This window comes from Aptenodytes patagonicus, chromosome 5 (assembly GCF_965638725.1).
Source record: "Aptenodytes patagonicus chromosome 5, bAptPat1.pri.cur, whole genome shotgun sequence".
In the NCBI taxonomy this organism is placed as follows: Eukaryota; Metazoa; Chordata; class Aves; order Sphenisciformes; family Spheniscidae; genus Aptenodytes; species Aptenodytes patagonicus.
In genome coordinates, this window is record NC_134953.1 from 14785853 (window position 1) to 14930031 (window position 144179).

The window sequence follows — 144179 nt, forward strand, 5'->3', positions numbered from 1 at the left end:
TTTTCTCGTGTTGTGGCAGTTAGCCTGTATGGCAGTGTAAACTTAACCCATGGAGACTTAGGCTTTCTTAAATGGTCATAAATTGGGGAAAAAAAATGCATTGAAATCAACCAGTGTATGAATGATTGTGTGTTTGTGAACAAAATGACCTGGCAAACAAGTACGTCATAAGTCACTTTTGCTAAAATGATCCTTCTAGCCTTGCAAATCACACAAGTTCTGCATGTGTATCTGGGGCACTAACAGCATACACAAGTGAAACAGCCTTGTGGGACTGCTGATAAAGGAACAAGTAACACTTTAATTAACTGAGAATACTTAATATGTTGCCCTGCCTATGTTGCAACTGCAAGGCGAGCTGTAAACACCTATTAAAACAGCACTGTTACGTCCTACCACCAAACTTCTCGTCTGCCACCTTTTAAATATTTTAATCTGAGATTCTTTAAAAGCTGTCTGCGCTGCTTTTACCCTCTGGATGTAAACAGATTTGTTAAATATTTTTTTTCTAACCCACCCACGAAGTTACATTCATTTACATAACTTAATGAAGGCTGCATTATTCATTGAACTTCTCATATAACATTTTTCATAAGACATTATTAAACAAGTGAAGCAAGCCAGTCTAGTAATGAGCCTTCTCTAAACTTGCTGCCAGTTATGTTTCCTTTCTCCTAATCTATCACTCTAATGGTTGCAACTAATAAACTTCTCGAATCTTTTCTGCTAATCTGTATATGTTTTGCACTGCATGCTGGATGTGTAACTTGACAGAGAATTTACAATACAAACCACCTGGCAAACAAAACTATCTGGATTAACAAATGCTATCCAAACTCTTTTTTGTTATAATAGAGAAGACAACTACATGCAACATAGTACCTTTAAGCCATAAATAAAGTAACTAATTTGGGGCTGGAACATACCCTACTGAGCAGTGTGTCCCAGACACAAGATTTGTGACTGCCTTTTATAATTCCAAAAACATTGCCAGCATTGCCAGAAGTCAATAGATTGAAGTTTGGTTTACGTGAATGTTCAGCAGAGACACAGCCTTGTATAGGATCCTATAGGCTCGTATAGGATCCTGTTAGACTGTTCTAGGAAAGATGGTATGTAATATTTTTAAGGTAAAGAAATTCTGCAATGGATTGCTTGCACTTGGGCTACTTAATCTGTATTTGGGACTAAGTCAAAAGTAGTTGGATTTTCAGGAAGCCTAAGCAGTGCAGCTCCCTTTGAGACAGATAGCAAATTTTGAGAATTTATACCTCATAAAAATTAATTCTAATGCTTAAAAAAAGAGAAAGGGGTGGATCTAGGGGTCTAATTTTATGTATATTAGTTTTAAATGACTGGGGCATATTCTTTTATCAGCATCCACCCTGAACACCTCTGCCAACATGTAGAATTAACAAAACACAGCAGTGTTCTGTTCTCAAAGATGACTAGACGCAGATTTATAAAAACAGACTTAAAGACTTCCTATAGCACTTAGGAAAGCGCCACTTGAAAGTCAAGGATGGAATATTTTACATATTATTTTTTCTTGGTACCTCTCCAAAGGTTACTCTAAATCACTGACCAGAATAAAATAAGAAAACATACGATAAATTGAAATGGGGTAGAAAGAAGGACAACCTTTTTGTCAGCCTCTCATCTTGCAAGGTCCAGGAAAAGAATCCTGTAGTAAAGGCACAAAATAAAATAAAATGTCAGAAAAGTAAGTGCGAAACCTTAAGTATACAAGGCTTCAAATGATACTGTCCCTTCAATAAGTGCTTTTATGAACCAAAAGAAAAAATCCTTTCCCGGTTCAGCTGCTGAAAGTAACATGAAAGTAACATGTCCTAGTGTCACTAGGACAAAATAAATAAATCTGGTCAAATTATTTTTAATCAAGCAATATTTTTTTTTATTTCCAATGAGTCTTCAGCATTCATTTGCACATTTTTTCTGTACTCATATAACCATTGCCAAAATTCACTATTACCTGTTCTGACCTTATCTGGAAACACCATTGCCTTTCAATCAGGAATTGATTTATCAAGTAGCATTCCTCAACATCAATTCACACCAATGTCATTCTTTGATGTCATTTTTATTCAAGAATGGATTTAACTGTGTGTTGTTAAAAGCCGCACATTTAGCATCTCATAGAGACTTCAGAAATTCTAAGCACCAAAGATGCTGCTGGCTGGCAGGAGCTGTTATTCACATGGGTTTAGGAGAAGCGTGGGTTCCAGCAACCCACCTTACCCTCAGAGAAGAACCAGCATGCTACATGTAAACCACGGCTTTTTACTCCAGGACCAAAGCATAGCATGTACCGAATCGTGTGCCTTTTTTTGGAGAGAGACCTAGTCAAAGATTTTTCTTCTAAATGACAGGTTATCGGAGAGGTGGAATATGAAATACCCCAAACAGTCCCAATTACAAGGAGGGAGGGAGTGCTCCCCACCAAATCTGGCCCTTTAACGTGTTTCAGTCTGTGAGCCGTGGAGCACCAGTCACTTACAGTAACACACGGTAAGACTTGCAAAAGGAAAGTTAGAGCATGGCTCTAGGAACTACCTGTTAGCAGCGGAGCAGGCTGGAGCAGCTGCTTCCTCTTCCTGCCTCCTCGGTCTCCGCTGCAGCGCCCAGCACAAACAACGTTCGCGCAGGGAGCTGGAGCGAGGACCTGGTGTGCCTGAAAAACAGTGGGGTTTCTGGTAGATAATTTTTCGGCAAGATCAGTTCCTGGATCCAGCATAATAAAAGGAGCAGGGGCTGGAGGTGCAGGAGCCAGTCAGCCCCTAAATAGCAGCCACAGGCTTAGCAAGTGCCCACACCAGCCGCTGCTGAGCAGGCAAAGCTACATATAATCATACCAGAGCTCACCTGAAACTGGTCTGCAGCCAGCATCTAAGCTGTCAAGATACAGCTGCATAGAGGAGATTAGCAGGGGTTGTAAAACCTGCTCAAGAAGTTGGGCAAATATTTTAGCAATTAACCCACACTGAGCTCCATATTACTGCAGCTACGCTGCTACCATTTCTTGGGATAGCTTGTTTAAAGCTAACTCCGAGATGCCTAAATTACACAGCAGTGATAGAGCATTTAACTACAGAGATAAATTATACAGGGGCAGTGCCTAACATAGGTTATGTTGTCATGATTTACAACAGCTGAGGATGTGCCCCCAGATGTCCAGACAAAATCAAATTAAGTATATGATTTTTTTTCCCAAACATAAAAGCCTTGCAAACTTGACTCAAAAATAAAAAAGGAAACAGAGAAATGCATGTATGACCTTAGACTTACACTGTGAAAGAGTGTTCATATTCTCCGTATTCTCCAGACAGCACTTAGATTCCCATTCTTTATAAAAACAAAATATAAACTAAAATAATATGAAGACCATGCAAAACGTTCCCACATATAAAAGACTTCAATTAAAAATAAACAAAACATATAAAGAATATCAGCATCGATTTGGATTTGCAGAATGTTGTAATGTTAGGAAGAAAATGTTAATAAGGGATACCAAGACAAGAGTCTTGCTGTTCTCCAGACTTCAGACCACCTCCAAATCAGGATCAGGGTTTGCAATTTTCTGCTACTATATTGGTAATAAAGGGGTCTTAAACTGAGATTATTCATCAAATCCGTGAAAAACATAACAGTACAAGAGGTTTGCATAGTAAAAATTATTTAAGGTTTTAAACATTACCAAGAAGACTCAGGCACTATCTAAAAAGAATATCTTTTGTATTTTAAGACTACAAAAAATTGAATATGAAAAAGTCTTGATGGATATGCTCATGTGTAGGTTGTATCTAAGGTCTTACGTTAGAAGCTTATGTATTTAAAATGCTATCTGGAAACACATCAAATGTATTATAGAAACACTCATTTAAAAGAATCCAAAACCTCACAGATGCTATTAAACACCTGCAGTGATTTTGAGCAACTTAACTCCATCCTTAATTTTGACCTTGGGAGAACATAACGAATAAGTGACTGTTTTCCAGGAGCAAACAAAAAACTAAATTAGTCTATATGGTGCTATAAGTGTTCGTGACGCTGAATTACATTGGTTTACTTTGTAGATGTTTATAGAACCAGCCTATGTTGTTTGACTTTTAAGGGAAGACTAATAGGTGTAGTAAGGGGGGGGGAGGCGGGGAAGAGCACAAAAAACCTTATGGTTAAGCCAAAACAGGGGTCATGCCTCGGGCATTTTATCTGCCCTGCTTACACACCCCCGGGGAATTGCATCTCAACAGTTGATTCCCTGTTAATCAATTCACATTAGTGCCTGCCTTTTAGTTTTCACTTTGCTGAATTCCAGGAAAGAAGTTCTTAAACCAAATGCATGCTCTATCTCTGACCTAGTCAGAGCTGTCACATTTCAAGAAGAAATCACAGCAGATTTTATTTGCTCTACCAGCTGATAAGAGACACCTTCGTAAGTAAAGATTCATAGCCAGCAGACTCAACACAGAACAAGATCCAGTGGTCTGTTTATACGGGTCAGCAGTAATATCGGAGGAGAGGACCTTTATGGATTTTTTTTTTCCTCAACCTATTTTCTCTAGCTACAGAGAAAGACTCATGTTACACATTATTCTGCTTCCCTTTACTTTCTATTTACTATGGCTCAAGATTATGTGCTTGATAAGGAGACCTGTAGCACTTACTATCACTCCATACTGTTTTCAGTGAGCGTGTATGTTTTTGCACTGCTCTTGCCACTTACAGGCTAAAACTTAAAACAATTTACTATTCACAAGTGAGAACCACATTGGGGGTGGGAGGCAGGGGGGAGTAATGAGCATAGGAATAGCGAATAGCTCATTCACAAAAGCAGATCTGACTTTACATCCAAACCCTTTAGACCCATTAGTTAAGCTCCTCTCTAGCATACATGCAGATCTTCATACAGAGGATCATCAAAAATAAACTTTATTATCAAACTTAAAATTCACACATTAAACATAAGATCTAGACACAAATAATACTGAAAACATTCTCAGACAATAACCATTTTAGGTAATTTGGATGAGTAGCTAGTTACCATTGTTTCAAATGCCTGTAAGAATATTTTTTAATACATACACCATTGTGAAATGTCTTCAAATGCTTAGCTGGCCAGCTTTCAATAAGATTTTTAAATAGGGGGAAACATTTCTATAGAAATAACATTATCTAATTATGAATCAGAGACCCATAATTGTAGTGCTTGGGGGAAAAAGTATCATAGCCTTTTGAAATATTTAGAAGACATAAATAACTATTGTACATTTACAAGTTTAAATATTTAAAGGCCTTTGTTACTATAAAAAGTTGCTATGTACACATTAGATGCTATATAGAAATCCAGCCAGAGGCAAGCATTGAGCTCTCAGATTTGGCCGCTGAAACCTATGAATTTGGTAGGCAGATTGTCCACGGGGTACACTATGGGGCCCGTTTTCATTGTAGGAGGTCCATTCAGCAGCTGCCAGTCACAGCTCCGAGCCAACTCCACTGTAAATATTTTTAGAAGGACTTTTGCAAACTCTTTGCCCACGCAGCTCCTCAAGCCCCCACCGAAAGGAATGAAACTGAACCTAGAGGAATCCTCTGGAGATGGAGACATGAAGCGGTCCGGGTTAAATTCATCCTTGTTGGTGAAGAGATCTGCCACATCGTGGGTATCACAGATACTGTAGATAACATTCCAACCTTTAGGGATCTGGTAACCCTATCAAAAGAAGAGAAAGGAGACATGATGCACCTTGCTGTGTTAAATAAGGTGAAGTGTCAGCACAGGACATGTCGGTGCACCCCACCTCCCCTCCTGGCTTCCTGCAGGTCACGCTAAGGCAGATAGGCTACGTGAATGCACTGGTACTTTGCAGCTGCACTGAGGAGTCGAGCCCAAGCCCTGCTTACGTTTAGCTCAAGGGTCTTGAGTGCAACTCGAAATCCTCCAGGAACAGGAGGGCTCAGCCTGAGGGTCTCTTTGATGACACAGCCCGTGTACTTCAGCTGCTCCAAGATCTCCATGTCCAGCTGCTTCTCTTGGCTGGGACTGCACAGTAACCCCTAGAAAGGAAGATGCTGCCATGACTTTTATGGAGCAGGTGGCCAGGGCTCCCGGCGCTGCAAAGCAGCTGCCCCTCAGCAAGTGGTGTTTTCCTGCCACCCCTTAAAAGAAGGGCACCACCTGGGTCAAGGGGAGCCCTGTCTGGGACACCTCTCCTGGAGGTACCTTCCCACTGCCCGCTCCTGTGAAATGGCTCTGGGGGAGACACTTACCTTCACCTGCAGCTCTTTCCTCACTTTCTGCAGGACATCGTGGTGGAGCCCTAGGAAGGCGATCAGCGACGTGGCAGCGCTAGCAGTGGTTTCGTGGCCCCCAAACAGCAGCTCTGTGGCAGACTCCTTCAGCTCCTTATGCACAGGACAGAAGAACACAAAACAGGTCTTGAATATAGTATCTCCACCAAACCCATTCCACCACCACATCGCTGTGCATCACTCCCAGGCTGGAGCAGACACCCAGGGGCCAGGATGGGGGTACCACTTATGCTCCCTGGGGACATGACCCTGGTCCTGTGCTCCCATCCAACAGCCTGGTTGCAGCCTCTGCACCCCAGTGCACTACACAAGCTGGTTTATTGCATGGGGAGAGGGGGCTGAGCCTCCTGCTCTCTCCTTTTGGCTCCAAAAAATAAGCATGCTGCTGACAGAGAGGCTGGGGGAAGGGGACAGACCTGGCCTTGGGGAACCTCACCTGCATGTTGAGCTGCTCCCCATTGCCCTGTGTGTGCTCCATCAGCAGCTGCAGCGCATCCTTGTAGCCACCCTCAGGCTCCTTGCGGGCCATCTTGGCACGGATGTTCTCCTCGATCTTGGCATGGATGATGTTGCGTGCCCGCAAGCCCTGGCCAGGCAGCAGGGAGAGCAACGTGGGACTTAGGCCAATACTGCCATCCCTCCCATCCATTCCCTGCTGCCCTGGCTGCAGGGGCACCCCTCTCCTCCCGGCCCGCCAGGAGCCTTACCCGGTAGAGTCCGCTGAAGGGCACATCGATGGGGAGGGAGAAGAGGTTGCGGATCATCTCCTCGAAGGCTTCCACCAGCTGCTGCTCGCCATCGGGGCTGGCCTGGCAGGGCTGAAAGCCCAGCAGGATCCTCATGGCGATGCGAAACATGAGGCGTTTCACCTCAGGGTACACCAGCAGGCAGGGCCCGGCGGTGCCCAGCCACTGTGCCAGGCAGGCGCTCACCTCCTCCTGGATGACGGGCACGTAGTGCTGCAGGGCGTCCCGGGAGAAGGCCCGCATGATCACCTGCCCAGGGGGGACGAGGAGGAGGAGGAGGAGGAGGAGGAGGAAGGGGATACAGGCTCAGCCGCCGCGCCTGGGGCGGCCGCGCCCGCTCCCCGCCCGCCGTCGGGGCCGTACCTTTTTGCGGTGCTTGTGCTGCCCGTTGTGGAGGTTGGAGAGGCAGCCCGAGCCCAAGATGGTGCGCACCGAGGCCGGCCACTGCACGGAGACGAGCCGGTGCTCGCCCAGCAGGATGTGCCGCACGTTCTCAGCGCCCATCACCCGCACCGTGGGGCGCCCGAAGAGGTGAGTCTTGTAGATGAAGCCGTATTTCCTGCGCTTCATCTGCAGGAATTTCCGCCTCTGGACAGGGGAGGGGGGGAAATAATAAAGTAAATTTAAAAAAGGAGGAGAGGAAGGGGCAGGGAGAGCAGCTCTTTCCCACCTGGGCACGGGAGCCCGGCGAAGCCGCTGCTTATCCCCCTCCCCTGCAGCCAGAGGAGGAGCCGGGGCGCTTCTCCACTCCCCGCGGCATCGCCTCGCCTTACCTGCAGCACCATCTGCAGCGTCTCCCCGAAGAAGGGGAGCCCCATGGTGCCCGGGGGCAGCGGGAGCGGGCAGCTGGGGTCGCGGCCGCTCACGCAGTACAAGTTCCAGAGCTTGACGGCGGCTAGAAAGAGCAGAAGGGGCAGCAGGAAGGTGCACAGGGCGCTGGCGACCAGGGCTGAGAAGCCCATGGCTGGGGAGTGAGTCCAGCCCGGCCCCCCGGGAGCTCCGAGTGCGTGGGCCGTGCTCGCCGCGGGCCGCCTTTTATACCCTTCCCAGGTTGCTGCCCACCCTACCTTGGTCCGATAAATTAGTTCACCCAAAGTTCATCTTTAATTGCGGATTGCGGCCTGGCTCCTCCCCCCGAAATCTTTAACTATTTGCTTTGCGCGGCGCATCCTGCCCGCCGCAGACAGCCGCCGGGGAAGGAAAGGTGCTGCCGGGCGCGGCGGCAGCGGCTCGCTCCCCGCCGCACCGCGCTCCGCGAGCGGGCTGCGGGACGCCGCCGACAGCTGACAGCCGGGGGCCGGCCGCCTCTTCGGATTTATCGCCGATGCTCGTTAGAGACCAGCAGGTTGCGCCGAGACAGAGAAATACCCTGGTCCAGCAGCCGGCAGCGCGGCTGCCCGGAGACACCTACCCCCGGGGGCGCTCCCCGGCCGGTGCCGATGCGCTCTGCAAGCTGCGGAGCTCCTTCGCCCGCCCGCTGCTGTCGCCGGGCGGGAACGGCGAGCGAGCGAGCGGAGCCGGGAGAAGCCGGGCCGGTGCTCGGGGCCGGACGGGGCGGGCGGTCCCCCGTGCTGGGGGAGCCCGGGGGCCCGCCGGGCAGAGCCGCAACTGTGCCGCTGCATCGGCGGAGGAGCCTCCGCTGTCCTCTCATTCACCTCGAAAGGCCCGGCTTGTATTTCTGCCCGGCCGCGGAGGAAGGAGCCGCGGGCAGCAGTCCGTCTCAGCCTCCCGATGCAGGTTCAAGCGCGGGTCACCGAAGGAAAGGGAGGTGAGCGCGGAAAGGAAACACCCGACCCGCCGTGCCCGGCTCCTCTCCCCGGGATCCGCTGCCCGCCCTCGCCCGGGGCTCGCCGGCATCCCGGGGCCGTAGGGGCTGCCGCGGCCGGGAAGGGGCGGTCGGCACCGGCCGGGCACCCCGCCTGCAGCCGGGGCGCGGAGGGGCTCCCTCCCGGAGGCGGCGGGCAGGCACCGGGGGTTGTTCTCCGGCATGGAGCGGCGGCTTCGGCCAGGAGGAGCGCGGTGGGACCGGGGCGGCCGGCGGGGCTGCGGGGAGACTGCGCTCACTGGGGCTCCCGCTGGGTCCCAGCGCAGGAGGTGCCGCCCGGGGGACGCGGCCGCTGGGGAAGGGGTGCCCGGCGCGGACCGCGGCTGCGGGGCCGCGGAGGGAGGGACGGTGCCGCGGAGCGCTCCGCTGCGCACGGCTGCTACCAATAAACTATCGTGCTTGCTTTCTTTTTTTCCTTTCCTTTTTTGTTTCCTTTTCCCTCCCTGTAACTTTCCCTTCCTTGCTCCCAGACAAGCTCAATAAACTCTGGAAGGTGTGTGTGTGTGTTGGGGGGGGGGGGGGGGAAGATGTCACTTTTAATTATTATTTTTCTGACAATCAATGCATCACACGGGACCCTCCCTCCTCTTACCATGCCTTGCGGGAGCGGGGCTGCACGCCTCCGCAGCCCCCTGCCCAAGAGGGACTCCCCCCCACCGGGGGGGTACTTCCTCGTCCCCGGAGGCGCGCAGCCCCTCGGGGTACGGCGTGGCTCCGCGGGGCCCGGCCGGCGGTGGCCGGGAGCGGCGGCCGCGCCCTGACCCGGCGCTCTCCCCTTGCCGGGCGCTGACCTGTTTGTGACCTACAACACGGACCGTGACATCTGCGTGAACCCGGCCGGCAACCGCGCCAAGTTCACTGTCTATCAAAATAACGAGATACGGTGGCCTGAGCACCGATAATTGCCACAGGAAGGCTTTATTATCTCCCCAGCTGTGTATTCCTTAGCCATCGGCGAAAAGAATCAAATGGTAAAGAGTGAAAGGGATAATTAAAAACATCTTGGAAGGGGGTCAAGAAATTAACAGCCTAATATGAACAAACTTTGATTACAAGTAACAACTATTACACTTCATTTGTAAACGCTCATGTTTATCTGCAAACAAAATCAGTTTCAAGGGGGGTTTTTTAGCTAGATTCATGTTACATTTTTCAGCGGGTGGCTACGGTGCTCGTTAGCGTTCAGGGTAATTTTTAAGTGCGCCGCCGGAGGAGCCCCGGCCCTCCTGCACCCGGTGCTGGGTGCTGCAGGCCCAGCCCTGCCCGCAGCCCTGCCCGCGGTGGGAGCCTGCATTGCCCGTGGGTCACAGCCACGCCAGCAGCTCCTGCTAATCAAAGTTAGTCATTGCCACTTGCAGCCACCACCTACTGATTTCACCTCTGAGAGCCAGAAAGATTCACCTTTCAGGACAAGGTCAGGAGGGGCAGAGGCTCTGGTTCACTACGGGGTCGACCTGCCAACAGCACTTAACTCAGCCCTGCAGTTCAACCTCTTCCAGATTTGACCTGTCACATTTGGGAGCCACATTTCTGCCCCAGGTAGCGTTGTGCTCGCTGCACAGCCCTCTGACAGCTAACGGCAGTGCATGCCCCGCTGCAGCGCCCCAGCACAGACATGCAAGGGGGACTGGCCAGGGCGAGGTCATTTGTAGCCTGGCATTGAAGTAGGACGATGACAGAGATTCAGGGGATGGGGGAGCTCCCCAGAGCCTTTCCAAAAAGACTCTGTCCTTTTGCCACATTTCTGCCCTCGCAGGTCAAGCTGCTGCTGGTTCTTCACACAGAGCACACCACGCCCCCCGGCCCAGGATGCACTGGAGGGACAAGGTGGATGGTTTCCCCCACTGCTTCCACGCAGGACGCGTGACAGTGGGGAGCAGAGGTGAAGCTGAAAGGAGCTTATAAACACATTGCAGTGGAGCAAGGACCTGGGCCCAGCTCTGTTCTCAGTGCACAAGCAACAGGACTCGCTTCATTTTACATGGGAGAGAAGTACCCCGTGTCTCAGCGAGGCAGGCGTCTCAAAAGCCACCTAAAAAGGTGCCCTCAGCACCCAAGGTTTAGCCCCAGGTACCACCCCCTGGATGGACCCACAGAGCTGCTGTCCTGGCACTTTCCCTGGAAAAGCTAGGCTGCGGGAGGTGACACGGTCAGTCTGGCCAGCCAGCCACCATGGGGCCTGTGTCACCTTCCAAATGTGACAGCATCATCAGGAACAGGGGACTTTCTACCACAAATCAGACATATTCAGAAATGTCCGTTTTCCAAATATTTATTCCCCAAAGCCTCCTCCCCTCCTTCAGTCCAATCCCTCGGTCAGGCTGCGGCTGGGGGGTGCATCCTACTGGGACCCTAGAGGGGGGGGCTTCATGGCAGACCCTGAGCAGCAGCATGGTGCTCAGGCACAACATACACAGCTACTACTACTGGGTGAATGAGACGTGTCCTCTTTGTGCCGGCTCTAATGGGAAGTGCAGGAATGAGATTAAATATTTACAATAAAAACCACTTTACACCCTATTATTCTAGCTACAGCTGATGCCATGGATTAGGCAGCCCCAGCTCATGTTTTCCTGCAGAGCCCCCCCATCTTCCCTCTTTTTACATCTAAAAAGCTACAGTGTGCAGGATGTTCATCCTGCCTCTCCTATTACAGACCCACACGAGATAACCCTGGGACAGAAAAGCTCTGGGAGCCTTAGCTGTGGGGCTCGGAGTTTTGCTCCCCATCCCTGGTGGCTGGTGACCTGCATGGAGCAGGGGCTGGCTGAGCCCCCATGGGGGATGCTCCCTGCCAGCAGATTCAGTGGGTTTTGCCCCCGGGCTGGGGCTGAGGCTCACCCCAGTGCTCAGGAGCGGGACTCTGCAGGACCCTTCCCACCGGTTTGCACACCAGGAGGGGAAAAATGAAAAAACCTTTGGGGTTTTTGCTCCACAGTGACCCAGTGCCATACCCAGCCTGGGCCAGCAGAGGCCTGCCCCCAGCAGCCACAGAGGGGCATTGACGCCAGGGCTGAGGGGGGCAGCATACCCCTGGCTCAGGCCTCGCTGCCGCGGCTGGGCTGCAAGGGGTGAAAGTAGAGCTGCAGCCCGTCATCGACGGGGTGCACAATGGGCACGGTCTGCATGGCAGGGTAGCCGGGGGTGGCCAGCTCCCAGCGAGCCGTGCTGACCAGCTCGATGGCCAGCAGCTTGAGGATGGCCTGCGCCAGCTCCTTGCCGATGCAGCTCCGTGCCCCGCCACCGAAGGGGATGTAGTGGAAGCGGCCCACAGCCTCTGTCCGGGCGGCACCGAAGCGGTCTGGGTCGAAGCCGCTGGGGGGGCTCTGGTAGATGGCGGCCGTCTCATGCGTGTCACGGATGCTGTACATGACGCTCCAGCCTTTGGGGATCTGGTAGCCCTGGTGGCAGGGAAAGAAGAGGGGGGGAGAGGAGCATTACATACCTGTGCAGCCAGCTCTGCTAGTGGAGGGTGAGCAGAGGGTGCCTGGGGACAGCCCCACCACATTGCCCATCTGCTCCGCAGCTCCTTTTCTCCCTAGCCCAGCTGGGACCCACGGAGGTTGCTGGGTGCCACATTTCCCTGAGCTACACTGCCAAGCACCACCACTGTGCCGGACACAGGGTGCTTGCAGGCAGTGGCAGGCAGCAGCTCCCTAGCAGCCCGCTAGCGTGCGAGGCACTTACATCCAGCTCGAAAGTCTGCAGTGCTGTCCTGTAGCCTCCAGAGACAGGGGGCAGCACCCGCAGCACCTCCTTAATCACACAGTCCAGGTAGCGCAGGCGGCTCAGCTTCTCCAGGCTGATGTCTGAGGGGCAGCAACAGCTCTGTCCTGACGGCGCCTGGAGCTGGGGGCCAGCGCAGGGACTGCTCCAGGGGAGGGTGGGCTCCATCGGGGTGTGGGGCTGGGGGGAACCTTTCTCCATTGGGCCCAGGGGCTGGCTCTGGTCCTCGCGAGCATCTTTGGCCGTGGTGGGGAGAAGTGGCTTCTCGCTGTCCCTGCTCTGGGCAGTCAGGGTGTCTGGGCAGGGTCCCACAGGGCAGCGCTCACACTGCTGGTACAGCTCGTGGGACATCAGCTCCTGCCTTATTTTTTCAATCACTGAGGGGTGCTTCAGTAGCAGAAGGATCAGAGAGGTGCTGGCACTAGCCGTGGTGAAAAAAGCAGCAAATATGAGCTCAATCGCTGACTCCTGGGAGAGGAAGGAAGGCGACAAGTTTGAATGCCATTTTAAACTGGTTGTGATTCAGACTGTTCTCACCTTTTGCAGATTTTGTCCCTGTGCAGAGGGCCCTGCCCCCCCCCCGCTCTCCACAAATCTGCACCCACCCTGGATTGGCAGGGACCAAAACAAGACACCCTTGTTCTTCCACTTCTGTACGAATTGGACATCCACTTGCCAAGTGACTGATGCAGAAACACAGCTGAGATGAGTACATATGACCTCCAATCCAGCTCTTCTGAGCTTTCCTCCCAAGATTTACAAATTTTAAAGAAGCATTTTAACATGCATTTTAGCATACTGAGTGAAGTTCATTGCAAGCATCACGCTTTTTACCTTCATCTGCCAATTCTCCATTGCACCCAGCTTTTATCTTTCTGCCCAGCCAGGGGTTATGAGGCTGTGTATTTATGCATAAATCCTAGATGCGCTGGCAGCTAAAACGGGTTGCATTTGATCCAGCTCCAGTTATAATCGACCATTTGCTTATCTGGGAGGGGACTCAAACCAACAGAGTCGAAAGCAGAAAGACGTCCCTGCTATAGCAGGCCAGCCCGGGAGGTGCTGTAGCCAGCAGGGAGCTCTCCCGCAGGGATGCACACACCAGGCAAAGGACTTGCTCGCTTTTCAAGCTTTACAGCCTGAAGCACAGCAATGTTCCTGATAGCTCTGTAGCAGAAGTGTCCATAACAAGTTAGGAGGTTAACCAGCTCAGACGGACCACAGCACAGTCAAATCCGTAATATGTGCCTTGTCCCAGCTCATGGATCCCCATGCAGCCTCCCAGTCTTTCTGGGACTGTCTGCAGGGTCTATATGGCACAGCACGTGCCAGGTTGCTGCGGGCTGTTTGCAGCACCCTGTGATCAACTTTTGGAAATCGTTTTCCGAAAGTTAAGGGTTGCCCAGAGCTGGGTCATGGCATGTCACGTCTCTGACGGCAAACATAATGCTCAAACTTACGGCACCATCTGAAGGTGCCAGCGGCTCTGTAGCACTGGGCTGGGAGCGCAGAGGCCAGAGGCCAGACCCAACAGCCACGGGAGAAGCCTGAGGGAGGAGCACAGGGAGCTGCCACCCTGGGAGGGGCTGGGACCTGGCGGGCACTACCGAGCACTAATCGCTACAGCCCAGGGGCAAAGCGGAGCAAAACCCCCCAGGGAAACAGAGCAGTTTCCTTTCACACAGCTATGTGTCTGGATTGTAAATTGTTCTGACACAACCGGTCTCTGGAGAGGTAAAGCCAAAAACACAGGGAAGGACACCTGAAGCCTGAAGGTACCTGGAGCCAAGTCTGGTAAGGTCAAGGGTGATGTAACAAGGATTACTCTTTGCTACCATCCCCAGCACCATATATTGGCTGGACTAGAGGCTTTTGCCAAAGTGCAGCTCTCAAGGGCATCTTTCAGCTGAAATAAAACCTCTGAAATAACAGATCCCTGTCGACCCCTATCACACCTCCTGCAGGCGTTAGCAGGAATTTTTACATTCAAAAGGTAGCAGACCCAGATGAAAAGAAATCTCTCCGTTCCACCACTTGCAATTAAAACCCAAGACATTTCAATAACATGCAAGGAATTTAGGGCAGGCTCTGCGATTTGAAATAACAGCCCTTATGACTCCTTGCATCAACCTCTGACAGTGCTGCTACGTAAGTTGTTGACACCAAGCTGCTGACTTTCCCTCCCTGCTTTTACAAGGCCAACACAACTGGTGACTGGGAGGCAGCATCTTCCCACAGCTTCACCAGTATTGTCCCTGTGCTACAGCCGGACTCTCCGCCCTGGGAGGCAGGACTGGCGGCGTTACGGTTCCACCCAGCCAGCCAGTGACAGCACTGTTATGTAGGATGGGGTTTTTTTTAATCTTTCCAAGGTTTTAAGTGTTTTAAAACAGTACTTTTGACAAAGTGATATCTTTTTAATGACCTTTACATTTCAAGGGTCCTGCTGAGTTCATGCCAGCAGCGCAAATCACAGTGTATTTAGGAAAATTTCCGGGAAAACCGTCCTTCAAAATCATTTGAACAAAAAGCAAATTAATAACTAGTGTGTGCCAGTGTTTGGAGTGTCTCTCCAAGTCAGATATATCCACGACTCTGAGACAGCTTTGGACTTTTTATCCAATTATACCATTTCACTGGATGAGAGCTCTACTACTGTTTTATTAGAATGGAGAATATTGCCATAATTGCAAGCATAGGCAGTTCGGTTTGCAAGTCATTTTGTTAAATACAGACAAGGTAGAAATTTTCTAACTGTAAAGGTACAGGACAGCATATGAATATACTATCATTTGAATCAGCTGGCCCGAGGTCACTGCCATGTCACTCCATGTTACATTTAATATCCCCTTATTCCATTTGTGGTCAGAGCCAGGGACATGATGAGAGATCATGTAATTATTCGTGTGTAATATCCATGTGAATACTAACAGAGATTAATCAATCTTAATCAATCACATTTTGAATCTGGCAATTATTTTTAAAAAATAATTATAATAAAAACCATTCTATTAGAATAAATAATATAATAAATAATTATAATAAAATTACTTTAAGAATATATGCTGGTTCTAATTGTATCTAATAGTTGCTGTAAAGTCTTTCAAATATTTTAGATTTAGAGATTACACTTTTACAAAATATTTATAAAACATTAGTCTTTAGATAGTTTTCCTTAAATACCTAAATAAATGGTAAAACTATGCATGTTCAATACTTTTAAACTATATTCAAATGCTTTTAAACTATATTCAGCTACTGTACCCATGCAAAACTGCTTCAAAACTTGTTATATAAATGCAGTGTCATCTGTCATTCACTGACACCAAGTGACCTGGAGCTATGAATGATGCAGTATTAATAACAATTTTTCCCCCAAGATCTTTGGCAAAATACTCTTCACATTCAGTTGGTAGTTTTGACTCAGTAAGGACTACCGGGTTCATCCATAAGTCACAGTGATGCATCATGTTGCATCATAGCAATCCACAAGCTAGATGATCTAATTAATGACGAGGTGATAGGGAATGACCCGGAATCCACCATTCCATCCTTGGACCCATTTTGATATATCGTCTCAGAGTTTTCTGGGCTCACAGCCCCGAGGAATACGGTGACATGACCTACACGCTGCGCTATGCCAGATGCTGGGGAATGTTTGAGGAGCACCGACTAGCTCTAAATATTTCCAAGATAGTGTCTTGGAGGTTACAGAGTGCACACTGACGTACAGAGCCTTAGCACTGCCACATAACCCTACCAGCATCCTAGGTCAGGCTGAAGCCTGGTGGCCATGAAGAGGAAAGGTAGAAGAGGCATTTATTCCCTCTTTAAATACCAGTTCTCTTCTAATGCAGAGAGACACAATCCTACAAGAGCATATGAGCATGCCGAGTCCAGGCTTTCTTGCTTGCGCTGGAGATGGCGTCCTCAGAGTTGGTAAGAGGAGGGCAGGAGCCAGCGGCTGGTGGTGGATCCCCACACAACCCTTCTCTTGCCCCTCAGCCCAGTTCTCTCAAACAGCCACCGAGTCGGAAGGGACACTGCAAGGGGGGGTTCTCCTTACCTTTAGCTCCTGCATGGTGAATTCTTTGCCATGCTCCTTGGCACTGTTTATTATGAAATCCAGAGCATCACTGTGATCTTCTGGGTTGTTTCTCTGCAGTTTTTCCTGTATAGCCTTCTCCATAAACTCATGTAGCATGTCCCGTGCTTTGATTCCCTGCAGGAGGCAGACACAGTTCAGGAGAGCCTTAAGGAACTGCCCCCCTCTCCAGAGAGACCGGGGGACCCCAAGTGTGGCAATCCTTAATCCCAGGATCTGTAACAGCAAGGACTGTTTAATCTGTTGCCCAGCCCCTGAGCCTTGCAAGAGGCAACAGTTCGGGGGGAACTGCTGCAAATTCTGTTGCCTTGCTGTTGTGAATCAAATACAAGTCCTAAGAAACACTCTGAGAGGAAAAGACAGCAGTAAACCCACAGTACCGAGTCCAGAGGCATCTGCGCTGAACAAACCCATGGTCGTGTCAGGTCCAAAAGAAGCTTGTCAAAAGGGACAAGAAGAGGTAACTTAACAAAACTGAGTCCAAGCAGCGAGGCACATCTGAGACACAAACAAATGAGTGGCTTTATCAGTGTATAGTAGATAAAGACACATTGATCACACCCAGCTCATCTCCAGTTGCGTTGCACTCCTGTGCAGCAAAACATTTAGGTAAGATCTCAGCAAGTCAAGTGATCAGCAATCTCTTTGCAAAGTGGGATGGATGGAGTCACAGAGTGTGTGGCTCTGTATCAAGATGCCTCCTGCAAAAGCCAGAAGGATCAGAGATTTGGGATGCAAAATGGCCATGACCAGATGTTGGGAAGAAGATACAAAGGCTGAGATTTGAGGTGGGAAGGATTGGACAAAGGAAACAGGGCAGGGAGCAAGGGGACCTAAATGCAAGTTGAAGGGGTTGGTCTGGGGCCAGACAGGCTGTGGCTGACCCGAGAGGGCATGGAGGAATAGAATGGGGGGTGAAAGCTCACACTGGTGAGAACCTGCAAAGGGAAACTGGACAGAGAAAACAAGAGCTTTGAACTGGTGGAGAAGAGCAGCAGGGAGGCTGGGGGAGAACTGGGACTGGCTGGGCAAGGTGAGCTGGTGGGGCAAAGCTCAGTGGAAAGAAGAGGTTGGGCAAGACCTGGCTAAAAGGGGCAGGAGACTTGAGCTGTGGTAAGGGTGGAGAACCCAAAGCCAGAGGAGGGAACGCAGACTGAAATGGGAGAGGAGGGGTGGGACACAGGACCGATACCTAGAGCAGGAGTGTGGGGAGACAGGCAGAGAGGGGCAGGGCAGCAGGGAAGAAACTGCGGATTGAAAGAGGCAGAGGAGACTGTCCCTCTGCCATGTTCCCCTCCAGGACCCCTCGCTGTCTCTCTGCTGCTGGGGGACAAGGGACCAAGGACCATAAGAGGTCTCAAGTCTTCGGCCTGCCCTGAGGTGCACAGGGAGTGCTAACCTGAGGTGTGCTGTGCCCACCTGCCTTTGTGCTCATGCCCACAGACCCCTCTGCTGTGGGCTGACATGAGTCCAGGCGGGATGAGATGGGACAGGACCATACATGATGGACTAACCAGAGCCAAGAGAGGCAACATATGGGGTGAGGGAGGAGAGGAGCCCTGTGCTGTACAATGAGCTGGAGCCAGTGCCTGGAGGTGCTGGAAGCCAACCAGGAACAGGTGAGAAGTGCAGAGAGAAGGGGAGACAGCTGGGGTGGGCAAGACACCAGGCCCTCAGACCTGGAACAGTGTGCTGCAGATGTCCTGGCCCATCAGAACTGTCCCTTGGCGGGCCTGGGGACAGGGGTTCTGTGCTGCTGGGGCCTGGGCCTCTGCCCCCAGGCAGAGGGAGCGGGGCAGGCGGCAGTACCTTGCGCAGCCCGCTGAAGGGTATGTTGAGGGGCAGGGAGAAGAGGTTCTCCACCAGCTGTTCAAAAGTTTTGGCCAGGTCCTTGAACTGCTTTTCCTCCAGGTGGAGCCCCAGCAGAATCCGAGCTGCAATGCGGAAAGTTAAGGTTTTAGCGGAGGAATAAACTGCGATGGAGCCCGGCTCCATGCACCAGCCCCGCAGCTCCCAGCTCACAACCTTCTGGATCCGCGGCAGGTAGCTCTCCAGGGCGGCGCGGCTGAACACTCTGGCCAGGATCTAGGAGGAGAAGGGGGGGAACAGAGGCAGGTGGTTAAAGCGGGGGGGTCCCACGTGCCACCGAGGCCCAAGCCTGGGCAGGAGGTGCCGCCTGGGCTGCGTGCTCCGTCACGGCAGCCGTGAGGCTCACCTTGCGGCGCTGGCGATGCAGGTCACCGATGGAGCCGAGTAGGGTGTGGGAGCCCAGGATGATCTGGGTGCTCTGGGGCCACTGCGTGCTGACCAGCGTGTGCTCGCCCAGCAGGATCTTGCGGATGTTCTCTGCACCCGTCACCCGTACCACCGGCCGGCCCAGGAGGTGGGTCTTGAAGACGTTTCCATACCTCTCCCGCCGGGAGCTGTGGAAGCGGGAGCCCTGGGGACGAGCTGCAGGTCAACCCGGGGCTCCCGCCAGCCCCTTCGCACCCCGTCCCCATCCCCACCCCCATCCCCCTGCACCTTACCTGGAGCAGCCAGTGCAGGGTCTCCCCGAAGAAGGGCCAGCCCATGGAGCCCTTGGGCAGGGGCAGCGCGCTGGCGCGGTCCCGGCTGAGGCTCCAGCGCAGCGCCCACAGGTGCCGGCACAGGGTGACCAGCAGCGCCAGGGCCAGCAGCGCCAGCGCCGCCGCTTCGGGCCAGGGGAGCCCCGCCGGCATCCTCCTCGCCGGCGGCGGTAGACGGGGCGGGCGCGGGGCGGCGGCGCGGACGGCTCGGGGGGGCGGCCGCGGCGGCTGTCAAACGCGGGGGGCCGGGCGCCCGGCGACTCCGCTGCCGGCGACGGGCGCTCCGCGGCTGGCCCTGCCGGCTGCTGCCCGCCCGGCCCCGCTCGCCTCCTGCTGCCGGTTCGCCCCTCGGCCACATTTATATAGATATTGGCCACTTACGCCCGATCCACCTTCGGAGATGACGTATCCTCTGCATATTTAATCAGCGCGGCCAAGTGCGGTGATTGGAGCGGGAGAACCGGGGATAGTGACTGAGGGGCGCGGGGAGGCGGCCAGGGCGAGCGGGGGCCGCCGGGGCAGCCCCCCCCGCCTCCTCGGGGCTGGGGGCCCGGCGCCCCTCTCCCGCCCCGTGCCCGGCCCCTCCGGGCGCCCCCCCGTCGGCACGGCACTGCCGGCCACGGCGCCCCGCACCCCAGCCAGGCCGGCTCCGCGGCGGGACGGCCGCCCCTCGGCGCGGGGCGCCCCCTCTGCCCCGCGTCCCGCTGGGAGCCCCCAGGCGCCCCCTCGGGCCAGCCCTTCCCGCCGTCCGGGGAAGGCAGCGAGTCCCCTCCCGGGCTCCCCCGACCGGGGAGCGCCCCAGCCCCGCTCCGCAGGCCCCGCCGCCCCGGACTGCCGCGGCAGCCGGGGGGATCCCGCAGCCCCCCGGGCCGCACCCCGCCGTCGGGACCGCCCGGACCCCCGCCCGCCTGCCCCGGGGGTAAATCACCAAAGAGCCGGGACCTGTACGGGTCCCAACGAAACCAGCTCCGAGGTGCGTTCCAGTACGTGAAATTAAACGGGAATACGGGTGAGGTTTATATTACTGTATTTAGACCGTCAATAACTTAAAAATACAGCGAAAATGTACATTATTTTTACATGTTCCATTTGGTTTGTATTTGTTAAACATTCTCTTTGTGTCTAAAATAGCCAGGAGGGGACAGTGCAAAGAGACTGGCAGTGGGACGAAATGCTGATCGCTGGGATGGGTCTGGTGGTGGAAAGAAAGCGCATACTGACAAACAGATGCGGCACGAAACCAACAGTGGCAAATCTATTCCTTACTGCAACCTGGGGGAAAGAACCCGGGATCTTACAAAAGTACAGTTAGAAATAGTAACCCTGAGGAACAAAACCAAAGCAAAACAAAATATCACATTATAAAGAAAAATGGTTATTTACACTCACAACCTCAAGATTAAACCCTTTTGGAGAACAAAGCCTATAAGCCCTAATGCTAAATAAGTATCAAGTCTAGTTCTCAGGTAGTTTTCAAAGGCATTAAAAATCAGAAGATTTTTTCATACCTCCAGACTACAAAATCTGGTATACAAAATTATGTCCAGTCACTTTAAGGCTAATATACATTTAATGCAGGAAAACGATAGGTTGCATCTGAAACGCAAGTATCTCAATGCTTAGAAAACATTAAATTAGGGTTCACCCAGAAAACAGCAACTAAGGGATCATTTCTCAAATAATTCCTACCTGGAGCAAAATTTTGGACACCGTGTCTGCAGATATTTAAATAACGTATTTACAGTTCAGCTGTTCCATGTACAATACGATTGAGCTGGTTTTTATTGTAGTCTCATTTTTCACCATTTGTTTACAATATACAAAATAGTATTCGATCCATTAAAAATACGTACAAAGAATTGTTTGCTGAAGACTCCGCGTACAAGCCATCTACTGCATTTTTCCTTTACTCGGTCAAACGAATGTCCTAACTGATATCACTGTTTGCTTAGTAGAAATAGTGGCTAAGAAATACCTCTCGGCGCGATGAGATACCGTCGATTTAAGAGGCCTATGTGTGCTGGGACATACCGTTCACTAAACTCCTAAGTTGCTTTACTACAGTCTCTATTAGCTTCTGCTTGTCACGGTCATTCTTCCTGAACTGAGCAAAAATGTTGTTCTTTTTGCTAGAGTCTTTCATTCTGGAGAAATAAAAAAGCAAATGACACAGACACGTTAGAAACATAATTTGAAAAGGAAAAATCCGACTATTTAAATAGGTTTACTTTTGTTCCTCTTTTGACCTTTCTGCTAATAAGAACTGAAAGATTACAAAACCTGTTATCTATGTGTTCTTAAATTAAACTTCGGCAATGCAGAACTCATTTTCACAAATATTACTTCACAAATCGCCCGTAAGTATTAAGCAGATATCACTTCGGCAGGAAACTGGCCCTACCGATCGCGTTAGAGGGGAGAAGCAAACCAGAAAACCCGTTAGTATCATCTGCTTCCATGGTAAGTTCAGACTCAGCGAACGGGCGTGTTTCGTTCACCATCAAATTACCCGATATCGTTATTGCTGATCTCCCGTATCAATGGATTTGAAATTTGGGAAATAAAGTAAACTGAAGCAACAACATTTTGTAACAATATAGGCGATACGTACCCTCTGTGAACTCTGCAAAATACATATTCATCGCAGGCAGGAGAGGAGAGAAAACACCGTTAGAAAACGCCTTTAAATCACGGTACGTTTTGACGCAGCTTTAAAAGCAGGTTGATACTCGGCTGGCGGCAACGCGCCCTCCCCAACCCACTCGCCGGGCCAGCCGAAACGCTCGCACCGGCTTTACCACGGCGAAACCCCACGCGTTCCCCTTCCCGAAAGCGGCAACGCGGGCAGCCGCAAGCTGCTACCGGGGCTCCAGCACCGCCCGCGGCTCTGCGCGGCTCTCGGCACCGGGACGGCGACGCGCTGCCGCCGGGCTCTCGCCGCCGCAGCTCCCGGGAGGGCGGCCCCGGTCCCGCAGCCGCCCCCGTGGGTGCCGGGCTCGGAGCGCTGCGGCGCCCGGCCTCGTCCCGCCGCCGCTCGCCTCCCCGCGCCGGCAGCTCCCGGCCCCCCGCACTTACTTCTCCAGGAGCGTGAGGGCCGTGCTCGGATTGACCCGCAGGTATTTGGAGGTGGCCTGCCCGTAGTCAGCCAGGTAGGTGGACCAGTCCCACACCATGAAGAGGTCCAGGAGCTGGGGGGGGAGAGGCGGGTGAGGGAGCGCGGAGCGGCTCTGCGGGGAGGAGGCGGCCGCCCGGCCCGGGCCCGGGCCCGGCCGCAGCCCCTCGCCGGGAGCCCAGCCGGGAGCCCCTTCACCTGCCCGTTTCTTTCTTTAAGTGCCTTCTCACCTCCCTCCGCGCGCTGGGAGGCGGCCGTGCAGGTTCGGCCCTAGGAGGGGATGCTAATGGCTTCACGCTTTGCTGTTTCAGGAGCTTGCTTTGCCGTGAGGAGGCAGAAGGGGATATTCGTGTCTGTTGCTGCTCACGGTAATTTAAACCAGAGGTTCAGGTAGTCTCAATTAAGTGAATTAAACAACCCCTGCTGCACTCTCCGTGGTGACTGATCCCCGTGACTTGGCCCCAAGCCCTGGGCACAATTCTGGCCCAAACAAACTCCGAACACTTAAATGGGGGAACAAAAAGCCTCCCGCCACAGTCCTATGTCTGGCCGCAGTTTCGAATCAGGCCTTTGACTCGCCATCTCAGAGCTGCTGTTCAACAAAACAGCCTGCGTTTACAAGCAGACGCGATGCCTAACCTCCAGCAGCCAGTAACCTCGTAGCCCTCAAAGCTTAATTCCCCCTCTGCCATCACGGGTGTGGGCCGGGCACTGCCGGGCACCCTGCCCAGGCTGCCCAGGGCCAGGGCACAGGCGGTCCTGCTCGGTGGAACCTTTCCCACAGCTACTGCAGGCTGGCAGGGCCCACTCCCATTGACGTCAATGGGAGGGTGCCCCAGCTTCCCCCCGTGTCTGATGCCTGGCCTCATCCTGCTGCAGAGGGCTAACACGGGCTTGTTCTCAGGCTGCCCACTGTTTGCCAAACCTACTGTTAAAATAAACATGGGGAACCATTAGCAACACTTTGCCCTGGCTCGTGGTGCCCATGGCTGCTCCACTGAGCTGGGTCCTCACTGTAACCTAGAGCCTCTGCTTGCCTGGAGGCCTTGCTACGTCAGTAAGGCCTGGAAAGGTGGGATGGAACAGGATTTTCTGTAAAAAAAACCCCACTTTAAGAAGCATAACAGACTACTGCACGTCGTACCATTTTGCTATTTAAATAAAGAACCCTTTTCACTTTAAACTTTTGTTTCTGCTAAGCCCTGAGCAGAGCTGTTACAGCCGGGGCACAACAGCAGCGGCCCCTGCTCCCGCAGGCAGAGCTGCAGCAGGCGCCGGCTAAAGGCAGGGCTGCACCTCTGACAGCCTTGCCTTACTCAGACTTCTCAGTCTGATAAAACGTCGCAGATCTCCAGTAATGCTCATCCCCAAAATTATAACACCAACTTAATTACAAAATAAAAGCATACACCCGGTCTTCACAGCTTCAAATTTATATGCTTTTTCTCTCCAAATTTTTCTACTTCCTAATCCCTTTCTTATGTTATTTTCAAACAAAGTGTCTAATTTAAATAAATTATTTTCTAATTAATTACTCCTTCCATATTTGTAGTATAGGCTTTTATGAATACATAGTAACATTTCCTGGCTTTATAATGGACCTCTGACACAGTTACTGCTCTGTTGTTCCAAAGTCCTCCAGGGACCATTACAAACCTCAGTGTCATCTAGATTTTACATATGACTATCTCATTTGGGTGAAAGGTATATAAAAAGCAAGGAGGCTATTTCATTCTCTACTGACTACATATCCATGATAGCCTTCAAGGTCAAATGCAAATAGTTCTTTCTCACAAAGCACTTTCTCAGGATGGGCACCATCAATTCTCCTGCTGAGCTGGAGAGAACATGCCTTTAGTCACTAAGCAAACAGACTTGGGAAGGCTCTGATAACTCAGGAATTAGTGGCATTTGTGAAACCCACGGTGTCAGCTGCTGCTGCATGTTACTCATCATTTCTTATTACTTGCGTTACAACAGTCAGTAGTGCCCAGTCCTCATAGAGGCTGTATGATATATTCAAAAGCACGATCAAAAGAGCAGCAAGACCGGGCAAGCAGGTGCACAACACAAGTTGGGAGGATAAAGCTGACAGCCACAGGAACCCAAACTATATAATCTGGAGACTTCATGTTCCCTCTCTCTTACAGAGAAGCAAACAGAATGTATTAATAAATTACTGCTGATTACAATCCCACTTGTCATGGGCTCCACATGGGAGATGGTCCTTAAGAAAGGACCATGCCAACGCTCCTGCAGCAGTTGTGTTCAGTAAATCAAAGGTGAAAGATTTCATTTCTTATCCCTATTGTAACACTGAAATTGAGGATTCTGGGTAAATCCTAAACAACCCTGAAGCTCTGTATCCTGTTAGCAATGTGCAGCCCAAAGCCATCGATGACTGATACAATTACAGTGCTGACAAGTTCAAACAAACTTTCCTGCCAATATCGCATGAGCGATTTTCATACCATACTTCCAGTGCTTGAATCAACCGCCTGATTGTGTCGTGGCTCTGGGCATCTCAGTGATAGTGATGGCTGGGGTGGAAGATTACACCTCATCTGTCACCTGACCAAACACAGGTAGGCATGTAGGGCTCTAAACAGACCATGGAGTCTGTTGCTTTTCAACACATGCAGTAAAACAATATCCCAAGAGAACATGAAGCATATTCTGTGCTCTCCAAGACAGTTCTGGCTCTAAAGAGTGAACACTCTGAGAGACACTATCGGCAAGGGGTATATACCCAGAGCCCCTTCCCTGCTACACACTTGGTCAAAGAGCTGCACGCAACCAGCCTCATGCTAATAAATCTCCTAAGTTAAAGCAGCTGTCATGACATGTGGCATGTAACATGAAGGACCAGGGACATGCAATCAAATGACACATGCTACCCAATCATAGCTCCCTTCCCTCCTTCTGCGCACGTGTTCAGGGGCTGCAGTGACATGACAAACATGCATGACAAACATGCCCTGCTGCTGGAGTAAACGTGACGGAGCTGCAGACACTGCTGGAGACCGGACTGCTGCTGTGCACAATTATGCATTGTGCGTTTTGTCCCCCTCACAGCCACAGTTCTGTGCTGCGGCATATTGCTGTACATAATGGGCTTTGACAGCACGTACTGTACACTGTGGGTGGGCAAGAGCTGCCTGGTGTGCAGCTCTTTGGATCCGTGTCCTGGCCATTCATATCACCTGCATCTGACTTGGCACTTGGCGGATGTTCAGTCAATGCAGGCACTTTGCAAGGGGAGCAGGTTGGCGAGCAGCCAACGGCAGCAAGGACAGTCTAGCATAAATGAGCTGCTGGTCCCAGGACCATCACACGTGTATGGGAACTAACTTCAACCCACCCATACAAAGCTTCCTTCGAGCGCAGCCCTGAATTCACCTTCACTCCTGCAGCCATGCTGCAGAGGTATCGACCCTACAATCTGCTTCAACTTCTGCTACTCTGTTCCTTTCTGATTTACACTGCCTTTTGCTACAAAAATGTGTGCCTTATGTAAATGAAGCACTTTAATTCCTCTTCCTCGTATAGAAAGACCTCTATTAAAGTGGGACTGTCTTGGCCACAAGCATATGATCTGGAAGATAGCCCATCCATTCAAAGATGCAGAAAAATATTTGGGCTACTGCATGTGATTTGAACATACTCTTGGAAAGACAAAGCTGATAATGAAGCACTGGCCTACCTAATCCTTTGGTAGATGATTTTTATTTTAGTAAAGGATAAAGTTATCTTAAAATTTATACATAAAGATTATCGAAAATGAGAAGAACATGAAGATGCAAAAAGTCTGTTTTTTAATTCATGCAAACAGATAGCCACATGAAATTCATAATGAAAACTTGGCCAACTCTTCAACAGAGGAGAAAAAAACCCTCCAACTTTTTCCCTATATTTTTGCTATATTTTCATTCACAATAGATGCATATTAAAATGATGCTATAATGTGACAGGGACTAGGTGTGTGCAAAACCACAAGAAGAAGGAACAGCCTTTGGTAATGTTACACGGTACTCAAGGTAAAGATATAATGGAAATACTTTGTGGATTTGGCTTGACATGCTGATGTGACTCATACTACAGAGATGTAATATGTGGGATATGTTAAGTTCCACTGAAATAAAAGTAAATCTCTGCAGTTTTAAAAACGGTGATTACTACTAATGTGGAAAAAGAAAAATTGTATCAAGGGCAAGTCTAATCGTAAAAGCGTTAATTTTGCCAAAAAGAGTATCTGCTACAATTAAAAAAAAAAACATTTAGGGGAATTAAGTTCAGGTGAGCTCACCCCACGGCTTCTCAGTTGTGAAGCATGAAGTACAGGAAAATTTGCTGGTTCTGTGACAGTAGTTCTTACTGTGGCAACTAGAATCAACTTATTAAAGGTCAAGTTAAAGCAACATTTCCCTACTTCTATTTTATCCACTAAAACTGTCGCTATTACCGAAACAATAACTGAAAATGAGATGTATTGTCCAGCAAGGAATGGTCCACACTGACATGCACTGTAGTAAGAGAAGTATGTGCACAGAGTAGGTCCTGGCAATAAATATTTTCTTGCCTCAAAAATCAATCAAAATCCACACAGTGTAGCACATCACACTGGCGCTGCTGGCTGTGACTTCTTCAAGGTCAGAATGTGCATTGTTTGCCTTGAAATTACAATATGAAAAACGTTTCTTTTGCACATGCATCTTTCCAAAGTTAACACGTACAGGAAACATTTCAAACCGGTCAGAAAGGCAATCTCTCCCACTACTCTGAATCTGGAGGCAGTGCAGACCATTAGCTGTTAGTCAGCCGCACAGCCCCACCTAAGGAGCCACCCGAGGGTGCTCTGTCAGAACCAGCTTACGGTGCAGCTGAAACACTGTGAAGCACCTAATAAACTAGATATACATACTCTGCTATGCAAGAACAATGGCACTGTTGTACTCTCTTTATCCCATAACAACCATGAAAAATAAGAATAAGCTAAGACAGGCAATGCTATACCTGAGAATTTTATAATGAAACAGAGTATGTTTCCCTAGGAGCAAGGGAACAGATCTTCAAGCCCTTCTGACTAGGAATAATTAACAAAAGAGTTTGCAGAGAAGTGTATGCATTTGTGTGTATGAATCGTTACCAAAAAAGAAAGGAACATGGGAAAAGCTTTATCCTTTCTAGTATACCAGATGGAGTGTTCAAAAGACTGTCCACTTACTTACATTTACAAGATAGATAGGGTATACACTTCTGCCTTATTTAGAGGATTTGCCTCTTCTAAAGGTGCGATAGAAGGGGAACCTTTATCCAACATCTTGGGACCATGAGGGCTGATGATCAGAGCGCAGCATGTTCCTTTTACCGTGTATGAAACAGTGTTGTCCTCTCAAACCACCACATCGCCAGTCACGTATATACTTCTAACATTATAGATAACTTGAGGCCTTTGGTTGTTGTTCTACACTTGCATTTTGAATGATGCCCTACAATATGCTGATTTTCTAACTTTTTGTTCCTGTCTATGTATTTTCTAAATGCCTTTTACGTGTCTAACATAAGCTCTTTCAGCTTATAATAAACACCACTTGGAAAAAAAAGATGTTTATATATACTTATATAAAAGGCTATAGTAATCTCCCACATTATGCAGATAACGCTGCTGTTTTTAATTAGAAGACTTTTATTTTAAACACAACAATCTTATTGTAAAAGACACTAAACTATTTTTCAGTTAAAAGAGGTCCTACTTTAAGACAATGATAGCTAACGGGTTTGGCTAACACAAAACATACAATATTGATGCCACAGGGGAAAAAAAGGTCTTAAGATTTTAGGGACAGAATTCTGGTTTCAAATAGGGCACTTGCACCTATTCTTCAAGTTCAGAACTCTTGCTTTTTCCCAATATCTAGGTGATGTGGGCATATTTGGATAGAAATTAATGACAATCATTGCTCAGTAAAGCTTTGTCTTTTATTACCTAACGTCCTGAGTAGCTCAGCTGTAGTCCTGTATTTAGGCCGTATTGTAATTACGTGAGAATTTTGTGCACTGGGAACTGCTGGAATCGACCATCTGGCCCTTTCAATGCTGTTTCAACCTCTTGTCACATCCTCAAATATCATACAGATGCCCTTTCCTTTTTACTTTTGGGCAACTGTCAGGAATAATCTTGGAAAAGAACGCAACTTTGGGAACTAGCTATCCACAGAGACAGCAGAAGGGCTTCACAGGAGGAAATGGGGGCAGTGTCCATTAGACAACACTAAGCATGTTGGTTATACTAGGAAAAAAAAATGTGATTTTAAATTACCAAGGTAGCTTAGTACAAGTTGGAATGGTGCCGTTATCTCTTCTGAAGTATCAAGAGTGTCAGCAAATAGCTTTGGTTGTACAACTAGGCACCAGTGATTCAGGGGCTGGAGATAAAAATGAGGAGTTGTACACTTAATATCCTGCTTACCTATCTGTAAATCCAAATATTCCATCAAAAGAAAAGTAATTCTTTTAACGTATCACTGTCAGTTATGTCCTTCTGGCCCACTCTCCTTGCTCACAAGCTGAATATTTCTCATGCTAAACAGTTTATTAACCCCTAATCACCCAGGTACTTCTGGACTTGATTGCATGTGTAATTACCTTTTGTCAGGTACAATTTGCCTGATAAACATGTCAGAACACTTGCTGCTTAGTCTGTTGAAACAGATAAATGCTGTCTTTCCACAGCCTTGGGGCATAATTAACAGGGAAAAAAAAGGCAGTTATAAAAACACACAGAAGCTGATTCAGTGAGGCCAGAGTTCACAGCATGCAGCCCGCCAAGGCCCATTGCCTGGCCCGCTATGCTTGCCTGAGCGCTTACTGAGTTCCAGCCTGCTGTGACAGGGCAACAGGGGCGGCCCTCAAAAACTGAGATTTAAAGTAGGTTTCCACGTGAACTTCAAAAAAGAGTGGGATGATGCCTGTTTGGAAAAAAAAAAAAAATCAACAAAGTGAAGCAGCAGATAATGATATTGGTAGAGTCCCTGTCATCGTTATGTGTTATGCGCTCAAGCAGACTCTCTGGGATGGGACCAGGAAGCGGAAAACTAAAAGAAGGCAGGGGGAAAAAAAAAAATCAGGAGAAGCAAAAAGGGCAAGATTAAAAAAAAAAAAAAAAAAAAAAAAAAAAGCTTTGTGGCATTCTTGGGCTCAGTTGCTTCTGATTTCTGCCCTGTAGTGTTTGCAGGTTATGCACCCACGCACTACGGGGAGTGCAAAAAAAGAAATCCTTACCTGACCTCTGGATAACCCAAACAGGAGATTAGCCCATTTCCAAGCAAAGCAGGTTGTCACACTGTTAGGCCAATTGCTTCTATTGACACTTTGCATAAACATCTTACACAGGGTGATCAGAAAGGACTGTTATGCCATTAACGCTCTTTTTATTTTTTTATACCTAAGCCTTACAGAATAAAGGCCTTTCTGGGTAAGGGATAACAAAAGGGTCAAAAGGTCACAAACATTCTTTTAAGTAGGTAAAAATCGCAGAAGTTTAGATTCACTGAAAAGTGCAAATTGGAACTTTTTTGCATGTTGTGACATTCCAGCATGCTCAGCTTTTTCTAATTTTACTTTTAGCAAATTCATTAATCTACTTAATTGTGTATTTTTACTTTTACTTTTAAGCAAGAAAATGTTACAATCTTCATTTTAGGAAATAGCAAGCTGTCTAATCTTCCTACCTAATCAGTAATCTAAACAGATTTAGACATTACCATTAAAATCCTTATGGGGAACAGTGTGAAAATATATAGATTTTTTTCTTGAAGTGGTACGATTGAACAGTCTCTCATATACAGTTTTCACCTATAATTTACACAGCATGTGGTTTGCACTGTGTACAGCAAAATATTCTATATTTTCCTTTGTTTTGTTTTTGCTTTGATCGGAGATGGAAACAATCTCCCTTTAATAGTATAAAAGCCACCTGCTGGGCATCGCAGACTACAGCTAATTGGTAAATTCTTTGAAATTTAGATATAATGGATTTTGACCTCTTCAATTAAAAAAATCCCAAAGCCTAGAATACTGGTGAACTCTTCTGGGAAATGAACGGTGCCAAGCATATACAACTGCAAGCTATGCAAAATCTTTTCTTAGGAGAGAATACAGAAATAACATTGCAATTTTTTCCTTGAGGATGCATGGCTTTTGACCTAGAAAAAAAGCCCCGTGACTGTTGTTAGCTATGTATCATTTAAGTCATTAAAACAAAGGAATAGCAAATATACTAATATATCAATTATTACTATTTGTATTGGGGTTTAGAGCTGAAAAGCTCCAAAGATGAAGAGAACTTTTTCATTTTAAACACAGTAAGCTCACAAAAGCCACTCACAAATGGCTCACTCCTCATTTCCCACCCCAAGGAGCTCACACTGTACCTATGTACACCTTTTATTCAGAAGAACAAACGGGTTTGATGACCGAAGAGGAAGCCTGTCAACCAGAACCATTGTTGTTTCATAATTTCTGACATAACGTTAACCTTTCAGTGGAGCTATAATCTCATCGGTTTGTGAACTCTGAGGCAGCGCTGCCTTCCTTTTGTGAAAACACTTATTTATGCTCTGCCCAGCATAACGGGGCCATGGTGCATGACTGGGACTCATAGGCACTGCAGTAACATAGCTACACAACAATGACACTTTCTTTTTAGTCTCTGCTTATGTTTCATGCACAAGTACACACGAATATACGTTACACAGGTATACACTTACTTCCAGCAAATTAACAAAAAAAACCCCCCGCATGAACATGAAGATAACACCCCCATTAATTCCCCAAATGTTATCTCCCTGTGTATTAAAGCATGCACACCATGAAAACACTTACTAGATTGGAACTAAAACGTGAAGGACCAGAATCAGAACTGGACAAAGACAAATCTTGGTCACTCTAAACATTTCCTGGACGCAAAGGAACAACAGAAGTATTTAAAATATAGGTATCTAAGTCCAGCTTACAAGGAAAAAAGAGTTTGCTAACTATAAAATAACACTGCGCCAACCAAATGCAATTATCACTTAATCAGTTGGTGTTCGTTACTGCTGACAAGTATCTTGTTAGCCTGGTTAGCAAGTCTGCCTGCCACTTGCCAAAATATTTTGTTTTGTTTACTCCTGGTGACTTATTTTGTGAGTGTGGTGAATTTTAAAATTCCCCCTACTGATCACATAACTGGAATAACACACATTGGTCTTGTATTTCAAAGTGTAAATTGATCTCTCGATCTGTGAATGTCTCCCTATAGTTTATGCTACCCTTTTTCTGGATTGGTATAACAAATGCATTTTCAAAGTGATGTTATGGGGACTTAGCTATGCAATTCCCATTAGTGTCAATGGGGGTCGCAGGCTAAATTCCTAGGCAATGCTTTGAAAACTGAGCCCTGGATTTTCAAAGGAAGGATAGTTTGTGTTAGAAAGGCAGTGTCTTTCAGTTTTTAAGCCACTGCATTAAAACGTGCCTTTTTTTTTTTTTTTAAAGCACTATGCATTTTGAAATTGTGCCTAAATTGGGGACATTTAGATGTTCACAAGAATGAAAAAGTTTTATATTTAAATGCTTCCATCTGTTTCAAATTTATAAGTGAAAATCGTATCTGTCACTACCATGAATGTTGGGATACAATCTTTAACACATTTGTAAGTGTATAATGTATAAACTCAGGGGTTATGACAGCTGAACCACTGGGAATTACTGTTATGCTAAGAAAAAAACAGAAGTTACTTGTGTTCAATTAAGTCCTTTATAACCTAAATTCTCTGAAAGGGCAGAATTCGTTCCTAAAATCTGGACCTTGAGGTACACTCTGAGAGATGTCTGGTCTTGTTATATTCATGAGCAAGCCCAAATACATTTTTTATTCTTTGGCACTTCAAATGAACTTAGGCCTGCCTACAAACGAAAACACTTGCTGTTGAAGTCATGTGAACAAGCTTGTTGCTGTTACCATAACCAGAAAAACACTCACAATGTATAATTTTTACAAATCCCATTAAAACTTCAAGCAGCCCAAGATTTAACATCTGAAGAAAGTCACTGAGGCAAATATAAATAGCTAGGCCCTATGCAATACACAATATAGCAACAAGTAATACCTCTTCAAAGAAGATTTGTTTAATTACAGTGCAAATGTTTATTATGAAGTGTGTTCTTCTTCATCATTAAAGAATAAGCTGGACTAGTAGCAAAAGAACCGTCTTTTGAGTCTAGAAACAGGGAAGAGTTTGAAAAGCAGGAGCTTGGCAGACAGTCAGGCTCCAGAGGGCACGGGCTCGGGCCAAATTGCTCCTGTCAAGCCCGTTAGCCCGTACACGAAGTCCCTTTAGACAAAGCATAAAACTGTGTCAATGGTAAAATTTGTGTGGATTAAAAATTGTGTATTATGCAATGGTCAGGTCATTCACCATTTATTTTGTTTTTGAGCTTCTGATGCAGAGGCATACACGCTCAAACAGCACACAGCGGTGACAAGTGCAACCCCCCAAAACAGGACATCTGCCTCCGACCTGAATGAGATTTTGAAAACACAATTTCAGCTGTTAAAATTATGAAGCATTTAGTATAGCACAGTTAAATTTAAGCTGTCATTTTCATTTGGCTTCTGGGTTTTTTTTAAACACAGGTTTGTCAGTAGTACTTAAACATTGAAATTTACCAAAACCATTATTAACTGAAGAGGCAATTTTTACAGTTTAGTTTATTTAAACTTAGATTTTGTATAAGGAGTTTTTTCAACTGCATGAGACTTGTAACTGGCTTGCTTTAAACTATTTGCTTATCTACAAAATAATGCCATAAATAGCACGTGAAGTGGCACAGTACCTTAAAATAAGTTTCTTGGGGATTAAAACTGTATTGTTTGTCTCAATCCTTCCTGTAAAAATCCATTTGAGGTGTTTCACTAAAAAGATGTATTCAAAAATTTCAAAATCTAATGTTAAAACTACATTTTAACCACCTTCTCTGGTTTAGAGAAGGTGGGACTACTTAAAAATCATCTAACTTGGTGTAACTGGAATAAAATTTAAACACAAAACACGTTCACTTCAGCTTCCATGCTGTGTTCTGGAATTGAACACTCTTGTCCCATCTGTCATATTTAATATTTAGCAGTATCCATGTGAGTAACTCCAGATGCCTGCAGTGTCACCAGAGGTCAGTATATATACCATACCACGAAAAGTCATTATCTGACAAATGCTGTTTTGAACTAACTAACCCAAACTGTCCTTGTATACACACACATCTAATCTATAAAGTCAGGCTGCTGTACCCTAGAACTAGACATCCGTAGTGGTCTGCCCAAGTATAGTTACAACTCCAAGTTTAAATTTCAGTCCGATTACTTCTAGGATTTCAGGAAGGAGTTTTAGATACATGGCCCTGGTGTGTGAATGTAAACTGATGGCTATGGGAAGACAAGTAAGCATGGCACAGCTCCATGGCATCAGCCTTGTGCTCACAGAGGAGGCGAAGACTTCAGCTCTTTGTGTGAAGCTGAAGCTCACAGAACTGACCCAGGAAGCCACCAACTTGGCCACTGGGAATTAGCAATTCAGTGGTAGAACAGGATATTTCCTTCTCCTAGCTTTCCAGTTATTTCTTGTCATATTCTGACTCGGACCAAAACACCAGCGGAAATTACATCTAAGAAAAATACTGAAATTACATTGTTACAGATTGAGGCTTCCAATCTAACAGGAGGATATACATCAGGTCTATAAGGTTTATGAGCATCTCTTGAATCTGCAGCATTTGGTCTCCACAGAGGTCCATGATCTCTAGTGTGCACTATGAAACACATCATCTCCACTGAGGTAACCTGGGGTTCTACAGCAGGTAGGGGAAAGTAGTTTGTTTCAACACAACAGTCTAATTATTTTTTAATCTATAACTTTTTGGTTTGGTTTATTTTTAAGATTTGTGCAGTTCTCAAAAAGCTGCAGATCTAAAATAAAAAAATCACAGTCTCAGTGCTCTGGATTCTTCTCTTAGGTGGCCATCAAAGCCCTCAGCATTTTACATACAAGGTATTTCTCTGAAAAGCCTCTGCAGGAAGCAGATACAAATATGGCAACTGTTTAATAAAGTATCTCAGCTGATCTTGGGTGCTGAGTTAGAATACGTGGAAAGCCACTGAAATCTAAGACATAATAGGCCAGAAACCAGCATCGTTTTGTCTACATCCAGAAACAAAAATCCAATGCACTCCATAAGGCACAGACACAGATGTGCTCATCATGAGTTTACTGTAAACAGACAGTTATTTCTTCCAAAGTAGTGCATTCAGGGTATGGCTGCATAACCATCCTTCATAGCAGATGAAGTTACATCCCTTAGGGAAAGCTACACTAGACCTGGGAACCACTGGACAAGGAATTCCACAATCAGTAGCTCAGGAATGTAAATATAGACAAGTTAAAAGCAAAGCCAAAATCACTAGACAAAAGTTTCATATTCTTTCCCGGACAACCTTCACTTTCTTCTTCAGCTACTACAAGACGTTTACTTCCACATTTATATCTATCAAATGACTCTAAAAATGTTTTAGAAAATACTACAGCCCGTATAAAATTCTGGTACTTGTTTTTGTTTTTCTTGTTTAGATAACTTGGTTTAGCAAAGGCTTCTGAGCCCAGTAAGTTGCAGTAACAAGAAACCCGGATAGCTCAGAATTTGTTTTTTGTTGGCTTTTTGCAAAAGATCTTTCTTCTCCTGCTGCTATGTTTGCAAACATATTAGGAAAAACTCTTTCTGCTTAATGTCAATAGGCCAATGTTACTTCTTTTCTAAGAAACACATCTTCAAGAAATTATTCTCCTTAGAAGTTGATTGTTTCCCTTTGGAATATGCCTTTTCTCCTCACTTCTCAGGTGACAATATTTCTTAAAATATTTCATCTGAAAAATTATTTGTTACAATTGCTCTGGAAAACAGAATAATTCCAAACTATGTAATATGTTATTTGTAATAATTACTCTTCATATTTTACCTCCAACAGATCCCAATATACATGGAACTTTTGCTGAGTAATGATGGCACAATTCAGCCTCTAATGCCTCCTGCAATTTGAAAACCTCTTCCCCTGATTTTACTTGCCACTTTGAAATGTTATCCCTTTCTGGTGAGTAATCCTGTGCTAGATTCTTTTGCTTCTTAAACGAACATTATTCTCACCCTTTATTGACTGACCACATCTATTATCACATGTAAGCAGTGTTAATCCTCTAGTAATTAACACCCCTATTAAAGTAATTTTAACTCAAAGAAGTTTAAATCGCATTATTGGTTTTATTTAATTAAGCTACGGGGACTGTTTTACACTGTCGTTTGAGTTTTCAGCTTGTGCCTTTTCAATCTACCAGTTACACAGGTTCCCCCTGCCCCCCTAGTTACCTGTGTATTTGTGTCTAGGAATTATTCAATATTATTCTCTTTCACAGTGAACTTTTTAAACTATCCTCTATGTCAATGGATGCAAGACCTAGACACTATACTGAACATATTACCATTCCCAAACTATAATTCGGGTGTGCATTTCAATGATATTATCAAATCTATCCTTCCACAGGGTTCAATACCTTGTCAGTGCTTAAAATGAAAGACCCACTTCTAGTGTCCTTCTCATACATCCTAAGCAAGGGCAAAGATTTTTATTTAAACTTTAGACTGGCAAAAAGAAAGGAGAATCTGAATGCACTGAGTTGTGCCACATACAAAGGCTGGCTCAGCACTTTTTCTGTTACTTCAAAAATAAGTCAGGTTTTAAAATTGCATTTTTTTTGTGTCTACTGCATGGTCCTTTCTGTGGGAAAATATCTGAGGGCCTATGTTCTCTTACAGATCTCAGGTAAGCTACTCAACTGACATGTTTGACACCGGGTCAAAAGATGAAAACTGTCTTCTGGTTTAACTGCATCATGTTACACCGTGCACTCTGGAAGAGTGTGGGCTAATTGTGTGTCCTCCTGGAACGATTTCCTGGAGGCACGCCACTGAAACCGGGAAAGCTTGCGTTCTCCTGGGAATAAGGCAACCTGATGGTTTCATGGACTTTATACACCATTAACTGTGTACTGAAAGTCCTTTCTTTCCTTTGGGTAAAAACATCTCTTTGAATTTCTACTGTTTAAAAAAGAAATGTTCTTAATGGGTCTCAGCATAAACCATGGAAAATGATAAACATCGAAAGAAAAGGATAAGAACAATAATGTACATTTCTAGACAGGAACTGACTTTTTCTTTTTTTTTGTCCTTCATCCCATATCTTTAAGTTCTTCTTTTCTCCCCATCATCTACTGCTTCCATCTACTCATCTTTTGACTTTTTTTTCCCCCCATTTCTTTGCATTTCTGTTCTTATTCATTCTTTTTTCTCCCACCATCACTCTTTCTATGATCGCGGGGTCTTCTAAGTTGCACTGCTCCTTTGCTACCAATGCTCTAGGGAAAGTCCTCTCCAAGAGTTTTTCTTTAGGTTCTAAAATATAACCTATATGTGAATCTTCTATGTAAATTTTATTCGTTATTTCACTGTTTAAAACAGTGCAACTTGTAAGATGACAAATTGCTCCAAATCTGACACACCCATAAGAGCCATACATGTTAACATGGTATAAGCCAGTATGATATAAAACTGTGCCTAAGAACATGCTGGTTCAGTCATTGCTTATAGTACAATTAGTTTCATTCAGAAACCAGTTATTTACATAACAGTATGAAATTCAATCATTTCTTTTGCCACCTATTAGTATCTTTGTACTAACAGAAAGAAAATATGAGGGTTTCACCTCCCAAATTGCACTGACTGACTAGAGGCAGTCAGATAGTCAGAATAATATTTTTTTATTTGTATTTCTGCAGTGCTAAAACACCCAGCTGAAGATCAGTGTCACATTATGGTACATACTGTACAAACACTTCTGAAGATATGATCTTTTTTCTAAGACATTATGATCCAAATGAATAAACATTCATTAAGTACATTTCACTTACTCAAGTCCTTGCCATACTATGTCTATGAAATTCCTTCCTTGTGTTGTTATTGTTCTGAAGCAGAGAACAATTCTTGTTTTCTTGTTGTAAAAGACTCCTTTGATTTTGATTTTACTGGATTTTACATTTGCCCTATAGTGACTTCCAAAGAAGAGATGGACTAACTTTCTTTTTCACAGAAGAAACTAGCAAAAGGAAAAACATGGGATATTCTGCCTGCTGCTTGTGATTGACAGATAATTTAGAGAAGGAATGGAACCTAAATATGTTGATTGATGCAACTGAAAAAATACTGAAGGCAAATCTGTAGGGCTAAGGGGTTAGTAGTGTTGCCCAATACATACTACATACCAGTGATACTACCAGCTTAGCTAAGGCTAGAGGATGTAAGCAATTCTGGGGCAGAAATTATTGAATACGGTAATGCAGCTACCAGTCCCATGGCTCCCTGATGGGAGACCAGGACTCATAGATGTTAAGAGAGTACAAATAACAAGTAACTTGAAGGAAAACAATAATGTTCTTCTCTTGTGTTGTTCAATTAACAATGCTCATTCATTACTCACAGGAACCACGTACCACCCACAGGATTCAGAGGAAGTCCTGTGGAGCTGGGGGCTCCAAAACTGAACTCCATCCATCAGCTCAGGGCTACAGAAAGGGCCCAGATACAATTGTAGAGATCCTGCAGCAACTCGCTGTCAGCAGGAAGACAACAGCTTGATATAATGTATTCACAAACTTCAGGAAAGTCATGCACCCAAATCTTCCTTCCTTGCATTTACATAATTTCTTACATGACAAAGATAAAGGTGAGGATCAGATGGGGAGCAAAACTGCTAGCAGAAGAAAACTAAAGAGAAACTTCATTCCACTGAATAACTTCCACTGAACGGGATGTGTATCACTGACTCGAAGAAAGGGCAAGTAGGAGTTTACAAATACAATAGGCACATGGATCAATTTCTTCTAATTCAAGCAAGAGATTTGTTAATTGAGAAATTATCTGAAAGTGAACCTTCTGAAACTTTTCTACCAACCAGGTCCTTCTGCAAAAGAATAAAACCTTCTCCAGATAAAGCTTATATAGTGCCTTCTCTCATAATGTCCTTGAAAATAACTGCTTCATAAATAGTCTCCCAGACACGTAGCATGCCAGTTATTGAAGAAATTTAGTATCTTGCCCAAGAAAACTGAAGCCTTTGGATTCTGGCATTATGGACAGGGTATAATCGGGACACGCACTTCAACTACCAAGGATACAATTTTAGTGCCATTTAGGTCATGACCTTACAGGAATTTCCTCTGTAACTATGGGATGAGCTTTCCTGAACAGAAAGATTTTCCAGAGATACGAAGTTTTCATCGTAACGATAGCTCTGTAGGTTTTGAATGAATTGATTAACTATTTCTAAACCTTGTCTTATGAAAGTACCAATGACTAAGAAGAAGAGCTGAAAGCTGATTAAATATGACAGTTGGTAGTATTCAGATCAGGACTCAGATATGTCCATCTAAATAGTCTTGACAGCAGCTTTTGCCTACCTTTTTTTTTTTTTAAATATCTACTTTGATCAACCTCTCCAGTGAAACTTTAAGTAATTTCTGCGATGGTACTATTTAGAAGCTGGAACTCCCCTGCACTGCTCTAAGAAGTCAAGTGTTTCACCTGCACGTGACAAATGAGATCAATAAATGCCATTTCTTGTCTCAGTTCCAAAAATTATAAACTCACCTAACAACAACAAAACCCCGCTCTTGTTCAACTAAGGCTTACGTTCTTATGCAAAGGCTGTTATCTGCAGGTCTCTAAGTCAAGCTGAGCCAGTGCTTCACAAGTTCTGTAATTTTCTAAATACACAGTACAGATTTCTTGTCAGCTCATCTAATTCTTGTGTATATCTGGTTCGGTAAGTGGAGAACTAAGAGAATTGTATCCCTTAAATGAACTAGCTTAAAGAAACAACAAGAAAATTATTTTCTTATTTTTGATAACTTCCATGGTTTAGGTACCTACAGCATTCTTTACTGTCAGTTAGGAGATGACATTCAGTTTAAGCATTATACCTTTCACCACATAGTCTTTTGTGCGCAATCTACTATACTTTCCTCTGGAGAAACTGGTACAGTTTCTGCCATAGATGGAGTAGTGTATCTTGTAAGTTAAATGGCAATAGGTGTAACATTTTAGTTAAGTAAGGTATTGATAGGGCTACTGAAGTGAAGTAACAGCATTTGTACACTGAGTTTTTAAAACCTGTTTTCAGATATGTTGCCTCATTGTCAGTAAGCCAGGATCTAGAGAAAACTTGGTACGCTATCAGCATGTTATTTGCACTTCTCTGCTGAAAAAGGGGCACTCAGATGTCGAGCTGGATACAATCTGTTTTGCACTGAATTTGATGACTGATTTAATGTCCCAAAGAACACACATACACCTAATATCTGGCATGTGTGCTTAGTTCCTGGCAGTAACAGGGTAGGAGTACCTACTGCCAGTAAATGACTGACTTGCCATCCTGCTTTGATTCTGCAAATCCTTATCAAGATAGTGTATCCAAAGCCATGCTTGTTTTTTACCCCCACTGCTAATTTCTGTGCATTTGTTTCCAAAGCTTCCTAATTCTTACCAGCTGGCAGGTATAAATCCCATCCCAGTAATGAGCTGGCTTGTTTCTGTGTACAGAGCACTGATTGAGATCTTCCTCACAAATATCTATACACACAACTTGTGGTCTGAGCCTACTGCGATTACCTACAGGTTTCACAGAATCTAGTTGAAACAGAGAAAAGTAAGAGATTGGGGAATATAAGCGCTTACAAACAAATTGTCATGTTTGTGTGAAGAATTCCCATTTACTTGTAAGAATATAGTACTCTGGAAAGACATTGTGCGTCCCCTGCAAGCCAGATAACACAGATTTAGCATGCAGTCATACTCAACTGTCATTTTGAACACAGGTATGCATATGCACGCTATCCCTGTATGATGCAAATACATGAGATATTGAGCCTTGAAGTGTTGCTGTTCTGCTCAGTGTGCCTCAAGCCCTCCTTCTGCTTTAGTGCAGCATTTATGGAGAAGGGGGAGGCCAGCAAGAGCGTTGCCTTCCTCCCCCAGCAAAGTGAGGATGGTCTGAAATCCAGAGAGGTGCAACTCCTGTTTCATTGCTGTCTGAAATCTGAGCTCCTTTCTTTAGCTGAATAAGCAGCATTGCACTGAAAACTAGAGAAGCACAAATCCCATTACATAGCACCCTGAGGCTGGGCTTCATGTTACAGATGTAACATGCTCCTCTGCTTTTTCAGAGAAGCTGTGGAGTGCATGGCAGGGGGAAAGGGATCAGTAAGCATTGTGAAAGAGCCTCTGTGAAGATGAAAGTCTCAACAACCATTTCCCTCAGGAAGCAAAAGATGAAATATTCTATACTAATAATTTTGCTAATTAAAAAATCAAACTGTTGCCTTATGAAAGAGAGGCTTACTTTTATCTTTAAACTCTGAAGTTTTTAAGACTTACTCCTAAACATACTGTTAGGGATTTCTCCCTCTTGGAAAATCCTGATGTTTTTTCAGTTCAAGACTCTTCTCTGGAGTAGAGGCCAGGGGTGGGTGTACCCTACTAATTTCAAAGCCTAGGCACTGTGTGGGCTGGCAGCCTGTGAAGGAAGCCACAGCACACCTTTAGAGGCCTCAACCTCCAAGAGTCACGGTGGATAGGTTTGGCAACAGGCTGCAACTTACTCTCTAAGGTCTACTGAAGGGCTCAAGAGCATTCTCCACAGGGAACGCAGATGGTGAGAGCTTCGGCATGCTGCATGTTGGGGGAATCAGAGACAAGCCAGAGCTGAAATGCAGTTACTACCACAGGAAATGAATTTAAATTAAACACTGCAAACAAAACAGTGGGGAAGACTGAGCTGTCAGCGTGCCTTTAGTGGCAGACAATCCCGTGGCTGGGATTGAAGCCCAGTGATCTGTTACACAGTTCCTACCTACAATAAGTTACTCCTGAGTTTATCAGATGGACAGTATCATCTCTCAGTGATGAAAGAGAAGCAAAGAAGAAAGAGGAGGACTATATTAAGTACTAGTAAGAATTTTGTCCTTCAAATAAACTTACATCTGTTGCATGCAACACTACAGTTCAGAGGGTTAGCAATATTTCTCACCAACAATACACCAGAAAATGCCTTACAAAGTAGATGGACAAGCAACCCAAGAAACTATCAATGTAATTTCCATTATGCTTTGGAATCAGAAGAAAATTTATTACACTTTTAAATATCAGGTATCAATTTTTAGAAGGAATACATATTGTCTATTACCACTAACTTGAGCTCATAGTTAGTGGTAATAGGTAAGCACTCAAAAGTGCTTACCCACATGCTTATTTACACACATCATAAACAAAAGTCTGACAAAAATGTATCTTCTAATGTTTCCATGGTACATTATTCTGTATATTAATCACATTGATTGCATTATGACTTTATGTCTAATTTGTCTCTAATGTTAGCAAAATGTTAACAAGAAATTGCTGGAAATCTTTGAGAATTTTCTCCCATACCTATGCAGAATTTATGGACCTTGTCATTCACAGCCCTTGGTCTCCCAGACTGGGGGACACCACTATCAGACTGTAAACTCTATGATACCATGTGGGTGGAGATACTGCTACGGTGGTTGCTTAACTCTCATACCAACAGCATATGATTATGTTCACTTGAGATGGCTGCCCCTGTTGCAGGACCAGCACTGACAGCAACCGGAGGATATTAACAACATGTACTGAAGTGCCAAAAGAACACAGATGAGACACAGTTCTCCTCACCCCTGGCAAAATAAGGAAATTCCACAATCATCAAGCTAGCTGAGTACTTGCCTGAGATCAGACAGTAGAGGAAGAAGGCCTGTTTGAAACTGAAGTAGTGCTCGTGGCAGAGAGAAACATGAGAAACAACTTGTGAAATCAAAAATGAAAAAAAGTCAAGCTACATTTGCAGCTTAGGTTATAAATCTGCAGGCAATGATTTGATTTCAAGAATAGGCATTTGTTACCACCCAGTTGGTTAGAATCAGGAAATTTGCCCTAGGACAACTGTTGACGTCTCAGGCTACTACCAGGTTATCGTTCCTGTCTGCTACCCACTACACTGGCTCTCCAAAGAATAATGCACAAATTGTAAGATTCAGGCCTTTTCCTCACAGTGTTTAAGTGTCCAGGACATCTAAGAAACTGCCTCACATTCCAGAACTGTAACCCTAGTCTTTAAGCACTAAAGAACAGATCATAACCAGGACAAACCTAATTCATGTCGGAGGCTGAGCTTCCTCAGAGACTAATTCAAGTAGGACGAACTAAGACCTGTTTACTTTTGAAGGTTAATTCCAATTGACCTAGGATCTGAATTGGTAGCAAAATCCCCAAAGTTCATTCCACCTCACGTTGGACCACTGCGCTATTTACCCAGGCTCCCTATATAGACAGTAGCGAGAGATTATCTTCAGAGAGCGATGCAGGTTGCAGGACAGCTGGGTCATCTTCATGAGATGCCAGAGACCAGTCCCTTTAAAGCAGTACATGCCACTTTGATAATCGCCTTGCTGAGCTGGCCTGCCCCTCAGTGGCTTTAAATAACTGGAGTGAAAGGGTGCACGTAGGTATGACCTTAGGTCATATGCTAAGACGAGTGGCATGACGCATGATACAATTACTGCAGCTGTACAGAACCATGAGTCTATCCCAATTTTCTTAGCAGCTGCTTGCTGCTTTAGAAGCTGCTAAACTAGCCGGAGCTGCAAGTTTCTAGATTATCATGGCCACGTGATTCTCTTAGTAGTATGCACTATGTGTGATCAGCCAACCACATCAAGCCACCTCTGTAAGATGCTGAGATACTATGGTTATGGGAATAGCACAAAAATCTTTATTGACTAGGGTTTCTACAGATTACTAAGATCTTTAAGGAGCATGTTAAGTATGACAAGAGCTTAAGAGGGGACAGTATAATGAGAAAGAGGTGGCTCATCAAAGGGGACATTGGTAAGTGCCTGCCCCTTCGTGATTCCTGGCCTCTTAGAGCTTCCTGCTACTAACTACTGTTCTCTTAGAAGCAACTCTTTCTCATGCCAACTGTTTCTCTTTCTGTTTGCTCTTCTATGTCTGTGGAAGGAAGAAGGAAAGAAGTGGGCTTGCTGGGGACAACATGCTGTCCATACATTGTCTTCAGGGAAAGACGGAGGATCAGGAACTGTTAGGATGAAAATACCTATGGCAGTTCTTTTCAAAGCTGCTCCTCCCCCTGTGCTAATAATCCAAGTGTAGCTCTTCCCTCTCTGTCTTCCAAGCTGACTCCTTGTAAGTGACTTGACTTCTTTAGTAAAATGTGCTACAATATTCTACTGCCCAATCCTCATTAATCTTACACATTGCCCTAGTACGAGAGAGAGAGAGTAAGCTGTTGTTGAGATAACTGGCTTCCATTAGCAACCATGTGATTGGCAGGACGATAAAGTCTTTTCCCTTGCAGGTCAGCTGCTTTTTAAGAAGAGGGCAATCCTGCTGATCCATCTTTTAGCTACAGTCTCTCACTGAGTCCCAAATCTCCTGCCTTTTAGCTTTGATACGGTTCAAGCTTTCCCCCTTGTATCAGCCCCTACCTGTCATCAGCTCCTCTGTACCAAACAGCCAATATCAGGAGTTTGACCTCAGGGCACAGTCCGGGTGGGCAGGTAAAACCTGACCACTGGACCTACTTCCTTATCTTTCATATCCTGCAATTCATGAAGAAGTATCGAATTCAAACTAAAAAACAGAAGCATGACCTTTTATAAGAACTTTCTGAAAAAGGCTCTGTTGCCTTTCTAAGTATTCTTGAAAAGAACTGTCATCCACCCTATTAAGATAGAAATGGATCACAAATAAGGAAGAGAGGAAAAACATTGCAAATCCTTACTAAACGGTAAATGTTTTTAATGTGTGCTTGCAATACCTTTTGGTGAGGCACGCAAAAATATAGTAAAAAACAAACCAAAACAAATACACTAGAACTATTCTACATCTACAAGCTCCAATTGCAACCCAATAGAGTTGCCCAGACTTTTGCTGTTTATAAAGTATCTGAAATTTATTAGATTCCCATGGCATACAGAGCATCCTCTATAAAGCGTTACTTGCATCAAGAGAATTCTAAATATAAGTTGCTAACATAAACTGAGAGCTATCATAAGCAACATAATATCCCTATTTATGTGACATGCTTGACAGTTGGTGCTTAAAACATACAAAAATATTCTTTATTTCCTGTAGCAAGTATGGACACACCTTTCCAGCCCTCCTGCATGGCTGGAAATCACGTTTTCCCTTGAAACAAACATAGGCTCTGCAAGGATTTATACCACTTAGGTGGATGACAGAAATGGTGCCAAAATCTCTCAACGTCCTTTCCCTTCAACTAAACTGACTTAGTACAAATTGGAAGATATTTAGTCACTTCTAACATTGATAATAAAAGGAGAATAAAAAAGAATCCGAAAGAGGAAGGCTGCTAGTCAAGGCAAGACTTGTGGTGTTTGAAGTCTGGCAAAGTGTATCTTTACATACTGAATTCTGGAACTCCTAATGCACAAGTATCACATGAACAAATCTTATGGCCACAATCTTATATCCTCCTCACGTAGTCCACGCTTATCCCATTGTAGATATTGTTCATTATTATATTACTGTGAGACTGTAACAGGCAACTCTACCTTTTAATTTTTTTATTTAAAAAGACACTTTAATGAAGTCCTTTCTAACTATTAGGAGAAGCTGGAATACTTTCGCCTCTGGAATTTTACCTTCTGAAATGCCTTTTCATTATCTTGCGTGAAAAACCTACTAAACTATTAAAAGCAAAAATATTCTTACTATATAGATAATTTGGTATGGAATTCTTTCTACATTTCTCTTCTTTTCTGATGACTTTGACAGGCTCATAATGGTGCTGAAAAATACCACCAACATCTGCAGAAAGCTAAAGACCTTCCATGTGCAGTTAATGATTCATTTCACTATTTAAATGACACTTATACTCGCAATTTTGTGAAATAATAAATCCTTTCTAAAAGCTTACTTCAAGTATGAAAAGTTTTTGAAAATCAATTGCTATGGGTGAATATAGTGTCAGAATTTACAGAGAGCAGGGAATAGAAATAACTACGTGAAATTAAGATGAATAGATTTTAGTCTGGAAAAACCTTCTTTTTGGCAAGAACTGTGGAAAAGTTCTTCCAATATTAAGGCATTTAAAATTAAATTTGATATAGAATAAAGATCAGCCAGCTGGAATAAAGCTGCTTTCTAACAGTTTAAAATAATTCTATGTAACAAATTAAGGAAAGGAAATGCTAAATAATACCATGCCTGATTCTGCTCTCCAGGGAGTAGTTTTGCAGACAGGAGCAATTGCTCAGAATGGAGTCAGGCCAGCACACACCAGGGTAATATGTACACTCTTGCAAAAAGGCATCACAGGATCTTTACAAAATTGTCAGGACCAAAATTCAATCTTATATCCGTGTGACAGTACCACCAGTAGCACAGTGCCCCCTAACAACACATTGGAGAAACAGTTTTATGCTAAATTACAGGGAATAGTGCCACTAATAACACTACGAATAACCGCTTTTCAAAACTAATTACATGGGAATGCAAAAACATGAAAGGTTCTTGAATTTAATAACTTCAGCGTTGGTCAAAAGAGGAAATTAGTAGGATAAAAAACAACAACTAGTGTCTTACTTGTCTGAGGTCGATGAAAGCTAACTGCAGGGTGTCTCCCTGGAATCCTGGCACAGGCTCAGAACTAGCAAACACTGCAAAGAAAGGTTAAAAATATTACGGATGTAGATTTTAAAAAAAAAATCTAACAGAAAATCAAGCTCTATGCAATACAAATGCTAGCTAGCATTAAAATGAAACTAGTTGGATAGAAATAGATTAAACTAGTAACTCAGAGTGATTAAAAACAAACAAACAAACAACTTTCCCATCATTTTCCCAATAATTCCGAAGAATGGTATCTTTAGGAGTATTATTAGGAATTTTGCTTAAAATTCTAACCCAGTAGTAATGCTACAACCACAGAAGCCAGCATCTTTTTTTGGCCTGAGGTGAATGATTACTGAAGAATTTCTAAATAATACCAATTCCATGGCTGTCAACATATTTTCAAACATCTGCTTTTGTTACAGCATCCGTGCTATAAAAACCCCACCTCTAGCCAAACAGCAATAAAAGAGAAACACTAAGGTGGGAGTTAGTTTAATGTGTAGACGACAGGTGGAAAGCTCTACGTGCCACAGTCAGAGCAGAGCTGAAATGCCTGTTCACGCCTTTTAGCCAGCTTATCAATATGAACTTCTGCTCTTTTTGAACCCCAAAATAGGCTATCAAAATTGGAAAGCAAAACTATCTTCAAAATACAAAAAATGGTAACACTATGGTAATGAAAAAAAGTCAGCTATTTGTTTAAATTAGGAAATTATCAGTAATTGTCAAACTTAAAAATATACTTTTTGTTGTTCTTATCCCAGTCACGTTAATAACAAAGACACTTGCAGAAACACCCACTGCCTCACATCCCCGCTCAAGTTAGACATCTTGCTTCAAAAGAGCTTAAGAGAATTTTTCTTATGCTCTTCAGTTAGAGGTGTTAACAAAACAAAGTAGATATTACTGTAATCGTTTTAGAGAGGTATCATCTGAGGCAGTGCAAGGTAACATTTTTTTCCAAGTTCGAGAAACCCATCATTCAATGGTAGAGGAAAGAGAACATATGTATCCAAAAAATTGCCAGATCCAGTGCTCAGCTACTGTGCCACACGGACTCCTACTAACATTTAAGAGTAATCCTCAAAAGAAATCCTTGATAGATTTTTTTTTTTAAGGGCTAGTTAGAAAATTTGGATCATCAAGTGAAAGTAACATCCAGAAAGACACTGGTGTCTGAGCTAACATGATGGTAAAATAATGGGCTCAATCATTTACTTCTCAATGTATGTTTTCAATTTAAAGCAGACTAATGAATTTAGACTTGTGAATAGTCTATCTGAAAATGATTATATGGAACGCAATTGAAAATGAAAATAATAAAGATTCTTACTTAAGTGGTACAAGAAGCTACTGAGACAATCTCAGAATATGTAAGAATAGCTTAGTAATAGATGAATATAGTATCAGAGTAGCAGCTTCACTGGTAGAGGCAGAGTTTATTATTTGTATTACAGTAGTGCAAAACTTTTTATGGACAGTCACGTAATAGGAGAATGAATTAAACTGGAATATGATTTGATTCTTCATCAACTAAAGGAATAAAAAATAGCAATCAAACACCCTAGAGAGAACACTGTAATGTCACAGACAAGCATTGGTAACAGTTGGCAAATGCTCACTGATTACTGTATTCAAGACTGAATTTTAAATTATCTGGTTTTCCTGCTTTATAGTTAACATGAACTTTCTAGGGGAGTTTTCAGGGAGTTTCAATCTACCACAAAGATGCTTTTTAAATAAAAAAGAAGAAAGATAAAAAACAGTGGAAAAAGCATTTTATAGAGAGAGTTTGCTTAATAATACACTCTTTAAAAGCAGCAAAGAGAAAACAGTCTGTACAACCACCAAGCTGCAGAAGAACAAAAGATCTCCAGGCCTATGAAAGCACCCTTCTGAACACCCTAGGCTAAAGGGTTGGGTGTCTCCATGGCTGTCTTCTGCAGGTATTTCACAGCCACTGGGACCACCCTTTCTTCAGGGACAGACAGGCCTATGATACTGGCCCCTGTGGTCACCCAAACATAGCATTTAAAATGGGAACACCATACTATATAGCAGGGAATTCTTAGCAATGCCCAATAACAAACAGCTAAAAAGAGATACATGGGTTGTGAGCTGTGGTAGCACACTAATAAGGAGGATAAGTGCGATGGTCAGAAGGGGTCTTTTCTACATCCCCTAAACAAGGAAGGAAAACCTGTCCTATTCCTCAAAGATAAGGCCCATCTGTATCTGAATCCTATATAACTTTCCGTTCATACACAGTACACTGAGACCAGCTTCCCCGACTAGAACCTGAGCTCCTCCAGCCACTCCACAATGGTAGCACTGGGAGAAGGAAGCTCTGTGGCAAAGGAATGGCTACAGAACTGAGAAGTGAATATAACTGAAAAGCGTGACCTGCAGCAAAACTTTTCAGTTAGCTATTGGAACTTTATACTTTGGGAGGTACCTTCCTATAGTGGGATCCTTTTACTTGTCACAGGGCAAATATTTGCATCCTTCCTGCAGCTCATCAGGCTAACATAGTTTGGAATTTATCCTAATGCATTAAATAAGGCAGTACGATTTAGTTTCTCTACATAGTACCTACTACCATTGCCGCTATAGAACAAGAAGCACACAAGGTACCAAACAATTATTGTATAAGCTTTGTTCTCTTTAATTACAATTTTATATTATGAGTGCATTTACAACACCAGGGACACTCATTATAGCACAAGCATTTATTCTCACATTTGGGTCATTTTTGACAGGTGACTACAGTAGAATTTGTTTCATTATTACAATTTCATGAGTTCAAAGGGCAAAAAGATAATCTACTTATGGTAACGGTCAGACAGTTCCCCCTCTGTCCTCAGCTCAGGGCTTTTAAGTTTTGCTAACAATTTTACAAAGCTAATTAAATATTTTCTACTGCGCAGCGTTTTAGGAAGATGTTATGAGAACAGGATTAACATTCTTAATGCCCTTGTCCTAAGGGTCCTTTTCAAGATAGCAATGAAACATTGTCATATATACATCTTTTAAAATATTCACCCCCTACATTCATTCTAGGCTTAAAGAGGATTTGGAGGGGTAGGGGGCTGGTTGGTTGGTTGTTTTAGTGTGCATAAGAGCATTCAGGAATTTTATAATATATGAGAATGAAATGCAAAGATTTGAACTGTCACATATAGGGGCAAACAACTGGCTGCTTGGCAGTTTGAATCAGAAACTTCAATGTTTTGGCGAAAATAAGCTGAAAATATGCATTACATGAATCCAATATTCACAAGGTTTTTGTTAATATCTTTCCCTGCACTTTGCTGATACTGTGTAGACCTTTTCTGTGTATATAGAACAGGATCTCTGGCACAATGCATGTCCACAATATGTACAATCTCAACGTACTTCCTACAACAGCCAGTTTGGGAATTTACAGGAGGTGGGATCTAATGAAAAAAGTATGTAATAATACAAAAACAGGCTGGGAGGTAACACATACACGAGAACGGTAAATTTAAGTATTGTAAAGATGACTTCAGTCCATTTTCTTTTGAATACTTTGCTTTGATCTTTTCATTACATTTTGTATACAGGATATATGTGAATTGATGTATATATGTGTTAATGGATATCTTAAGAAAAAGGCTGTGTCTGCTAAAATGGAATTTAAGACACCTTTAACTGTAAATTGCACTGAATTTCTACGCACTTCTAGATTTATTAATAGATCTCTTCATTTTATTCTCTCAAACCCCCATCTTTTAGCCATCATCTGGTTGTGCCTCTTTGTTGGTCTGGGAATTCAGTACCTAATTCCTGACCAATAGTTTTGCTGCTCAATGGCAGAAATTAAAAATCAGGAGTCCAGACTTTGGGTCAAAAGCTAAATTAGGACAGTTTTACTTCAGCCTCATAGCACTGATTCACAGGCAGCAAAGCTACAAATGTATTTTTAAAGGAAGAAGGGAGAATCAGGTGACTATCTCAGCAGCCGTCAGCCACTTTGCAGCCCTGTTGGATGCTCCAGCTGTTCAAACATGCCTGGAGGGGAGCCTCGCTGAAGGAGCTGCCAGCTGCTGGGCAGCAGCCCCCAGCCCTGCCCCCAGCATCGGCAAGATCTCGCTGCTTCCCCTCACTCCCGTGCTGCCATATGTGACCGGCAGATGAAGGATGATCTCAACTGAGTTAAGTTAACCTGACTTCCCAGATGGGAGGGGAGGCAGGTAAAGTGAGGGGCCTCCAGAGGAGAATATAGTGCCTTTTCAAGGAAATACAGGATTTGGGTTCCTCAGCTTCTGGCATGCCCACCTGGAGACTACCTTTGTGTATGCTCAACAGAGAGCACTTGGGTCAAGATCTCTCTTGCTCCTGGATACTGCAGCTTTCCACACAGTTGGTGAAAAAGGAGGGACTGGCAGGAAGCCCTGCGTAGGGCTGGTTAGGAAGGTGTATTGCATCCTGTTTTGCGCTAATTCTCTGCTAACCCATACTCATTTATAGGCAGGACCCAAAACCTTTTCATCCTTCACAGATTCATGTCTGGGTGAAGAAGGATGCCCACTCAACCATACCTCCCTTCTGCCAATTAATCCTGTCTCACAATTCAGCTATGTTAAAACATATAAATTATAAAAATTACGTTTAAGTCTTCCAACAATTAGAATTTCTGACAAGTTCTAATTCCTTAATAAAAAGCTGATGTAAGGTATCTAGATCTGGATGGTGTCTCTGAAAAGCTCATTTTTTATTATGTACACCCTGCTTCTCATAAAGTGAGATACAGCAACCCACATTTGAATTTCACCTTCAAGAAACAGCAAACGCCACCCCTCCCCAACCCATTTCCCTCCTCAGGGCACTGAAATGCAATGTTCAAGCAAAAGAATATTCTTTGGGTTTTAGTCAATGGGACCTTGTATGTTCTATTTTTCTGAATACTGTTGTAAGAATCCCAATCATCCTAGTGGAAGATCACCACTGAGAAAAAATGGTGTAAAATACAGAGGTAAAACACTGCTCTAAGTTATAAAATATGTAGAGAGAGTGGAGAAATACTTCAATTAGAACAGGACAAACTGAAATCAAACTGAAAGCTTTTGGAATGTTTGGAAAGAAAACGAAAAACTTATTAGAAGCAGAGCAAGAAGATCATAACTTTTTTTTTTTAAATAAATCATCAGAGAAGACCAGCTGATGCTATTACTATTCTTGAAAAAAAGCATCAGATACTTCAAGATTTTCTGCTCTGCTTTTTAAAGTTAGGTACTTTGCATAGAAATGCAGTGCAGGATAATGAAGTCCCAGAGTTCACCACAAGATCACCTCCTTCCCTTCCACCTTCCTTTCTTGGAAGTCCGCTTATCACTCTACCTATTTGCTGTGACTAAGAACTTCAGCACTTACTGACTTCAACAGATTGCTGCTCATTAACAGATTGTTGGGTTGTTGGTTGGACCATTGATTGCTTTTTAATGGAAGAGAAAAAAATCTGTCAAGTAATCACATTTTCCTGCTTTCATTTAGATCTCCAGTTCATATTAGAAAAAATAAAAATGTAATGTTAAAGATCAGAATAAATATCTAGAATGTTGCCAAGAATTTTTAAAAATGCATCTTCAGATATTCCTAACTTTCTACATCTCACATAACTTCTTAGTTCAAAATGCATTTGAGTATACTCCACTGTGTCTATAAGTAAAATGTCAAGCCCATGTATACAATACAGTAGGAAACTACCCAACAGTTGTGAATTATTCGCACACTCTAAGCACTAATTGAAATGTCACTGTCGTATCCATTAATCCCAAAGTGTCAAAGAATAAAGCTGGGGGAGGGTGATGAGCAAGAACATAAATCACAGTGAGGCCTGGAATGTGCCTGTGATGGACCTTATGAATGAAACCACAACAGCAAAGCAGTCTGAGCAAAATCTTGTGTTGATCCCTTATTCCACAGATTGTAAGGTGTCATTTGTTGCAACATACTATTCTGACAAGCTTCCATAATTATATTTAAACTACTCAAAGGGTTTCTGTGCAAAACCAAATTTTTTCTAATGTGCTTTAAAAGCTTTGCAGAAAGGAAGAATTAAAGTTTATTCTATTTGCATCTGTACAGCCAATGCTAGAAGTTATGCAACAGTGGAAAGAATGCATTTTTCAGTCTTTAAATTACTGGTTTTCTGAAACTTTCTCATTTTGGCCCAAGGTTTCCTATGTCTTGTCCATGCCATATGCTCAGTATAACAGCTACATATAACAAAACGTTGTCTTAAGGTTATATTTTAATCTTAAAATAATGAAATGTTATCATGTTAGATTAAATAAAACTCTATTAAGATTCTTCAATGATTGAAGTTTCCACTGTGCAGCAACCAAAGAAAGAAAGTGGTAATAGAAATTAGGATGGTACATAGCAGGGCAAAGGCTGAGAAGAAAAAGGTCTGAAAACAACCCAGAGACCAGACGACAGCCAGACTCGTTGGGACTTCTCATTACTTTGCTGTGAACATACTGTTCATACTGTGAAAGTCACCTGCAAAGCATGCATTTTATCCCCTGTACTGCTAGAAATCCCCGAGTGAAACAGTGAATTGGTTGATCTATACAGAGTAGTGAAGTAATGCGTTGTTCACAGATGATATTTTAAATATTATAAACAGAATAATACGGTAGTGGGCAAGCTTTCTTCACTGTTACACTATTTGTTCAGAAGGCAGATGACTGTGTAGTGGGTGCACCAATTCAGCTTGTCTAGATGAATGATTATGGTGTCAGTATTATGAATACTACAGAATTTCTGTTTTTACAACTGGGATCTTTTTTACATCTAGGAAACTACACAAATGCACATACCCCTACCCACCTACCTGAAAAGAACACTATTAAATTTGCAACATCAAGCATACTAAAAGTAAAAAAAAAAAAAAAAAAAAAAAGTCAAGCCATCATCTGTTTGGCCAACTTGTGCAATCACGAGACAAACTTAATGTCATGATCACAAATACTTTTTCAATCGGACCCTGATAATCCCGTCAGTTCATTCCATGCACTGAAAGGCCTTAAGGCTGTATAATGAAGGACTGTCAGAAAGATGCCTTCTCTACCTGTTACAGAGTTTAGCTGGAATGTAACAAATAAGGCAGGAGAAGGAAAGACAAGCGTATGGTTAAAATGTCAAAAATGCTCCTTAACTCTGTCCCTGGACTCCCACAAGAACCCTTTGTGATGCTAACCAAATTGCTTGAAATCAAATTTCCAGTTTCCCATAGGTGGCTGCTAATTGAGTAGTCATCAATTTTTTCATGTGTCCAAACTAAAAACCTCAGGATACGACTTGCAGAACTGCCCCATTTTACAGCTGTCACCAAAATCATTGAGATCCATGCTTCAAACACGTAAGAGGAAAGATACGTTGAAAAAACAGAGCATGAGAATCTAAAAATATGCATTTAAAAAAACGCTAATGAGTCTCTTTTCATTGTATCTCAAGTCATCAACTATAAAACCAGACCTAAAACCTATTCATAATACAACAATGTTATGGAAGTAACTTCCTTCATACAGATTAACAGCTCACCCTCAGCGGTGAGCTCCACACAAAACATGAGGAAATTAATCCTGCCTTCAGCGCTGGATTGAACCAGTTTTATAAAATAATTCTGATGCCATATTTTGAACAGTGTGAATAAAACAACATCTGATGTTTACTAAATGAGTACTATTATTCTGCACAGTGAGTAAGGCCGTAGTAGTTCTAGGAGGGAGGAAACCCTATGTAACAGCACATTTAAAATTTGTATCATAATAAATAAACTCAAGAGGGAAAATTAAAATTGCACAGACATTTGACTTTTTTTATCTCAAGTATAAAAGCATAGTATTTAGGCAGTGGTTTGGGGCAATTTTGTACTAGACTATAGTCTTTTTATTGGATATAGCGATTATGATCCCATTAGGAGTAACAAGAGACGTACATGTCAATCAGATACTTGAGTTAAAAAAAAAAGTTTCGTAAAAATGAAAAAAAAGAATTCCCAGAAATGTTAACATACTTACTTATAAATACTTTTACAAGAAGCTGTGCTGCAATAATATTTTTTTTTTTTAAAAGACAAAGCTTTAGTAGATTATGGAAAAAGATCACTATATGGCTTACATTAAAGAACTTTTTTGCAGTGTTAAGACAGATATAGATAGGAATTCCGGAACATCTACTTACATTCACACTGTATCACATCTAAATTAAACTGCTGAATTGCTCCCATGCTTATTTGTTTTAATTCACTGTCCAGTAGCATCTGCATTAGGGACGTTGAAAGATGCTGGCAGGCTGACATGCAAGCTGTCTGGGCCACTTTCCCCTAGTAGAAAGAGCAACAGGTTTTAAGATACAAACAAATGATACGTCAGTAAAGAACTGCTTATCTGATTTGATTTTAATATACACTCAAAGTCTTAATAATGCAGGACTTAGATTAGAAAGAGAAAGATCACACTTGCTGTTATTTCTTTGACCTGTTAGCTTTGTTTCTATTAAATCAATCGGGGAACTAAATTAAATATTTGTTAAAGCAATTATTGATATCTCTTCCAGAAATCCAACAGTCTTCATGAATACAAGGACATTTCCAAAATAATAACAATATAAGTTGCTGAAGCATATGAACAGCTTTGTGGATTTGTTTAATTTTTTTTACCCAAACAGAATGAAAGCAAGAATGTAATGAAAATCAACATGCTGCATATTTTTAACAGAAGTCAGTAAAAAAACCCCAAACTTTATATAAACCAAAATCATTGCTTTCAATTGGGCATTTCTCATAACAGCTTGTGCTAATTATTGGCACTTTAATTGCTTGAATTCCACCTCAAAGCTTGATGCTAAATTATTTAAAATATTCATGCTTATCCATCATCTTTCCAGATGCTTAATAAATCAGTGCTGTCAGTAATCCATTACTTACAAAATGAAATGTAGCCCTCTGCTGTACAAAATAGAAATAATTTTCCAATCACAGTCTAGTTAGTAACATTTCTCTTTACGACGTATACGTAATTGAGACAAATAATTTTCCAAACATGAGACCAAAAAACAAAGTACAAAACCAGACGTTAATTTGATAAATTATTAAAAATTTAGTACAGAAAAATTGAAAGATATGGAAATTCTACCTTAGTATTAAGAAAACCAATTAAGACCAGATACCCGATCAGATGGCATCATTCTATTCATAGCACTGCAATCTTTTAGAGCAGAGCGATCTTGGCTTTCAAATGCAATTATATGAATTTCTGTAGTTTAATGTACTTATTAAACCATGCTTTTCAACTGATGTCTATGTTACAGTACATATTGAAACAAAGGTAACTGTTAACACGCTTACATGAAAGAAATCATAATTACATAATACACCTACTAGAGCACACACCACTATCGTTTTACTTATATCCCTCAGTAAAGTGATGACACCTATCCTCTAAAGCAATGGTTCCCCAGCTGTTTTCTGCAAAGTCAGGTTGATCAATTCACTGTTGACTCACAGAAACACATATAAGCAATGAAAAATGATAAGGATAGGCAGTAGTTCACTGTCCCAAAAAGTTTGGAAAGTTCTGCTCCAACATCTGAAGAGCGAGATCTTGTCCTTAATAAGACAACTTGCTCGTATCATTGAATTTTCATGTATACATATAACAGAAAGCAAATTTGGCCCTAAGTATTTTGTACTTTAAAAATCCATTCTTTGTTAAAACATAATTAAAATGTAGATAATACAATGGAAAGTGTTCACTATCCTCACATGTCACACTGAAACATTAAATGGCTTTTGCTAATACCTCTTTGGCATTAGGACACCTTGAACTGTTAGGAGCTTTATATCTAAAATGAGATGTCAGTTTCTTAATTGAAAATCTCAGAAAAGCAAATAACATTTTTGACCAAAATAGATGAACTGACAACGAGGAATGTAAGAAACAATGCAAGAACAGCATGCTTAAAAGTCTCCCAAACCCAATGGTAATTACACTGGGAGACATGCAGCTCTATTCCCCAAGCAGAACAATATCAGTATGAATGGGAAAAAAAGAAAAGGGGGAAAAAAGGGATAAAAAGAAGGAAAAAAGGAGGTGAGAAGGGGAATCAATGGGCCACAGTTCATTTAATTACAGTGTAGTAGGTTTGAAATACTTAATGGAAATGTCATTTTGATTTAATGGAACAACTAGTGCATCTCTGTTTAATGTACTGCTCCATCAAATCAGCTCCATGTCCTATTTCTGCTGCCACTATAATGTAATAGAAGTTCAACCAGATTAATAGGTTGTCAAGAAAAATTTTAACATTCAATTTATTTTATATGCAAACAATGTGTACTCCTCTATTATTTTAAATAAAAGACAGAATTTTATATTTCTAACAAGCACCTCTAGTTAATTGTTACAATCTGGCAAATATCAATAGTACTGGAGCACAAGATAATGGTTACAATACAGAAATGACATGGTAAAAGCCACTTGGAACTTTAAATAAGTATCAATACATGTACGTTTAATGTTTATTTTAAAATTTCATAAAATGGAAACATCCTAACATTTAAGCTATTTCCAACTATGTAACTTGAACTACAGGCTTATTGTTCACATCACATATCAACAAATAATAGAATTTTACTATAAACAGTTTATACTTACTCAATACAATCACTCAATTTTCTTAAATCTAGAGAAAAAACGAAGCTATGTATATCAATCAAAATGCTGAATTTTAACTGAGAGAAATGTGAACTTTACTGTTATCCTCTTCAAAATTCAGTGCTTCCCAGTTCAAAATACGTTGGATGTATGATATTCAGAAAATAATTAAATTCAAATTCGTGTTTGACAAATGAGATCTAGTCTCATCTCAAATCTCTCTCCAAATTTCCACCATCCACCAATTAATCAATTCCTTGCCAATTTTTCATAATGCATTTTGAAGAGGAATATTAAGGATTCATGAACATAAGAACACGTTTTTTTTTCCAGAATTAAACAAATCTCAGTTAGTTTTAAAACATTCTTAATGTTTATTATTTGTCAGTTTGGGGTTTTTAAATTACTATTATCTTTTTAAGGGGGGATGGCTGTGGTTACTGTATCTAGCAATTAAATACCTATATTCAATAGCGTGCAGAGATTCAGCAGGCTTCTCACATTCACTCCAGTTGCCTCCCATTTGGAGACGCCACTATTATCTCCACTATGCCTATGCTAATTGCTGCTATCCACAAAACCTTTTCTTCCACTCAACCAATGTAAAGTTTAAGAAACAAGGACCCTATTCTACAAGCAAAAACACCTGCTAATAGTGTTAAAGGCAACTGTTTTTTCACCCAGCCTTCACATTTTGCTGAAATACAAGTTTGTAAAAAAAGAAAACCCTTAGACAAACTTCTTATATTTCAAAGGAGCTTGTGAAGAGAATCTGCTGACATATTAAATCCTTTTTTATAGGATCCAAAAGCTTTTCTCCTAAGAACAATTGCAGTAACGAGACATTTGGCTCCTAGGAAATTCCCAAAGGGTCAGCCATATGCATCCTTCCACAGCACCTTCGCGGTACTGCTAAGACCCATGCTAGCTGTCTCAAAAGCAGCTTTCATCGTTCACTATGGTGTCAGTCAGTATGATTTATGGACTGCATTCAACAAAGTCAAAGCATATAGAATGAGAAATATGACTACAATCTGCTAATTTGTTTTGTATTGAGCCACTTAGGAATCAAAGACCTGATGTCAGGCTGAGACTAGCAACACAATTAACCGGCCAGTGACAGATTCATCCATCCTCCCTGCCAGGCTGTGCCAATCAAAGACAGCATGAAGCGGCATTTGGAGAAATCAGTAAGAAAACCCATTCTCTAAGTAGCCTGTGGAGGCTGTTGATTGACAGTTTTTGAATATAGCTGCAGAAAACCACCACTCCTTCACCCCCACTGCAAGCTGTGAAATTAGGCTTTTGCTGCCAATCACAGAAACAATAAAATAACACAAACTGCCATCCTCAGCATAAAAGGAAATAACAAAACTTATCTGTTAAATCTAAGAAGTTAAGCTGAAGAATTAATTTAACAATATGAAATGACATAATGAAAAACTTTCTGCAAATGCAAAGAAACTAAACATACAGATTTTATCAGTCATAATAACTAAGACATTATATTACGTAACATCAGGACTAAAATCCAACTTTTGAACTATTGATAAAATACAAGTATACTAAAAAACACTAATGGAATTTTTAAGAATCAATTTTACTTCCAGTCTCTGCCCCAAATTCTACTGAAATAATAAAAAATACCTACTTGAAAGTAATTTGTAACTGTTACTTTTCAGTAGTCATTCTTTTCCAAAGAGTTGTCCAATACTAACTTCGTACTGACAAAGCACATATCTAGAATAAAACTTCAGCTAATTCTAAACTTAAACACACTTATTTATATACTCTCTATAGTTTCAAATTAACTGATCTGAAAATAAAAGGTATGATTTTTCTTTAACTGCTCAAAACAAAAACTAAAAAATGCAGGTCCTTAATAACAAATTTGATCATCCAATTGATTTTATGAGATTAATGGCTGTATAATGAAATTTTAATTTGCTTTTTGATTCGAAGTATCTAATGACTCTATAAACTGCAGTATGAACTTAAAATGGGATGTAAAAGAACCCGAAAACAGCAATAATCGTGAAAGACTAAATTCTTGTGACTTTAGAAAACAGAACCACTAAAAACTGCATGACTTTTAAATTATAACCTTTCAAAAGCAATGCAGCCTCTGTGCTCTGCATCTCTGAAATTCTGCTAGTGCTTGGTCATGACATAACCAGCACACTGACACCTATTCAACATTAACAGGAAATATTTCTACACAAAATATTCACTATTCCTAGTGTTCATGACACCTATTAGCTTGACAGTTCAACATGAGGCTGAGTATTCAAATCATAGAAATGTTCACTGGAATGAAGCACCAATGTCATCTAGTCCAGCCTCCTACCTGGAGTAGGACTATTGCCAACACTAGTTCAGGTCTATTGTCCTTTTTTCTGGCTGAGCCTTCCAAACAACTGAGGATGGGCATTCAACAGCCTCTCTGGGTAACCTCCTCCAACACCACACTACTCTATTCATGCAAACTTTTCCCCTAATGTCAAAGCTTCATCTCCAGAGCTTCTACTTGTGACCATAGCCACATGTGAATTTGTCAGTCCTACCAAGAAGAGTTTGGCTCCATCACCTTTGTATCTGTCCTTCAAGAGGTTGTAGACTGCCACTAGATCTCTCCCCAGCCTTCTCTTTAACTGACTAAATAATCCACCTCCCTAAACCTCCATTTGAGAGTCATGTGCTCTAGGCTCCTAACAACTTGTAAGCACACTGCTAGATCCTCTCTCCAGATCCACAGAGCTACTACTCAGCCAATTGCTTTCCAGATTGTAGCAATGAACGGGGTTATTCCCACACTGCATACTCTAAGTGCCTTACACATTTGTTCACTATAACAGTAAACAGCACAGTGTACATTTGTTGCTGTATGCTGCTTAAGTGAACAAGATTCAACCACATTGTTAGAGAAAATTAGTAAAAGTAGGTTCAGAAATTCAGTATTCAGAAGCCACTCTTAACAGAATAATATTAATTTCAATACTTTCGTAATCATGGAAATGCTTATGTCAAATCAAAATAAACTCCTTATACAAAAATTGATGACCTGAAAATAATCAGGGCTTGGAATAATTCTTAAATGCAATCCATCATCTTCTTAAAAATAAAAAAAATTTAAAAAATTGAGCACACACATTCCCTTGACCCTAAGCAGATGTAGCAGAGAAACAATGGAACTTTCACTGATTCTTTATTCTGTTATATCACTCTACCTTTATTCTGTATGCATGTCTCATAGCTGCATTTTGATACTTGACCTCTCTTTCAAACAGCCTCATAGTCTCCTCTAAATTATCTCATTTGCGATGCAAGGCACACCCCACCAACCTTCTGCAAGGTTTTTAGGGCTCCTGCTGTCCCAGTGTACGAAAGCCCAATGTTAGTCGTTAACCTGATACCTGCATGCAACCACACAAGGTACACAGCAAATCATTTTTATTACATGTTTAAAAATTGAAGCAATAAGCCTGCAGGCAGTTCATAGTTTTTCAGTTCACATGCTTTTTCTTCATCTTGCATCTACTTACCGACATAGCTGCATGGTCATTGTTGTTATTCTGAGAAGGAAACCAGTAAGGCAATCAAAACAAAAAAATTAAGATGTACTGTCAACATCAAAAAAAAAAAAAAAGAATAAAAATTGGTAGCAATAAAAGGTAAGGAAAAGCTTCCAAAAAGAACAATTACAGCTACATAATTCTTTAAATTATTTTTTTTTAAACCTGTGAACTTATATAGTATTTTGTTGAGGCATAACAAAGAGATTAGAATTTAAATAATACTAATTCAGCAATAAAATGTTTTTCTGTAATAAGGAACTGTATGCCAAAATATCAAAGTAGCAAAATTCAAATGACAAAGCGTCTATTGATATGCCTTTCCAGAAATCTTTAATTACAAGAAATAATATATTCCAAAATACTTAGGTTGACAAATAAATGCCATGTTTATCATCTTAGCTTACAGAGGCTATCTGTATGTCATTAACATACTTTGTTCAAGCCAGACTTAGAATGGCTCAGGACAATAAGAATCTAAATGTAACATGACCAATTAATAAATTTTAACATAAATCTAATAGTAATATAACTGCAGGGTGGAATAAAGCCATTTTCTTTTCCAAAACTGCTTCTTAAGTACAGTAAACAAACACAGAGGAGAAAACTAAGATGTAAAACTTAAGAGGGGAAAAAAAAAGCTTCAGAGACACAAGACATTTCCAGTGATTCACTGGAGATATCAGACCCCAACTAAGTTGTGCCACGAAGTGTGCAGGTTCAGTAAAATTGAGATCATGGTCTACCTGATTTAGATCGCTAACATTCCAATAAAAATAATACAAATTGCATAAGACAGATGTGTAACATAAGATGTATTTTTTAAAAGCTATGTCTACATTGGTACAAAAATAATTCCGTATAGCCCCACATGGAAGCACAAAAGGAGACACACCCCTGTGCATTTACACAGCTTACACATACAGCTAAAATAAAACAAGACTCTAACGACAGGAACTCAATGACTGCAACAAAAAATTGTTAAAGAACATATCATAACACTTCTACAGGAAGACTAGAGTTTGAAACAATATCAAAGGGAAAGTCAGTGACCCTTGAACGAGACTACGGAGAACTAGTGTGGCCAGCTAGTGCCCCTAGCCCTAACACAATGCCCTCTAACATGATCAGATACGCTAAGGTAGGAAGAAAAGAGATTTCCTCTACTTGTCCTGCTCTTTTCCTTACTAGAATTATGGCCAGTGGCTAGGACTTTTGTTCTTTGATTTCTAATTACAGAAAAGGTTCTGAGAAACCATTTTGAGCAGTGGAATGTTTCTGCCAGCCATACAAAAATTATTATGGAAATGACACTGTGACATTAATGGAATAATCCATTAATGAAAATGAATTCTAAAACTATTCCAAATCTTAACTATGGCAAATGAGAATCTAGCTTAGTTTAGCACTCCAAAGCACTTTTTTAATGAGGTATGGGACCTAGTTCTGGGCTTATCTTTGAAAATGCTTTTACTATAAATTTTCTCTTAATGAAAATAACTTACTATTACAAATCTAACCAGAATCACCATAATGAAACTGTATACACGTTTTCATATAACCTCCACAGCTCATGCACAACAACATTCATAGGACTGTATGTTTCTACAATTGGCCAAGCCAGAATAGGGAGCGATACACAGGATAAGTCAAAAATTACAAGAACCCTCTTGCCAGACCAGACTAGTCATCCATATAGTTCTACATCCTTCCTGTTACCTGACCAGAGTTTGAAATTACTAAATAACCTCTTCATAGGAACTAGCTTTCTCCAAAGGTTGACTTGTGCCCCCAGATACATATTTCTATTCCTTTCACACTTTTCAAGTCCTAATGCCACAGCTGCTTCTTTCCATCCCTCTTAACACATTACTTCGTTCTGTCTGTGGCTCATTTCCAAACAGCTATATCACAACATACATTCATGACAGACTTCTGTACATCCTTCTCTAGAAGTTGCACATCCCTTAACTGCTATATGCATATGACCATTGAGGAGCAGTTTCATTGGTTCACACTGCTTTGTATGTTAATTTACAATGAATTTAACTACCTAGCAAACTTGCTATTCTTTATCAAAAAACGCTCAGCTGATTTGGCACAGAAGCACATGCCTCATATGTCACATTCACATCAGTATTATGTGATACATTTTGAGTGGGTTATGTCTTTGAGTCAGTAAAAAAGAGACTGAAGAATCACAGCCTCTTCACATGTGATTTGGAAGACCACATAAGCCCACTATGTCAGCAACTTCAACACCTTGCTGTGCACATAAAGAAATTATCTTTTACTTCCAGTCTGGAGCCTCAACACAGCCTATGCATTGAGGACTTATTCTTTATAGGCATTGCATGTGGGTAAAGCACTCAGACATCAGTGTGACAGTTGCAACCAAGGACAAGATGATGAAAAGCAGATGTAGCTTGAAAGACCTACTGAAGTTACTCCAGACCTATAAAGCTATAAACTGTTACGATGATAAATCAAACTAGAAATAGTCTTTTTTGTCTTAAAGCAAGGAGAAATCAGACAACAGAATGTAACAATTAGTACATAAAACAGGTTAACAGTACCCTTTTACCCGAGACAAATTAACACAGGATATATTTGAATATGAACAAGGATTCATTTCAATGAAGCTCAGTTAACTAGAATCAAATTCCTTTTTATGATCAAAACTATTTAGGCTAAAAACAGCCTTGGAGAATCCAAGACCTCCATAATCTTGTGCACAAATGCAGGATTTGCACCAATTCTGCATTGTTTGAATCAATGCATGTGTACACAGAACCAATATCATTAATTAAAAAGGCCATCTGAGGCTCTAGAAAACTGCACAAGTTCTTACACTATTTGTAAATTTGCTGTTGTTAACAATATTACTAAAGTATTTGAAAGTATTTTCTAAGTATTACCATGGGTAAGCATCATCAACATACTGAAACATTATCTGAAAATACATCTGTACTGAAACATCTAAAAAATACATCTGCCAGCATGTGCACAATTCAAAAATCACATCTATCTTCAAAATCTTAGTATTTTAAAATAAACTAATGCTCCAATAGCTTGAAATTAAACTTAATTTTGAACACTTACAGGTAAATGAGTAAAAACTTGAAACGTGCTTCTTAAAAAGTTAATAAGGTCCATTAAGTATCCACTGGCTCTTCCATCTGATTCAGACATTGTCCAATCATAATCAGCAATCTGAATAAATTCATCTATTTTTTGGTTAAGTTTTGTGTATATTTCTCCTTCTGCAGCATGCCTTGCATCCTGAAAAAAAAATTGTGTGCAAATGTCAGAATTCTAAAATATTATTAGAATGCAGATAAAATTATATTCATCAATGAAACTGAAGTCTTGTGTTTTTCTTAGATTCAAAAAATGTATTATTTAAATCAGTATTTTCATTTCTGTCTTACAAGTCTGAGGCTGTGGTTTTTAAAATACTCCCATAATGCATACTATAAGAGTGTTTATAACAGAATATGCCTACAGAATAATCTAAGTTTTCAGAGACAAATTAAATCAATTTGAATTTGGAAACAAAGCGATTGCTTTACTCTCTTCACAACAATCACCTTTAATTCAGCCTTACAATTTATCAACCCTGACACAAAGTTTATTTACCCTCTTTTACAAAGAAAATAATAAAAGAACCTAATTATTTTATCTGTTATGGCTAGAGGTCCAGCAATCGTATGATTTTTATGTAATTAATGTCTTAAAGTTGCACATCTGAAGAATACTCATCATTTTTCATCCTCCTTTAAATATCCTGATCATCACACACCGTGATTCAGAGCACTCCCCTACTTCCTCCCACCCCTACTTTTTGTTCTGCCACCACCCGGATTCTACTTTTTGGAACAGTAAAGAGGTAAAGTCTAGCATTTACTGTGAAGTGAGTTTACAACGCTAACTATCTGCCTTATTTGTTTAGGGGACATCCTCATAGATGCAATGGGATCGATGTACAGATACTTGATAAGGTGTATCTTGCTGGAAAGGCCTGCTTTTGCCAGCCTGGAGTTTAAAGATACTCAATAAATTCTATGTTCTAATTTGGGGTCAACATGAAACTTTCTTCACCGATCTTTAGAAATAATTCAAGAAAGACATTTGATTTAAAGTGAACTGGTCAGTTGCTGAAAGTTTTTTAGAGGGTAAAAATAGGCTGGATATACTGGAGCAACATAAAAGTGGATGAAATTCCCATCGCTAGTTTCCTCTGGGAGAAAGCAGTCCAAAAACATGGCACGTCAGAAAGGTGTAAATAAGAAAGGCGTAAATAAGAAAGACAAAGAGAAAAAGAAAGAAAATCAAAATTATCTGAGCTTAAAGGTGGCATCACATTGAGTGTGTCAAATTCAGTCTTCAGTCAGGCCCCAGGCTGTGAGGCACTCCAGCAGGAAGCGAGAAAGCATGTGGCCCTGCCGTGTATAAATATCAAAGTACGATTCCCTAAAACCAGCATTTTTACTGCCGAGCCAACTTGTAAAAGCATCCACTGAACAGCTCTCCCAATCCAACACACAAGAATCTGACGACCTATTAACATGTTAAATAAAAGAATATGCTGACATCCACAATTTTGTAGATGGCTAGGACTATAAAAGCTTCAATTAAAGTCAAGTCTATATTTAAAGTTTCTAATTAATAATGAGACCTCAGTTTCAACAATCTATAGTGACAGGACTTGCAAATTTATCGGCTTAGTTTAGTGCAATTGCTTGGATTTTTTGTTTGTTTGGGTTTGGGGTTTTTTTGTTTAAAAACTAAGTCATTTATGGAGTGGTTGTATCATCTTTACCAGTTAAGACGATTTACTGGCAATGACAAGACTAGTCTTTCAGTTTTTGTTTTGGAAGCCTGTTTTTCGCTACCTATTATTTTGCTTTGGTTATTGGTTTACAATTGGAGCAGTGTGCTGCCAGTACTTTAAGCAAGGAGTTGCTCTGTTCCCTGAGAAAACTGTGAACAGCTGAGCAATTGGATTTCAAACCCTGAAGTTACTTCTGAGAAGCAGCACTGTGAATCCCATGCACAAGTCAAGAAAGAGTGAGTTAGCAGTATTCAGATTTGGGATGACTCCTACAGGCAGATGAATTAACTCCACCTCTTCTTTTAACGTGGTGACAGAATTGCATCAAAACCTTTTGAAAGCTCACCAGATTTTCCCCCCATTATAAAGTGAAAAGGGCAAATGACGTGGTTTTGTTAAAGGACGTCCTGAAGCCCTGCACGGGATTTGATGCTGTGTATCTGGCCCTCTGACAGCCATTACACAGCTTAATGCCGAGACCCTGGGCTCAAAAACTTCTGTCAACTAGGTCTGCAAATACATCTATTTATGCTTAGTGTGACTGCTGATTTAAACAAAGGAAAACAATGGTCATCCAAAGCTGGAAAACGTGGCTACAAATATTGAAAGTGACAAAATTTTTTAACATGATAAAATGAAACAAGTTTTGGTGTTTGTTTTTTTTATTTTAATTTCCACCTATGTGAAACAATGCTTGGAGAGTCTGAAGGACATCTTAAAATGAGATCTTATATACAAAAATAAAATGAGAAAAACAGCCCTCTAAAATAGTAGCCATGAAATAGGTATGAAGGCTACTATTAAAAAAATACAGTGTAGATGTACTTATAAGATCATCTTATGGAATGTAAATGTGATCAATGCTGCTAATAAAAGGAGATTTTTAACCACTCAGAAAGAATGGAGGTGACATGATTTGCCACCAGGAGATGAATTTAATAACAGTAGAACATACCAAACTCTGTGAGGGCCCCGTTGGGGAACTGCAAGCAGTTTTTCATTAAAATAGAGAGGAAAAAAAAGAGGGATTAATGAGAAAAGAATTTTCTACTCTAAGTGGAGAACATTGTGCTAACAAGTTCTCCAGGGCAAGAGACAGGAGACAAGCCATAAAAAAAAAATTCTTCCGTGTTTGTCAGCGTTCATTCTCTATTTTTCCAAAGTGCATAGATACCAAGCTCACTAAACACAGATATAATATTCTGTGATTCCCTCCAATAGAACTTAAGATAGTTTATAGGATAGTTAAACATAACTTACAGCATAAGCAATCAGCATAAAACATAATGTAAACTTTCAACTGCATTTATTAAATGAAATTCAAGGATAAAGAACATCTTACCTCTTAATGAAATCAAAGACTATGGCTGCATTAAGTGTTTTGTTTGAATGTTAAAAAGATTATGGATTGACCTTACACGAAAGTATCTATAGATATGCAAATTCAAAGACACACATGCACTATCGGTACACAACAAGCAAACTAGGCAGCCTAGATCTTAAGGACAGGGCAAAACTAGTAAAAGTACTGGTAGGGCAATGGCAACCTAATTACAGTTGCTAGGCCAGAACCTTTCTGTCTTGCCTTATTCATTAAATCCCTAGCAAAACAAATGAGAGTTAATGGGAAAATTGTTGGCAATCAACTGGAAATATGAAGTGTCTTGCAATGATGATGTCTCATTCCACCTCACCCACCTTTTAACATCTATGCCAGAGGGGATATTATAATAGGATAGGCTACATATTGCATCAAGAGAAAAAAATGAAGTACAGAAAACAGAACTACTCTCAATAGGATTAGTCCTCTTTATCCCATAAATACAAGAAATCACCCTCCTTTGTTCCAGTGTACACTGAAAAAACCCCAAATACCTAAAGTTCAAGTTGCAGCTGTTTTGGAATCCCTGATGACTTTTTGTTTTGTTTTGTTTCTCTTTCAAAAATTTCTGTATAGAAGCCCCAAGTGACTAAGAAGGCACAAGGTAACCGATACAAGATTATTCTTCTGTGAGAATGTTTTCTTCAGAAAGTGTACTGGGTTTGCATGGCAAGGTTTTGGCAGCAGGTGGGCTACAGGGGTGGCTTCTGTGAGAAGCCGCTAGAAGCTTCCCCTATGTCCGATAGAGCCAATGCCAGCCGGCTCCAAGATGGACCCACTACTGGCCAAGGCTGAGCCCATCAGCGACGGTGGTAGTGCCTCTGGGATAACATATTTAAGAAGGGGGAAAAAAACCCTGCGCAATTGCAGCTGGAGAGAGGAGTGAGAATATGTGAGAGAAACAACTCTGCAGACACCAAGGTCAGTGAAGAAGGAGGGGGAGGAGGTGCTCCAGCCGCCGGAGCAGAGATTCCCCTGCAGCCCGTGGTGAAGACCATGGTGAGGCAGGTTGTCCCCCTGCAGCCCATGGAGGACCAAAGTGGAGCAGATACCCACCAGCAGCCCATGGAGAAACCGACGCTGAAGCAGGTGGATACCCGAAGGAGGCTGTGACCCCATGGGAAGCAGGCTCCTGGCAGGACCTGTGGCCCCATGGAGAGAGGAGCCCACGCTGGAGCAGGTTTGCTGGCAGGACTTGTGACCCTGTGGGGGACCCACGCTGGAGCAGTCTGGTCCTGAAGGACTGCACCCCGTGGAGCAGGAACTGCTGGAGCAGTTCTTGAAGAGCTGCAGCCCACGGGAAGGACTCACATTGGAGAAGTTCATGGAGGACTGTCTCCTGTGGGAGGGACCCCACGCTGGAGCAGGGAAGAGTGTGAGGAGTCCTCCCTCTGAGGAGGAAGAAGCGGCAGAAACAACGTGTGATGAACTGACCGCAACCCCCATTCCCTGTGCCCCTGCACGGCTCAGGGGGAAGAGGCAGAGAAAATCGAGAGTAAAGTTAAGCCTGGGAAGAAGGGAGGGGTGGGGGAAAGGTGTTTTTAAGATTTGGTTTTATTTCTCATTACCCTTCTCTGATTTGATTGGTATTAAATTAAATTAATTTTCCCCAAGTCGAGTCTGTTTTGCCCGTGATGGTAATTGATGAGTGATCTCTCCCTGTCCTTATCTCGACCCACGAGCCTTTCGTTATATTTTCTCTCCCCTGTCCAGCTGAGGAGGGGAAGTGATAGAGCGGCTTTGGTGGGCACCCAGCCAGGGTCAATCCACCACAGAAAGAAAACCTCAGCCACCCCCCAAGCACACACATTTGCTTCTATTCTAAACCAGAAAAGCTACTCAGCCAGACTGGGTCAGTGAAATAATTTCTGCCATATTTTATGTACATAAATACCAAAACTTGGTTCTTCAATGTACACAACCATCTGGTGCTTCACCACCACCAGAGCATGAAGGATCTCTAAGCATCTCTACACCTGTCCCCAAGTGCCACAGCACAGCAGGGCTTCTGGTGTAGGACCATTCAGCTTTGCAACTCAACATAGCTAGTCCAGATGTTGGGATCTTGTTTTAGAGCTTACTAGGGTCATTATGACATAAAGCAGCCTGAGCAAGGATCAGAATTTTGACTAATTTATCTTAGGGATAAATCTCAGTCACCTTGAGTTACCTGACATTATGTGTATAAGTTGTCTTCAGCAATTTCATTTTTATGTGCAGGTTTCTCATTAACAACACGTGTCTGCCTTACAACTGAAAAAGGACTAAGGCCTTTTGAGTAATACTGTGGAGAGGGACTTCACAGATGAGGGTATGGTTTTTGCTCTGCCAAGGACATCAGATGTGACTATACAAGTCACTTGGTATTTTTGTTTTAGTTTCCTCTTTTCAAAATCCTTCAGAATTTTTGTATAGACAAATTCAAGAACAACTAGGAGAACTTCACCTACTAACGAGATGAGGAGCCATATACAGAAATAAAACTACAACATTTTTTATTTTAGGATTGTTTTATACTCGGCTTACAAATCTTACCATGCTAACTGTTGAAATTAAACAATTGTCTATGCTGAGTACGCATCACCTATGACTTGCTTTAATTTTTTGAGATACAAGCTTAAGTACTTCTGCCATTTCTGAAAAATGTCCGAGATAATACAGCTTGTGCAGATAAGCAGTTCCCATACATTAGAAACAGTCGCCATACATTAGAAACAGTCAGGTTCCCAGTGATCATTTTAACAACTATTATTGTGTGTATAAAGGACATGTAAATAAAATATGAATTCTGAAAAGATAATTGAATAATTTATGCTTTGTAGCACATTCTTAATACTGCTTTTATATTACTAAATTACACAATTTGAAAACATACCACAAAATGTTTCTATTGTAGAATAAAACCAAATAAAAAATACAAACATTTTAGATTAAACTAGCTGTTTTACTCGATTCCATTCAGAAAGGGAAGATGTTACACAAACTGGAGCTTAATCTATTGAAAGCTTCTGGTGCAGTTAAGCTTAGCTTGTCATTTTGTAACTTAATAAAAGATGCATCTGAAAGAGAGTATTGACGCTTCTCACGTACTGACATATTTGAGATCACACCGCTAACACAAAAACCAGTGTTTATCTGTTCAGCATTAAAACTGAATTCTTAACAGTTCAGAATTGTTTTAGAGTCAAAAATGAGAAAGTGTGCAGCTTTGCCCTCACCCCCTTTTGTTTTAAAATGCTTCATTTATAGTGATTTTAATGTAACTTTTCAGACATAGTCATATAACGGATGACATATACCATACCTTAAATGTAGAAAGTCCATAAAGTCTTGCAGTGTGAACAGTCACTTGTGAAATATTTGTAATGTTAGATATAAAATCCTCAAGGTATTTACAGGCTTGTTCCAGGTGTGTTGTGTTTATGATGATTTGAACAAGCTACAAGAGACAAAAAATTCTTGTAAAAATCCTTTTTGTACAACCCATTGTCATTTGATTTTGTAAATGGTTACTTCTTTCAGCAACAACGCTACTAATAATTAATTACAGTATTTCAGGTTACCACCTATTACCTGTTAGTTTTCAAGTTTGCTTTCAAATACCACTAAGGAGTAATACTAGAGTTTACATACAAATTATGCCATTTTAAAAATGAAGGCTGCAGACACCTACTCAGTGAAATAAATGCAACTGATCTTTTAGAATTAAAAAAGGGAAAATAAAGGAAGATATATTGCCAAAAGCAAATCACTAATTTGTACCATAAAAATATTTCTTTAAAAAGTACTGCTATAAAAAAAAATAATTTCACAATATTGTCTGCAGAATGATGGATTCTGAAGTTAGGGAATTTGAAAAATAAGGTTGTCAACTCCTTTCCCCCGCAACAATGGTAACAATCTGCTTGTACATGATACAAATGTTTTTATAAGCAGGACCTGCGTTTGCATTCAATTCACAAATTAAACAACATATATAATGTATAGTAACTGCAATATCAATATATTATATCTTAATTCTCACTGCATACTATCTGTTTTAGTGAACACTAATGTAATGCTTGGTAAAATGTTTTCTCTTTTTAACATTTTTCTCATAAAACATATCGACTTGCTAATGAAACACCTCAAAAAATACTAGTGAATTTATTTTCATATCCTTGAAAATATTCCTGTGCCAATTTCAAGAACACAGAAAACTACATCTCAGAAAAATTGTATGGCTTGTCTTACTAACATGGCAATATATGATTTATAGAGCTCTCTCCTCATCATCATCTTTTTGATTTCATCTATACAAGAGGTTCTTGCAGTTTAAAAACAACATTCAATATGACATAAGACTGCTCTAATGGCAACAGTCTAAGTCCTCAGCATGTTTCAGTAGGTACCTGCTGTCTCCTGACATTGAACATTCACTGCAGGTACGTGCAAAGTGATTCACTGTCTCACCCTCTCTTACTCTGTCCAATAAACACATTAAACCGAGAGTTCTCATGAAGAAACAACATGCACAAACCTACTAAAATATATTAATTGCAATTACTACAGAAAAAGTTTCATGTGTTAGAGTGAACTTGAGATTTTAGATTTCTTGATCTGGTAGGTTTACTCTGAAACTACTACTACTACTACAGTTCATGTGAGAGAGATTTTCTCCCCCCCCCCCCCCTTTTTTAATAGGAAGAAAAAGAAACTCAACAACATGCCACTAATTGCTAGACAGGAGCAGAACACACGAACCATGCTCTGTATGCAACCAAAGTAGTAAGAGTCTTTGGCTTATTTCTTGCAAATCTCTGTTTATCATACAGGAGACAGAACTCTTTCATTGTCATCTCTCTCTCAAAAGGCATCCCTGTGTAAATATACTTCCTACTAGACCCAACGCTGTATTGTTATTATTTATGTAACAGATATTGATGCTTTTTTATACTTCATCTTTCACCTCTTTAAATTTTCAATTTTAAAGCAAACACTACTTGTTTTTCTTACACAAATCTTAACACCACAGTATATCTACATTTACAAGAATAGTTTTAGCACTAATTGTCTTAAAAACACAGTTTTGAGTATGTGTTTTAAAACTTACCTCGGTTAAACCTATATGAGGTTTTTTAATTAGGTTCTGTAAACAACTACTTAGAGTTCTTGTAAGCAGCAAATTTGTAGATTTTCTGAGCATATCATCTATTTCTGTTGAGCTGAAAAAAAAGTTTATTTTTATAACTATGCTGTACATGACAACACTTTGACAGTAATACTTAATATTTTTATTTTTTCCCTGCAAAGTGAACTTTTCATGTTAAGAATTTCCTATGTGCATTTAATTTCTGGTTGCTCCAAGTGTCTGTGCTCTAACACACAGAACCCCTCTTTCACTTACCAAATTATCCATTAACTGAATTTCAACACTGAAGCAAAACTTTTTTTTTTTTTTTTTTTTTTTTTTTTTTTTAAGATTTTGGACATGTTTATTGACACAGCAGTTTGGAAAGAGTAATTTGTGGGTTTTAATGAGTTACTGAGGAGGTCAACATGTGCTCATTAGTACGTGTAAATTATAAACAGTATCAATTAAGAATGTGTGAAAGCAAGTAATTTACATCTTTAACAGTGCAGAAGTGGGTGACCAGCCATGACTACCTTCCAGATTTCAGATCTATATGAATGTTATTTTATGTAATTAAAACTAAGCTTTTGAAGGCCACAAGAGGAAAGGAAATGGGAGAATTGTGATGTTTTCCATCAGAAAAAGGTGGGATGGAAGAGGGAACGAGCATGCAGACAGCACGTTTTGTTGCAGGAGAAATCATTACTAAGGAAACTCAAAGCACTGAGAAGGGAAAGACCGTCTGAAGTAATCAGGGATGCTACACAATTATTTCCGAAATGGTCAGTACCAAAGTATATTTTTCAAATCTTACATGCTTTGTTAAATAAATAAAATCTCTAGATTACTCAAACCAGTAAATACTGTTTAAAAAACCCCAGCAGTGTTTTAGACTGTTTACCATGCCAAGCTACCTTCACCCATACGGACATACACATATTGTATACAATATATAGAGACACATATGAAATATATGCTATAGCATTGGGAATCATAGATTAAATATAAAGAATTATATATGTAAATTATAGGTAAATTATGAAACAAGCACAGCTAGCAAGCACACAAGAAAATATATTTTCACATTAATATATATTTTTAGGTCACCTGGAAGTTATAGGTTACCTTATAGTCACATTCCTGATACTTTAAGCTTACCTGCGGTGAAGTGACTCTGAAAACTTAAGGCTTGCATAAATAAATTCCTTAACCTGGATATAAATCTGAGGCACTGACTGAGACATTGGAAGCTTCTTTGGAAAGGATTGCTGTGAAAATAAAAGATAATACTATCTTACACTTGAAACTGATTCTAAGGAGAGCTTGGTATTAAATGCAACAATTAGAAAGCCACTTAACACTATCAATATTTTAATCTATCTTAAGCTTTTCTGTTTTTCATCAAATACAAACAGTGGTGTGTGTTGGGCTGACTTCTACATCTGTTTAAATAGCTTATAAGCAAAATAGAACTTTATTACTTATTTAAATTACAATGAAGTTTGGAGACTTCATGTAATTTAAGATCCCTCTGTAGAAAGTAATTTACAAACACACATTAAAAAACAGGTCTCAAGCCACTTTTAATCTGAACGAACAAGATAGATGTAAGTGGGATGAGAGGTTCAAAAATGCAAACTTTTTTTTGCCAAAGAAAGCAGTGCAAAGAAAAAAAAAAAGTTTTGAGATGTTCAATACATCTGGGGTTTTCAAAGCATCTTGACTATGTTTAGGGATGTGTATTTACTATCATATATTTACTTTCTCTCGATGGCTCACAAAACCAAAGCAGTTTGAATTCATTTCAACAATTTGGATTAACATGTGGGAAATACTAGTAGTCTGCAAGAATAAAATCATGCTTCTTACTTCAACTTTAAAGCTGATATTGTATTTGGGAGGACAAAAAGAAATACATTCAATTAAATCTACACATTCCAAATAGATATTTCTGCATTGAATACATAATTTTTAAAATCTGCAAAGCAATTAATTTTCTGTTTATTCTATGACTAATGCATGAGAAAAATAATCAACAACTGGTATCATCCCTGGAGAATTCCATTTCTCTTAAAAAAAAAAAAAAGCATTAATCAACAGCAGCTCAACATTTGTGTATTAAAAAACCAAGACAAAACAGATTACCTTGACATTCTCTTAATTGTACCTCTTTATTTAAGATTAGGTGGTATGACAATTATGTGGTGTAGGTGCCAGGCTTTCATATCATTCAACAGCGATACCAAACATTTTTTTAACAATAAAATTTACTTCAAATATGTGTTCATCTGATTTAAGCAATTAATTTTTACAGATAAAACAAGTGGTATTACATACAACTATTTTGGATCATTACAATATTCTGTCAGCAGGGCTTGAGTTTCAACCTTCATATATTCAACAATCTAAGAGAAGCAATTCTTTATCCTCTACAGTGTCTGGCCAATACAGGAGGACACAACACTTTCTGTCTGCTTATTAGACTAGGCAGCAAGAAAAAAAAAAACAGATACAAGCCAATTGTTTCACTTCTGAATACAGAAAGGGAGTAAAATTAGATGATATAATCAAACCATGATAATTTGGCACATTCAATCTAAACAGAAGAGTGCAGACAAGACTGTTTTGTCCAGTCAGATTGGATTTGCTATGTTAAGTATCTAGTAGGTTCTGGTCATAATTCTGCCTGATGTGCTGCAAGCAACTCCTATGATAAACTTACCTGTAAAATGTCAGGGTGATTCATCCTAACCTACAGTTAAAAATGAGACACTCACTCACGTTCGTCTCTTTCTATACTAAATGGAGAAATACAGACATTTTCAAAGATGAAATTCCCCTTAATCTGTAAAAGGCATCAGAGATGCATCAAATGGAATTAGCCCTCTGGGGTGTCTATTCCCCTCTGTCAACTACATAGGCTCCTTCAGCAACTAGCCTGAACTTACACATCTTTTTTTTTTTTTTTTTTTTAAACATCAAAATGTAGATTAAATTTCTATTCACCCAATAGGATGTCCTGCTGCCTTATAGCCTGAGGCAACAACAGAGAGATGAAGTGGATGAGATTATAAACAGCAACCAATAGAAGTGATGTTGGAGCGTTTATAAAGTTTCCCCTCCATGTGGATTCCCTGCTATCTAATAACATATAAAGTAACACTGCAGTCTTTCTTTCAACAGGGATACTTAACGATTCTTTCTCCTCTATCCCACTTGCCTAGTTGACAAAACTTTCAGGAACTCCATTATCTTTTGAGACTTCTGCCCCTTTGCTAAATTTGGTTGAAGCCAACTAAACCGCTTCAAAAATTGCCAGGACACAATAAAAAAATCTCAGACTGCCTTATTTCTAATCATGCCCTTCTGCTTTACATACAGGTTTCAAAGCTCTTTTCAGAGATATGTAAAAAAATGTTATCCCCGCTTTACAGATGAATTAACAGGGACAGAGAGATGTGAAGTGACTTCCCAGCACCACGCAGCTGGTCAATGATAGAGTTGGGAACAGAATCCAACCTGATTCCCAGCTTTACTCTCAAGCTCACCAGCCCAAAAACTAAGCATCAGTGAGATTCTGCCCATAAAATATCTACAAAAAGTGCTGCTCACTATGAAATAGAAATCCCTCTCTGTGTCATAAACCAAACTGAAAATTGTTGGGTACAGAGAAGACATTTCCCTTCTGGTGAAATAAGAGCCAAAGCTTTGTATTAATCATACGTATATGTAACTACACATGCCTACACAAGTAACGTCCACACACACATGCTGATACATCAGACAGAGTGAGAGAGGCTAGCAGATAAAATTATTTAGTGCAAGTTAAAAATCTCTGCAATTTATTAGCAAGATATGTCATGCTAAATAGTACCTGGGCTGTGTTATACTTCCAACACTGTAAGGGATTTCCATTCTGTTTATTTTAGTATAAATATAATATTTTAGTATTATAATGGCTAAGTAAACGAATTTGATGGAGGAAAGCATCCAGCAAGCACTCTGGAGTCTTACTCAAAAAATCAGCATAAAACCCACCTTTAGTTTTTCATCTTCACTGCAATACTGTATTAATGACATGCAGCTGTTACATTTGCCTGGTAAATCCCTGCTGAATCACAGAATTAGAGTATCTTTTTACTTTTGCAGATATGTGTAGTGATGGATCATGTATAAACCAGCTTCCTTCTACAACAGTTACTCCCACTGTCACGTGGTTCTTAGATTTAGTTCCCCTCTACAGACTCCAACATGGGCCTGTTATTTCTTCATCGGTGTTACCAAAACCATGTTTGAAGAGCAGAACATATTAATCACCTTTCTGTGAAAGGAGTTTGTAGTGAAAGAATGGCTGAGGCTATGAAAGAATACCCTATCGGAATGCTAGTATGGCAGAATTACTTTGTCTTTTCATGTTTATTTTGCCCCACATGCTCAAACACAAATAATTAATTTTAAAAGTGAAATATGAAAGTTGCTGTCTCTAACAGATCCCTGTTTTACACGTATTTTTGCAATACTACAGCATATAATATACTATGAATTACTAAACCCAATGAGTTGCAACAAAATTTAACTAAAAGACAGACTGTATTATAATTACATAAAGACTGTATCAAAGTGTATTATTAATTTGTTTACAAAAAAATGGGTTTCATTATTCACTCCAACATCAGAGCAAATGACTAAAGCTTTAATTTTCATATTTATTTATGACTAGATAATTACACACAAAGAAGGTGATTTAGCCTCTTAATCTACCTAACTTTTCAAATTTTAATTGCTTTTTAATTATAAAAATCATTACTGTCCCAAGTGTCCTTAACTGGATTTCGACAAACTTAAAACTTTTCCTTACCTTATCAAGTTCTGGATCTTGAAAAGGAAATTTGCTTATAACTATTTTGTATTCCTCTTCATTTGCTACAGGAATAGGGCTGTAGTTGTCCGCTTCAAAAATATCCCTGGTGAATTAGTTAGTAAAGTGAAAAAAATTTAGGACATGTAACTTATTTACAGTATTTTCCAGTGTTAAAACATGTAAATGAATATAAATTTTACTACCGCACTTAGGTGTGCAGCTTCAGAAAGTTATGAGATGCAATCATCATAATTTCAGACATCCAAACTATTTTTAGATGAATTTGAAAGTACCTTGTATATGCTAACTCTTTATACTGTGTCTAATCACAGAGAAAAAATAGCTGAAAGCGTTTTAATATGTATGACTCAAAGCATGCTACAGCAAAGGAACTTCAGATCAGCTAGTCTACTCCAGGGTAAACCATAATGAGATACCTATTAATTACGGTAGCCTACACTTTGCCTACACTAAAGCAGATATTCAGAGTGTCTCACTTAGGTACCACAGCTGCATATAGTCAATAGAGATGATTCAGAGAATTTTAACTAGGCATATGGCCACAGTGTTAAGTACCCTCTGGACTTTTCTACTCGTCGAATGACTATACTAGGAGTCTAGAGAGCTTGAGAACCTTAAGTGGTCAGTTTAATTTTAAGGTTTTCTGTAATACAATGTACCATATTTTATGGTAAACAATTTCTGCACATTTAGACATCACACCCTATCTGCAAACAGGCTTTGGAGTACAGTCCCCGGCTGCCGTATTCCTGGGTTTACAATTTACTCAATCAAGTGATTCCAAAGAATAGGTGGAAGCCAACCTGCATTAAAAAAAACATGAAGACATACTGGCAATGTCAGTAGTCTGTCAGGGAGATACGCATATCAGCTAACTGCAAACATTAAGACAACCTAAATCAGGAACCTAATGCCCTATTGCAATAGCCTAGAGTTATTAGGTTCTTAATGAAGAAAAACAGACATCTCTCTCCCGTATGTTTCTCCAATAATGTCCCTTTGGAGACCTTCCTTCTCTCCATTAACTACAGAAGCAGTACTCGATGGCTCTTCTCCTAAATATTAGTTACATGTGATTAATATCTTAGTCCTGTCCAACCCAAAATTCATACACAATACTGAGTTAATCAATTCTTCCAGAATTACAACTCTATCAAAACAACTTGAAGTTAGACAAAACCAATAGATGCAATACAAAAGGCACAATTATTTTGAAATACTAACCTGAACAGTCCAGACCACTTTTTAAGAAGTGTTTCATTGTACTGGTCTCTTATCTCAAATAAAAGATCAAATAGTCGGTTCACAGGAAAACCATAGCCCTAAAGTATAAAAATGAAAAGGATGGATAATTCAAGAACTAATACACTCAGTTCCTATCACATCACTTCAGGACTCTGAGATGAGACTTATTATTCAATCTTGTCACTTCTATAAAACAAATTATAGTACTTTAAACACACCACTATAATTAGAAGATTATATATCAAATTCTTACCAAATACTTTATCCTATGCTTTCGGTTTTCAAGCAGAAATTTGTCCCATTTCTCTATAACATTTTAACTTGCTATTTATGCATATAACTAATCTTTTTAATGAGTCTGATAAACATTGCAAGAATACTTGCCAATGATGTTCATTTGGTCTTTCAGCTAGAGAGTTAATGATAACTGGAATCCTATTCTTGCTAAAGGTCAGAAGTAAAGCATTTATAAAAGACAAAAATGTACACAAATTACAAAGCTAACATTAATTTTGCACAGATATGAATAACCGGATGCTAGCTGGATAGCCCAGAATGCATACATTAAATTGATAATACTGAAAAGGAGGAACCAAGGCAAGAAATACATATATTTTAAAAATATTATTGTGTAATTTTGTTCTTGATTCATATATATGATTCAGGAAAACCCAAAGCATTGCACTTACTCACCTAAAGAAAAAATTTGACTGTAGGAATTTCAGTTAAGTTATTAATATAATATGTACCTGCAAAGTATCAGCAAATACTACAATGAGATTCTTCAGTTCCAGAACAAGGTCGGGATCACTGCAATATGACTGAAAGTGAGAAATTCAGGTTTTGTTAAAAGGATTTAAAATATGGGACATATGTTTTCAAAGAATATTAGCACAGAAGGTTAAACTCTCCAGCCTTATCCCTTTACTTGACTGACTGCCTTAGTAAAAGACAACTTAGACTCACTTGTCTTCACTTAGTTCAGCTACATAAAAGTATTTGTTATATTTTTACATGAACTATCAGTAGTATAAAAGCTCAGAAAAAGTAAACTAAAATATGAGATTCAATAAACATCAGTATGTTGTACTGAGATTCAAAATCAGCAAATTACATTTATTTCAGCGGAACATAAGCACACATCAAAATGCTTTGGTAAATCAACATCAGAGAGGTTTCCACAGGACGTTCTTTTGAACACTAAGCTGGGTCTAACTAGTGCTAACTGTGCTACCCCAGACAGTACCCCAGCTGTATGGGGAAACACTATTAAATACTTTCTAAATAAATTAAAATTATAAATTTGATGGTAAAAAGTCAAGACATTAAGTTATTTACTAAATGACTAAGATTTGATTTTCAGAGGTGTGGAGTCATACAACTAAGGCTTTCACCTCAGCTTCACTATTTGCAATACCGGATAAAGTAAAAAAATATTTATATTAAAATAATTTAGAGCAGCATGAGAATATAGTATTGGTTAGACTATATACGCCTGTTTCACCTTTCTTTTAATTTTTGCTCTTAGCTTACTTTAATAAAGTAAGGGTTTGGTTTACAATACCTCATAAGACAATACACACTTATCTAAACATTAGTATGTACTAAGATGATGTTAGATAGAGATTATGATAGAATTGATTTTGATGGGAGTTACCCATTTTGCGAAGAAATAGTGATCAACTACATTACAAGATATTGAAGAGTTCTTTAGAGATTACATTACTTTTACTCCTTAAATTACCATATTCTTACATAGGTGTATAAATCCATACGCAGCCAATTAACTTGCAAAGTATTTAGCTTAAAAAAATGCTGAATATATCTCAATTTATCCTAATCCTCTAAAATGAATTAAAAAGTATGAGAACATCTCATGTACCACTGATCAGTAAAGGGCCTATGATAAAACTATAGTTGCAATCTGACCTTTTTCCCCATTTTTCCTCAGTATATATGAAACGTAAAATATTCCTCGAATTAAAGACAAATCGTAATAAAAATAAAAATAACATTGCATAAAGGAACTGCTTCTAGCAAACATTAAGAAGGGAAAGATAAAACTCTTCTATTTTTTCCAATAGTAAAAGTTGTACCAATAGTAAACTCTGAAGCAATTTACTATCAGTCAGTCTGAGTGAACAATGGTATTCCATTGATTTTCACAGAGGAATAAGGAATAGCATGCAGCTATTCAGCATCACTGGAGCTAAGGTAGAAATGTAACTTTAGGAGACACACTTTGAATGTACTGAAATACTCAGTTGATACAGAATTACATTCTAACATCTGTGAAGGTTTTTCTAATACCTTTACTTCAACATAAACATATTACTACTATAGCCTGAAGAGAGAGCTCCAAGGGTTTTGCTGGTGGAGTTTATTTTGGAAACACAGCATTTGGAATGATAATTAGGAACTATTTCCTGGTGGTGCTTTCAGTGCCGAACTATTCAATCTGATCTAATGAAGAGGTCAGTTGAGACTAATGAGGAAGGATTGCAATAATAACAGCAGATTAACTCTGCATATTCTAAACTGCCGGACTAAGAGAAGGTTTGGAAGACCCAGTGAGTTGTAAATCAGTGGAGGATTATGCAAATAGCCCATGGCTGTGGATCACAGCCTGACACTGTTTGGAAAAACAAAAGCTTGGCAGGCTCCCTCCCAAATCTGAGCAATTTTTAATCACAAGGAAAAGAAAACATGAGAGAGGTGTAATTTTTCACTTTGTTACTATCCCAGCTTTAAATATACAGAGCTCTGAAGTAAGAGGATTTAAACTGCAATACTGGTAAGACTTCTCACTTACTGAATGTGTTCTTAGAACAGCAATGATCTTGGAAAGGGCCATGTTCCAGAGTTCATCGGTATATGTTCTAGTTACCAGTCCTTGGGTTACATGTAAAATGTGGTCTTCTACTACAAAGAAACTAAAACAAAATAATGCTTAAATTATTAAGTTGTTTTCTAATATTAGAGCAAATTCTACCCTTTCACACTCAAGCATAGCCAAACCCCTCCCCACTCAAGCAGTGACATTTTGGTAGGTTTGGTGTTCTGCTTTGCCCAGCATGAAGTCAAAACGTGAAAAGTTTGTTTCACACCAGCTGGAGCCCAGGCTGCTGGAAGGTCCTTGTGGGGCACCATACCGGTAGGACCTGGATGCTCTTCCCCGCTCAGACCCAGCAACAACCACCCGCAGAAACTGAATCTTGCAGAAGAAAGTTTTTGGACAACGGGAGAACAGAGGGTGAATTAAGAATCAATATTGTAAAACTGAAATAAATCTCTGTTTAGAAAAAACTTACCCTACAATTTGACTGAAGTATCTTCTATAGCCTTCTACTGTTTCATGCTTTCAGTGAAAAAGAAAACAAGTTTAGGAATAAAAATACCACTAAGTATTAGGTACAACCCAAGTCAATGCAAAAACAAAAGTATTGGTTACCATGCTTGACTGCGGCTGCAGAACTAATCTTGCTTGTTTCCTTCTTTGTTTTCTGTAGTAATTTTCAAATATTTCTCCATCACCCTAAACCAAGACAAAAGTAGTTAAAACAAGAACATTGTCTCAGTATGAAAAAAGACATTTCTTAAATTAAGGGTAGAATTCTCTTAAACTAAGCCACATATTTTGCGTTTATTCCACACATAGACCTCCAGCTGACACAAGCAAAGTTTTGCATGCATGCAATATGCAGAAATTATCTTTTTTTTTTTTTAAGTAGCCTACAGAATGTACTGTAAATAAAAATTTGGCTCATGTGCCTACATTTTGTCAAACAATATTACGCATTTTAAGCGGTATTTATGTTTTTAAACTACAGCTTTCAGAGTATATTAATATTTATAGACAAGGCATATAACCTATTACTCTATAACTGAAACTCCTTGCCTCCTAAAATGGTTCTCTAGGTTATTCAAGAAACTAATCGCATTGTAAAGTTAAGTTACAAAAATGTTTCTGTGACTATATGATACATCTGAACACTGCCTGCATTAGCTTTGTCTGAGAAAAAAAACCCACGAGATTTATTTAATATTTGCTTATTCTCTTTGGAATTGGTAAATGTAATGACTGTGGATTTGGATTTTTCTCCTATCGCAGTCCTCGAAGACACAATACCCTCTGTGCCTCATGATTATATTGTGAGGAATTCAAGTGACATCCTGCCCATCTCATTAAGATGACCATTCAGTAGAAACCATCTGTCCATTTGAAATTAGTGCTACATTGACTCATCTACCTAGTGAACGCAATGTAATTTGTATGCAAGCAGAATAAAGCAACTTAGCATTTTTACGGTTTGTTTTTACCTCATGAGCCTATTATTAGGCCAGCGCTATTTAGAATTCCACTACTTTGGCTTCCAAAAATCTTCAAACCAAGTTATTACAGAGATTGTACATTGCTAAGTCAACATTACTTACCTAACTTCTTTATAAGATATAACAAAGAAAGTTTAAATTTACTATTTTAAGTTCATAATGAATATTTAATCAAATTCAGAAATACTGCTAACCTAACAAAATCTAAAAGTAAAAAAGAGACTTGGCTTTAAAAAAAAAAAATTTGAAACTGAGATGCAAGTTTACTAGAACACTTTCTGTTGCAGCAGAACTTTATACAGTGTGCTATAATTCGTACTAACACATATTGATCAGACATACTAACCATTCACCTCCAGCCCAAATATTGAATGCAGTTTTCAGATGCACAAAGCCATTATTGAATTCTACTTCCAATGCCAAATCTCTACTCAGTCCTGACACAAGCTTCTCAAGTGAAGAAGAGTAGCTGTTCTTCTCAAATCCACACCAAAAATGGAGATGTAAAATATCTCATGATTATTTATAGACCATGCTATCCTATGCAATCAAGATCAGCAATTCAGGCATAACAACTATTTTAAACAGATGTTCTAAAGCAATCAGCAGAATACAGCAACAACCCTGATTATTCACTCACTGAATAAGCAAAGGAAAGGCAAGATAAAATATACCGAAGCAATGCATTTGTTTTGCCCAGCTTCCAGAAGTTCATGAGTTTATATCAATAGAAATAATAAATCAGTTCACGTTGGGTTATAAATTCTAGGAATATTGCTCATATATCAAGTGTTGTTCCACACCATAGTTACATTTATTTTATACTGCTATATAGCATTTAGTTAAAAGGTAACATTACATGCCAAAGGGATCAAGGGTGTTTACAGCAAAATTCAAATATACAGCATCTCACATAATACATGGACTAAAAAAAGCTCTTTATATATATTGCCCAGATGTTTCTAGTCTAAAGAAAGGTTACTCGTCAATACAGTCTATGTTTGGTACTTATGTATCTTGCAGTCACCAGGTTGCAGTTACAAGCTATGTAGTATTCTGAGGTATATAAAATCCCACTTTCTTCTTCAATATGAAGAAGCAGAGTAGAAAACATTTGTCCTGCATAAAAATACAATATTTTCTACAGTTTTGTAGAAGCTTTGTAGAATTTCTACAGCTTTGTAGAATTCACTAAGAAGGTGACATTTGCTGTGAGATAAGTCCTTGATATAGAAATGTAATGAATAGCCACCTGGCATCAATTCCCTCCTTTGCTGTCATGAAGTTATTCCAAAAGAGATGGTTTACAACAGGAGGTAAACGAGAAGGACTCCAAGAAGTGGTTAATGCAGAACTCTTGATAACACTACTATGGCTTATTAATTAGATGATGTTGGCAGGAAAGACAGAAGCCCTATTCTGAAGACATCAACAACCCTTTTTTCTAAGGGGCTAAGCACCTTTCCTATCAGAGAGCACTCCAAGTTGTTTCCTGTCTCCAGCAAATTTGGAAGCTGGCAAACTTTCTGTGCAAACCCAAAGAGCATATCCTTGGATCAAGGATCCAACACCAGGATCCTTGTCAAAGTGAAAAACATAATCACATATTACTTTTAAATGTCATCTATCAATTTTACTTCCTGTTCTTTTATTATACTAAAGGAATAATAAGCAGATGTTGTCAACTGGTGTATTTAAATTTACACATTCCTTTTTATATGCTATTTCACACTTATTTCCTCTGTAAAAACAAATGGTCCACTCTTTTTTAATAGTTCCGGCAGCCTGTCTTTCTGTCCCTCCTGTTCTTTTCATCGAGATGGGTAATTACTGATGTAATTATTGATGCTTTTGTTTGGATTCCTTCTTTAAAAAATAAAGTAACAGTGAAATAACACTTTAAACATTATTTCAAGATAGAAGCTTTCACATTACACAGCTGCAAGGATTCCATAGAAAGAAGATAACCCAGCCTGAATGCTTGAAGCCAGGTCCAGCTGAGATTGTAGGATTAGCAATACTTAAAAGTACTTCATCTATATGCCCCTGATACTTACTCTGTAAGTAATCTGACTTCAAAACTAACTGAGACATAGGAAAGGTGAGAAAATAATAAATAATTTGTTATCAAGTTTCGCCAAAAAAGTTTTCGTCCTTGTTAGCTTGTGCATTATGCTCTTTTACAGCAGCTAAAATGGGCTATTGTGTCTCTGCCATTGAATCCAATCTAATCTGCCTGAGCACAGTTTATCACAATCTCCAGTTTTTGCTTGCTATTTTGCTCTACTATGCTGATTTTCACAAGATTCAGACTGAATATTCCTATGTTTTGTAATATTGATCATAACCCCACAAACATTTGGGTTACATGGAATGCTTGGGGGAACTGCAAAAGTGCCAATACCACTATTGAGGCAGACATGCATATTTTACGTATATTCTTAAGTACACTTATGTAATTAATGTCTTGCTGTGTGTCCTTTATTATGCATATAAAATAAAACATGCAGTTGTGCCCTGAGTATCCATACTCTACCCATCTCAGCTGGTTCATCGAGCACTACTACTACTAGAATCATGTTTGCTTGGGAACTATTAGAGTATGAAAAATACGAAAATGAACATTCAACTTCAAAAAGATATTTTACTTTCTACACCTTAATACATACCAAAACTGAGTAGATGTGCAAACACCTATAGACTGGAGAAAAGTCTACAAGATCTTGAGCAGTTAAAACCTGAAGGAAAGGAAAGGAAAACAGAAAAGTGTATGAAGTATAAAAAACATATAATCTGCAAAATGTGATACATTACCAGCAGAACTTGTCCACTTAATAAACACTTCATAAGACATCTTACTGGTAAGGAATTATCCCTTCCATTTAAATTCTGTTTTAGTGCCCTTAATGTTACAACTGCTCAACCTGGTTTCTTAAAACCTGGAGATTTAGGGGAGAAATAGTAGTTTAGCAGAGTGTGAAGTTAGTAGACTGATGAATCTAAAGTTCAGATGAATATGGAAATACATTGGGGTGGAATACAAAAGCATGACCAAACTGTGACCAGCAAAAGCCAACTCTGTTCACAGGTTTTATGGCTACTAAAACTACTGTTTCCATAGAAAGTGGTAGAAGGAGTTGGCTTTAATGACTTGAAGAGTAACTGCACCGGTCTTTTTGCCAGTAATTTCAGGACCCAAAAATGGACGGGATCTATCACAAAAGAGTAAATTAATTGTTCAAGTCTCCCCTCCCTTTGTATTACAGTACTAGATTTTATTTGTGTTACAAAACCAGGCTTCTTTCACTGTGTTTTCAGAGCACCAGATTTAAAGGTCTAAATACTTGCTGTTTTATTCAGTTTATGAACACTGAGTATTTGATAGCTGAAAGAGTTCTAACACAAGCTGAAGTCCTCAACACAGAAATGCTGGCTTTAGCAATAGCAGAACATTCCAGTGGGCCACATATCATTTACAGTGGGCAGGTACTGTGTAATGTAAATTGCAACTGAATTCCTGAATAATTACAAGTTTGAATGTCCCCAAATATGATGCTAAAGCTAGCATTAATACAACTAATATTTTGGCACTATTTTCTCCCCCTAAAATGCTGATCTGGACTGGTGTCCCTTGAAGGTGTTCTCTGGTCCTTCCTAACTAATGTTGACCATCTACAGACATTGTACTGCAAGTTTTGTTCAATAACCCTACAAAAATCACTTTAAATAAGACGTACTGATTAGTGTAAAGTTACCTCTTCTTCATGTTCATCATCTTCTTCAAACGTTCGCTTCAATGTAATTTCGTTCTTGGATTCCAAAATTCTGCTTCTACCTAAATGCATATTCCGACCATAGTTTACATTATTCTGCTTCTGAAGAGCGGTACTGAAGGTTTTCTGCTGCTGTGCCTGTTTTAAAAGTAGTACCAATAAAGATGTAATACAAATTTCATCACTGATGAGTATATGCTATGACATGAAAAACAGGTGGTGCTATTGAACACACATCAGTATAACTGCAAGATGTGCGTTCTCAGCCTACACCGATGATTTTGTCCTTAATCCATTTGGGATGATAAATTAGTTCAATAGCTAATTTCTTCATAATTTTTCCCTAATCCCCAGAATGCAATTCTAAAGGTAGAAAAAATTTAAAAAGTAATCTGTAATTTTCCTGACCATAAATTGCAAACAGAGAATCAATATTTAAATGAAGTACAGTTATTACAGACTTTCAAGCTATTTGTTTGCTGTCTTCAGTTAAGCCTTAGTGAGCAGTCAGCTGCAGAAGCCAAATGCACTATATTGTCCTTACTATTGAAAGAAATGCAACAAGGTAGCACAGTATAATCTTGCGATTAAGTTTCATTTATAATAATCAATGCTGCATTTTACAAGAACCTTAGATGACAAAATGGCAACCCAACCTGAACTCTTCCCAACAAAAAGTCAAATGAAAACTTTAATGCTGTCCAAATAAATTTTAAAAGCATTAATTGCTTTAAAGCTTGCCCAATACCGGTGCTTTGAAGTGGCAGATTATTTTGTGATGGAACAGGCAAGGGCTCCATCTGTCCCAGTCTCATCCTGGCTCTCACCTCAGTCCTCTGCCCTCTCTCCTCTGTAGTGTGCCCTCTCTGGAGGGTAATATGCCAATGCCATGCCCTGTATTAGTAGTACTTTAGGAAGAACTAGGCATTATCTCCACATTTCTTTTAGTCTTATTCGTCCTTGCCGGCTGGCCAGATGGGCTGCTCTTTGTTCTGGTGTAGTAGCTGCCGAGTTACAGACTGCCTAGGAGTTGACTACTCAACGTATTTGACAATTTTTTGCAACTTGAGATATACAGCATTTCACCTTCCTTTCCCAGGGAGGAAACTACTTCTTGTCTAGGACACAGATACAAATTTGGAAGGAAAGTCTGATGGTACTGAGGTGTCACGCTGCTTCTTGTGTTAGCCAGGGACCGCTAGAATTGACAACTTCATGTCCAGGAGAAGAAACTACCCAAGGTGTTAGCTAGCAAATATTTCACAGCTCTCTATCTTTACTCAAAGGTCTATGTGATGACTACAATCCTTAGACAAATCTTCCGGGCTAACCTGAGACTATTGACACTGATATTTTCAGTAGATAACAGGACGGAAGTCATCCTGTTAGGTTGGCTTACCTGCTTCATGGCAGTTTCCCCAATTCTGTCAGAATGCTTTCGAATACTCTCTAAGAAATCCTTGAGATCTGACATGGATATTTCTTTTATTTCTTCACGCAGTTTTGGAAGATTTTCTATCATTATCTGGCAAAAACGGTATTGGCTAACTCTAGGAAGATATAGATTTTCTAGCTGTTCCATTGTTTTTAAAGCAGAATAGTATCTACAAAGAGATTAAAATCAAATTATGTAGCTTATCAAATTTTAATAAAATACTTTATCAAATATGGGATATCAATACCATACACGCAATCGATATATATCGAATGAAATTACTCTGTTCTTAGAAAAATTAAGAAACAAAAGGTCATCCATATAATGCTTTAGTTTGGAAAAAAACAGTGAACTGTCAGAGTGACCCAGTCAAGGAAAAATTTTAAGTAGGCTCCTATAGTATTAGCTGTTCTGAACTACAGATTCCTAACACCACACAGAGCATCTTGCAGGATGGAGGCACTGAAGTCATAACAATTATCTTCCCTTCTAGATTGAATTTATCAGGGTTTTTTGAGTTCTTTTTTCTGAAACACAAATTGACAATCACCCAACATCGCAGTACATGCACCAAACAATGAAAAAAATCTTGGAAAAGTGTGCCTATATGTATCTGCCTTCTTTAGGTATATGTGAACGTACACCCCACACACACACACACCTCTTTCCACCATCCTTAGCTGGAAAAGACTTGTGTACACTTATCTCAAGCAATATTTTTTCTAGCAGTATATCATATTTTGCTGTAAACCTTGAATCTATTTACCCTTCTGACAAAATACAGTATATGCCACCAAGAAAACAACTACTTTGAACAAGCATTAAGGTCAGAGGGTTTTAAAAAACCAAACCAACAAAGACTCCATAATTTTCTCTATTCTTCTGTGTTCTGTTAGCCTACAGACTATTTGTAGCAGAAATATGGAAGATACGGCCTGAGAGGGGGAAAAAACAAAACACCAAGAAATACTTCCTCTCATGCCCATACACTATGCAGATGTTGTACAGTACATTCATAACCATGTTGTGAAATTTTACATAAGGGACAATGAGTTTAAAGAAATACTCAAGTTAAAACTAAGCGTAAAAAGTGATTTAACTGCAAAATAAATAAAAATAATAAAGACTCAAACAATTTTGACAACAGAAAGCTACCAAATACTGAGACATCAGCTCTACCTATTACTACAGTTATTTACCTGTCTTCACTCTCAGTTCTCTCATAGATTACATGGGTTGAGGGGCCAAGACTTACTTGCTAAAACCATTTATCAACTTCAGGCCTGTAGCATATAAGTAAAATTTTGATGCTTTCAGTTGATTTAGGGAAACATTTAAAGAAGGAAATTTTAATTGAGGGAAATTGGTTTTCTATGCTTCCTCTTATAATCAGTAAAGAGATGAACACCACAAGGAGGTGATTCAGAGCTGAGTCAGGCTCCTATATGCCTGTTCCTGAAGTCAATACCCTTCTCTATTTTATTTTCAAATGTCACACAGGCTCCTAAGGCAGAATGCTTGTGAAAATTTTTACTTTATTGAAAAGATGAAGGAAAATAGAAGTGGGCCAATTCTGGGATAGACAGCTAAACTAAGAAGGCAAGAAACAGAAACACCATGATCAATGAATCTATGATGTCAACAACATTTTAAAGAGTGGTGCAGCAAACAGGTTAAACATGAATAGGACAGCAATTAGTTATAGATGTGACAATAATTTTCCTTTACACAGTATTCTTACCAGCCACTCAGCCCAGAAGGCTTTTGGAAAAATGCATTTAGTTTGGCCTATTATAACAGAATAAGGTGAACCAATGCCTTCTAGCTTAGTCTTGAAAGGGAAAAGTAGAAAAACTGAGATCAGACTGAGATAACTTGCTGTTAGTTCCAAACCTTTCTTTCCACAAATACAGAGTAATAGCCTTAGCCCATTTTTAGCTTTTCGTATTATAACCTTAGTTCCTTTTTCTTCCTGAAAGCCCTACACAATCAGTATTGGAAAATTACCAAATCATTTTGAAAGGGAAAAGCTGAAAATGAGCAAAGTCCCTTCAAATGTTCAAGAAAACCTGGAAAATGACCTTTCCAGTTCTTTTGCTTCTGCATATTGCTTTGTAGATATAGTGAGTGAACACTTTCAAACTGAAATACAATTCAAGCTGCTGGCTCCCCTTCTGTAGACAAGCAGTAATAAATTATTAATACTTCAGTCATAACTTCTTGTTCCATTCTGAAATAAACACGTTGTTTTGAATTTTCTCAGTCAGGACATTTCTAAGCTAACAGTTCAGCATAGCTGGAGGATGGGAAAAATCTCTTTTATTCCAGAACACAACTGCTTTCAGGATACTGCAAATAAAGAGGTTTCAAGTGTAAATTAGGAGCTTTTGTTTATTATATACTTGGTTTATATAAAATATACATAAGGCAACAGGAATGTTGCAGATAAGAAGGAGTCTGGGGGTTTTATGTGTGTGGTTTTTGTTTTTTTAAATAGTAAATGACCAAGAGTGCCACATGGTGAGACTTCTGGGGAATAAAACCATAATAGCATCAAAATCGTATAAAAGGTTTTTATTTAAATTATATGGATCAGCTTATCAAAACACTGTTAGTTCATCTGGAAGGTTTTTGACTGCTGTCTCTAAGATCAGAATTAACATAATCCATTCTAAATCCATTCTAGAGTCCCTTACTAATTATATATATATGGAGCTCAGGACCTTGCCCTTTTCACATCTGTTCTGATAAAGCACGGAAGTCTTATTAATTTGAAGGTCACCCACAGGTCAGGATTTAAACTAAAAAGTTTTGCATATCATTTCATGGAATGATATATTTGTATATTTTGCTTTAAAAACATTCCATAGATTTAACTCAATGCTGAAAATTTTGACAACAATATATGATGGGAACTAATAATATTATCAATCATATAAGGTAAAGATTGTCCATTTGACTATAAATGAGTTAAAGAAGTACCTTCAACTTTTTTTTTTTTCATATAAATATAGCAGTCCTCTGTGTCTATTCTTCCGAGCTAATCTTGTAAGAATGTGTTCCCCAATGTAAAATTTATAACGTAAGCTTTGAAATTGAAGACACAAGTTTGAAACACCAATAGAGGTCATATGATAAGACTATCCATCCATCCATCTTGTCATCAGAACCAGAAAACTTTAAGATGGATTTTACTAACATCTCCAAACTATAAAAATGGAAACTTCTAAAACCAGCAAGAAGCAGGACTGGGGAACACACACACACCCCACCCCCCCAAAAAAAAAACAAAAACAAAAAACCACCAAAAAAACCACCCAGAAGATTAGTGTTTTGCATCATCATATTCTAAAATTGAGCTGGCGTTTTACAAAATGGCCAAGTCCCAGGCACAGAGTAATCAGGTCTGTATTAGAATTTGAAACATGAACACACAAAAAATCCAAAAGAAAAAGAAAGTGACCATTACCTTAGTGTACACAAAGCATTAAGTTATGTTTTAAATGACAGAGAGAACTTTTAAGATTTTTATCAGCAGAGTGTCATTTGGAGGCAGTTAAGAGAAATACCATAACTTACTAAAAAAGCCCCATCAAGTTAAACTAGAGCAGTCAAGAAGCTACACAGGACAGGAGCAAGATGAACTCAAAAGCTGTGAATTTTACTGAGAATAACACATTTGTACACAAGCCTTTGAATAAAGAAACACGTAGTCATGTCCCAAAATTTTCTGCTGAAAAAACCAAGAGGAGAGACAATAACCTTAAAATTCTCATTTTAGTTTAATTAAGGAAACAAACTTAATTTACAAAGAAAAAATAGTGTTGTTCTCCAATTTTTGTGCTTCTCTCAGAGGCAAATACTGTATATTCCTGCATACTACATTTCCATTAAGTAAATGTGAAAAATTTTTGTACTCTACCAAACAAATTTAAGGGAGTTAATCAGAATTTTTCAATAATACTGTGGAAAAGTCACATTCACAGAGATCCTGAAGATGATATACTGAAATGGCAATTGAAAACCTTTCACCACAGCAACAACTATTTATTTATTTTGTTTTTAAATCTAGTTGCCTTAACAATTCTAAACCTAATTTGTAAACTTCCCCAGCATACCAATTTTATCAGTTGCCCCAAAGGACCACAAACTGAGATCAAGGCACTACTAACTCTGAAACTTCTGTAAAGTGAGTCAAAAGCTCAGTATTTCTGAAAATCAGATTAAAGAGTTGCTGTGCGAAATAAACAAGATCTGTGGAATACCTTTTTCATCCATAATGATGTGATAGGAGATTTTTTTTTTAAATAGAAATTATTGAACAAATAGGGTTGTAAGAACAGTGAGAAAGAAAGCAGCTGACAGTTCAGTATCAAATATATATTTTGATGGGTTTTTTTGCCAGATCCATGATACCTCTGGGAAGTATTGATTTGCAGTTGGTAAAATCCAATGCTTCATTTTGACATGGTTCTAAAACAATGCAGAAAACCAGAATCAAATCACCAGCAGTTTTATCTCTTCTGATACCTTTCCATACAGACATGGGTAGAACAAAATTATATAAATTATGAAGTTTTCCTATTTGCATCCTTTATGTCTTCAGGTTTATTTGAATGCTTGGAAGGTTTATGAAGAAAAAGGCTGCATGACTGTCTCAGTGAGACTTAGTAACCTAAATAACTAATCAACGCTGTCTTTCCCACAGTTCGGAAGAAAGCTTATAGTAAGGTCAGAAAACAAATCCAAGTCTTTCAGGGCAAAAAGCTCACTCTGAAAGACCATACTTTTTCTTTAGTCCTCACAGTAGATTCAAGAAGATTCAGCAACAACCTTAGCAGATTGATTTATTTAATTATTTTCATTGTATGGTGGGTTTGGGGTTTTTTTTTTAATACTCACTGTGAAAGAACACTTGCAAAAACACCAGTTCTAACAATTTCCAATTAGACCACAATCTCTTGAAGCAGCTGGGAGAGAGTGTCTCTCTCCAGAGACACATATCAAAATCCAAACACACAGGCCATGATAACAGAGCTGTATAAAATGTGTGATGATCTTATCTCCAACTTAAAATTAAAGATCTAGGTAGTTCAGTCTAAATGCATAGCCCCCACTAGGTGTTTTGGAGAGGAGTGGAGAAACTACACCTCTCCCTTGTGCTTCCTCAGCTAAGACTTTAAACGCTCCATAACTCTTTCCAGCCAATTGTGTCTGTTTAGAGCAGATTCCGCAGTTACTTCCTCTCACAACTATAGTTCTTGTCAACTTGTGTTATGCATGGCTCAGGAGACAGACAAATAGGATACAGAGCCTTTCACCTCTAGGTCATCAGTTCAAACATAGCCCATGTTCATAGGGACCAAAAGTTGTTATCAATAGATGGCTTTTTGGACTCCTCAGTAAACCTCCATTCCATCTGCATAAACCAGTGTGTACTCCAGACCCCAAATCCTGCATTATCTTAGATGATGTCTGCCATGGAGAAAAGGAAATGGAATTCCAATCTTTATCCTAAAACAACTGTCCCCCAAAAATATAGAATATCCACACTTTCTTCTTCCTTTCCTTTAAACATTAGAAATTCATAGTGCAAGACTGTAAGACAATGGAATAATGAAAATATATTCTAAAAGGCTGCAAGCAGAGAAAGTCAAAAGAAAAGAGGTCTTTTTTTAAAAGACCAATGAAAGCTTTGCTGCATTAACAAACCTCAGTGAACGTTTATGAGACAAATTATCTTTGCCTAAAATAAACATTCCTCATTGTTTTGTTAAGACAGGGACTGTGAATGCTCCTCTCTCTGACTCTTCCAGGAAAGCTTCAAAGCAAAACTTAGGAAGGTCAGTTTTGAAATTCCTTGTACCTGCACACATCAGCTATCAGGTCTTTGCACTGATGCTATGGATGTCCTTGCTATTGCTCAATTACTTACTGATAAAGGCCAGGATACACTCACTCTTTGGATTTGTTGCCTGCTAAGCCACAAGGAAATTAGGATTTTAATTACCTGCAAGTTCCATGGGATAGACACCTATAGGCTGTAGTATAGGGAATTGTAAGTCACAGGCAAAGTAGTAACTGTAGCGTAGCTAATGAAAGATATCTGAGCTGGAGCAGTAGCCTGCAGCAGAGTCTAAACCTTCTGCACTCCATGTGATTTCAAGGTATGGTACATCAAAGCTATGGCATCTCCCCTCTCCCTTAGATCTTTTCATGGTATGACAATGACATGTCCAAACCCCTCAATTCAGCGTATCGTCCTTTGACTTTTAAGACTTCCTGTCTGGCAACTCTTTCCACAGGAAAATTATCAGATCTGAATCTCTTAAATAATAGAAATTTAGTTTTAGATTTAACGAGTATTGATGATTTCTCAGAAAGCACATCAACCATCAGTGGACTCTACAAAACTACTAGTGAACATGGAGTCAAAATGCTAAAAGACATCTGCAATTTTATCTCACCGAAGTGATCTCTCCGTGATGACATTAGGAACGATCTCTCTGTGATGACATTAGGAACTATAACTTCCCTTGCCATTCTAAAACTGGGATGCTGCTTGTCTTGCCTGACAGAGCAAGGGAATGGCAGAATGCAGGCCTTGATCCCAGCGTTTCCGTATTTTCAACACGCTAAAGGCAGCACAGTCTACAGACCACCTTGCAGAAGGAAGCGGTGCGATTCAGACAACACACCCTGCAGTCTGTTCTCTGATCAGAGTAGCAAGGGCACTGGACTGTTTACGTCTTTCTGCTGAGCTACTCCAACAGCGCTGCAACAACATGCTGCCAGCTACTCTAAGCAGATGTCAAACCAGTGTCCTGTTCAGAGGAAACAGTGTATAGTAGTCAACTGATAAGATCTACCACACCGATTCACATCTAGCAAGTTTTGATTATAACAAGAGACAGCATAGTGCCATAGCTATTACGTTATTCTTAAAGCTCTTATATTTCTGCAGAAGACCTCCCAGACAGCATGTGTACGCAGGTATCATATAGCACATATACCACTGTCGAAGATGCATCAGATTTGCTGCAATGCTGATTGATCTGATGTGTACAGTAGATCTGATGCATTTTGGACATGTCTGCACACAGGCTTTATAGCTGATTTACTCATACACAGTGGCCGTTGTTGAGGATTTTCTGATGTCCAGTGGTATGGCAGGAGACATTGCCTACCCAGACAACAGAAATCCGACAAACAGTCCAAAAGTAAATCTAGATTACACAGTAGCCCTGTAGACAACCTGACTATGCATAGCTAGTTCCAAATGGAAACAGTCAGGTCCAGACAGACTTGTTAGCAGGAGCTCCCTGCAGTGGTGCCAGGCACACAAAGAGGCAATGACAATGATCATGAATCCAGTAAGGGAAGACACAGAGCAATCGGTGTGACTGAGGCTGTATGAAAAGCAGGCAGGGATAAAGGTGGCAATGATGCTGTAGAAATCAGGAAGAAGAAAATAGCAGCAGTATTATTCCTGGGGTGGGTGTGCATGCGGTGCAAGGCGGCAGCATCAGCCCCAGTGGGATAGGATGACAGCTACAGGGGGGCAGGGGCAGCCAAACTGCCACGGAGAGAGAACTGGGGATTCTGGGGTTACAGCAGCAGTGGGTGGCTCTCCAAGAATATGGAAAGTGAAGACACAACAGCGGAAGGAGCAACTGGTCACATACCAGTTAGAAACCATTATTCTAGAAATTTATTTTTAATTATCGTTTTAATTTTTTTTTAACAAGTCAATTTGTCAGAGAGGGAAAAAAAACAAACCATAACACATTTTCTGCACTTCATTCTCACAGTCCCATGTACATAAAAGAGTAGCATAGAGCTACCAGATAGGTCTAAAGAAAGGTATATGGAGTGAGATGTACTTTTTTCTTGGATAATGAATTTTATTTAAATACATTATGATAGATTAATCAGGTATTAATGTACTCTGAAAGATCATTACTCTCTAAGGATCTTATTATTCTTGCTTCTTAAACTGTTTCAAGTATTAAAAAAAAAAAAAACACTTCACATTTTATAATCATAATTTCACTGCATGTCATACTTATTTAAGTAAACATTATTCTTCATGGCAATCACTAAGCTCCTAAAAGTCTTTATATTTAATATAACATTTGTTCACTTGCAGTGACATTCTTGAATGACAGACAGGTATTACGAAAAGAAGACTACACGTACCAAGCTTCAGGACTTGGAATACTTACTTGTCTACATTAGTGTTTGCTATTCTATGAGTTTACTTACAAATGTTATATTTTACTTATAGAAATAAAGTTCACTCACCTTTTTACATTCATCTGTTCTTTCAGTTTGCTGTACATTTCCAGCACTGCATAGAAACAAGCAGATTAACCCATGGATTTTATTGTGGCTTTAGTTAATAAAAGAGGAAAATATATACTGTAAAGGACAAAGTAAACCATAGAAAAGGATATGCTAAATTTACCTTATTTAATTCCTACTGTAACATAAATGTGATAAAACTAGCAAAAAAAAATTCTAGAATGTAGCTAAAAAAGAAAAAAGAACTGATCTCTTAACAGCTTTTAAATGAAGAAGAATTAAGATTAAACAAAACAGTAGACACTATATATATCAAGCATATTAATTCACTTACTACATACCATAACTTCATCTGCATTACCAGTCTATGACCTGTCTCCATTAAATGGCAACAGTACCACCTACTGTACTCATAACAAGTCAACAACAAGACTTTACAAAGAAAAATTCTCAAATCTGTTTTATGCCAATATCATGAACAGGATAAAACCCTTACAGACCTGTGTGCAATCCTATAATATTACCTTTCTGAAACATCATTTAGAGCCCTTATGTTTTATTAAAAAAACAGCCTGTAATGACACAGAGCTAAAAGTACAACACTGAAATAGAATCATTAGTATTTTCCCCTAGAATTCAAACAGTAAAAACCACCCTCTTAAGCCACAAATTCATCATTTCGCATATTAAAAATATTACTTCATTTAAAGCTGTATGTGGCTACATTGTTTGTATCATTTATATCTGTCTCACTGTCTTCTCACAAAGTGGCATAATTGCTTTACGTCAAATATTGTAAAAGACATGGAACCTACACGTTGACATCTTTTTAAAACCCGTTAACGTTTTTGTTAAACTGGATGTTACAGGACCACAACTTAAAAAATAAAATTCTTTTCCATTTTGGCTATTGTGACTTACTTTATTTAATTTGCCATCATATTTAGCTATAGGTCACTCACCTGGAAGACACAACTGTAGTTTTTCCACAACTGTTGTAATATTCCGTTGCTGAACTCTACATCGAATGATTTCCTCTGTTTGGGCTATGACCTTAGAGATTTAAAAAAAAAAAAAGAAAATAACAATTAAGTTATGCAAATAAATTTAACTTGCTACAAATATTCATAATGCCCATATAGGAAGCACCATTTTCTCACCTCTTTCCCAGCATCCTGAAGCCTTCGGTTGGTATCAGTAACTTGGACCTTAAAAATAATTTCACCTTTGTTAGACAAATATGCATATATTGCCCTGATGTGACTGCTCACCCTTGTAATCAGATCATGCTTCATGAGAAACTTAGAACAAAGAAATGCAAATTCAAATTAACTCTACAGCTTGAACTTGAACTTTTGATCGCAAAGGGCTTTTGTTAACTTCAATTACTTATGACAGTTCTTTCTAACAGATTCTGTGGCAAACTTCTCAAATTTACTTGGGATTTTTGAACTTTCCTTGTTTCTGTAGGTCTGTCAAACAATTCAAATCATTGACCCAATTGACCACTGGTCCCTTTTTGATAACCTCAATGAGCTCTATGGGCCATTCATTGTCTGTAAGAAACGGTGATTGCATTTTATGGTAATTAAACATTCATACTTTGCTGAATGCAAACACTGGGTGGTTGATTAACATCAAACGTGGAAATCTCCAAACCACAGCAACATTTTAATGCTGCAGGTGCAGGCAAAGCTCGACCTCAGATTTTCCCACATAGTAAGTGACTCATTAGGTCATCATAATAAGGAAGCACATTCTAGTTTATTAAAAATCTCATTAATTTCTGAACAAAGATGCTCAATGACCTCATTGACGCTGTATTTGGTCTCTTGTTATCTGAATATCCTTTATATAATGCTCTTCTAATCATAACCTCTGATGAACTATGCTCATTCTGTCTGGTGTGCATATTTTGCTCTCAAAAGTGTAAAGAGAGCTAAAAGGGATGGATCTCATAATTCACTATTCTGCATTCTGATTTGGGAGTAAATCTTAGTTCTCATTTCTAATGAAACTACTAACTCCGCCTACTCTCCTACTCATTGCAGAGTAAAGAAAATTTATTTTTCATGCATAATTGCAGTATTTTTATTTTTCTAATCAAGATTTTAAATTTTCCTAAGGTCTGACATATAAATGCATGATTAGAAAAAGACCTATGTAAGGAATATTTGTTTTACCATTTGTTGTTCTTTACCTTCTGAGAAAACCTTTAAAAAGGGCAAAATAATTTTGGTAACATTTTCTTAAAACATACATTAAAAAAAAAAAGTCAGAATTAGACCTAATAAAATATTCAGCTTTGTAAATGTAAATTACTGGATCAGGCAACACAGCTCTAATCACAAATCCTGAATAATCCACTTTTAAAAAATTGTTGCAAACATCACAGTGTATGTGATAATCACTAAATTCTTATTCTTCAGTAAGAGTCAAGTTCCTTCTTTTAAATTCAAAGACAATGATATATGAAACTCTGAAAAACTAGTTCCTTACCTTCAATTTTTCTGCATCAGCCCTAACTTTAAGAAGTTCTGTAATAGCATCCACAAAGCCCTGATGGTGAAAATTGCACATCTTTTCTATCTCCCTGTCATGGTTACGTATGCAGGCATCTAGTTTTTCCATAAACCTCTGATGTGCGTTTGGTTGGTCATCATATACAGACCTGTTAAATACAAATAAGAAAATCAAAGTTTACTTTTCCCCCCAGTTAAAAATAGTATGCAAGGATCTTTATTGAAATCTCTCTCTTAAAAAGAAAATAAAAGCACGCAAACTTGATGTTACGGTGGCATCATTTGTGATCCACTCCATCAAAATCAGCATTAAAAGAAAGAGATGACGCAAAACTGAGAACTGAACCCAGCCCTTATGGCATTAATCCAGGTGCTTAACCTGTTACGTCATGGTTGACCTGAGCCTCACTGGCCTGTTAGTTATGCCCTAATGCTCAAATACAGGTACAAAAGAATCAGTTTCTCCGACCACCTCAAATAGCATGGATCGCCCTTCCATCAAATTCCACTCTTTGCTAAATATAAAGAAGTGCAAACATAGAAATTTGCTTTTCCGGTATTCCTAACATTAGAGTTACCCAACTAAATCAGGGTTGGATGCTTCCAGCCAGAACGAACAGAGCACTGTGCGGCAGCAGCTGGACCCCTGGCGGAAGGCAATCCCCACTGCTCCCTGCCTCCTCCTGCCCGCGCTCAACATCTCCTAAAGCAAAACCATGACATGCACATGCCTAAGGCTGCTACCTCAATGGGATCTAACTTTCAGGAACGGCTAAAATCAGGTCTTTTGGTTTATTTTATTAATTGTTTGAATAGTACACTTCTAAACCTCAAGCAGGAAACGTAACTCCAGGAGAAATTACCAGCGCAGCTTGTTGAGCTGCGTCAGAAATGGAAAGCTGCATGGAAAAATGCTCAAGCGTGAGAGAGCAAAGGAGACGGGGGCAATTTAAAGTTTTAGACTTTAGCAGAGAAAGCAAGAAAAGAGGTATTACAGAGAACTGTACTGGAAATCAAAGGCATGAAGTCTCCCCAGAAAGGTAAGGCAAAGGCAGTTCCAAAATTTGATTAATAACTTGATATAGCAACAACAGCAAAGACAGGTAATTTTTGAAGCAGCTTTTCAGATAGAATGAGAGCGGCAATATGAGGATAATATAGTCATACATATACAAACATGTTTGTACTGCAAACTACAAGCATTCAAAAAAATCAGATCAAAAAATCTTTAAATTGCTTTTTTTAGCCTCTAATTTCCTTTCATAATTACAAAGTTTTCTCCAGAAATCCATAAGGAGAAGCTGCTTTAAAAAAATAAAAAAATTAAAAAGATCTTAAGATGGGGGGGGAGGAAGGCTGAAGTTCCAATGGTCTCAATACAAGTACAGTCTTAAGTTCAAGGCCCAGGGAACAGTCAGTCAAAGCCTCCAAAACTCTTGAGTAGAGAGAAAGTACTTCCCTACTCGTCTTCTCAGAGAAGTATGACTTCCCATATTCTTTGAGATCCTCTTTTCTAACCAGACAGCTGGGCTCTGCCAAGATCTGGGGTCATCATCACCCGTTCAACAAACCTACAGCTGAGTGTCTGACAAGAACTTGACCTTTCAAGGAAGAAAAGGGTACAGAAGAGTTCGAAAAGAATTGTAACTAGATTCTTCATCCTTTCTGAGTTCCTTTTCACCTTGGACAATATACTCAGTGAAGCAACAGAAGTTAGAGACATGAGAAAGGTAATAAGCTGTCCTACTTGCCAAAGGAAGAAAGCCAATTCCTATTAGCCTGCTTGCTATAGACATTTTCTCAGGGAAAAATCTATTCAATAAAATATTCCTAGAATATCCCCCTTTTGCTTATGATTGATAGGAAAATAAGGCTATGGTACTGAAAGGCAGGCTCTTTCCTCCAAAGTGCCCCAGGGGAAAATCCAAGGTTGTTGACCCGTGAAGTGGTTCACAAAGGGAAAGATAGCCTTCACCCTTTCCACCACCACAGTTTGAAATGACAGCTGGAAGGAGCAAATGTGTGACAGTCAGTCTCTCCTCCTGAGGCTCCTGTCAGATTGCCTGAAAGGGCTCCCTCAAGGCTGCCCAGGACAACTGAAATTTAAAGGGCTGTGGTGGAAGATCATGAGTGACCCACACCTGCCAGTGGGAAACACCTGCACCCAAAACCTGGTGCTGGCTGGAGAGAGAAGCAGCAACCTGGCCTGGGAGGAAAGAAAGGTGCAAGACGCATAGTCAGCATTAAGTGAGCTCTCAATTAGGCAACCTAATGTTCTGCATCTGAAGACATGGGGGGAAGCATGTAGACCGTATCACTGTTACCTGTAAAGAAATGGGGAAGGAATGAGAAAAAGGCTCAACAACTGATGCTGTAGTGCTCAAAAATATGCAGTACGAGCTGGTTACATGAGTGCTGCTCTGTCTCCGTAAGAAAAGGGGCAGAGATGTTGGAACCTACAGGGTGGACAGAGAGGGACATCCACCTGTCTCCAAAATACCATTCCTCAAGAAGAAATAAAAAGATTAGGAGGGCCAGAGGCATCAGATAGTGCCTTCACACATATCGGGCATGCATGAGCTTCCCCTGAATGGGCTGGACTCGCCACCTATACTGCACTGGATGCTAAAGGAAAAACCAGCAAAAAGTTCAATTTATTACTGCTTCCTTGAGCCTTTCATTTAAGGGTGGAAGGAGTCTCCAAGTTTAGGTCTCCTTCCAATGTTCTCAAAGGGAAGTGAGAAAGGAGTATCATTATCACAAAGACAGGAGACTTCCATCTGTTGCTGTGAACTCGTAACTATAAGTTGTGTAACATAACTGTTAAGTGAAAACAGCAGTAAAACACAGTAGACCAAATATACCTAAAATGAGAACAAGACTGTAAAAAAGATGGTGCAAGAGGAACTCCATACTTGAGTTTGTACCACCAAACTTTCTTTGGTGGTAGCAACGCACTGTCTTTTTGGACTTAGTTATTGCCTGATGATTTTGGGGTATCCAGTAGCTGCAGTTCAGCATGGCTGTCTTGATACCTTTTTATCGATTTCAGATCTGCCAACACTGGCAGACATGCAGTTAAAATACTGAGAGAGGGAAATAATTTGCGATCAGGAGATTCCTCTTTAAAATGTTATCAAACAATTCCAGACAATATAGCCAGAAATTCTGGAAGCACATACGATGTAGCATAGGCAATACAGTATTCACTGTTAAAAGAATCAGTATTTATTATTTTTTCCTAGTATTAAAGCTACTTATACTTCAGTTTAATGATGATAAATAAAGTACTGATTGATAATTCTCAGGGGAATTATCACAATATTTAATTCAAAATTATACAGGGAATAAATGTTTAAAATTGAGGAGGAAGAAATCAATACTGTGTACGTCCCAACGCACTGCCTTAACCTCAAGATCAGCCTACCTTATTAAAATAAGAGTTACTATTTTATGTTCTACATTACACTGTTTTCTGCAGGGATACTAATAAAGTGGTGATCTGTTATCTAGACCAGTATTTTGACAGAGCTCCTTAAGATCCACTAGTGGTATAAATTCCATATTAACTACATATGTAGACAGCTCCATCTTGTGGGAACAGTAACAAATCAACCCTCTTCAGCACACTAGTGAAAAAACTCCTGAGACAGAACTGCTTACCTTTAAAGAAATAAATCATCACAGTATTTAAAAGAAATTCACACTTTGTATCACAACCCTCTGATCTAGGTGTGAAGTAAGATGACAAACAAGTTTACTAACTTTCTTAAGATGCTGTACTCTTAGGACACTATACACATGCTATTTCAGAAGCTTCAGAAGGAAGTCTGACCTAAAGCACTGGCCTTTTTGAAAGTGTAAGTGTACTCAAGAGAGCCATGCCATCTCTGGCCATGGACAGAAGTTAGGCTTTTTCTCAAAACTGCAAACACAAGTGAGGCGATGCACACCTGATTTACATAGTACAGTATGGTTTATTTCTGATACTGAAGCTTATTTTCCATACGCACATTTCAAAAACTACCTACACCTATCTAAATAAAGTAATTGCTACCTTTGAATAATTATCTGAAGGTGTATATTTCAACAGATTACGGCACTGCAAGCAATCCTGATAGCAATTCTGCACTTTACAGAGTTAAACTATCAGGCAGACAAATAACAATATTGCAGTATCTTGGAGAGAGACATGGAATCCTGAAAGCATCCTATAGCTTATTCTTTTAAATTACAAGACAGAATTAACAGAATTTACAACACCCACACACAGTTCTGTTGGGAAGAGAGTGAGGAAGTGGTAACCCTTCCAGATGCATTTCTTCAGGAGACAACTACTACATGCAACTATGTCTACCCTTAAAATCTCTCTCTCACTTTAAGTTGCTTCACATGTCAGTGGGAAGTGTCATAAAAACGGGCAAACATGCCTAGGCTATCGAGAAATTTTACATGTGTAATATATAGTTCTTCCAAATTTTGTTTACATTTATACACTTCTGAATAAAGAACCCCAAGGATCCTCTTCAGCTTTATGGGCTCCTGAAGTGGATGCTGGTGGTCTGAAATATAGCACAAATCTGAACTGAGCAAAGCTGAAAGACATGATCAGTTTGTATTACAATTGCTTTCAACCTGTGATCTATACAGCTATAGGAACCTATAGACAAGTAGTGGTTGATTCACACCATGAAACTGTGAAGAGTAAGCTTTTTCTCAGTATGGGTCTTCAAACTGGGAAAAAAAAAAAAAAAGAAAATCACTGAAGTTGGAGACAGAAGTTTATACTTGGTTTTAGCACCAAAAAAAAAAGAAAATATACAACACGCCATCTTAATTTTCAAGCTGGAATGAGAGAACATAAACTTGAGCGACTAGTTAGACACCAGTACTGAGAATCAGTGACAGGGCAGGTACTATTTTCAGTCCTAATTGATGGGGCAAGAAGGGCACCCATGAAGAGCACAAGCAGAGCTGAAGGATTTTTCTGGTAATGTGTAGCAGGTTATTTGTTTATATTTCCCAGAACTCTGTATATAGACAGAGAGACTTTTTTTCTGACTCATCCCAACAACTGGACAATATGAGTCATATTAATGCCAGTCTATGTAAATACAAGATAGTGCAGAAAGTACTTGAAAGAGGAAAAAAATGAACTAGGAATAGTCAGAGACAGCTTAACCTAAAGGAGAAAGATGTCTCAGTCACTGGCTCAATTTTATTGCAATAGTGATATTTTTACCTTGATCTTTTCTTACCAGCTGGGCTGAAGGGAGAAAGACAAGCATAAACAGATTTGAATTCACGTCGCAATAAAAAATGAAGGAGAATTTTCCGATATGCAACCATTTTCCAATTGAAGAAAATCAAACAAGGTTACTCTATACCATAAAAAACCTCCCTAAAATTTTTATTTTCAAAACTGAAACACAATATGAAAAATATGTATTTAATAGGTCTTATTGACAATTCTTTGTGTTTACATGCAAAAACCTATTGAAGCACCAGAGGGCACCATTCTATGCACAAAAATACCAGCGTTGAGTAAACAAAAAGGCTAATCTCCAGAGAGCTAAAATTCAGCCAAGAATCGTAAACCTAACCTGCCATGAATTCTACCTGACCCGTCACAAAATAATAACAATTTTAAAAATGAATTAACCTCAAATCATCTGATCCTTTCTATAATGACAACTCCACACATATGAATTATCACTGTAAGCCACTATCATAGATGTCTTCACAAATGGTTACAGTACAGCTTCAAAAATATATTTCTGCTACCATTTCATATAAATATTTTCTATATTATCCACAACCAGGATACATGTCATTAATGCCTGAGCACAAATGGGATTAAAAGAGTACCAGCATTTCACTAAGGAGGAGGGAAACAAAAAGTTACAGGCCAAAAAAAATCATAAGCCCAGAAATTAGTTTAATACATTGACTGGACTACTGGAAAGGTAGGCAAAGGAAGTGCATATAGACTAGTAAGTGTAAAAGGAGAGGAGCCTAAAAATATTTTTTGAGAGTTCAGCAAATACCCCAAATTTGCTTTTTCCCTCCTCATCCCCAGTCTTCACATCTATATCATCTTCCCACTAGAAAATGAGAATAATCAGAAACCTGAACACAACTTCCACTGTAATCTACTTGGTGAGAGTTTAGCATGGAAAAGTGAATTGCAAGAAGAATCAGAATGAGAACTAAAGTAATTTCGTCCCTTATATCTATGGCAAGAGCTGTAACTTTTCAATGGTAAGCAGAACTGCTCAGGTACTGAGGCTTCAGGCAAAAATGAACTTGAAGAGTTTATTTTATTAAAAATAAAAGCTCCATGCTTTCATAAGAAAATAGTGATTCAGAAGATAATATGAATTCCTGGTTGGTGATAAATAACTCTTGTCAATTAAAAATTATTACTAAAACGGTCTAGTAGATGATAAAGAAAAAAATAGTATTTAACAAATCCCTTTTGGGTTTTAAAAAAATCTATTATTTCTTGAAGGTTTGAGGCGGGGGGTTGTGCGTGTTTGTTTTTTTAAATGGGCAATGATTCGATTTTTAATTGCAACCCATATTCAGGAGAAACATCTCTGAGCTTATGGAACATTACTGTAAATTTTTAGAGTGAACAATTCTCTTCCTAATAATCATTTATAACAGGTTCTAATGGCAGCAAAGGCTCTTAAAACAGATCATCTATTTAAAAAATAGCAAAAAAACCATGTCAGAAAATAGAGAAAAAATACCCATCTTTTTACAGGACAAAGTAGCTCCTCACTAATGACTTGCCATCTTCCACCATTTTCACACACCCCCAACCCATCCTGTTCTGCCCCATTTCTAGGACGAACTGCAGGTTCCCCACCCCTGCCTACATTGCCACAAAGTCTTTCATTTCCTGATTACACAAGACATATGAAGCAATTAAAAACTGTATACATACATTTCAGGGTACTGATAACCACCTAGTAAGTGCCAATCAGTTACATCTCCATGAATGCTGTGACGATGATGGGAATTACACATACCTGCACAATAGTTGTACAAGTTTGACATGGAATGTAAGCCTGACCATGTAACTTCTCAACTGCAAGGGATGCAAGAGAAAAAGATCCATTTGTAGAGCTTCAGATTTAGCATTGTGGGGAAAAAAAAAATTTTAACTGATCACTTTGATCAGTTCAACCAAGTCACAAAAAAAAGAAACTCAGACATATAATTTTTATTCCATTTTTCAAAGTAATACTTAAAACAAAACACACACAAATAACCAACTCTCAAATGAAGAAACTGCTTCTGGAAAATCATGTTTTTAGAATTCATATCTTGCTACCAAAGCCTATTTTGTACTGAGGCTAGAGATGCTCTCAAATAGCTCCCATACACACATTGCAAGAAGTGGCCCAGTAGATGTTTGTCCTCTCCCTCCATTTCTCATCTGATTAAAAAAAAAAAAAGAGAGGGAGAGAAATATTTACAATTCAAATTTGCATGATGAGTTCAGTGGGATCGATGCAAGCACAAAACACTTACCATTCAAATTAAGATTCCACCCTTAAAACAGACCTGTCATTGTGACTATAACCATGGCATCCCTAACCACGATACTGTATCACACACTCCATTTTTAAGCTGTAATTTCACAGGAAATACTGCAGAAACTTCCTTTGTCCTACAATATACAAAGATATTTTCTGTTTACACAAACTGTAAACTTTGTAGGGATTTTTCCATGGAGTGATTTCATATAGGTTGCTGCATACACCCTAAAAAGCTTCATAAAATAATGTCCAGGTGTTTCCTGTAATTCAACTGGAGTTATGGTAATAAGTACATTTCTTAAAACCTAAGCAGCCTTTCTATGCCAGGCGCTACCTAGGGTCCAGTTCTGCCATCCCTATTCATAATTACATCTCACCCCTCTATTTAAAAGATCTCATTACATGCCAGAACAACACAGAACTCAAGCTATGGCCTAACCAGAGAAAAGATTTTATTAATCTTAGTTTAGTTGTTATGCTTTACTTGCCTGGTTTTCCTGGATGTGCAATTTCTGTGAATTGTTCTCACTAATAGTATCCTGTTTCTATGAGCAGGAAAGGGCTGAGTACAGTTTGTTAGTTAACATTACTTCCTATAAGCGGGGTCCATATTCTGTAGTAGCAGCACTACAGCAGTCATTGTTCATGCTGGATAAGCAATGGATCACGCTGATGGCTGTTAATGGACATCCTCTGCAGCGAAACATGAACTGATAATCAGTAAACCCAGATTTGCAATAGACTTCCTCCTTCCTGTTTTTACACTGCTGACCAAGGAGAAGCCTCTTCCTGCTAAGCCTTTGTGTGACTTACTGATGTATGAAGCGAGAAACTGAAAAACAAGCGCTGCACTACTATTTTTTTTCTAATTTTGTGTTGTAATAGTAGACAAAAAAGACAGCAAAGAAAATGCCAGCTTCACTCACTTTGGTATTAGCTATCGCCATGCAACAAAATGCCAGGTTTGGCCATCTGTTTCATATACCTAAACGGATACAGTGGACGTAGTTGGAACCTATGTTATTTCATAGAAAATAAAATAAGAAACTGAAGTCCATATAACAATATTCTTATCTTCCCTTAATATTTCCACAGACTGTAACATAAATTGTTCCATTTTAGGAGCAATGGATTAATCTACAAATGAAATTGTGAGCTTCTAAGTTCTTTTTAAAGATTTGATCATGATTTTCTACTACACATGTCCCAGAAATAATTAGCTATTACAACCCATATTAGAAATAGTATATATATCTCTATATAGAAATATTATCTATTACAACCTATAGCTATTACAACCTATATCAGAAATATTATCTATATGTATCTATATAGAAATATTATCTATTACAACCTATAGCTAATCTGTCTTCTTTATCTGGGGCACTTTAGACATAATCTTCAAGATAAATACATATCAATCATTTCAGTAGGGCCTTCACGAGACATCTGAAATAGAACAGAACATTTAATGTCACAAATGTCTAAGTTACTTATTTCAATAGGCTTTGAATACCAACACTACACACATGTAAATATATTATTTTAGAAATCAAGAAGTTCCAGATTAAATAAAATATCCAATGATTAAAAAGTTTCAAAACCAATTGGATTAAGAATGTATTCTATTCAATACAGATCAAACGAGATAATTCTTTGATGCGTCACATTCTTCTGCAAACATATAACCAAAGCATGTATTTTCCAATAATTTTATATTATTAACTTTGTTAACTCTGTGAGCTCACATAGCCTATACAAATCATTGTGTACTTCTCTCATGCAAATCAACAGCCTGTACTATATATCCTTTGCACATGCACATCTCCCAGGATCATTGAAGAAAATGAAAGATGACTTTAAAAAAAGCCTAGTTTTAATTCAAAAGCCCAACTAAAACTAACTCACCATGTTTCTCTCTGTTGGGAAGCAACTAACAGTGTTGAAGCAACTGACTTCTACTACTCTTTATTACCTTACTCCAGTACTCTACCTGCTTGATAAACAGACTAAGCGGCAGAAAATCTGTTCATGCCTTAGGGAAAGGTGACACTCCAGCACACCGCAGAAACACCACATTTCAAGAGGAGGTAGCACGCGTTGGCTACCTGATTACAGTTTCCTAAGTTTATGAAACAAAACAGAACAAACATACAGTATAAAACAATATCAACTATGTTACTTTTATGTTGAAATTAACTAAAAACAAAACTCCGAAGAAAACGCTGCCTTGCTGAAATCAATGGGGTAGAGATCCTTCAAAGTCTCTCTATGCATAAGGAAGTGTGCAAACTGTGAAAGTCCCAGTGAGAGCTGCTACAAACAGAAACATCTAAATGCCTGTAATAGAAAGGAGAGTAGTGTATTAAAATTGAAATACACGATACTTGAAAGTTTAAACACTTCTTTTTGAAGTTGAAATGTCTCAAAAGCATCCCCCCAGGTACACATACTACAGTATATGCGTTATTAATTTTGTTTCACTCTGATTCATGGGAGAATTGCAAGTTACAACTCCCTGCAGTTTTGCAAGCAAATTACTTTCTCTGAGACACAGTGAAAATCCCATTCACAGTATTAGAGCTGAACACCTTTCTCATGCTATTAAAAAAAGTCCCAGCCCTCTCTACAGGTCCCTAGTACAGAACAGTTCAAAGACATCTTTTAGGTCCTCTCTGTCAAACCCCAAGTCTTTCCATCAAGGCTGATGCACTCTAAAACCTACTTCTTTCCTTCTTAATACCTCCATCAGTGATTAAGTTCCCTACTAGTTTGGTATTACTGGCAAAGGTTGAGGTACAGGAAGGGCTTCAGCCATGCTCCAGGAGAGATCCTTAACTCCTTCCTGCATAGGACACAGTTTGTCAGGCATACAAATAATTCCTTAGTAGACATGAACAAGATGAGGAAGAGGTGCGTTGTTGAGCATACTTTAAGCTGAACATCAAATTGAACATGATGTCATTGTTTTACCAAGGTCTGTGGTGACAGGGATTAGGTTTGGGCATTTCAACCATCACCAGATAATAGCCAGAAAGGCTGGCAACAGCTAGATTTTATAACTAGCCGTAGCAAGCCCTTCAGTAAGATAAAATCTAATGTGATTACTTGATGCTGATGCAAAGCTAGGTTGATGTTTTTGAACGAGTTAGTACTTAATAGTTTACTACAACCCATAGAAATAGTTTCCTATTTGCGAACCCATTTCTGGCATTATCTTAGAAGCATTATTTAAGAAATATCAATCCTCATAGGTTTTTACGAGCTCATTTTAGTAGTATAATCCATAAAATGCAACATGACAAAACTTGCTTGACTGCAGTTGCTGTAATTTCAGCCTTGTATGTGCAAACACTCTAGCACTTACAGGTCCAAAGCAGGCTTGTATTTAATTGAATTATGCTAAGGCTCCTCAGGTAGACATCTGTATTGAGGAAACTGCAAAGTCTCAGAGCAATGGTTCAGCAATGCACACAGAAAGCTACAGTACAGTGTATGCTGTTGGCTTCTCAAAAAAATCTGCAAGAAAGTAAGTACCCATGTGACTGGCATTTGTGAAGGATGTAAAATTATGCACTTCCTACGCATATGGCAGGTCCAAAATCTGGGTCAACAGACACTAAATAAAATCAGCTGGAGGAATAAGTCGATGAAGAAACGACATGAATAACAATTCGCTTTCCCGAATTTAACTGATGTAACAGTGAATAAGCCGTTCATATGATGAGAAGGTTAAATTTAGATGAGACACAATGATACAAACTGCATGAACCACCTATCAAGTACGCTATCCTGGATCTCTCGGCAGATGATCCCTCTGTTTTAAAAGCTTTAATGTACTTTGAAACATGTTTCCTAAACACGAGAACAATTTCAAGCTCTTTGGTAATGCTTGTGAAATTGGAGAGAGCTATTTCAGAAGTACTATTCACATAGGTTACTAGTTAGGTTAAAGCTTCACTTGGCAGTTGCCCATTTGGAAAACACTGCAAGAACTGAGTCAGAAGCTGATGCATGAACACTTAAAAAGATCAAGATAACCTGATTTGCAGACACATATTTCATGAGAAACTTAATCAGCATTGAACCTAAAGATTTTCTGCACAACAGAAAAATGCAGTGCAGATATGATTACCCACAAACAGTTTCAGGCTTTATAAAAAGTCGAGAAGTACTATGTTGAAACTTGCAGCAATGGAAACTTCTAAAATATTTTTTGCCACCAATGGCCAATCTGCCTGAAACATCAGGCTAGCCCACAGAAAAATCAGAACTGCAGTTCTGCTGCTGAATATGTAAATGCCAGATTAATCAGTCTACAGCACGCACTCTTCTTATGCTGTTTTGACTCTATGTAATGGACTAGTGATAAAAAATATTGCTCCTTCATAGCAATATACATGGTGATAGACCTGCTCACGCAGACAGTTGCTTTATCTGACTGTTGCCGTTCAACTTAAACACTCAGAATATCATCAAATCCTGCACCAAGTATCAAAACCTGCAACTGACACTCCAAGCCAGCCACCGGTTTTTCAGGATACACTGCTCTCAGCGAGCAGGCCATTCTCCTTACTCTGTAGCAACCCAGTTGCAAAACAGGAGTTAGCTATTATAATAAAGATAAACTGATGTATAAATATATGTCAAAGTACGCTCTGTGACCTGATCCAAAAAAGACCACAGCTAACACGCAAAGAATTTCTACTTCCTTTGGGGTACTTTGTAACTTCATTTTGAAAGGGAACCAGGAATGAAACACATCAACTTGAAAACTGAGCAGGGCTTGAAGACAGATCATGAAGATACAGACTACTGATTTTCAAACCATAAAAATAGCTTACAATGTTGTAAAACATTATCATACTATTTGAAATTGAAATACATCATAAAACCATTTCAATTCTGATTCAAAGCATTGTTTGATGATCTCAGAGTCCTCTTATGTTTGCTCTATATTTAAAACAAGACTAAGCTATAGACAAAAATGCGAATTGCTAGCTCATAATCCAAAACCAAAATAATGGAAACACAGAAAAATGCCTTTAGACAATCATACCTGACAAGTAAGACCACAGGGCAAAAATGAGGGCAACCACATTTTGTCATTGGATAACCACATCACAAATCCCAGCAGCCCATCAGCAAGTGCTCAGAAAAAATATTTCCCAGCCTGCGTTAATGCTGTACTATCTTCCCACATCTAGAGAAGTCATTCATAGTGCCTATGCTACTGCTTACTAACTATTCTGCTAAAGATAGAGAATCATATAACTAAATCATGCCTGCTAGTAGTAATAGTGTATACTTTTGCTAAAACAAGTTACATTGAGGCTTCAGAGCATTCTGTGATACTCTAAAGGGTATTTTAGGCACTTTGGTCACTTGGCTTTGGACAGGCCCCCTCAATGGATACAAGAATATCTCCAAAATACAAATTACAGCCCCCAGTCTGGGCAAAGCACCTGCAGTTGCAAAGTGTACCACAACTCAGTAAAAGCAGCAGAATTAGATTCTCACTCCATATTTCTACCTCTGAATTTTCTTAGAAACCTTGATCAGGAAAGGACAAAACAGTCTTGCTTGGACCACTATTGCTACCTTCACTTCCTCAATTTATTCCTCTAATGATGCCTTACTGAAGCGTGCCTTTTACCTTCAGCTTTTCTGCAACACAAGGACCCAAGTTCAGGATGAACAGTCATCAATCGCTTCTAACATTTCACCCATACTCATTTATGAGGCTCACAACAAATCTACATCCTACCTCCAAACTCTGTTCAACCTAAATGAGAAAAAAGCAGCACCATGCAGTAGTGATTATGCTTTGCAGCTGGGTGGCTCAGTGCTGCTTTTACCAGTGCAATGCAGTCCTAGGTCAGTGGAAGGTCGCCGCAGCATATTGTGGCATCAGACAGAAACGCATCAACCTAACGGCTCTTGGTGGTGTGATTCCTGTAGCCAGAGACAACATGCCAGTGAGATGTCTTCATAGGAGGCCCTCTAATAACTCTGCAAAGAACTTTCATGGCCAGCACAAATTACACCAACCTAGAAGATGCTCTAACATCTACCAGGCAACAGCTTGGTGATGACAGATTTCAGGGGCAGAAGAACAGAGAAGCTGCTTAAAAGCATTTTTACACTGACTTTTTAGGAGCACTTTCTGAGCTGTGATTGTGGGTCAAAGCCACAGAGTACATCCCACTTACAGATACATCAATAGATATAGCACCTCCTTATCGACTTCACCCTAACTACAAAACTGCCATCATCGATTCCACCATAATTTTTAAATTTTATTTTACTTTTGTATTAGTCGATTAGTCAACTGATTGTGGGCATGGAGGTACTCCTCTGACAGGCTGTGCATGCGGAACACAGAACACTGCAGACTCAGTGATGCAAAGCTCATGAGATGAAGTGTTCAGAAAAAGTATACCATATGCTTACGCAATACATTGCCAAGCTAGAGTGTAAGAGTTAATTCATTTATTTTTAAAAAGGGCTTTGAAATATTACACATTATCACAAGCTCAGAGAGACTCGTTAGTATATCAGGACACTGGCAGAACATCATCTTCTACTCTGCTGAGCTCCACTTTGACCTATTTCGACCAACATAAAACTAACTAGCCAGCAGATAAGGTCAATTATTTTATTCTGAATAGAATTTATCTTATTAATTACCCTGGCACATCCAACAAAGTATTCAAGAAGTGTGAAGACACTCTTAAAAATTGACTCTTGAAATTTTGTTAATATGTATCTATATGGAGTTCAGCGAGAGCCTGAAAGTTTTTTAACTTTTTTATTTATCTTTTTTTTGGAGAGAGATATGGGAATTGCCTTTTTTTCTTTTTGTCTTTTTCCTTTTCCTTTATGAAGATTAGAAATGCGCTGACAACTCTCCCTTGTTTTGCAAAGCCCAACAGTATGCATATGACATGAATTATAAGATATTAACACATTATATAAAAAGGTGAGAGTGATGAGCCTTTAACAGGTGTTGTCATTAATCTCATTTAGTTAGCCATTAAAGCTAGAAAGATGTTGATAAAAGTTTCAGTCTGCTGAAAAAAAATTAATCCTGGTCTGCTATATACACAGACTGCCTATTTAATGAAAGGCATGTTATACAGTTGATTTAAGTCTCATTTATAATGATTCAGTGTGTCACTAAATTTAGAGATGCAAGTTAAATACCAGCAATTTTAAAATCAATAAATTCATCCACTTAAAATCTAAAAAGAAAATTAATTTAATCAAAGACAATGTCTTCATTTCATATTTCTTGAGATGCAGAGCGATCTTTAGGAGCTAACTTACTCTCCTAAATAGTAAATAATCCCAGTTGTACTAGCTGTACCTTGATTCCTCCTATAAAGGACCCGCATTTCACATTCCTATACATGGGTGGATCTCAGCACTAGAAAATCACCTGCAGGATCAGTCTGCATGTTGTTCCTTATCTATAAATTACACACAAAAACATTATATATCAATATATGCTATTATTTCTTATATCATAAGCACAAGTGCTGCTGCTCTTCTAGCAGGGTAGGAAGCAGCACCCCAACAGAGACAGCTATACCAAACTAGCAAACAAAACACTGAAGAAAAACAAGAGCAGAAATGTGCTTCCATGGAATCTACGTACAGCCCACAAAAAAATTACACTTCCTTTGTGAAGCATGGATGCATTAGGAAGATATTAAGATCTTGATATGAACAACTAAGGATAAGTCAGATCTTGCATATCCTATGATCTTCAGCATTTAGTATTACCTCATGCTACTTATCTGAACCACTCACCTCAAGCCCCTTCTTTTGTTCTGCTATTTAAGTAAGTATGTCGGTACTTTATTTCATGTCACAATGAGATAAATATTCTGCCAGCATTACAGACCATAGATTACAAAAATATTCCATTTCACGTAATGAAATGAATGTAATTTCAGTCATTATGAGACAACTGGTATCAATGGCTTCCATAACTGGTAATCGATGGATCACTTTATGTTGTAGCCTTACGCAACTGCACATAGAATTACTCACCTTATTTCTTTGATTTTTATCGTTAGCAAGTAAAACCTAGATCTTGTGCAGAAAATAATGCTCCATTTTATGTTCATGCTTTTGTTCATTGAAATAGATCTTGAAATTAGATGTGGAATTTTAGACTTTTCAGTTTCACACAGCAATTCACAAATTTTAACAGGCATAGCTGAACAGATAGCTACAGTCTTTATTTTAAACACTGCTGTTCTTATAAAGTAGCAGCATATTTCTGTGATGTTGGTTGGACTTCTTTCAAAACACTCAGCCAGGTGTAACCATTCTTTAGCTTCATTTTTTTGATTTGTAAATGAACACTAGAGGTTAAATCAGGCCAACGTGCACTTCTTTTCTAAAAATTCTGAAAGTCAGCAATGCAAAACTCCCCTTCTGAAAAGTCAGTAAGATAACAAGATAGATGAGATACAAATAGAAGAAGAAAGGACAGGAACATGTAAAGAAATTAAGAAACTAAATGTTCATGTTTATAAAAACTTTGACACATTTTAAACGTTTACTATAAGAGATTCATATTGTCCCTTCCTCCCTTTACATCCCTCCCCCGTCCACACTTGTGGTTCCCAAACATGCCTTCTTCCACTGTGCAGCCTGATTCTCCGTATGTCCCTTACATAGGTTTCTCTGATATAAGCTCTATACTGGAGATAGTAGCGAAACTGCAATTGTATTTAATATTTTGTTGCTAAGGTCTTTGTTTTGGTGTGTTTTTTTTCAGACATCAACTCCAACCTGCCTGGGCTCATTAGCTGAAGCATGGCTAAACTGCCTCCAGGGACAACTCAAGTCTGAAAGCATCTCAGCTACTTTCTCTCAACCTGAGTTCACAAACTCTCGCAGGTGAAGCTCCTTGTGACGCTCAGCTTCGACACCCCCACACTGTATTCCCAATACTGGCTGCGTTTGAGGAACAGTAAGGGGAGATCAGAGCAGTTTGCTCCGAACTGGCCTCCAAGACCAGGCTGGGCCTCCAAGACCAGGCTGACCCCACAAGCAGCCCCTGAGTGATGTCTGGGCCACCCCACCACACTCCCCATTTGGGCTCTTTGAGGACAGATTAGCCCCAGCCTCGCACAAATGCCCAGACTGCCATCTCCAACACAGCCCTCCACGCTGGGGACCCACTGCAGACATACGCAGTAACCACAAAATCATTTGCTGTGAAGTGCAAAATGACCCATTTCACATGCAACGTACATTTCTCTTCCATCAGTTCTTGGCACCGGGTTCCCCATCCACGTACCCCGCGTTCGCCCTTTCCCGGCCCTGCCCACGCTCTCCAGCAGGCACCATCCCCTCTCCAGGGAAAGCCAGCAGCACCGTACTCACCGCCCTGCGGCATGCTGCCACACAAACCGCCTTTTCCAGTTCCCTGCACACAGGCTCTCTGTATCTTCCCCAAAGAGATAACGTGCAAATTCACAGTTCTCTCTCCCCAGTTTGGCTAGTGTCCGTGCTTTTTCACTTCTTTCAGACATCACTAATCAGGGAAGCATCAGCACAGCTCCAGGATGAAGATCCCCTTTCCCCCTGCGCCTCCTCCATACCCCGATTCACTCCCTCCAGGCCCTGCCCTTCACTCCCCAGCTCAAACTGAAGGGCACTGACACGTTCCTCTCTAACAGGAAAGATTAAGCAAAACCTTTTCTTCAACATGCAGGCTACGCCATTTGGCACTATGTGGACTTGGAGGAAAAAGAAAAAAAAAAACCAAAAACATTGAAGTCATGGCATTTCAGAAATACTCTGAACACTGTCACATTTCCAGAAGGAACCTGACCGGGGCAGGAGATTTCAGACTGCATTAGGAAAGGTTGCATATAGAGGAGCTCTACTCATGCAAACACCCACCCACAGTACGGTTTCGGTCCCGTTCTCAGCACAAACCCGGGGGTACCGGCACACCCCAGGGAGATGCCCCAGGTCCAAGCGCGGGGCAGGAGCCCTCCCTGCCCGGGCGACGGAGAGGCCGGCACCGGGTTACGGCGGGCGCCCCCAGCCCGGACGCCCCCGGCGGGCCCAGCCCCGGCGCCCCGTCCCGAGGCCCCGCTCCGGCCCCGCCGCGCCCACCCTGCCGGAAGCCGGGCAGCGCCCCGCTTCCCCGGCAGACAATGATAGAGGGAAGCCAGCCCGACGTTGTGGCACGGCCGCAGCCTCCGCTTGGCCCCCCTTCCCTGTCAGCCGCGCCGGCCCCACTCCCTGCCCGGACCGCACCGCGGCGGCCCCTTCTCCCTCCGCCACCCCAGGGCGGGCCGGGGCGCGGCGCCCCCGCAGGGCCCAGGGCGGGAGGCAGCGGTCGGGCCTCCGCGGGGCGCCCCCGGGGGCTGCGCGTCCCCTCCGGGCCCGGAGCGGCCGCTCCCGCCGGAGGCGCTGCGGGCGGCCCCGCGGTGTCTCTGGGGAGGAGCTGTCAGAAAGCGCGGCCGGGCCGGGCCGGGCCGCGGCCCCCCGGGCAGGCAGGGCGGGGTGGGGGACCCTCGCCCGCCGCCGGCGGCGCGGCCCCCGCCGCCCCTCACCTCAGGGTGGGTCCCACGCAGGCCGTGTCGGTGCTCTCGATCTCCTGCAGGATCCGATCATGCTCTGGGAGACTCTCCGCCATCTTGGATGGGAGGGACCCGGCGGCCGCGCCGCTGCGGGAGGCGCCGGGGAGGGACCGAGGGCGGAGGCGGCCGCGGTCGCGGAGCCGGGCGAGGGGCAGCGGTAGCCGCCGGGGAGGGCTTCCAGGCGCGGAGGGGGGCAGGCGGCCCGGGCGGGGGTGAGGAGGGAGGGGAAGGGGTGGGCGAGGAGGAGCAGGGCGCACCGGGCCGCGCCCGCCCGGCTCGCCCCAGCTCGCCCGTGCCCCGCGGCCCTTGTCAGGGGAAGGGCTGCGCCGGGGGCGCCCTGGGAGCCCGACAAAGCCCCTCCGTCCCCTGGGCATCTCTGGGCGCTAGCGTCCGGTAGAGACCGCGGGCAGCTGCCCCTGCTTGGCGCCACCCGCTCTGCCCCGCTCAGCGCCCTGTGACAGAAGAGGGACACCCAAAATCCGACCCCTCTCCCGGCTACGCTACGGGCGGACCAGCTGCCCTTCTCGCGCCCCGTTGCACCGCGCTGCAGAGAAGCCTTGAAGGCTTATAAGGTCAAAAGCGGCCTTTTCCTCTGGGCTAGTTCTGGTTTGTTTCTTGGGGTGTTTTTTTTTTCTAAATGTTTTTGTTTTGTTTTGCTTTTAACTGCTCCCGCTCGTGTACACGCGGGCCGTGCTAGTCCCAGCAGGGAGGCGGCAGCGGTGCGGCCGGCGGCACCGACCCCTAACGCGGAAGCCCTGCAGGGGTTTCTGCGTTCTGCATTCATCTGGCTTGTTTCCTTCCTTTCTTTCGGCGGTAGAAATTTGGGGGTCGGGGTAAAAATAGAACAACCAAAAAGTGCACCTTTTTGCGCGTTGGCTTGCTGTGTTTCACTAGAAACTGGCATATTGTTTCCTAGTGCCCTCGAGCATGTGTACAGCAAAGGTCCGTTTTTCAATGGAGGAGGAATAGCCCATTTTCTATTTAAATTACATACTTTGTGGTTTGTGGCCAAAGACGAGCTAGCCCTTGGGTTTTGCATGCTCAGGAGACAGGATACACCTGCTTTCTGGGCAAAGCGCGCACAAGTGGGAAGCCAACGTAAAGAAACAGGCCTGGAGTGTAAAACTTCAGGGTGATGCGTGGCTACTTTTCCAGCGAGAAACTGACAGCGGTTTACAACTGTGAATGCATCAAAGTCTAGACACCGGCCAGCTACGATTGTGTTTGGCACCCTTCCAGTTATTGTAATCAAACTCGTCATCTCTCCTGCCCTGGTGCAACTACACCTGGACGCTAGTTACTAAATGGCACCGAAGACTGTGCACATCTTGTCTGTGCTTGTGGTTTTATCATATTCGGTGTTGATTCAGACGAATTTATTGACGACACCTACTAAATCAACAAGGACTACTTCAAATGTAGGCAAGTGCCTACAAAGTGCATGCTGCGGAAAAAAAATAGGAAAAATCCGACAGGCTACCGCTGCAGTAGTATTTCCTTCAAGAAATCACTCAAATGCAGTAACAATCTTCCCACGTTCCTTTTTTTTTCCATCACCAAATTACTCAAGTAATAGATTGACACATACATTTTTCAGGGTAAACTAAATTTTCTTTCTTTAGCCTGGTAGTCACTGCAACCTGACGCCTACAGTGCCAGGCAGGCTATTTTTAAAACTCTTCTACAGATACTGACAATATACTTAGACACATAACATCATAATCTTTTATGTATTACTTTTTTGTAGGGATGAATATGCAGAGGAAATTTTTTTCAGTTGCACTTTTACCATTAAACAGTTTCCATAAGCTGCAAATGAAAAAAATATTAAAATCTTCAGATATTTAGGAATATCAACAGTAAAACCTTAAGTAATTGCGTCTTTAGTGATTAAAAAAAAAGTTGCATTTATTAAAAATTTAAGAAGCAATTCTTTAAAAATGTAGCTGTTAACATCAAACTAAAAACACTGCTACACAAAAGAACAAATTTCCCCTTGTTTTCATGTTTAAGAGTAATTTCTTTCTTCGCAGAGAATCTGCAGCCAGCCTTCAGTAACAGATAGCTTTGTCCTGGTGAAAAGAAAGAGCTGAGTAGGTGACCTTGCTTTGTATTTTTTCATTTAGGGCCAATCACATTGAAATTAAATTCAACTTTCCTGTAGATTTCAGGGTCAGGAAAACAAAGTTTCTAATATATTGGGCTGACTGAAAGAACAGCTATAGAATGGAACAAATCCACCATGAACAATATAATATTATCTGAAAGATGCATACCTTAGGGTGGTTCCAAGAGGCAGCTCAAAGGACTGGATCTCAGCAAGGGCATTTTCATATATCTGATCTTTGTTTTCTTCTAGATACAATTCTGGCAGATTTGACTTGCTTTTCCTTGCCATAGATTAACATAAAACTACTCTAACTTTAGGAGAGGACTTTTATTCTGATTATTATCGTTGACTAAGTAACTCTGTAGTCAGCAAAACCAGGCATGAAAAAACAGATCCTGCGCTAACCTCGTGACTCCTGAGGACTTTGTGTCCAAGAATGGTGCACAGCTGCTGTTTTCCTGTCTCTGCTGGTAACATTTGCCTTGTATGCAGTACCCAGGCCTGCACAGTCTTTTTGGTTTGTGCGTCCAGTTTATTTATCTTAACAGGAAATTTACTGGCAAAAATAATATTTTTACATCCTCGTAATAGTTCACCAATAATAAATATTAAGCCTGAAATTTAGTCAGTTTGAAAACACAATTTTAAAGTCATTTCAGACACTAGACATCAATGCTCAATTTCTCTGTTAAGTTTTATGAGATTAAAAATAATATTTTTTTTAAAGTACTGTATTTTTCCTTTTGCCGTATAAAAAGCCTGCACACACAAGAAATTAGCTGGTTCTATGAAGCAGGTTTATGGACCTTGTAAAGCAGACTGGAAAAACAGAGAAACTTTTATGTTCTCGTCTTTTTCAGCATTAGTAGATGCTACTTATAAATAACAGAGTGCAAAAAATGCTCTGGGATAACTGTGGGTTTTGTATGAGTGTGCAATAAACAAAACCATTACTAATTCATTACCCACGTGGAAGAAAAAGAAAATGGGTAAACTCCTACAAATGTTGAGAGCGGTGCTGCTGTCAAGTCATTGTCATTATGATGATGGCAAAGAAAACACTTTGCACAACTGCCACCAATTACTTTCATTTCAGGCAGTTATTTCAAATGTGAGACTGGAGTTCTAGATCTTTCAATTTAAACAACTTTTTAGAAGCCTAATTCAATATTATGTGGCATAGTAAATCTTCTTATATTTGGTTATTTTGGATATTTCAAAGGTTTTAATCAAAATTTGTCCCCTATCTCAGTACTGCTCCTGACAAAATTGATGAGAGTCTTTACACTCATGGTGCAGTCAACAGTTAAATGCAGGAAAACATAAATTACTCATCTCTGACCAGGGCGATATATTGTTTATTCACTTCTCTGTGCCCAGCGGGATCGCTGAGGAGATGCGTTCATGTCAGTAGCAGTGGGAAAGAGCTCTAAAGGCTACAATGAGTTACACACGTACAAATCTGTGACGTGTTCCCTTGAACAAGCTGCTTTAATCACCTGTTTATTTTTAAACCAAAATTAAGCAATTGCTCTGTTAGCATTAATATCCAATACATTTCCTGCTTTCGTGTGCTAAACAGAGTTGTGAGCCATTTTTACACCTTCCACAAGAAATGGGAGCCTGTGATTGACCCATCCAGCCACTGGATGTCACACAAATGCAGATGAAAGGATATCGTAACTACTCGTTCTAATCTTAACAGACACCAGATTCAGTATTAATTTATCAATTATGAGGTGACACTCTGAAAGTAAACTGCAAAAATTATTCCACTGAATAAGGCACAGGCAGGCCAGGTAAATCGGAGACACCTTGGACATCTACAGCCAGCCATCACACACCGTGGCTTGCAAGAAAATAGGATGCAGTGATGGGAGCATGATCATAGAATCATAGAATCATAGAATCATAGAATCATTGAGGTTGGAAAAGACCTCTAAGATCATCGAGTCCAACCGTCAACCCAACACCACCATGTCCACTAAACCATGTCCCTAAGTGCCTCATCTACTCATCTTTTAAATACTTCCAGGGATGGGGACTCCACCACTTCCCTGGGCAGCCTCTTCCAATGTTTCACCACTCTTTCAGTAAAGAAATTTTTCCTTACATCCAATCTAAACCTCCCCTGGCACAACTTGAGGCCATTTCCTCTTGTCCTATCCTATGATGCTTTATACAGAGTGCTTTTGTGAATGTGCTTATGTGATTTTAAGTGAGTTTGATACTTACAGAGGCTTTGGGTACAATTTCTTCTTCCTTCTTTCCCAAAAACTCACACAGAAGCTTGCTTTAGGAATAAATCAACCAAAATAAACAGTACTCTGAATCTGCTGTGCAAATGTTGTAGGTATCACAGTCGCCTGGAAATAAATATGTTTAATATCAAAGCAAAACAATGTAAAAAGAAACAAACAAATACAAAAGTGAATGACCAAGAAATAGGCAGGTTGTTACGGTCTGTTTGGTTGTGCAAGTGGGTGTTGAGGTACCTTGGTTCTCTGTACAGGGTTAGACAAAATTGTACCAGGCCCGGCTGCTTGGCTCTCCAGAGTGGTTTACACCCGCGCTGGACCTGTGTAAGACCATGACGTGTGGAGAAGGATCTAATGTATAGTGGTGGATCTGTACCTGACCCCAGATCCGTGGGCAGGAGTCCATTAATACCCACCAAAAGCGCTTTCTGCTGCAGGTGATCCTGCTTCTTCCCTGTGCTGCCTGTCCAACCTGCGCTCCCCCTCTCCGTTTCTTCTGCTCCTCCCCACCTCTTCCGTAATACCGGTGCTGATTAGACGTGCCCAAAGTCTGCATCTTTCAGTCATACGTGAGCTTTTCCTTTTTCCAGCTGAGTTCAGGGCCACTCTTAAAAGGCTTTAGGGAACTGCCTTGTCCAAGGAAATAAAGTTTTTTTGCAAGAAGACAAAAGGACAAATTCAGTACTGTGACATGACACAAGCTGATACATTCATCAGCTTCTGGCGAACAGTGTCTCTTTACATCGCAACTATACATAACATGCTCAGAGGCTGCAGCTAAATAGACTATCAGCAAAGACAGTGCTAAGTATTTAATTTTTTTTTTTAAACGTTATGGTGCTCCCCATGCTGAAAGGGAGAGTAGGAATTATCGTTTCTGAGGCATCATACTTGTACTGGTTGAAATTTAACCAGGTCAAGAAGCCTGAGAAAGTATTAGTATGCTAGAAGTCCCTGACAGAAGAAGGGAAGGTATTTTCTGTGCTTGTTAAATTCTCACTATTTCTGTGAAGGAAGATTTCATTGCCTGGACAGGCAGAAACCTCAGGGCCTGTGAGCCGTAAAGACAGCTGCTGCCATCTTTCCAATCATCCTGAGATTTTTCTTTGAAAAAATACGCCAAAGCACCTATTTCTTGCTGAAGGTGTAAAAATGGTTCACAACTCTGTATAGAATAAGAGGGGAAATTGAGGCAAACAACAAGATTGTGAAGCAGGATGCAGAGGCTTATCTAGAGCAAAACCACTTTCACCACGTCCTTTCTCCCTTTCCTCCCCTAATTCCCACTCTTCCCCAACCGCAATGGGATACCAGAGGGCCAAGAACTGCTGGTTTAAATCTAGCCTGCCTGTGTTAATGCTTTAAAAATAAGTTTTACCCACATGACAATTACAAAAAGAGCAGCAGGTGCTGCAGTATAGAGTCATCCCTACTAGGTATGTAATTCTAGTGTAGATTACTTTTTCTTTTAAATTACCAATGCAAGATTAGCAGCATCAAGTCATCAGAGATTTGTTTAATTTTCTTTCCCAGTTGGATTGGAATCCATTTTGAATGATTCATGGAAAAGAGGGAAGGGGGAAAATGTGCACCCGCAAATGGAATTACTATAGATAATTTTCACATGCAATGCCATCCATAACAAATGACTTCATTGGTCATTGCCCGGATATCTCCCCTTTATATCCCTCCAAAAGGACAGCAATGGCATTAGTCATTTCTCTGGCATCTCCTGCTCTGGTGCTGCCTCCTTTCCTGGGCTCATCCCCAAACTGGACCCTTGCAAACCAGCTCATTCTCCCTAGAACCTGTGCCGGCTGCTCCTGTTCCCCTTGTGCCTGCTTCTTTTCTGGTGACCAGACCCACTTCTGCCTGCACTTCTCCACAACGCATTACTACTAAAACATCTCTTTAGCAAGCATCTGATAAAACGTATTCTTTTAAGGTTGCCGAGTTTCCTGATCACTCCATACTGCCAGTATATTACATACCAGCAGGGAAATGACTTTGTTTTTTCAGAGCATTTAAGTGAATTATGCTTCCTGAATTGTAGTCAAAATCTGTAAATACATTGCTTTTTGTTTTAATTACACTGGATTTAAGAATTGGACAGCGTATATAACAATCTTCACCAAAAGACTGAGGAAATAACATTCTATTGCACATTTACACCTGTTATTTTTACAGTAAATTGCTCAAAACAACACACATCTTTCCCATTAGGAAGGCAGCGCATCACTAACTACTTTTGACATTTCATTGACATCTTACAAGTGCCTAAAAATATCAGGAGAGATCCTCAGCTGGTGCTGATGTTATCTTTGTAAAAGTCAATAAAGCCATCGAGACTACTGGCTTAACAGAGGCACTTCTGTCTGACAGCAGCAGGCATGAGAGGAGAATCACTCTCGTCATATGTGTTTATACAATGCTCGGTGCCGTTGAGGAACAAGTACTATCTCATTTTCATTGCAACATACAGACCATGGAATAATGCTCAGTCCAGCTCTGGGCACATGCAAAAAGTAATTAACAGTTCAGACTAAAAAAATACATCTACTATATTTTAACACAGCGTTTGAATTTCAGATTTGAAGGAGACACTGATTAATAACGTTGGATAATAGCTTACAAAGTAGCTTCTTTATCATTCTCCAGAACAAAACAACTGATGCATAAAAAAATTTTCTCTCTGCTTACTAGTGCTTTTAAGGAACAGGTGTCGATTAAAACCCTGAGTCAAGGACGTGTCTCGGGAGCCTGAGGGCTTTGCTTCCTTGTAGGCAGTGAAGAGCTGTATTACAGACGCTGCCCTGGAGGACATTGCTTTTCTGGAACAGGAGGGCTTTTTTTCTCCCCACTTTAATAGCATCTAGTCTTAGATAGCCACAGCATTTAAATTTCTTATGTAACCCAGGAGAACTTTCCTGAGAAAATCAGCCCCTGTTCTAGTTTGGGGTATGAGCGAGTCAGAAATTAAAATGACTTTTGAGTTTAGGACGAATGTATGATGGACATCTGACTGGCGATGGCCAAGTGACCCCAACTTGGCGAGCTGCTCTGTCAGTCAGACCACAGTGACTGACAAACACCGTGCCCGCTCTGAGCCTATCCTCGCTGCAAACTAGAACGCTTTAATTGAAACCACCACGAACAACCCACTCAGAAGTTTGATCATTTTTATCATGGCCTATATTCTTTAAATGCTTTTGGGGAAAAAAATCCTTGTCTGAATATAAGCTTGGATCACTTTAGCTAACAATTAATTAAACTAAATGTCTCCATAGGCATTTTCAGTCTCTCAGGTTCTTATTTCAGTTTAGTTAGAACTCCACCTAATTGGCTTAAGTGAAATAACTCTGCCTTAAAAAAAGGAATATTATCAGATAGCTTTTTGCACCAGTCCTCTGCAGGTCAGGCTTATGCTTCTGCTACATCCTCCACTCATGCTTCACTGAAGTTTGCAAGAGGGGATAATTAGCATTAGCTTACCACTGTGTGATGGTTGGTATTTTAATTATCCTACTAGTCAGACCTGGCCAGAGGAAATCTTCAGAATTAATTTTGCTTAAGAGCGCATGCCTAACTATTTAGTAGTGTTAACAACAATAAGGAAATTTAGAGGAAGTACCTTGACAATATCTCCTGCTTAGATAACCTGGGTTTTATTACTGTGAAAGATCAAAAAATCCTCATTGCCAAATAGTACTATATTTCAAGAGAAAATCTTTTTTCCAGCAAATGAATGCAGAAATCATTACTTACAGTATCACACCATACTAGCTGCTTTTTGGTAATATTTCCTAGCTATATTCAATTAACATAGCAGGTTAGACCTTGTAAATCAACACTAATAGCTCTGAAAGGAACCGCTTGTTTTTTGAGAACATTCCAGTCCACAAACACTTTTTCCAGTGAAAACTGAACAATTACAATAAGACTCTGTTTTGGTAAGAAAATAGGAAATGATGCTAAACAAAAGGGAATGTTTATTCAGAAATTCCAAGGCCATTAATTTATATTAAGAAACTGTGCTCAGAGACTATAATCAAAAGGTGATGTGAATCATTGATCACAAAAGGACTTCATAGATAAGGAGCAAGTGCAGTGCTGGATGATTGTATTATATATTAACAACTTTCATGAGCAGATTTTGCTGATTCATTTGGCAGGAAGCGAGCTGCCAAGAGAGATTTCTAGGGGAGGAACAATCAACAATATTTTCATATAAAATAACCTCTAGTTACAGTATTGTTCTCACAACATTTGATAATGAATGCTTTCCTGTTTAAGAAAAAAAACATAAATCACAAAAACAAAGGCAGATCTGGTTTAGTGTTACATGGCTATAAATACACATGCACTCTGGCAAAGTAAGGGAAGGGTCTGATCAATTAAAAAATTGGAAAGCTGGTAAGTACTCCTTGTGAAATTGCTGCAGAGTGGGGAATTAAAGATATGGTAACTGCTATTCTTTTCGGAGGAAAAAAAGTCTGTGCCTTTGTCTACCTTCTCGGTAGGAAGTTCACTGGCTGAGATTTCCTCCAGAAAACAGTACTCGGCTTCCATTCAGGAGACCAGGACCTCCATGGACACCAAAGCTGGGAGGCTGTCACAAACTGAAACTGTCACAAATTGAAACTGAATCACCGTAGGCAGACCCAACACAACAGGACAGATCCAACACTCCAGGACGTGGATGTCACCAAGCCAGCCCCAAGCCCACCAGCATGCTCCCAGGGCATGCACCATGGCACGGTGGCAGCTTGGCCCTATGAGCGAGACAGCTACAACAGCAGCACAGCGAGCCAAGCCAGCAGGTCCCTGCTGCTCTGCCAGGGTGAGGAGAGGTTGGTGGGGTTGCATTATATGTATTGCATTATAGCTAGTCCACAGCAGGTGAACATGGTAAGCCTACAAGTCTTGTGCCATCTGGCCCATGCCAAGGATGCTTTGCCCACAATGCCAGCAGGGGTCATTCAGCTTTCTTAAACTCTTTCATTGCTACCACTGGTACAAATAGACAAAAAAACCCAAATGCCTATAACTAATCTTAGTTATAACTTGATCTGTGATGGGACTGCCCAAACAATGCATTTGGGAGCACATGGTGGACAAAAGAGGATGGGAGAGAGAGCATGTACCAAGGAGCCCAGGAGAGTAAAAGATGCTGCAGTATATCTTACAGGCACTCGTTGTAGGCTCTGCTCTAACTGGATACCGGTTAGGTGTTATTCACGACCAGTTGTGTAGCTCTTTAACACAGACTTTCCTATTATAAGATTTTCTGCAGTACTTGTCCTTAAATGCGTAGTAACTAAACAGGGGAAGATTTAGGAAGCAATCTATTAGAATGACTAATAAAGGTTTTAAAGAAATTAAGAAGGAAAAAAATAGAATCCAAATAAGTTAGCAGTTGTGGATTTTCATTCAGCACAGCACCTGGCAGAGTTCTGGTTCAGCATCTTTCTTTTTTTCATTATAAAACATACAGCTCTTCTCTGACTCAGGAAATACTAATTGGGCAACTATGGAAATATACTATTGCAAAGGAAAAGTGCCATGAAATAAAGTGCCATGAAATTCCACTAATTTTACCACAAATGACCACCAGAGAAGATATTTTATTATCAAAATCCTGTCAGTCAAACTTATAAAAAAAAGATTCCAAAGAAAGCCTTTTGAGATTTTTTTCTTAGAACCTCTTGAAGTGGTGTGATAGGTCAGCAAAATCAATTAGCATAACTGGAGCCTGAAATCAAGATACAGCTTGTGTACAGTTAATGTAAATACAGACTTCAGAAAATGGTTTAAAATATCAGACATTGATGCCAAATAAATACTCACACTCTCACCTCTGCTGGTTGATCTTTTCCTGAGAACACGGACATCACATCTCTCAATAACAATCCATTATAAGATTTAGGCTGTCCTGATAATGTAGCTCATCCGAGTGACAACCCAACCAACAAGTAACTATAGTCTGCCCAACCAGCACTGCAGGAAAGACAAGCTTAAATAATTAATCATGGCAAAACACAGATAGTGGGAACCTCAGAAATTCATGACTTGGGAATCAGCTGTTAATAATGTAAAATATTTGAAACCATTCACATGCAAATACTGTAACTTACCAAGACAATGAGGATACCTTAAGCAAAAAAAAATTACAAAATTGCAGAACAACAAATTGCATTCAACAATGTAAACAGATTTTGGTAATTAAAAACCTATTATTTAAAGTCCAAATGATGATTTAAATCGTATTTTCCCCTTTGCATACAGCAGTCTACCTGAGATATAGAGAGGTATTGAAAAGATCTCAGGAAATATTATCTATTCAGTAGAATTAATTAATAACAGATGCAGAGTTTTAACACAACTTATCTCCAATTACCCAGGAAAGACAATAAAGATATCTGGGTCATGTTAAGAATAAAACCAAAGCATTTGTCACGTCAGGCTTTACTTTAGGGAGCAAGAGGGATGCATTGAAAAGGTTAGAATGGATTAATTCCTCCATTCATTAGCCAGAGAGGTACATTTATAAGACAAACCAATAAAAGAGTCATGCAAGATGCAATCCATGGAAAGCAGGGTAATACTGAACCTTCACCAATATCGGGAGGATTCAGATTTGCACTGCACATAGCAATTCTAAAGAAGTTAAAAAGCAAACAATTATCTGACTCAGAAGAATTGATAATGATAACTTAAGGATATTTTTATTTTCTCTCCTCTTACTTTATCACCAGTAGAAGAAACAGTCCTGCAGTCAGACGGTCCTATTATTTGTTTAAAAAATTGCCAAGCTGAAATAAAGGGTGATTTAATATATTTATTTATTCATATATTTTTATATATTTATATTTTATAATTTTATGTAGTTATCAAGTAAATATATATATATCTTTTCTCTCTACTAACAGGCATTAGAGAAATGTTTAATTGTGGCGGGTGTCACTTTATAAAACAAGTTTTGACTTGCTTCATAGATTTCAAGTAAAGGAGAAATGTGCCTTCCATGATTAATCTTCTTAGTGTCTAATTATGCCTAGAGATGCTGTCCCACAAGAAACTTGTTTGTTAGCCATTGCCTGCCACCTTTCTCCCCCATCTCTCAGTCTAACATAAGCTTTACATTTACAGTTCCCTTTTCCTCTTAAAGGCCACGTGTCGTTTTCAGAGGTTATGAGCCCAGCAGTGTAAATTCGTCACCTGAAATGTAGCGTGTAACATTGTCCCCCAGGTCTTCTTCAAAACCTTAGGGGAAAATTTGCTCAATAGAGACACAAAGTAATTAAGGCCTCAGCTTTTTTTTGCTTTTTTTTTTTTTTAAATGCTTTGACTACAAACTTGCTTTCAAAAGGCACACAAGTGTTTTCCGTGCCCAAGACAAGCTACCGACAGACTTGGAGCCCACCACAGACCACTGTCCAGGCACAATGGGAAGGAAAACCAGCCTTAACTCTGAATTTTCCTGTGTGTTTAAATCAGACGCTTAATGATTTTTTTTTAAATGTAGGGTTTGAGTTTGAATAGTGCTTTAAGCACTAAACGGTCTCCTTAATGTTTGAAGGGGATTAAGTTCAGAGTTCATTGTGTTGTCTGTCATTTTAAAAAGATTAGATAGTTTAGTTCGGCTCCTACTGGCAATGTAAAAGTCTCTGTATTTATTGACTGTCTGGAGTCATTATCAAAGCTTCTAAAACCAATCGACACCTTGTAAACAAAAGTCCCATTATTTTAGTGATCCTGATAAGATTTACATGGTATCCACATTTTTGTTATGATTGATTGAACTGTTAGAGATATTCATACTGTAACAGGTTATGTGATAAATTATTACAAATTCAATTAGCAAATTAAGCTTTACATTGGTTTGGAAAACATGAATGAATGTAACCCATCCTAGATATAACTTGTAGTTTTGAGTTTGGATCACGAAAATTCTGAAAGGTTTCAAATATTCTTCCAGGAAAAAAGATCCTTTCAAAAGGAGGAAATGATATTTTAAACTTGGGGATTTTTCTAGTAACTATTAGTAAACAGAAACAATATCATGTGGAGGAGTTTGACGTACTAAAATAGTAGATTATGGTCATGTAGTAGGAAAGCTGTACACCACTAGACTACTACTATATAATTGTTAAATTGTATGAACTATTTATTTTTCAAATAACCATACAAAAATCAAGTTGAATTAGAGGACCAGGCTTCAAAGAATCATTCTCAAGAAATGACTGAAGGGGTTTGGTTGGTTTATAAAGTGGCAAAGCTAAATGACAGGGCTGTCAACTGAACAATCACATTGTAAATATTACCGACATAAGCAGTCCTGTTGACAATGCCCCAGGACTTGCATTTGTAAGTAAGTAATGCTATAAACATAGCAATGCATTCCAGTGTATTTCTGAAATAGAATGATGCATTTCACAGTAATTATTTAGAAGAAGGTGGCTTATTAAATCATAAAGCATAACTGACAGACTAAGCAAGTTCAATTTGATTTGAGAATTTTGGTATAATTTTTATAACCATACTGTCACACAATGTTCTTTTCACCAAGATCATGTAAGGAGGTAAGTTAAGATATTCCAGGAGAGGTAAGAGCTTTTCTTAGACCTGATGATATAGTTGGTTAAAAAAACAAATTCTGAATAGCCAACTTATGCTGAGCACATCATGTAGGGCTCTGACATAGATTGGTTTTAAGGAAAGCCTGTTCCTATTGAACTTCAGCTCACATTGTGCAACAAGTAATTTTTTGTGGCGATCCTTCTGCTGAACTTTTGTTTGCCGACATTTGATAAATACTTGCTACTGCAGATGTTAATCAAATGATGTTAATAAATCAAATCAGTTTGTTAAAACCTCGTGTGTTGACAGTGCCAAGGTATCCGGTAATCTATGACAAAGGATCAATAGAAGCACATGGAAAACATTACCACTGTGGGACAATATTGATTTTTGTTTTAGAAATACTTACTTAGCTCCTGAACCAAATCATTAAAATCAATGAAAAGTCTCCCATTGACTTCACTAGGCTTTAGGTCAGGTTTTTAGACTGACAATTCTTGGCTCAGGTACTGGTTTTTAAGTTTGCAGGTGTAGAGCAGAATGGGGTCCTGATCCATAATGGCAAGTTCCAGGCATGCCTGTGATGCAAATAACATGAAGTACCTCCGGGGACGGTTCCATTGCATGGTTTCTTAGGAAATACAAATTTAGAAGGCCTGCATGATAGACAAAAATTTAATTTCCCTCCATTATTACTCCTTCAGTTTGTGTGACTTGCTTTTTCAAACTTAAATCATCCCCTTTTTCATCATATTTAAACACAATGCTTTAAGTAATGCCCCTTCCCATTAGAATAATTTCTCAAAGAATTTACAGCCTTCAAGGTAAAGGTCTGTGTAATGGGATTATAACCATAACAACTACACAATAGCATCATTAAGGGTACTTCAGTTGCATTTACTTTCCCAGTGCTTGAATTTATTGCTACACCGTAAAGTCTCTTATTCAGAAAAAAATACATTTAGCTCAATTTATAGAGCTGACTTTGCCTAAGAGAGATTAGAACTAAAATTATTTGAGATAGAATCAAAGAATTCCATCTTTTTAATTAGTCTGTTAAAGGCAGGAGCACCTAATACAAATATTTAACTGTGTCGAACACTACTGCTGAAGTCATGAAGAGGAAATTTATAGGGAGCTCTAAAGTCAGTTGACAATTATTTTCTTGGGTTATGACTTCTCAAATTGCTGTTTATTGCCAATAGCACTACATTTCAACATAAATAGGATTCATGGGATTAGTGCACTGTCCTGGTAAAGATGTTTAATCTTCACTTTAAATGAGATATGGTAATTGAACCCCTTTCTTGTTGTGTAAGAAGTGCCCTTAAACAAGGTTAGCTATTTTTATACACACTAATGAATCCCTAGCTAAAAAACCTTTTTGGTCGGATGCCAGGCTTGCCTTGTTACCTGCTGTTCTCAGTAAATATAAAGCATGAGGTGAAAAGGGGGAAGAGGAAGGGAAATTACTACTTAATGTTCTAATAAGAAAGAAGATATTAACCAATACTGCTTAAAATACTTCGGCATCAATGGGATTAAAAATGAGAAAGCAAAAAAAAATCCCTTGGCCACTAAGTAGGTAGTTCAAATCCAGCCAGTTTAGGGTTTAAAAAAGTCATTTGAACATTTTGGGGGTTTTTTTAATGTTTGATAAACTGCCCCCTTTTTTTTTTTTTGCGACTGGACTGAAGCACAGCAAACCTTAGCAGAGAGCTAGAGACAGGTTTACCTCTCAGTTTTAGGATGAGCCTTTTCAAGCAGAGTTAAAGAATGCTCATGATTCACAATGGGATTTGCTTTGTCAGAGCCCAAACAATTCCAAAACTTCCAGAAAAATAAGGCACCCAGGCTCCCTGCCTGTTACTTCATCATTCCTACTGGTTGCAAGATAGCAAGCATTTTAAGATCACTTGAAATAGTTGAGTACAACACAGAGCTGCTTATTGTTGGAGTCTTTTCAAGTCCCATGCCATAGGCAGTCAATGCCTTTGAGGTGGTCTCAGGAGTACTTTTTACTGAGCCTTTCAATTCTCCTTCCTTAGCTACAGGGGTCATTGCAGCACCGTTTGCAGGATGAACATACCATACCTGGGCATTCCCAGCACAAACTCCATTTAGGTAGGTATACGTTTTGGCGGGGGGAGACACACATGGTGTTGTTTTAAAATTTGCTGGTTTCAGCTAGTGAATTATGGAACCCTATTTTTGCATCTTTGGCTTCCCTCACTGTCAGGGTACAGTTGACTTCTATTTCTATAAGGCATCAGAGGCTGCACTTATGCTAGCAAACTAATCAGGGTTGGGACCTTTTCTGTGCTCTGTGGGCAAATGGCACAGCACAGCTCCCATCCATGCGCCTAGACAATCTCCCACTGTATAACAGTATGGCCTCATTCTTTCTGACCGCTGGGAACCAAGCGGTGGCTTCTGCCATGCCTTGAGACATGCCTGGGCCTTGCAATGAGGAAAGCTGGTTGTTACGGGTGACAACTGCCAATAAAACAAAACAGACGTTACAGGCCTGTGCCCTGTCCCGGTGTTCACCCATATGGATGCAGCCAGACAAATGACCATGGGCTCTGTGATCAACCCTGAGACCCAACTGCACCCAGGATAGCAGTGTGACCACTGTCCCCCACAAGTACAAATTTTCAAAGGGTCAGAAAGTCAGAAATCCACCGACAGGCACCATTTCTCAAAGGGTGAAGCGGGAAGGATTCGCTGAGGATGCACCCTCACAACCCCGGCACTAAATATCCCACAGGGTCAAGAACTTTCCCAGGGTCCCAGCACAAAGTAACCGGGCTCTCCTCCCTCAGAAACATTGCAGAGTCCAGCCATGCAAAAAAAGAAAAGATCTGCCCAACAATATTTAAAATCCTCCCTCCCAACAGCGAGAGACGCCTGTGAGGCAGGGGCAGGAAAGGGAAGCGGCAGCAGAAGCGCAGCCCCCTCCTCGCTTGGTGGGGAAGCCAAACCTCCAAGGTGGCCACCCATGACACATTGCTGCGGCCTGGGCAGGGCATGCCTTGGAGCTGGATTTGGGAATTGTGTGGTTTTCCCAGGCTGAAGGACTCAGCAATAGAGAAAGCGCTTTCCTTGCTGGGTCTCTTCCTAGAAGTTCTCATTTTGTACATTAGGACAAGTTCTTGTTTTTCATACTGAAAAAATGAATTTTTGGTCACTTCTGATTTCTGTCATGAGGAAAAATGACGTAATGCCTTCTGATTTTGTGTAACTGCTGGGAAGCTGCTAAATGACTTCTCAGTGCCTTAGAAGTGTGCCTTCTCATATCTGATGTTCCCAAAAGTTAACGTGCAAATTCATCAATGTTATTAGGTATTCATCATCTGTCCCTTCTTTCGGAAAATGATCTCATCTGCTTCTCCCTTATTTTAATTTACAGATTTTGAGACAGTGGAACTCACATTTGTAGGCCACTGGACTGTCCTGGTTAATTCTTGTTAATGTTAATTGTTAAATTTCTTAGGAGGACAACATAGAAGCACTTTGTCAAATTCAGAAATGCCTGGTTAAGAGAGTAGAAACGTCATATTTCTCCTCTCCACTCTCTCTATGCTCCCTTGTGAGTACCCCAAATATATTAGACTGTAGGTGTGACCTTCTCTGCCAAAACAATGTAGTGATATTTCTGAAAACCAGTGAACGACTGTTAAAATTCATCCAGGGCATTTTGCAAATATAGAAATAATTTCAAGATAAAACATTCAGATTGCATTAGTAATATAACTGGTATCAAATACCATTCTTCACCTACTTTAACTGCCTTTTTTGTATAACAACTCTTCAAAAAAAATTAGAAGTTGTTCTACCTAGTTTTATGATGCCTGAATCAGTGATGTCCTAGCAACGATTCATGCAACAATGAAGTCATGCCAACAGATCCCATATTTTTCAGGAGTCATCAAATCATTCTTTCTGCACATGGAGCTTTCATAATTCTTCCTCCCCTATATACCACAGTGTATGGAATCACGAATCACAAACTCCTAAAATGAAAGTTTATACATGTTTTCAAATGTATTAAAGCACCTGTCATTAAAAAATGAAGATGTTCAACTCTCTACAAGTTAGAAGGCAGTGGAGTTTAGCAAACAGGCTAGGGTATGTAGATAGAGCTGGCATCTTTTAGACAAGACCAGAACTATTCCACTCTGTCAAAGTCCCTTACAGGTAACCCATGAGCATATTTTAATTAGATTATTTTTATGTCATACAAGAGCACAGCTGTGCAAGGGGACACAGCTGGTATCTCATAGCTGGGGGGAAAAAAAGAAAGTCCTACACTGAATATAATGAACCATAGCAAAAGACAGTTACACCGTTCTGGCTGGTGCACTTGTATTTACCTTCTGCTAATGGCACGGTACAGCAGACCTGGTGAGATATTCCTCATTGCACTTGCTGGTTAATTTAAGAGTCAGTCACTCATTGACTAGTGCCAAGAATTCAGAGTTGAGGATCGTGAGTTGTCTCTCCCTATGATGGCATTTATGCGGTTAACCAAGGCCTATACCCATACACTCAGCCACCAGCTGTTAAAGTGCTAAGAGGTCACTAGACACTCGCAATTTCTAGAGGTCTAGACAGGCTGTAAAGAAGAGAGTGTTTAGCAGAGTCCTGGCTTTTATAGACTTAGGAGCATCCTACTCACAAGCTGAAAGCAGAGAGATCTACTCCAACATGAGAAGAACCCTCAAAACCCAAACCAACCCCCCATCCCAATCCCTCAAAACAGCTTTACAAGAAGATTTTGAAACAAAGATTGGTGTGAACAATATTTGTATGTTACCCACAGAAACTATTGTTTAGCAAAAAAACCCACATTTTCATAAATCAGATTCTACACAACCACACAGACACAGGTCTCCTTCTTTCTATCAGTCCTTTAAAACAGAACTGGCCTATCTAAATCAAATACACAGTTCACCAGGCAAGGACTTGAAGACATGAACTTACTCAGATAAGGACTACTGTCAAGCTCTTTAAAACTGTGCAACTAACTTTGAGCTCCTTAAAGTTGGTTTATATTCAACATTGAATCCAAGCTTAGAACCTCATCCACTACTTTGTTAATCCAATGAAACCGTTCAGAAAACTGTGCCTATATAACATATCCAATCATACCCAAAACCAGTTTGCATATGTTTTCAAAAGTCTTGTGTCAATTATATATAATGTCATAACACCACGGTAACCAATAACTATACCTGCCTTTGGCAAACATTCATCTAAGAACGATAAATGGGCCAAGCACTGAAAGCTACATCTTCTTACTCCAACTCACTCAGCTTCTGGATTTCTTTGTACTTCTGAAGCAGCTAGCAACAATTCCAGTTTCCAATTTTCACATCTATAACAAAAAATACTTAATTTTGGATGTCCAATTAGCTTCAAGTTCGAAGTAATCTTTCATTCATCCTTAGAGCATACTGCAGTGAAAACGCCTTTGAGTTCAACTTCAGTCTTTCTATCTAAACTTACATGTGCATACAGATGTTCTTTCTCATTGTCGACAGTCTTTTCAAAGACCACTTAATATAAAAGCAGAGAATACTATGAAAAATTAAAAATAGAATAGCATAGTGTCTGTATCATGATAATATATTTACATAGGTATATAGCTATGATTCAAAAGACAGCTTAATCATTGTGTAATGGCAAAGACAAATGACTATCTTTCAGTGAGTACAGCAGCTAGTTGATAAAGAGCTTAGTCATTTGCTTGAGAATAATTTTAAAAGTCTGGGTTCCTGTTAAGCACAATGGAGAAGCCAATATGTAAATCATTACTTAGTAATGTTTTAATAAACTTTAATACTTGCCTTTTTTGAACTGGCATCTGACAGCTGCTGAGGCAGCTGTGATGAAATTTTTCCTGGGAATCTAATTACTTGTAGGGCTTTCTTTTGCAATGTGTTTTGCTGAGTAGTTTGCTGCAAATAGTTTTGCTTGTATGGCTTGCATTCCTAACTAATGGCACATACGCCAAATCCAGGATTAAATATTTTAAATTTTGTACTTACTTAGCCCCTTCAAAAATTTAACTCACGAAATCTTGCAGCATATTCAAAGTGCTAAGTCATGAAAAGGTTTAATGTGTTAATAATTTGTTATTCATACCTACTATCTATAATGATATGATAAGCTACATCATTGCCTCCTAAGATCTTTTGACTGAAGAAGGACCATGGGACTTGATGTGGTCTTAATGTAATAGCTGAGGATTCTTGTAGCATTGAAGAATCCTTGTCAACACATGGCTCTGTGCTACACTTATTCTATTCATTCTTGTAAATAAAGGATCTAGAGAGCAAAAATCCTTCATTAAAACTGGCAAGTGAATTAATTCAGCATTCCCCAGCCTAACAAGCATAGTCTTCAGATCATTAACTGGAGCCAAGGTTGATTAGACCTGTGGCCACCCTTCAGATAAAGTCATTTATGTCCCATCTTTCAAATGCACCATCCTCTTGTGCATCTGGGAATACAATTCTGTATGTGCAGAAGAGTCAGAATGGGTCATCAGAAACTGAGTATGTGAGATGCTAAGTTCATCTACAGAGCCAGGATCTCTAAGCTTAGAGTCAAATCTTTCCTTCCTTGCTTAAATGTGGAGCCAGACATGCCGTATATACATGCACTGTCTAGTAAGTCACAGTGCTAGATAAAAGCATGACTATGCTTATTGCTCAACATTTGCTAACCTTTAGGTCTTAAAAGAAAAAAAACATTTTATGAATGCCTTACTGAAAATAGTACGTCTTCAGTAACTCCCTATAAGAGCCCCGCTGAAGATGGGCTGTCTAGCACATCCCATTCCAGGTTAGCTGGCCGGGAGTGACACTGCCACAACAGACACACAGAGAGCTGCTTAGGACTGGGATAATATACGTCTCCAGAAACAAACACAACAGCTTGTTCTCCAGCAGGTTAAAACAAGATAAAAATAATAATTGGGAAACAAAAACAAATCCTATGTTTATTTAAACATGACAGCAATTTGTTGTTGTTCTAAAAGAGCCTCTCTCTGCTCACAAATGGCTCTGATCACCACAACATCGGAGCATTGCAAAACCACGAATGAACTTATTGTGCTCCTTTGAGGTAAGGAGATATCAGCTGTTTCACAGATGGGAGTCTGAAGCGTAGACTGATTTTACTAAATAACTTACCCAACGTTAAACTGCAAATGAGTGGCAAAGCAGAAAATTGAATCCAGATTTCCCAAATCCCAGCCCAGGACCTTCAGCACAAGAAGACCCATGCTTTGCAAAAATGGGTGCCTTTGGTTTATTTCTGGTACTTCCAGGTTCTGATGGGGCTGGAAGTATTCCAGCAAAAGAAGGAAGTGGAGAAGAGTGTGAAAAATGAAACAAATACAAGCGTAACCAAACTTTTTTTTGTAACCTCAAACTTGGTTTAAGTTGAGAACAAATCTTAGGAATTTTTTTTTCCAAAGCAAATCAATCTCTAAATAAAAGTCTATGACTTGTGATCTGAATTTCCTTTTTAAAGCAGGTTAATAACTGTACCTAAAAATACAAAAGAGAATAAAGTAATTTAGAAAGTCAGACATTTGAGGTTCAATCTTAACTTACTGCTGAGCGTAGTCTTACAGAGCATTGTTGCCCAAAAGGTTGGATCTGCTGCCCAGGATACAAGTTTCCTGACCTCTCCCCAAACTGGTTCAAGGAATGAGAAAGGCAGAAAATAAATTGGTTTTCTTGCTAGAATTAGTTTTCTTCTGGTTTGGCTCTCTCTGAACTGGCTGACTGCCAGGTCAAACAACCACTGCTCCAGGTGCAAGAAAAGGGGCAGAAAACTATGGCACAGAGAGAGAAGTGGGACTGTGCTTTTCAGCAACAGATAGCTGCCACAGCAAAGCTAATCTAACACCAAACCACATTAAGTGAGGAAAATTTGGTCACAGATTAAGGTAGCCATTTCTTTTGGACTGAGAGGAAGAAAGGCCTCTCTCCTTTGCTCTTACTTGCCTGGAGTATTTTTCCAGACTGGTACCACCATGACTGTGCAAATGTTGTGGTCTTCTGACCAGCTAAAACTTCTGTGGGATGGAGAAGCCCATCTCTGACAGAGTCATTGATGCAAAACAGTCACAAACTGAGGTTGTGGATACACTATTAGACTATCTTGTAGGATAAGTTCAGACCTGATCAGGCATGAAAACCATGCTCACATACATCTTGATTAATCAGCTATGTTTAACCTTTAAAAAAAAAACCCAAACCAAAAAATAAAAAATTTACAGAAAGACTGTGTGCTGTGCTTTATGTCATGGAGCCCTACATTTCTAATCAGGTACAAGGTTCCCTAAAACCAGATTTATCATCTATTGGAACCACAGCCAAAAATTTACACACATTGTATAGAAGCTCATCTGCATACTACACTGTAATTGCTTCAGCTTCCAGAAGGCAACAAATTGCTAAGATAGGTGTTGTTTTTCAGTTTAGCACCAGGCTCCCAACAAGATGAAAACAGCTTGTGGTAAATATAATAGCTAGCAGCCTGAACAATAGCAATTAGGACAACAGCCTAAATCCTGTGGTGTCTCTGGAAAATGTGTGAATGGTCTTGCTAGTGTAGTGATAAGAAGTTTAAATTAACATGCATTAGCATCCCTGGGAGTCCTACAGCAGCCCCAAGCCAAGAAATCTTTAAGCTGGTGCTTCCTCATCTTGGTTGACCATGGTTGGATTTAAGCAGAACTTTAAAGTTGATACCATCTTACATGCTTTTCTGAGCAGAGACACAAGGGCCCTGAATCAGGACCAAGAAGAAAAAAAGAAAAAAAAAGAAAAAAAAAGAAAAAAACCACAAAAAAACCCCAAAACAAACCAGAAGGAATTCTATTTAAAAGCATCACCTTAATTGGAAAAGTGACTCTAGTAATTCAGTTGATTAGACCTTTCATCCCCACCAGAGTCCACAAGCCATAGACTGTCAGGAGAGGTGGACCCTCTAGACATCCTCAGTGACACATAGGGTACCATCACCTACTTGAACATTTAAGACTCTATAAATACCAAAAAAAAGCATTGCATTAATCAATATAGACAACAACAGCATTTGTAATTACAAACATCAAGACAAGATCAACATTATCAAGACAGTAACTGCCAACACCTTGTTGTCATCCCCTCCCCTCAAAATAAAAGGGCAGTGGAGTTGTAGAGTGCAGTTTTAGGGTGGTGTGAGGTTCCATAAAGCAGAACTACACAAAACTTCCAGTTTTCACTGTGCAAATGTGTGCATGTGAAAAACTATATGGCTGATTAGTACTTGTAAACTTGATTCACAGTACTGATTATCCATATTGACTAACAAAAGCAGCATTTCCCACACACACACAGTGAAAATGGAAGTATTCTTCATGAGGCAACAGCATGCATTTGCTTCCCGCAAAGTATTTTTATTTTCAAAGTAAAACTATTTTGGAGCAGCAGGACAGTTTTTGAGATGGGATCCTGACTTTCACTTTTGCTATATAATCAAACTGAAAGAGAAGGGGAGGAAAGTTCAGCTTCTTTAAAAAAACCCCTTGGTTTTAAGCACTTTCCTGTTTTCCGGCCAGCAATGAGAGTTTGTTCCCCACAAAGGACTGACAATGCTCAAAATTACAGCACAGAGCAGCATGTCCTACACCTTTCAAAATTTTCCTTAGTGCCACTGAGTGACTGCTAGTGCCCACACCGTGGAAAAAGTGGTGGGAGGCAGCAACTGAAGGCAGGAAGACACAATAAAGTGCCTCTCAGGGTTTCCTTGGCATAGCAAGGCAGAGTGGAAAACAGTGGAATTACAAAACTGGATTATTTCCCAGCTCGCTCTCAAGGATTGACAGGAAAGAGTCTGCCAGAAGCTCGAGTCATCCCTACAGGTTTGGGCTCTGGGGCCCCTTCCTTCAGGTGGGATGGCTCTGCTCAGGTCACATCGCTGACTGGCTGCCCCAGCAGTTGCTTGATGGGATTTGGAGTAATATCTTAATCATGTTCATCAACCCATACAGCAGCTAAAATAATGAGAAAAAGGAGAAAAAAAAACCCTCAACCAGTTTTTGTCCATGTTCTATTAATAATACTTTTTTTCACAAGTAAGAAAAGAGACATCAAGAGAGAATAGACTTTTACTTTGTCTTTTACTGCTGAGTAATTTAAACTTTTTTTTTTCCTTTTTATAGTACTAGCAGATTTTAGTAAACAGAGAGCATGTTACATCATGGATCTGAGGGTGGATACCAGCTTAACTTCATAGTCTCAGTTTTGCATCTATCACATGGTTAAAACACGCACCAGAAGCATGTGGGAAGGAGCAGAAATGGACCCAAAGCTGCAGCTTCCCGGACTGGCAAGCGGGTATCAGGCTGTGCAACGGCCGGACACTTATCAGCTAACACGAAACCAACTTGTGTTGAGTAAAAGGGCCAATACAGTTAAGTAAGATACTGCGAGGGGCGTGGGAGAGGATAGTATCAAAAACCAGAGTCAGCGCAGAGGAGCTGTTGCTTAGAGCAGAAGTATTGCTACACAGTTTGAATAGGCTTCCTGTGGCTGCCCAGAAAGACTAACATCTGGCAATGGAGCCTGCTATACTGAAGAGGGAACTCCTTTGTCAAGGGTACAGAAAATAGAAACATAACCACAAAGGTGGGAGAGCAGGTTCATAAGCTGTAGCCAGCCTCCTACAGTAACTGTTGTTATTTGTTATAGTCTCGTTAAGCTTATTTGACACACAGTTGTCTAGATAACCATCTACCATTTCAGATTTGCTGGAACAATAGCCAGCCGAAAACACATGGATTCAAAATTTTAGAGTGTTTTTGTAACGTATGCAGGCACCGCAGCAGTGTACACCAAGTGAATCCCAGCTGGGTTTGTTTTTTTGTTTTTTCGATTGTACAAGTAATATTTTGGTTTTCATCGTAGTTTACATAATAAAAACAGGCAAACTGTGTCACTTTTTTGAAAAGTGATAAATTTAAAAACAAGAAGTGAAACACTGTAGATACCTGAAACTACACCAATTCTGCTAGCTTTGCTACACTACCAACAGAAATAGTCCTGTCCTGTTTAGATAGACTTTGTTTTGCTACATGACTGCATATGCAGCGAAGTGATATCAAGTCCTGAGGGTCCACTCCTTTGATGAGTTAAGCACACAAAGGCCCACATTTTGATGCAATCTGATATCATATATTTAAGTCCTAGACAAACTGCAACTGTGAGGAAGTGATAAACAGAACTTCCTGCACAAAGCTGCCTGAGATAACACTTTCCATGGACTGGAAAAAAAGAGACATGATTGCTACAGAACTAAAAGGGAACTGTTCTGCTCTTAATAAATAACCCTTTCTTTTTCACGTGGCTATTGCAAAAGCCGAAGCACAAGTGACTAAGATTCGGTACGCTGCGGAGCGGTTCTACTCACACATTTCTGAAATGATTCTTTGAGGAACTACACTTAATTCTTAGCTCCAGAGCCATGTTCTCCCGAAGGCTCCTGTGCTGCAGCTTGAGCCCTGCAGCTCAGAAACCTCCCAGCTAATATTTTTACCTACATTTTAAAGAAAGTTCTAAAGAAAGCTAAACTAAAAAGTTTAGTCAAATGGAAGAATAAGGAGGGATTGTTTAAAGAATAAGGCTAGATTGTCTCCAATGAGGGGAAAATCCTATAGGAAACAATTAATTCCTTTTCACGGAATTTCCTCTCGATTTTGCATCAATGTCACCTCAAACTCCAAGAAATTTAATATATTTTTCATTACTTTGAGTTCACTTTGTGAATGTTTGAGCAGCCAAGTTTTCCTCACATTGGAAGTCATGGGGGAAATGAGCTTCAAATGTGAATACTTAACATGCATCAAAAGGTTTTTTTGAATTAGAATTTAGAAAATGTTTGAAATATGGAGGTATTTCTTCATATACAAACTGACTAGAACATAAAATAAAAAACCATGGAAGTTAAAGGTCCAAAGCACATGCAATTACTAATGCAAAATATCAAGAATTCATAATAAACTGTTCACCAGTTATTAAGGGGCGGGGAAGTAACACTTGCAAAATAGACTTACTCATTGTCAAAAGCACAGGCAAATCACTGAAGCCTGGAAGAGATTCCACGGGTACTTCTACAACAGCTCACCTACTATGCAGCACCTACTCTAACCTCACATGGTGATGTTCTAGAACCAGCCCCGATGTCGAGTCCTCCTTCTGAGACACCAGAAGCGCTCCAGACTCAGGACATTACAACCTGTTCTGATAAAAAGAAAGGGTCTTTGTTGGCTTTTGCCTGTTCTGTGCACTTCTTTTTGTACTTTCTGTTATATTATTTTTTTGAGAAGCTCAGACTGTGTCATGAGTCAGGAGAGAAGCAACTGCAGTATATTAAAAAGCAATAAAATGCTACCCATCATTGAAAAGTTTTAAAACCTCTGCTCCTGTTGCAGGTTTGTGAAGTAATAGGGGAAACACAATGATTGATTAAATTAATGTGACAGCTCTGTGGTGATATTCCCAGAGATTTGCTCTGTACATTGTTTCTTAACACATAAAGAGCCGTAATATCAGCATTTCTTCTGGTCCCTTTTGGACGCCACACATTGCTGGTCAGACCTAAACCTTACCACGAGCCATGCAGTGAGCTACGATCAGAGCGGTGTTGAAGATGCCGTTAGCAGAACTGTGCTGAGCCCAGGCAAACCAAGCCAGAGCTACACAGCGCTCTCGGTCTGTGAAATACTAATTTATTAAAAACAAAAACAAGACACCTTTTCAGCAGTCTTTTTAATTGGATCGTTTCAGAAGGCTGGGTTAGAGCACAGCCACACCAATGGGGAGCAGCCACAGCAGTAATCTGTGTGTCAGGCAGGAAGGAGAAGAGGAGAATCAGATTTGACTCTGAAGAAATTGTAAATGGAAACACAGCACAGCGATTGCTGACAACTATGCAGTCGGAGTAACAGGCTGCAGAAAATACCAGGCCTAAAACTGTGGTCTTTCACACACTCAATAGACTCACCATAGCGGGAGCTAACAATGATTATTTTTCTGATAGCCTCTTGGCCATATGCTTGGGCAACCAAATGCTATGGATGACTATAGGCGTCTTATGATTTAAGAGACAGTAACTACCACAGTGGCAGAAACAGGTAAAAAGTTTTAAAGTAAATGATAAAATACACAAATGCTTGTCAATTTTGGCCTATGTCCATTGTTTCTACAGTATATTGCAAATATGGAAACTTGCTCATTTGTAATCTAATTCAAAATTGATTGCTTTCCCTTTAATCTTATACATTTGCTAATTTTATTCTGAGCTCTTGTACATTCCCTCCCCTAGGGGGATTCCTCTTGCAGATTAATGTAATCTGTTAGATAGCAATTTGTATTTTTCAGATGCAAGATGTTATTGAATAACAATTAATGAAATTACTTTTCTTCATGAACTCAAGGGCTGCTTGTTCACTTGGGAATTATGGTAGAAATTATTGAACAAACATTTTTATCATCGTCAAAACAAGTTTCGTTTTCATTATACTAAGTTATCTCGAAAGCAATATTTAGTATAACACTTGAGTGACTAGTTTATTGTTACTTAGATAGCCCGGTGATAGGCACCTTAGAAAAAACGAAAATAGGTAGTAGACCAGACTATAAGTAGGAAACACTCTCAGTCTCCTCCTCTTTTAGTATGAATACAACTGAAAGTCTTCACAGTGGTGGTAATCTCATAATGGGCTTGAGCTTTTTATCTTGGCTATGAATGAATTATTGATTTTTCAATTGCAAAAACAAGTCTGCCGAGCAGACGCTTGTGACTACAGAAAGAGTGCTCATCTGATGTGAATCAGTGGACAGAGAAGTCTTGTGCGTCAGCAACTGATTCTTAAAACAAATAAAGTGTCACTTAAATATTGTAAAAACAACAAACAAAAAAAACCATTTGATTTTTAGTGTTGCAAATGGGATGCTGTGCCAACTTTGCTCTGCATAACAAGTCTCAAGAAGCTCTCCTGGGAATGTTTATATTGTGTTTCTATCCAGGCCTCATATTTGCTTTGAATTGTGACAACAGTTTGACCGTTTTCATGTTAAAAGCTTCCTGCCTTTGTCATGAAAGGAGCTTTTCATCAATATCTATAGACAACAGTCAAAACAGGAATTCAGGAATACTGCTCCAAACTTTATGAGCACCTACCTGGAAGTGCCTGCGCCCCAGTACCACTCCTACGTCCCCCCTCAGTCCACGTCTTCAGCAAGTGCCAGTGCCCTAAACCCTACCAAGAGCAAAGCGGAGGGCAGTTGGGCTCAAATCCCACTACTGCCGCCCACCTGGGAGGAGGCAAGGGCCGAGCAGGAGGTGCTGAATGAGTCTGGAAGTGGAAGGACAAAGAGAGATGGGGAGGAGAGGAGAGCACAGAGAGGGACTCTGGGTGCAAGGACGGCAGAAGGGCTCTGCTAGGATGTCCCTTGGAAATGCTTGTCTCACACCCCAGCCCGTTTTGGTCAGCATTTATAGTTACGAACATTCTTCTTTCAAATATAATCTGACAGAGGATTTCAGAATGGACTGCAAGATCTGTCCTGCTAATCTTAATTGCACGTTTCAGAGCCCCTGGGAATGAAGGAGAAATGCTGATAATATAAAGCTAGCTACGCTAT

At 40.3% G+C, this 144179-nt stretch overlaps 3 protein-coding genes across 11 annotated transcripts; all 3 read right to left on the reverse strand.

Moving 5' to 3' along the window:
• Positions 1-5389: 5389 nt before the first annotated feature.
• Positions 5390-8038, reverse strand: CYP26A1 (cytochrome P450 family 26 subfamily A member 1). The gene is made up of 7 exons (XM_076338091.1): positions 7850-8038; positions 7440-7664; positions 7038-7325; positions 6767-6916; positions 6289-6423; positions 5923-6075; positions 5390-5731 (listed from the first exon to the last, which is right to left on the reverse strand). Exons 1-7 carry the CDS (start codon positions 8036-8038, stop codon positions 5390-5392), a joined length of 1482 nt encoding a protein of 493 aa, XP_076194206.1.
• A 3901-nt stretch (positions 8039-11939) lies between these two features.
• On the reverse strand, positions 11940-19452 carry CYP26C1 (cytochrome P450 family 26 subfamily C member 1). The gene is made up of 6 exons (XM_076338092.1): positions 19261-19452; positions 18948-19172; positions 18542-18817; positions 16694-16849; positions 12589-13095; positions 11940-12302 (listed from the first exon to the last, which is right to left on the reverse strand). The coding sequence occupies exons 1-6, from the start codon at positions 19450-19452 to the stop codon at positions 11940-11942; spliced, it is 1719 nt and encodes a 572-aa protein (XP_076194207.1).
• An 857-nt stretch (positions 19453-20309) lies between these two features.
• Positions 20310-119069, reverse strand: EXOC6 (exocyst complex component 6). 9 transcript variants are annotated; one of them, XM_076338771.1, is made up of 24 exons: positions 118797-119069; positions 98332-98503; positions 96993-97040; positions 96795-96885; positions 95833-95878; positions 87493-87697; positions 86076-86231; positions 84990-85058; positions 81440-81523; positions 81300-81346; positions 80801-80921; positions 78738-78809; positions 77968-78065; positions 76720-76825; positions 73020-73129; positions 71841-71952; positions 70053-70187; positions 63636-63815; positions 60504-60533; positions 54488-54629; positions 46247-46320; positions 22375-22487; positions 21911-21922; positions 20310-21443 (listed from the first exon to the last, which is right to left on the reverse strand). In XM_076338771.1, the coding sequence occupies exons 1-24, from the start codon at positions 118916-118918 to the stop codon at positions 21311-21313; spliced, it is 2478 nt and encodes an 825-aa protein (XP_076194886.1). In that variant the 5' UTR covers positions 118919-119069; the 3' UTR covers positions 20310-21310. The 9 variants fall into 9 exon arrangements, with proteins under 9 accessions (XP_076194886.1, XP_076194885.1, XP_076194889.1 ...); XM_076338770.1 differs by lacking the exon at positions 118797-119069 and adding an exon at positions 116494-116598; XM_076338774.1 differs by lacking the exon at positions 60504-60533.
• Positions 119070-144179: the final 25110 nt, after the last annotated feature.

What these genes read in the sequence shown, in the direction of transcription:
- EXOC6 (XM_076338771.1), bottom strand. Translation starts at nt 118,918, where the DNA reads ATGGCAAGGAAAAGCAAGTCAAATCTGCCAGAATTGTATCTAGAAGAA. An exon ending in GAACAGATGAATGTAAAAAG is followed by an intron (nt 87,698 to 95,832) that starts GTGAGTGAACTT and finishes ATCTCTTTGTAG; the next exon opens with ATACTATTCTGCTTTAAAAA. An exon ending in TATTTGCTGATACTTTGCAG is followed by an intron (nt 78,066 to 78,737) that starts GTACATATTATA and finishes TTTATACTTTAG; the next exon opens with GGCTATGGTTTTCCTGTGAA.
- CYP26C1 (XM_076338092.1), bottom strand. Translation starts at nt 19,452, where the DNA reads ATGCCGGCGGGGCTCCCCTGGCCCGAAGCGGCGGCGCTGGCGCTGCTG. An exon ending in TGCATCGCCAGCGCCGCAAG is followed by an intron (nt 18,818 to 18,947) that starts GTGAGCCTCACG and finishes TTCTCCTCCTAG; the next exon opens with ATCCTGGCCAGAGTGTTCAG. An exon ending in TGCAGACTTTCGAGCTGGAT is followed by an intron (nt 12,303 to 12,588) that starts GTAAGTGCCTCG and finishes CCCTGCCACCAG; the next exon opens with GGCTACCAGATCCCCAAAGG.
- CYP26A1 (XM_076338091.1), bottom strand. Translation starts at nt 8,038, where the DNA reads ATGGGCTTCTCAGCCCTGGTCGCCAGCGCCCTGTGCACCTTCCTGCTG. An exon ending in AGCACAAGCACCGCAAAAAG is followed by an intron (nt 7,326 to 7,439) that starts GTACGGCCCCGA and finishes CCCCCTGGGCAG; the next exon opens with GTGATCATGCGGGCCTTCTC. An exon ending in GGGAGCAGCTCAACATGCAG is followed by an intron (nt 6,424 to 6,766) that starts GTGAGGTTCCCC and finishes CCTGTGCATAAG; the next exon opens with GAGCTGAAGGAGTCTGCCAC.